This window comes from Lampris incognitus, chromosome 1 (assembly GCF_029633865.1).
Source record: "Lampris incognitus isolate fLamInc1 chromosome 1, fLamInc1.hap2, whole genome shotgun sequence".
NCBI lineage: Eukaryota > Metazoa > Chordata > Actinopteri > Lampriformes > Lampridae > Lampris > Lampris incognitus.
Window position 1 is genome coordinate 105,158,353 of NC_079211.1, and position 126,555 is coordinate 105,284,907.

The following is a 126,555-nucleotide window of genomic DNA, read 5'->3' on the forward strand; positions in this document are numbered from 1 at the left end:
TAAGGACACGTAAATGTTACAACAACAAAAAAAATTGCTCACCATGCAGTTGCTTTCTTGTGATTCTGTACAACTGAACCCAACTGACCCTCAAGTGATAAATAATTTTAAAAGCAGACTTCAGATTCAGCTCTGGCTAAGTTCTTTATGGGACAATATGATACAGCACTTCTGTCCTCCTCCACAGAGATGGGCAGTATTTTCCTAAGCAGCCATACCATGGCAGTCTGCCATCTGATACACCTACTGCCTGAGCCTTCTCCAAAACATGGCTCCCCTCTCAGTGGGCTTCTTTATCCCTGTGCTGTGGACTCCTCCTGGGGGAGGGGGGGATGCCTTAAGGTCATGCCTGGGGATTTTTCAGCTGACAGCTGGTTTCTAAAACGATAGTTTTGATGGACAGTTTTCTCTTTGAACCTACACAGCTGTCCCTGAGAACCTTGAGTGTCGAACCTCCTTTTGTGTTGTCAGCCATGTTTCTGGTATCATGTGGGGGGATGATTTGATGGGTAATTTGTGTTCAGATATGTGACGTGATGTGAAGACTTTGCTTGAAAGTCAGAGAGAATATTTTGGTGGTCTCAAAGCAGTGACCTGTAGAATATGGCTAATGGTAGAATTTTAGTAACCCATTTGATTGTTGAAATTGAATCGGATAACTAAACCCAGAGGGAGGGCATTAGCTATTTATGATGTAATAATTATTCGGTGTTTAACAGATCCCATTCCTAAAAAACATTTTGGCAGAGGTTTATGATGGAGAATGTCCATTATAAACTCACATAATGTTCCAAGTGGACATGGGACCATTTTAAACAGCTCACAGTTATCATCACGGCCTCAACAATGAAAAGCTTGGTGGCTGTGGGATGATTGTATCTGGCAGCCCTTTGTTTTTTGTTTGTTCATTTGTTTTTTCAAACACTTCACAGACAACTGGAATGCTTTGAATATCATGAACAGATTTGTCCCAAAAAGACATCCATTACTTGTTCATTCCGCATGTCCAATGTCTATAAAACATGTAACCTCTTGGTACCAAACCCTAACCTACCCAAATCGGTACTTTGGCCAGTACTTGACTTGAGGTTGCCTGGACGTTGGGCCTGCATGCATGTTGTTGACCTTTGACACAGGAGGTTTTGGGGGTAGTGGTGGCGGAGATTTCCGCCTCTCTTTGCTCCTGTCCGTAATGGTGAAGCCACGCTCGCTCTTGTCATGCAGGCCGACCCTGGGCAAAAAGTGGGTGGAGACGTGTTGGGATTTGACCCGTGGGCTGGAGCCCATTTTAGCCTTCCCCCTCTTGTTTAGGGCCACAAACCACTCACGACTGCTCCTGTGGTTCCTGTGGATCACTGAGGCATACGTGTTGTAGCTGTTCTCTTGGAAACGCTCCCTGAACTTACAGTCGTCTGTAAACCATTCCTGCAGAAATGAGAGGGAAAGGTGTTACATCACAAAGGGAGAATTTTTAAGGAAAAAGACCAGAGATGGGTAGTAATAGAAACAGATAGCCATAGATGTAGACAGACATATATATATATATATATATATATATATATATATATGCTATTATATTTTATTATACTATTATATATATTATTGTACTATTATATTATTAGACTAATTATAATATTATTGTACTATTCACTGTTGAAACAGGTAGCCATAGATATAAACGGAGAGAATGATACAATACAGATAGATGAAAACTAAAAATACACACACATATATATATATATATATATATATATATATATATATATATATATATATATATATATATATATAACCCAGCCGCTGAGGATGCACAAGCCAGTGCATCCTTAGTGCCGGTCCCAAGCCCGGACAAATGGGGAGGGTTGCGTCAGGAAGGGCATCCGGCGTAAAATCTTTGCCAAATCAAATATGCGGATCATAAATAAGACTTACATACCGGATCGGTCGAGGCCCGGGTTAACAACGACCGCCACCGGTACTGATAACCAGCAGGGTGTCGGTGGAAACTATGCTACTGTTGGGCGAAGGAGAAGGAGAGGGGGAAAGCATGTCCAGAGGCAGCTAGAGAGGAGGAAGGGTAGGCATGTGAAGGTGAGAGTTGGAACTTTGAATGTTGGCACTATGACTGGTAAAGGGAGAGAGCTGGCTGACATGATGGAAAGAAGAAAGGTAGGCATACTGTGTGTGCAAGAGACCAGATGGAAGGGGAGTAAGGCCAGGAGTATCGGAGGTGGCTTCAAACTCTTCTACCATGGTGTGAATGGGAGGAGTAAAGGGGTAGGGGTAATTCTGAAGGAAGAGTATGTCAAGAGCGTGCTGGAGGTGAAGAGAGTGTCAGACAGAGTGATGAGTATGAAGCTGGAAATTGAAGGTTTATTGCTGAATGTTATCAGCGCATATGCCCCGCAAGTTGGGTGTGAGATGGATGAAAAAGAAGAATTCTGGAATGAGTTGGACGACATGGTGGAGAGGGTACCCAAGGAGGAGAGAGTGGTGATTGGAGCCGACTTCAATGGACATGTTGGTGAAGGGAACGGAGGTGATGGGAAGGTATGGAGTCAAGAAGAGAAATGTGGAAGGACAGATGGTGGTGGATTTTGCGAAAAGGATGGAAATGGCTGTGGTGAATACATATTTCAAGAAGAGGGAGGAACACAGGGTGACGTACAAGAGTGGAGGAAAGTGCACACAGGTGGACTATATCTTATGTAGAAGGCGCCATCTAAAAGGGATTGGAGACTGCAAGGTGGTGACAGGGGAGAACGTAGCTAGGCAGCATCGGATGGTGGTCTGTAGGATGACTTTAGAGACCAAGAAGAGGAAGCGAGTGAAGACACAGCCGAAGATCAAATGGTGGAAGTTGAAGAAGGAAGACTGTTGTGTGGAGTTCAGGCAGGAGTTAAGACAGGCACTGGGTGGTAGTGAAGAGTTGCCAGATGGCTGGAAAACCACTGCAGAAATAGTGAGGGAGACAGCTAGGAAGGTACTTGGTGTGTCATCAGGACAGAGGAAGGAAGACAAGGAGACTTGGTGGTGGAATGAGGAAGTACAGCAAATTATACAGGGGAAAAGGTTGGCAAAGAAGAAGTGGGATAGTAAGAGAGATGAAGAAAGTAGACAGGAGTACAAGGAGATGCAGCGTAAAGCAAAGAGAGAGGTGGCAAAGGAAAAGGCGTATGGTGAGTTGTATGACAGATTAGACACTAAGGAAGGAGAAAAGGACTTGTACCGATTGGCTAGACAGAGGGACCAAGCTGCAAAGGATGTGCAGCAAGTTAGGGCGATCAAGGATAGAGATGGAAATGTGCTGACAAGCGAGGAGAGTGTGCTAAGAAGGTGGAAGGAATACTTTGAGGGGCTGATGAATGAAGAAAATGAGAGAGAGAGAAGGTTGGATGATGTAGGGATAGTGAATCAGGAAGTTCAGCGGATTAGCAAGGAGGAAGTGAGGGCAGCTATTAAGAGGATGAAGAGTGGAAAGGCAGTTGGTCCTGATGACATACCTGTGGAGGCATGGAGATGTTTAGGAGAGATGGCAGTGGAGTTTTTAACTAGATTGTTTAACACAATCCTGGAAAGTGAGAGGATGCCTGAGGAGTGGAGAAGAAGCATACTGGTACCGATTTTCAAGAACAAGGGCGATGTGCAGAACTGTAACAACTACAGAGGTATAAAGTTGATCAGCCACAGCATGAAGATTTGGGAAAGAGTAATAAAAGCTAGGTTAAGAGGAGAGGTGACGATCAGCGAGCAGCAGTATGGTTTCATGCCACAAAAGAGCACCACAGATGCGATGTTTGCTTTGAGAATGTTGATTGAGAAGTATAGAGAAGGCCAGAAAGAGTTGCATTGTGTCTTTGTAGATTTAGAGAAAGCTTATGACAGAGTGCCGAGAGAGGAGGTGTGGTATTGTATGAGGAAGTCAGGAGTTGCAGAGAAGTATGTAGGAGTGGTGCAGGATACGTATGAGGGAAGTGTGACAATGGTGAGGTGTGCGGTTGGAATGACAGATGGGTTCAAGGTGGAGGTGGGATTACATCAAGGATCGGCTCTTAGCCCTTTCTTGTTTGCAATGGTGATGGACAGGTTGACGGACAAGATCAGGCAGGAGTCTCCATGGACGATGATGTTCGCGGATGACATTGTGATCTGTAGCGAGAGTAGGGTGCAGGTTGAGGAGAGCCTGGAGAGGTGGAGGTATGCACTGGAGAGAAGAGGAATGAAAGTCAGTAGGAGCAAGACGGAATACCTATGCGTGAATGAGAGAGAGGACAGTGGAATGGTCAGGATGCAAGGAGTGGAGGTGACAAAGACATCTGAGTTTAAATACTTGGGGTCAACTGTCCAAAGTAACGGGGAGTGCAGTAGAGAGGTGAAAAAGAGAGTGCAGGCAGGTTGGAGTGGGTGGAGAAGAGTGTCAGGAGTGATTTGCGACAGAAGGGTATCAGCAAGAGTTAAAGGGAAAGTTTACAAGATGGTTGTGAGACCAGCTATGTTATATGGTTTGGAGACAGTGGCACTGACGAAAAGACAGGAGGCGGAGCTGGAGGTGGCAGAGTTGAAGATGCTAAGATTTTCACTGGGAGTAACGAAGAAGGACAGGATTAGGAACGATTATATTAGAGGGACCGCTCAGGTTGGACGGTTTGGAGACAAAGCAAGAGAGGCAAGATTGAGATGGCTTGGACATGTGTGGAGGAGAGATGCTGAGTATATTGGGAGAAGGATGCTGAATATGGAGCTGCCAGGGAAGAGGAGAAGAGGAAGGCCAAAGAGGAGGTTTATGGATGTAGTGAGGGAAGACATGCAGGTGGCTGGTGTGACAGAGGAAGACGCAGAAGACAGGAAGAAATGGAAAGGGATGATCCGCTGTGGCGACCCCTAACGGGAGCAGCCGAAAGTAGTAGTAATATATATATATATATATATATTTTTACTGTACTGTTATATATTACACTATTATGATATTCGCTATTTACAATTTTTATTTTATTTAAAACATATTTGTTATATAATAAATTTATTTTTAAAATAAATGTTTATTTTATTTTGTTATTATGCTACTATTATTACAACAACTTAGAATTTTTTATAGCGTTTTTTAAGGGACCCAAGGACACTTTACACAGAGTGGAGCAGACAAAACAAATGATACAAGGAAAAAAAAATAGCAAACATTGCCAGGTATGATAGACGTGACTAGAGACCATAGGCCTTGATGAACAGGTGAATTTTCAGGTGTTTTTTAAGTGTCCAAAGAAGTAGTGTTGCGGATCTCTGCCGGGAGAGAGGTAAAAATGATGGGGGCTGCTACACTGAAGGCTCTGTCCCCAAAAGTTTGCAGGCTAGTGTGGGGGATGGTAAGCAGGCCCGTGTGCAGACCACAGATTCCAGAAAGGACTATAGGGGTGGAGGAGGTCTGATAAGTACTGGGGGACAGGGGCATGGAGGGATTTGTAGTTGAGGAGGAAGATTTTATAGGAAATGCAGGACTTGACTGGGAGCCAGTGAAGTTGGCGAGAGTGGGGGTGATGTGCTGTCAGGGCTTGGTACGGGTGAGAACCCTGGCAGCTGAATTGTGCATATATTGACGCCTGTCCAGGGCTTTGCTGGGTACCCTGCACAGGACTTCATTGCAATAAACCAGAGGTGGGGTGATGAGGGTCTTTGCCACGGAGTCTGAGAGTGATGGCTGGAGTCTGGAGATGTTTTGGAAGTGAACGAAAGCAGATTTAGAGATGGGTTTGATGTGTGACTGGAATGAGAGAGTGGAGTCCAGAATGACACAGGTTGCAGACTTCTGGAGATGGGCAGATGGAGCAGCCGTCCACATCAAGGAGAAGATCTCTAACCTTCTGGAGCAGTGCCTTGGGAGCTACAACCATGAACTTTGTCTTATTGCTATTTAGCTTGAGTAGATTTGATGACATCCAAATTATTATTTGGTGCAGGTAGTTGACAAGAGATTTGGGGGGAGCTGAGTGGATGGTTAATGCTGAGATACAGCTCTGCATCATCAGGATAGCAGTGGAAGTTTAAACCATGGTGACACATGATCTGAAGATGGTAAAGAGGACAGGTCCAAGCAGAGAGCCTTGGGGCATGCCTTGGTTGACTGGGGCCAGGGTGGAACTAGAGTATCTGATGATGACAAACTGTTTCCTATTGGAGAGATATGACTGGAACCAGGAGCGAGCTGCACCGGTGAGGCCTAGGTATTCAGATAAGTGGTTGAGGAGGAGGATGTGGGAAACAATGTCAAAGACTGCAGCGAGGTCCAGTAGGATGAGAATACTGAGGTGGCTGGAATCGGCAGCAATGAAGAGGTCATTGGTGATTTTGATAAGGGCAGTCTCTGTGCCCTTGTGTGCTCTGTGTGTTCTAAAGACAGATTGAAGGGGTTCGTATTTGTAGAGCTCATAGTTGGACATGTGCTGATGGAGTTGGGGAGCAACTGCCCTTTCCAGGATTTTACTGAGAAAAGGAAGGTTGGGGATTGGCTGGTAGTTGGTGAGGTCATCTGGGTCCAGACCTGGCTTTTTGAGGATAGGGTTGACTGCAGCCATTTTGAAGCTGGAGGGTCCTGACCAAATTACAGAGAGGAGTTGATAATGTTCACCATGATGGGGCAGAGGGAGGGTAGATATGCCTTGACCAGGGCTGTCTACTATTATACTACTACTTATACTATTTACTATTATTAATCCAATTATTATGTTATTCTTATTATTATTATTATTACGAGTCTAGACATTCATGATTGTTACACTACCCCCTCCTTTGGGAAGCGCATCCCCGCACTTCAGCATGGTAGCTTAGGCTCGCTACCCCTTGGCTAACAGGTCAGACCCTTTAGTCGACTGGTTAGCGCAGTCTCGGGTTTGCATCCTGGCTGTGGTAGTTCCCGGCTTACCGCTGAATTCGCTACATTGATGTCAAAAGTGGGATGGTGAGACCGTGGGGGCATCGGAAGTGCATGGGCCCAGAGGCGTGAGGGAGCTGGTATGCTGAAGCACGGGGACTCACTTCCCGAAGGAGGAGGGTAGTGTAACAAGCATGAATGAGTAGACTCGCTAGCCGGTTGCCTGATGGTTTGGACCCTTTAGTTGACTGGTTAGCACAGTCGCCCGTGGTGGGGCTACCCGGTTTTGCTTCCCGGCTGCCCCCCCCGAATTCACTACATTGGTGTCAGAAGTGGGATGGTGAGACCGTGAGGCCATTGGAAGCATGTGCGCCCAGAGGTGTGAGGGAGCTGGTATGCTGAAGCGTGTGGACGCGCTTCCCAAAGGAGGGGGGCGAAGTGTAATGGCCATGAATGAGTAGACTCGCTAGCCAGTTGGCTAACGGGTCGGACCCTTTAGTTTACTGGTTAGCGCAGTCGCCCATGGTGCAGGCGATCTGGGTTCACTTCCTGGCTGCCCCCTGAATTCGCTACATGTAGATTAGTCATGGAAAATGAGAACTGTGCGAGTTTTCCTTTGATATCAAGCAGCAAAAAGTTGTAGCATGTTGAGTTAATTTGCCTTATTTCACATCACACGTCCTGGGATCAAGGACGTTGGAACTATTTTCTGGGAGGGGTTGCTGTAAATGGGGGGGGGGGTGCATGGATATCGACTATCTGCTTTTGTGACTTATAGAACATACTTCCGGCTGGGGTTTGTTAAGTTAAATCACTTTTGCCAAAATGGAAAGCAAATCCAGAAGGTGGGAGATGGAGGCGGAAATGTCGTGTGAGTTGGAGAGCGAAATTGGAAATGAAAATGAGGACATGAGAGGGTTTGAAAATAAGAAAAGGAAAAAGAATACGTCAAATTGCTCAAGCGATTCAAGTCATTCATTGAGAACAGAGGAGACATATCTCATTGGGATGAAAGCCGTGACAAGAGAAGATAGGATTTTCAAGGAACCACATGAGGTCGAAAAGTTTGTAAGGAGAGAACTTGGAGATGTACAATTGATCAGGCTAATTAGAGGTGGGATGGTTATCATTGATTGTATCTCAAAATGTCAGAAGGATGGGGGGGGTTATTGTTTCATTGTGCGAAGCACTTTGTGTTACATTTGTTTGTATGAAAAGTGCTGTACAAATAAAGTCTGATTGATTGATTGAGGCCATATGTGAGAGTTCCTCTCAGATGTTTTTGTTGTCAAGAATATGGATATGTTGCTGCAGTATACAGTGGAGTCAGAAGATGTGGGAGATATGGGGAGGACAACTGCAATGTTGAAGATTGTAAAGTTGAGAAAGTGCAAGCAAAGTGCCTGCACTGCAAGGGGAATCACGATATGGGATCAGCACAGTGTGCAAGAAAAATTAAGGAAAAGAGAGTGAATAAGATGAGAGAAGAAATGGGGTTTTCATATGTCGATGCTGCTAAGAGAATGGAGATAAATTAAGAGATGGTGGAAGAACAAAAAGAACTGCAGCAGAAAAGGAATGGAGCTGACCAGAATATCTGTGTGGACTAGAAAAGATTTTTGGCATTCCAGCTATGGTCATAATTTGCACTGCTGGAATAAAAGGGAAGTCGGAAAGAATCTAGATGGTGCTGGACACTGCCAGGAGATATTTCAATGTTTTAACATATCCGGAGAAGATCTAGATGTTACGCTTTGGGGAGGATTTGCATCAGCTTGATCTGGGTTGTAGAATAGACAATGTTGTGAATGGGATCCCTTTGGGTGTACAATCTAAATAATTAGTACAGTGAAGCTCTTGCATTTCACTAGGTAGTGGTAATGCAACATTTTGGATGCCAACTGCCAGTATTAAAAAAAAAACCAAAAAAAAAAAACGAGAAGGAGAGTGAATCTGATGGGCTTAAATTCACGACTTCCTTGGTCAACCTTCCAAGATTGACATCCTCAGATGTTGTTCGGTTCGTGGAGCAGCACACCTTCACAGCCGCCTTCAAAGCTGGAGCAAGGATATAAATTCTTTGAAAATGTTATCTACAACTATGAAGGTAAGTGGCCATCCTAGTTGATTTAAGATAACGTTATACTATCTTAACGTCAGCTAAACATCTTTAATTATCTTAGCTCGGTGTTATATGACCTTGACATTTGTTTGAATGTTAACAATAACACATTATGTAAGTGTACATTCTTTCTTTCTTTCTCGACAATTGAGGAAATTTGGTCTGCCACGGGAGCTGTTGAGCCAGTTCTACGCGGCGATCACTGAATCTGTCCTGTGCACATCCATCACAGTCTGGTTCGGAGCAGCAGCAGAACAGGATAGGAACAGACTGCAGCGAACAGTAAGGACAGCAGAAGAAAAATAAAACATTGGCACTCCCCTGTCCACCCTGCAGGACTTGTACACCTCTGGAGCCTGGACACAGGCAGGCAGAATCAGCAAAGATACCACACCCAGGACACAGTCTGTTTGGACTCCTACCCTCTGGCAAGCACTACAGGCACCAAAACCACCACACACAGGAACAGTTTTTTTTCCCACAGGCCATCTCTCTCGTAAACACTTAACAGTACGGTGCAGGAATAGACACTTATTAGGTAAATATGACGCTTTGTAAATAGCCCCTTCTGGTCAAGATTTCTCACCTACATGTGCACTACTTCTTCACACCAGGTGTGCAATACAAATGTACAATTGTAGATACACATGTAACTGCTGTATAACTGGTTGCAAATTATTGCCGTTATTGTTGTGGTTGTAACAAAGTAGGTATATAAGATAGTATGTACTTGTGAGGTTGATGGTAGGTTAAGATATAGTAATAATGACAATAATAATAATAATAATGGCTTACATTCATATAGCACTTTATCTAGATACCCAAAGCACTTCACAGAGAAAGGGGTAACCCACTTCAACTACCACCAATGTGTATGATGCACAACAGCCATTTTGCGTCAGGATGCTCACCACACATCAGCTTGAGGTGGAGAGGGAGGAATTTTTGAGCAAATTACATGGGGGATGATTAGGTGGCCAGATGGAGAGAGCCAGGTTGGGAATTTTGCCAGGACACCGGGGGACCCCCTACTCTTTGCATAATTGCCATGGAATCTTTAATGACCACAGTGAGTCAGGACCTCGGTTTTAACTCATCCAAACAAGTCTCATCCAAACAACATCTCCTACAGCACAGTGTCCCCGTCACTGCACTGGGGCATTGAATTTTTAGGGGTCCAAGCAGCGAGCTGGTGGAACCCTATTGTATTTTTTAGGATTATTATTATTTTTCTCCACTAAAAGTGTGTGAGGCTCAGCAACCGTAAGTCCTAGACCAACCAACTTTGGTACGTGGATTCCTATGGCCCCCCACTACTCAGGCACCACAAATCACCTATGTCAGCCAGATGGTGGCGCTATAACAAACGGTCATGCGTAATTCCCACACCATAAGTCAGATCAACACAAAACTGCACAGACCTATGCATCTGAATGTGCTCTACAACTTTGTTATTGGGACCACATATGTCAGCCATATAGTTTGCCCGCCATTTTGACTTGTATTAGTTTGGGCGTGGTTTCTCAGCTAAAAGTGTCTGAGGATCAGCAACCATAAGTCCTAGACCAACCAAATTTGGTAGGTGGATGCATACGGCCCCCCACTACTCTGGCACTACACATCACCCATGTCAGCCAGATGGTGGCGCTATAACAAAGGGTCATGCTTAAAAGGCCATAACTCCCACAGCATAAGTCAGATCAACACAGAACTTAATCGACCCATGCATCTCAATATGATCAACAACTTTACCTATGTCAGTCATATAGTTTGCTCGCTATTTTGACTTATTTGGTGTGGAAGCGCTGAAGCTCTACATACCACACGCCAGGACACCTGGGTTTAACGACATACTTTTTCTTTTTACGGCAGTCGGCTAGGACGCAAGAAATCAGACACCGTCTGGTCCAGTTTTGGAAACTCTGGCACATGTTTCTGAAGCAATGGAAGTGTTACGACATTTTAAAAAATTATGGTAATCGTCTAGGACACAGGCGACCCAAGTAATCTGACATTGTCATATCTAGTTGTTTCTGCAAAATTCTTCCCTAAAAGTGTCTGGGCAGCAAAAACTATACGTTGCACAGACACCAAACTTGGTAGGTAGGTTCCAGACCTGTTAACGATCTTACAGTAGAGATATTACCTTGACACACCTCTAGGGGGCGCTATAATAAGCACATTTACTTTTGGGTCATATCTCGGGCTCTCTATGGAATTTTTGCGAAAGCTCCCGAATCTAACGCACTCATTTGCGCCAATTTCGCCTACCAAATTTTCCCACCATGAAAGTAAAATGAACTTGTCTGAGGCTTTTCATCCGATTCGCATAAAATTTGGTATGCGTCATCTCATACCAAACGAATTTTGATATGTCATTCCATTTCGAAGTAACACGTAAATCAAAATTTAAGGTGTGGCCCATATTATTCTACTGCCTATATCTAGTGATGTGATAGTCCCAATTTAATGAACCTTGTCACGCACAATCGCCACAACATTCTTTGGAAGCATGCCAAATTTTGTGAAATTTCGTCCATAGGGGGCGCTACAACTGACACATATCAATATCTCAAAAACCGCTTAATCAAAAAATCTGAAATTTGGTATACTTATACTTGGACCCATTTGGCTACATTGCCTAAAGTGCTGATTGGCTGGATTATCAAAATGGCTGCCAAACAGCCAATCAAAATTCAGCAGCTAATATCTGCTAGTGTGAATGGCCAATCTTCATGAAACTTGATAGTGTGGTGACCCACATCTATATATCGAGAGACATTCACCTAAGAGGACGGTGTACCTTTAAGGGAAGAGGCGAGGGGTCAGATAATGCACTTCCGCTTCACAGTCAGTTCAGTGTCGTTGTCAGATGTATGACATGCTAAGTTGGAGCTAGTAAACTACCTCGACTACGTCTACTCTCACGTCTCCTGTCTCGTTGTTTTCTAACTCCACATTGGTGACCCCGACGTGATCGAACTACTAATACAAGTATGTCTGACAACGAAGACGCCGGGAATAATGCTGCCGCGGTACTCGCTCCCGACGCCGGTGCTAACAACATGGCTATTGCTAACGCTAGCATTTACGCCGCTACTGTGAAGCTACCCGACTTTTGGCAGCATAATCCACGGCCGTGGTTTCAACATGTGGAAGCCCAGTTCAAGCTGAGAGGGATAACGCAGGATGCAACGCAGTACTTCCACGTAGTGGCGGCGTTAGACGCATCGACAACGGCGCGAGCAATGACACTGTTGGAAGCTCCGCCAGCTGCTGGCAAGTACGATGCTATAAAGACATTCCTCCTGAAACTATTTGAACTGTCGGAGCTGGAGAAGGCAGACCGTTTACTGTCCCCGAATGGCCTCGGCGACGGCAAACCGTCTGAGTTAATGGAAAAAATGCTGTCTGCTGGGATCGGCTGATCCGGCCTTTCTTTTCAAACACATTTTTCTGAGGCAGCTCCCCGCATCTGTACGCACAGCACTGGCCAGTTCTCCTCTCGCCGCCTCCAAGGACTACCGTTCTCTGGCTGCTGAAGCAGACAGGGTTTTCCTGGCCAACCGGCAACAGTTTGTGCATGCCCTGCTACCCCACCGATATATAGATGTGGCTCACCACAATAGGCTTATTCTTTGTGGCCCATAGAAGCCACGTACCAAATATTAAACAGATCAGAGACATGGCGGCTGCAATACTGCTTGGACCCCATTAATCGCCGCTTGCGGCTATATTTTTTATTTTATTTTTTAGGACCAGCGGGAAGACTGCCCCCTACTGGCCCACCAACACCACTTCCAGCAGTGGTGTATACTTCAATTCAATTCAATTCAATTTTATTGTCATTAAAAACAATGTGCAAGCACATGTTAAAAATGAAATGAGGGCTGTGGCTTCACCAATCAGTGCAATACAGACACAGACAAACACAGCAAACACAGTATAAGATATACACATATGAAGACCAAAGCTAAAAAGAAGTTAAAAGAGCTGGAGTACAAAATATTTTAAAATATCTACAGACATTCAGTGGGTAGCCAGGCTCAGGTGGGCAACAGCTTGTGGAAAGAAGCTGTTTTCGAGCCTGGTAGTGCGGGCTCTGAGGCTCCTGTAGCGCCTCTCAGAGCGCAGGGGAGAGAACAGTCCATGGTTGGGGTGGGTGGGATCTCTGCTGATGCTCAGACCCCTTCGAAGGTAGCGTTTGTGATAAATGTCTTTTATGGCTGGGAGCTGGGTACCGGCGATGTGCTGGGCCGCCTTGACGATCCGCTGCAGAGCTTTCTGGTCTACTGAGGTGCAGTTGCCGTACCACACTGAGGTGCAGATGGTCAGGATGCTCTCTATTGTGCAGTGGTAGAAGTTGGTGAGAATTTTGGGGGGTAGACGGGCGCTCCTCAGCCTGTACTTGTTGTACATAAGATAATATAGTGTAATATAGGGGGAGTATATAGCATTGTATATGGGCATGATGGGTTGTGGAGTTGTGGTATGGTATAGAGTATAGTGTATGGGCAATATAGTATATAAGCAATGTGGTATAATATTTGGGCATAGATTGCTTACTCAACCGTAACAGAACTCTGTATAGTAGTGACATACCTGTTGTGCATGCATGCTTGCCTGCAATGTCCTGCTGTTGTTACATTTATTTATTTTTTGTTTTCTCTTATCTTTTTCTGTCTGAGTGATGTCTACAATTGCTAGAAGCTGCTGTGTCAAATTCCTCGTGTGCATACACACTTGGCCAATAAAGTTGATTCTGATTCTGATACAAGCCTTGTAGTGTTTGATGGTGTAGCGTTAGCGATGATGTTTGTACTTTTCTGGCAGTGTCTAATGTAAACAGGAAGGTTATCAGGTGTAGGTGTTTCAGGTCAATGAGAAAGTGAGAAGTTCCCCACTCATCACAGGTTATTTAATGAGATTAAGGACAAAACGTTAAGATATGTTTAACCCCTTCCACTCTTAGTCTAATTTAGGTTTAAATTATTTTTGATACAGTCATTACGTAGCTCCAATTAAAATACTTTGGGTGTACGTGTAAACTCTAAATATAATATCCTGCCAATATATTACCACCAAGATATTAACCTACCTCAATTTCTTTGTGGTGAAATATGCAGCTCTAGATAAACTGGACAGTTAAAACAACACTAATGGCAATTAAAAAAAACAAAAAACAAAATTTTAACTCAATTTAAGAGTTTTTGCTAGCTACTTACTTTGATGTCATTTATCCAAAATTATTATTTGACGCTGCATATGTCAGTTAATGTCATACATCATCTTCTGAACTCTGATTTATTCTATGGAAGGCCAGAATTTGTAGAGCTACCAAAGCCTCCTACAGAATATTTCTTTGTATTTTAGTTGTAAAGGTTGACATATTGTATTAAATTACTAGCAGAGGTACCCAGCGTTGCCTGGGGAAAATGTTCTCACCAAAACAACCAACACGATCTGATCTTTACCTTATAATCGATGATGACATATAGGATAATTTATGATATGATAGATGTGATAAACGAATGTTGAATAAATGAATCTTACTAATGAAAATTATCTAATGTCATAATTTTCAACCCATTCATCAAGCTTCCTTGTGTAACCAGGTTAAAATCAATGTTTTTATTTTATTTTGTTTGAGTATGAAATATCACCAAATCCTGTCTGTTTGCTGTTATTTGTGTTTACTACATTTTATTTTATGTCATTATTTACTTTTATGTATGTTTTACAACGACCGTCATATACATGTACTGTCGCTTTAAGAGAGAGGTCTTGTGGGTACACGGAAGAGGGAACGCGGGAGAGGCCATTTTTGTTTTGTGGGGGGAGTGTTAAGCAGCGATCGAGCCGAGCCACGCGTGTTTCTTACAGTAGGACAGTTTTGCTGGTTGAGGAGAACGTAACCTTGGGTATCCCTGTAAGAAGATACTGCAAGCTGTGGGATAAAATACTTGTTTATCCTTTCTTACATTGGAGTCCCGTGGACGGTTTCTCCTTCTAACGCACACGAGTGAAGTCCGGGCAGTGGTTGAACTTCGACCCCCACGTCCGTAAGAAACACCGCTCCCGCTGGAGGACTGGACGTTTGTCGAAGGGTTTGAAACCAAAATAAATGGCAAGGTGGGCCAAATAGAGTCCTGTGTGTCCCCCCTCCTTCCTTGATCGTGATGATGATGATGATGATGAGAGACTGAGGGCCCCCCACAACACCTGGGGCCCCACCCAACTAGAACACAACGCAGAGCTAATGATGAGAGTGACGGGCGTGCAGCAGGCTGACCAGCATAGAACAGCATAGGACTGCCTCCGTTACATTGGTGCCGTGACCCTCCTGGATCCTGAGAGTGACATCAGTTGCTCGCCGCGGGAGGCTGCTGTCGTCATCAAGCCCCAGACGTCCTCAGGTATTTCTATAGACTGTACGCTCATGTTACAGTGGACTGGAGTTGAGCTGTGTGGACACTGGACAGTCATAGCTGTGGTTACCATGGACTGGGCTTGTGAACAGGACATTTGTATATACTGAAGGAAGAAAAACACACGAAAAAAAAAAGGAAAAAAGGTTAATGTTGATGTGATTGAAGGACTCGTGTGAATAATCTATTGATGTAAACTACTGGACATGTGCATATGTGATTAATCTATTGGTGAATTTGTTGATTGTGTGTGATTGTTTCAATCTCTTAGTGATTTCTAGATTCAATTATTTAAATGAATTGAGCTTTTCACTTTTTTATTTTATCTGAGTGTTAGAGGTAGGAACATGGCAGAGGGTGGTTCGTACGTAGGTGGGGGTAACATTGCTGATCAGGATCTTTTGGATCGCCAGTGTGCTATGGAGAGGGGGTACCAGTTAGATGTGGGTGGGGGTTTACGGCTAGGTGTAGGTAGGAGTTTCGGGCAGCTCTTAGAGGGCGGGGAACCAGACACCAGAGCACCAGGACCTAGAGACCCGACCACATTTGGCACTCCTCAGTTCACCTCCACACGCTACGTAGAACGGGCCAGGCCAGGTATCAGCGAAGGGGCTGTGCTAGGTAACAGCGAGCAGCCAGTGGGTGAGTTAGCCATGCTCATTACTCGGTTAGCAGAGAAGATAGGAGAGTCAATCACTGCTAAGCTGCAGGAAACACAAATGCTTAGAAACACACACACAGACAGTGCTAGGTCTGCTGAACAGCGTTCGGAGACAGTGCCTAGTGTTAGAGTAGTAATGCAGACAGACGCTAGGGAGCCTCCTATTTTCAGGGGCGATAGCTCTGATAAGTTTACAGTTCATGAGTGGGAGAGCCTTATGACTTTGTATTTGAGGAAGCGAGCCATTCCAGTTAGTGAGCAGTCACATGAGATTCTAGCTAAGCTTATGGGGAAAGCAGGGGACGTGGTGAGGATAAAGCTGCGCAACACATCTGTCGACCACATAGCGAACCCCCACATTATTTTTGATGTACTGAAGCAACACTTTAGTGACCTCACATACTCGAGCATGCCCCTGGCGGACTTTTACAGTACGCTGCCCAAGCCAGGTGAGGATGCTATGGAGTATTGGATTAGGCTTAATAAAACAGTGGAGGTGGCTGACGAATGCTTGAAGTGGCAGGGCCGTAGTATTGAAGAGCCAAGCCACGAGGTAAGCATGATGTTTATCAAACACTGTCCAGATCAGTCTCTTGCCAATGTTTTTAAGTTCAAGTCCGCAGGGAAATGGTCTGCTAGCGAGATCCAGGAGAGGCTTGATGAGCACATGCTGGAGAGGAAGTCCCGTGTTGCTGCAGGTGGACAACGTGAAGCAGGCGCGGTAGAGCGTAGGTTCCATTCACAGATTCATGTCCCTGTAGTTGACATGGCTCCCGACTTGAACACGACCGTGCCGGTGGTGCCATCTCCTGTCCCGGCTCATGCGTCATCTCCTATACCATTTTGTGCAAGGTCTCCTACTCCGTCTCCTGCACCTGTCTCTGGCGGTGATGACTATATGAGGAGTTTGGTGAGCTTGCTAGACCGTTTGGTCACAATGCAGACTCAGGTTCCAGTTAGCGCTGCAGTCCGGACACCGACGCTGACTCAACCGCCAGCTAACGCCGCAGGGCGGGTGCCAGACGCACCACAGAGGTTGTGCAGGGTTTGTAAGTCTCCGGATCACTCCACATTTTCCCACTGCAGCCGGGAGAACCGATGTATAAACTGTTTGTCTCCTGGTCATTGGAAGAGGGACTGTCCTCACCCTCAGCCGCCCAACCAGCTCCGTTCTCAGCCTGGTGGAAGAGCTGGTCGTCAGTCTCATCCGTTAAACTACTAAACCCACACCTAGAGAGGGATGGTGTGGGTAATGTAGATGTATCCCTCACTGATGTCTCCGACCTGGCTCACTTGTATGAAGACAAGTGTGCCAAAGCACCTCAGGGTTCGCGTATGGTCATTCAGGCGACACAGAGGATTCAGGCTTTCAGTGACTTGTTCTATGCTCCTGTTCTTGTCAACCAGAGTGTGCAGCTTAATGGCATGTTGGATACTGGCTCTATGTCATGCAGTATCAGTGAAAATGCAGTAGAGAAGCTCCGCTCTGGGTGTGTTTTACCTGAAAAGCAGTAGCCTGAAGAGAACATTGTCTTGATTGGCTGCAGTGGTCTGGAGACTAGGCCTGATGGTTTTTATGACCTCAACATGCAGCTTTATGGTGTTTCCTTTGTAATACCCACTCTGGTCGTGCCCGGTCAGCATGATGATCTGATAGTCGGCACAAACGTCATTAAACATGTGGCCCATGTACTCAAGAGTGGTACTGAGTACTGGGACATCGCGTCCAGACAGGAACATCCGTCTAGTCCTGACGTTGAACAGTTCTTGTCCATGTTCACGAATGTAGAGCGCTGGAGGGGTGGTGCAGTTCCTGAGAAGATAGGTACTGTTTAGCTCACCCAGGCCGTGACACTCTTACCGAGGCACGAGCACTTAGTCTGGGGCAGACTTCCTGCTAAGGTGCCTATGTCAGCTGGAAGCACTGTTGTTGTGGAGCCGACAGACTCCAAGGCCATGCCACGCAGTGTCCTCGTAGGTCGACTTGTCACACCGCTTTGGGTTGATAGGTGGGTACCCATGACTGTTGTCAATCCATCTGACAAAGCCATCACACTGAAAAGGAACTGCAAGTTGGCTGATGTGTTTCCATGCTTGGCGATTGAGGACTTTAATGTTTTCCAGGGACTGCAATCAGTTGCAGGGAGGCATGAGTCCAACGCCACAGATAGTGCCTGTCCCCCTGTCCAGCCGGCTAGGAGTTTGTCAGAGCTCGGACTCAGTGACATTGACCTCAGCTCCTGTCAGGTTAGTGAAGCATGCAAGTCCCAGCTCACTCAGCTGCTCACCGAGTACCATGACATCTTCTCCAGGGACTCTCTGGACTGTGGCGAGGTCACAGGACACACACATCGCATCCATCTGGTGGATGAGCGCCCCTTTCGCTTGCCGTACAGGAGGGTTCCCCCAGCCCACTATCAGAAGTTGAGACAGGTTCTCACTGATATGGAGGAGAAAGGGATTATCCGGAAGTCCTCGAGCGCATACGCTTCACCGCTGGTTATGGTATGGAAGAAGGATGGCGGGCTTCGGATCTGCACAGATTTCAGATGGCTGAATGCTCGGACCTTGAAAGACGCTCATCCCTTGCCACACCAGTCGGACTGTCTTGCCGCGCTGGGTGGTAACTGCCTCTTTAGTACGATGGACCTCACCTCTGGCTTCTTCAACATCCCAATGCATGAAGATGACAAGAAGTACACTGCTTTCACGACTCCCCTTGGGTTGCATGGATACAATCGCATGCCACAGGGCCTTTGTAATAGCCCTGCAGCCTTCATGAGAATGATGATTGGGATCTTTGGGGATCTGAACTTCACGTAGCTTTTGTGCTATCTTGATGATCTTGTCTTCGCGCCGTCAGAGGTTGAGGCTCTGTCGAGGCGCCGCACTGTGTTTCAGAGGTTGAGGGAGAACAACTTGAAACTGGCTCCGAAAAAGTGTCATCTGCTGCAGAAGCGGGTGCGGTTTTTGGGCCACGTGGTTGATGGCGGAGGTGTGTCTGTCGATCCCTCCAAAGTAGAGGTCATCTCCAACATGACAGTGCAGGATCTCATGGAAGGTGATGGGTGCACGCCTTCTGTTCGTAGGATCAAATCTTTCCTTGGTATGGTATTTTACTACCAGCATTTCCTCCCGAACTGCTCCTCCGTGGCTAAGCCCCTGTTCGCCCTTACAGCTGGACAAAAGAGGAGGGGGAGGTCAGCTAAGGATAAGAAGACCCATGGCAGCTTCCGTTAGCTTACCTCCGCAGACTGGACGGTGGAATGTGGGGAAGCATTTGATCTGTTGAAGACGATGTTACTGGAGTGTGTGGTGCTTGCCCATCCAGACTTTGAGGTGCCTTTCATTTTGTCGGTCGATGCGTCTTTGGACGGACTCGGCGCGGCGCTGTCTCAAGTGCCCCGAGGAGAGTCCAAGGCCAGACCTGTTGGTTTTGCCAGCAAGTCCCTCAGTGCCTCACAGCGGAAGTATCCAGCTCATAGACTGGAGTTCATGGCGCTGAAGTGGAGTGTTTGTGAAAAGTTCAGCCACTGGCTGAAGGGTCAAAGCTTCACCGTTTGGACAGATAATAATCCGCTGACTTATCTCCTAACGAAGCCGAAGCTTGACGCATGTGAGATCCGCTGGGTGTCTAAGTTGGCGTCTTACACTTTCAATCTCAAACACCTGCCAGGGAAGAAAAACGTGGTGGCGGATGCCTTGAGTCGCGACCCTTTTTCCAAGCCCGTCAGTCAGAGGCTACTTAGGGAGCCCTACCCGGCCCTTGTTCAGGAAGCCGACGGGGTTGAGGGGGACTCTGTGCGGGATGTTTTCAGACTCAGTTGCCAGTCCCAAACAGTGAGTAGTGCGCGATCTGGGTTTGCTTGTGATGCAGCTGAGGTCAGGGCTTTTTGTCAAGCCAAATGTGACTGGCCTGATGCATCAGTATTCACAGCACTCAGTTTGGTCCAGCACGTTCAGCATCTGTCGGGTGGTCAGGATACACTGCCAATGTTATCCACCGAGGAGCTCAGGTTGAGTCAGGAGCAGGACCCCTGCATCTCCAAGGTGTTGCCCTTTGTCGCTGTTCGGAAGCAGCCATCGAGACGTGAGAGGCATGGTGCTGACCAGAAGGTCCTCAGGCTGTTGAAACAGTGGGAGAAGTTGGAAGTCAATGATGGTGTCTTGTACAGGGTGACAAAGGACCCAGTGTCCAAGCAGAGGAGGTCTCAGTATGTTTTACCTCTGAGTCTGAAAGACAAGGCACTGTCTGGCATCCACGATCACGCTGGTCATCAGGGCCAGGACCGTACTCTCTCTCTTGCAAGGCAGCGTTTTTATTGGCCTGACATGGAGAGGGATATCAGAGCATATGTCAGATGCTGTCGGAGATGTGTGTTTGGGAAGACCCCAGAGCCAGCTGCTTGCGCGCCCCTGGAGAGCATTAAAACTTCCGCACCGATGCAGCTTGTGTGTATGGATTTCTGGTCCGCTGAGGACAGTAAGCAGCGGTCAGTCGATGTCTTAGTGGTAACTGACCACTTCACTAAGCTTGCTCACCCGTTCCCCTGCACCAATCAGACAGCGAAGCAGGTCGCCAAGAAACTCTGGGATCATGTATTCTGTGTTTACGGGTTTCCGGAGAGAATACATTCTGACCAGGGCACAAACTTTGAGAGCAACCTGGTTGCAGAGCTTCTCAAGTTGGTGGGTGTAGCGAAGTCCCACACGACGGCCTACCATCCTATGGGTAATGGCGGGACAGAGCGTTTTAATCGCACGATGGGGAATATGCTCCGTTCCCTTCCGCTTCAGCAGAAGCAACAGTGGCCTCAGCAGATCCATTCTCTCACGCTCGCGTACAATGCCACTGTTCACGAGACCACGGGTTATGCGCCTTTCTTCCTGATGTATGGGCGTGTCCCAAGACTGCCGGTGGATGTTATGTTCAGGCAGGTTTTGCATGATCCTCACGTTGTTGACTATGACTCTTATGCTCAGTCTCTGCTTTCCTGTCTAAGGAGTGCAATGGAGATCGCTCAGAAGCACTCCACGGCTGAGCAGCAGCATCAGGCGCGACAGTACAACAGACACGCCAAGGGCACTGTCCTGTCTGTCGGGGATCGTGTTTTGGTTGCGAACCAGAGTGAGCGAGGGAAGAGAAAGTTGGCTGACAAATGGGAGAACGGAGTGTACACGGTTGTCGGTGTCAACCCCAATATCCACGTCTACAAGATTCAGGATGCAGAGGGGCACACCAGGGTGGTGCACAGGAACCGTTTGTTGGAGGTCAACTTCTTGCCCCTTCCTGAGTTAGATCAGGGTGAGGAGTCCAGTACAACCAGTCAGTTGCTTGACTGCGCAGAGTCCGATGAGGAGGACAGTGCAGATGGCCTGACGGTCTCAGGGGATGCAGTGGGGCTAGCAGTCTCATCACTTGGAGACTCGCCTAGATCTGAGTGGGCAGAAGCGGAAGAGTTCATTCCGTCTAGTCTGGTAGTCAGTCCTGTGGGGGCCACTGCTCAGACTCCACCCAACACACACACACCACACAACACACATGCACCACACATAGAGGCATCACACTCACTCGATGTTGGTGTTATATCTCCCACTGATTCGCACACAGAAGCACCACACTCACTCGATACAGATGTTGCAGCTCGCACTGTCTCACGCACACAAGTAGAGAGCGATGGTCGGGTTAGGACACGCACAGGGAGGGTGGTGAGGTCTGTGAACAGGTTAATAGAATCTATGGCTCAGATGCCATTTCTACGGAGTGTGAGGGTTTGAACTTTGATGGAGGTTGGAGTCATTCAAACTAGTTTAATGTGAGTTATTAGGTGTCTATCAGACAGGGTTGTTTTGGGCCAAGTGCATGGTGTGGCGTATCAGGCGTCACATTGATCTAGGGGAATACTGAGACTTGATCAACCTCATTATTTTCTGAACCTCGTAACCGAGGTAGCTCCTAAGTTGACTGGAGGACTAGGTCCTTCTTTTCACTTGTGCCAGTAGTCAGTGATGGGCTTTTCCTTTCCTCTTTCTCTTTTTATCCTGCTGTCAGGATGTTGGTGAATTTCAGGAGGGGTGAATGTAACCAGGTTAAAATTAATGTTTTTATTTTATTTTGTTTGAGTATGAAATATCACCAAATCCTGTCTGTGTGCTGTTATTTGTGTTTACTACATTTTATTTTATGTCATTATTTACTTTTATGTATGTTTTACAACGACCGTCATATACATGTACTGTCGCTTTAAGAGAGAGGTCTTGTGGGTACACGGAAGAGGGAACGCGGGAGAGGCCATTTTTGTTTTGTGGGGGGAGTGTCAAGCAGCGATCGAGCCGAGCCACGCGTTTCTTACAGTAGGACAGTTTTGCTGGTTGAGGAGAACGTAACCTTGAGTATCCCTGTAAGAAGATACTGCAAGCTGTGGGATAAAATACTTGTTAATCCTTTCTTACATCGGAGTCCCGTGGACGGTTTCTCCTTCTAACGCACACGAGTGAAGTCCGGGCAGTGGTTGAACTTCGACCCCCACGTCCGTAAGAAACACCGCTCCCGCTGGAGGACTGGACGTTTGTCGAAGGGTTTGAAACCAAAATAAATGGCAAGGTGGGCCAAATAGAGTCCTGTGTGTCCCCCCTCCTTCCTTGATCGTGTTGATGATGATGATGATGATGAGAGACTGAGGGCCCCCCACAACACCTGGGGCCCCACCCAACTAGAACACAACGCAGAGCTAATGATGAGAGTGACGGGCATGCAGCAGGCTGACCAGCATAGAACAGCATAGGACTGCCCCCGTTACATTGCCAATGTGCGTATTAATCGCTGCAAATCCGCCGCTGCAAATTGCCACAAAATAAACTCAATTTCACAAATCAACATTATTTACTTGGGTTTTGAAATATTTTTCGAACTGTGCAATCCTTGGAAAGTGCTGATTCTAAATATACCTTTCTTTTTGTTCTATAATGAGTATTTCTGGAGTTTTAAGTGAACATACACTCTTGCTTTATATATATATAGAAGCCAGCTAGCCAATATTGGTTGATATAGTTATGAGCCTGCTGATGTAGCCTAGTATTTCTGAATTTCCAGTGAAGCCCAAGCTTTGTAAACCATCATGGTAAACCAATGTTAAGGTTATTTGTTCTTGTTTGATTGGGCTATAGTAGCCTAGGATATGGACATTTCTTTTTTCAATATGAAACAACATTTGCATTGTTGTCCATAGCCAAGTCGAGTCAAATCAAACACAATATTTATAAATTTGGCTTTTCAAAGTCTATCTTATGAATTCATGTTCCTATGTCTAATTGAAATTGTGTCAACTGGAACACTTACTTAAACCTATAATAAGGTAACCATTGTCATATCCGTGCCTCTGGTCTCATTGGAGTCAGCTATGCAGGAGTATTGGCCAACTGAGAATAAATGATTTATGATTTACAAATAATTGCGGGGAAAACATTACAGCAAAGATACACATGGACCTGCACACGTGTTCACACGTGAGAAGCGCTTACTCCATAAGCCAACCTGGTCCTTCAACTGCCTTGCTTAAATTAAACTGCGGTACATTATAATATGTAACATGTTCCAAATAATGTGCAATTTAAAAGCTGGTATCTAAGTGAGAAGCTGTCAATGGTCAATTAAAGCTATCTGTGATAGCTTTAATTGAAAGTGTAATGTTTTGTTCTTCTGATGAATGACTATAATGTAATAATGTAATAATAATAACTATATAGCACTTTTATAAAACAATGTTATAAATTACTTTACAAATAAATAAAACCAGACAAGGCAAAAATAAGAATAAGACTAATTAGTAAGAGTAAAAATTAAGACAATATGAATAAATAAAAACAAACATCAAACATTTGTAAAAGCTTTCACAAAAAGAAAAGTATTAAGATGAGATTTAAAAGAAGCTAGAGACTTGGTTTGTCTTAGTTCAACAGGAAGAGAGTTCCATAGTGTGGGAGCTCTAACAGCAAAAGCCCGATCACCCTTTGTGACAAACCGAGACGTGGGAATAACCAGCAGGGTTCCATCTCTGGATCTTAATGGTTGGAGATGGTTCATCTTGATGAACTGGTCCTCTTCAGCAGAGCTGAAACCAGCAGGTGCTGCTGCATTGAATGGATCTGTCACCCAGTCATACTGAGCACTGTTGTTTGAGAAGTATTTTTGAAAGAATCCTCTCAGGGAAGAGATGTGCTGCTTAAGACATGAAATCACTGTGGTGGCTCCAGAATAACTGGTTTCAACAAATTTACTCAGATTCTCAAAGAAATCGGTGTTTCCTTGATCAAGTCTTGTGCCCCACATCTCAAGCTTTCAAGTGAATGCACTGATCTGATGAGGAAGGTACTTGTCTCTGCCTTGAAGCTGAAGATTTAATTCATTCAGCTTTCCAGATATATCGCTGAGATAGGCCAGTTTCATCAGAAATTGTTCATCACTAAACTTGCTTACAACTTCATGCATACACTCCTCCCCCAGAAACACACGAATTTCCTCTCTGAGCTCAAAGGCTTGTGACTTCACTTTACCTCGCGACAGCCACCTAGCCTCGCTGTGAAACAACACAGCTGAATGTTCAGCTCCCCTCTCCTCAACAAAGTGCAGAGAACAGCTGCACTCTCAGGGGTCTTGTTTTGATGAAATTGACCATGTAACAACATCGGTCAAAACCTCGTTTAGGTCAGGGCTAATCTGTCTTGATACTGGCATTTCTCTGTGTATGACACAGTGTGTCCATTGCACATTTGGCGAGACCCTGTTGATTAGTGCCTGCAATCCCTTCGTTTTCCCTGCCATGGTCTGTACACCATCTGTGCAAACGCCCGCACAGTTCTCACATTTCAGCCCATGTTCTGTCAGATAACAGTCTGTCAGATAACAATCAAGAAGCCTAAAGAGCTCATCAGCTGTCACTGTACTTGGGACATACTTGCAAAACAGCAAATCCTCACACAGTTACTCTGATGTGACAAAACGAACATAAGCAATAAACAAGGAGTCTTTATTGCTGTCAATAGCCTCGTCCACCTGTACGGTGAAATGTTTGTCTTTCAGTTTTTAATGAGTTGCAACTGCATCATTGGACAGAGGGATGGCCTTCAATTTTGCAGCGCTTGTCTCATCAAACATAGTTGACACCATAAATAAAGCTGCGGGAAGTATGAGCTCCTCCGCTATTGTGTGTGGTTTCTTGCGCTGGGCATTTTTGTATGCGACTTGGTATGATGCCATTAGTGCTTTATTGTTCACTGATCCAGCTTTTACAAAGCAATGTTGCTGCTCATGGTATGCACCAAGTTTTCTCTGAAAGAACTTGAGTGGCTTATTGATATGACTGGAGTGTAATGTCTCCAAGTGTCTTCTTAATTTGTTTGGTCTCATACTATCAGCTGCCAGAGTTTCAGACATAAAATACACACTGGTCTCTCCTCATCTCCCACCACATTCACTGTGAACCTAAGAGCAAGATAGGCGTCGTCATAGTTTCTTAACTTGGTTTTTGGTTGATTACCATCAGCTAAGTACTTTGTCTTGTTTGTCTCAGAAGCATTGCCGGTCTTTCTTTTTGTCCCTGTCAAATATCTCTCCATTCTGTGAACCTACAGACTCTGTTTCATGAAAGCATGTTTTGTTGATGTTCCGCCGTGAAAAAGATTCCGATGTCAAAACAGTAGTTCTGCTCTACATTCCTCCCCGGTCACGCGTGCCCCCTGTGTCATGCCTCTGTGTCCCCTGGGGGGGGGGGGGCACACACTTTGAGAAATGCTGCCATAGAGCATGGCAGGCCTTATTGAGGATATCAGGGACTGTGGCTCCAGGGAAACTGAGTGGTTACGTGAGAAAACGTATGTTCCTGATTATGGAATCCCCAACTATTAATGTGGCTGGGGAGAAAAGGGGATGAGGAGATGTCGGCTGTGGGTTTGTTGAAATCACCGACTGGGGATGTGGTGTCCGAGCAAGCAAGTGTCGTGACGGGGCAGCAACATCAGCTCTGAGAATGGATTTCTCTGCCAGCTTGGCGCACAGAAGACTTCGAGTGTCTAGAAGAGGTCACTACGCGGGATGAGGGCTGTTGTTTTGGATTCACAATGGGATGGTGAGCCACCTGAACACCGTTAGCCAGCAGCGGGGCAGCTGCAGTGTCGACAGGTGCGATTTTCACAAAAGGGCCCCAATCGAGACGCGTTGGTACCGCAGGAACATAAGTTGGGTGGACTGGAGTGTCATCAGATAGGGTCGCATAGCAGTTGGAGAGGCCTAGGCGGGGGGGCCCGTCCGAGCCTCTCTTGTGACCGCGGACCACCACTTCAGCCCAGGATGACTGGTGGTTAGGCGTCAAGCAGGAGGAAAGCCATGGAAAAGTGGAGGGGTCCCACAGAACTGTGTCCTGGATGGTTGCACTAAGAGAGGCAATCCGTTTGGACTGCCCAGAAGCCATGTCCATGAAGGTGGTCAAAAAGGAGTCTTTCTTATGGAGTTAATCAGAAAGCTGTCGAACATCCTCTTCAAGATCAGCAATCTTTCTATTTGCTTTCTTTAGTAGCACACAGTCCTCACAGGGCAAAGTTGGCATAATTGTTTGGTTAGCTTAGCCACAGGCTAGAAACAAGCCATATACAGCCCCAGCACTACAGAATCAGAATCTTCAGTGCGATCAAATCAGTGCAGGAGCTGATGATTGAATAAAATCCACCAAGGGGTTGTTAAGTTGTTAGTTATTAAAGTGTAAATGTAAGGTCAAAGTTTCTGCTATAGAGCTTTGTAAATGTGAGAGGGACAGCAAATACAAATCATCGCGCGTGTATAGGTAGGTAGGTAGGTACTTTATTGTTCCCCAGGGGAAATTTGGCTGTGCATGCATATGCTATTTTAATCTATAATAAAAATTAAGTCAAAGAAAACTTCACAGTGTAAGGTGAAACAATTGCTACCATAATAACAAATACCACCATATGAGATAACTTTCTCGATCATATAAAACAGCTACCGCTATCGTAGGCCTATAATTTCTTGCATAATATAAAAAAATTACCAACATTGTAGGCCTCTGAACCAGTGGGTTACTTGAAGCAGCCTGTCATCATTAAGATTCCATTGAGTATTATTGATACTAAGCTATTATTGTCCTAGGGGTTTTCCTTGCTCATGAGGTAGTGTTGTGTAAAATTGGATTTTTAAGGTTTTTCTTTTTTGGTTGTTTTTCTCTGCTCAGATTACAATCCAATAGGCTCCAACACATTTAAATGACATTGTGGAGCCCGACAATGGAATGATGATACAATTTAAGTACCCTGATGGTGTAAAAAAAAAGGAGGAGGGTTTCGGTTTCACAGCCATTAGCCCTTGGCTAACGGGTCGGACCCTTTAGTCGACTGGTTAACGTTGTCGCCCGCAGTGCAAGAGATACAGTTTCGTGTCCCGGCTGTGGCGACGGTTCCTGAGCTGCCCCGCTAATTCACTACAATATGTATTCCCTCCAAATTAATAAAGGAGTGATACAAATTTCTGGTTAATAATTTTCTTTTTTTTTACCCCCCCCCCCTTCTCCCCAATTGTACTTTATTTTCTGAGCTGTCTCGGTCGCTGCTCCACCCCCTCTGCCGATCCGGGGGAGGGCGGCAGACTACCACGTCTCCTCCAATACATGTGGAATCGCCAGGCGCTTCTTTTCACCTGACAATGAGGAGTTTCACCAGGGGGACGTAGCACATGGGATGATCACGCTATCCCCCCCCCCCCAGTTCCCCCTTCCCCTGAGTAGGCGCCCCAACCGACCAGAGGAGGCACTAGTGCAGCGACCAGAACACATACCCACATCCGGCTTCCCATCCGCAGAAAAAGCCAATTGTGTCTGTAGGGACGCCCAACCAAGCCGGAGGTAACACGGGGATTCGAACCAGCGATCCCCGTGTTGGTAGGCAACGGAATAGACTGTCACATCACCCGGACATCCCTAATTTGCTTTTTTAAGGACCTGTTTGATTTGTTGGTTCTGAGGACATGGCTTCGGGAAGCGTTCTCTGTACAGCTGCCCATGCCTTTGACTACTCTTCACAGCACACTTGAAGGTTGCCTTTGTTATCATGGAATAAGCTACATAGAGGGTCCTCTCCCTTACCTCGCCAAAGCCCAATGAGATTCAGAGGCTCCTGTCCAGTACTACATTACAAATCCCCCCTTTTATAGTGGGTAAGAATCAATCTTATCTCTGACCACTTACAAATATTGCCATGCATTAGCCTCTGGATCAGTTCACACCCTTGATAAAGACGAAGAAAAGGCACTATTTTAAAATTAATACAATCAAATTCCAGGATCTCAATAATCAGCGGCCATTTTAAAGACAAATTCACTTTATACAGATTACTGTTGACAGAGTAATGGATGTAGAATGTGTTTGGCTTCTTTTTATACTACACTGAAGCAGAAAACCTATGGCATTCACCAAGTAGTTCAAGATTGTGCCAATGAACTTCCACAAAGTAGAACATTGATGATGATTTGTTTTCTTTTAACTTTATACAAAGTAAATACTCAGGGGTTCACTCAAATTATTTTATTATTGAATAAAGTTCTGTATTGCTCATTTTACACTACAATTTAAAAATAAAATTTTATCATTTATTTTTATCATTTGCCCCCCCGCCCCCACCCCAAGTGACCATAGTCAATAATGCATTTCAGAGAAAAGACCCGAGGTGTCCCTGCATTGGTTTTAATGGTTACACTCAGATTTGTAATCTCTGGTTAGATCGGCAGTGTGAGCGTGTGGTGGTTTTTCAGAGATTGGCAGCATTGAATGCCAGATTCAGCACATTAGTACAAAACTGACTTGCAAGAGAAGAAATGACTGAAGAAAACAGCTCTACAATTGGGAACATAATAAACCACTTTATTTTGTCATTGTATTGTTACAACGAATTGTATTCTTACAACAAATTTGTCTTCTGCATTTAACCCATCCTATTGTAAAGGAGCAGCGGGCAGCTGCAGCGCCTGGGGACCAACTCCAGTTCTTCTTTCTAATCGATAGGCTTGTATATTGTCTTTTACATAATGAAAGTCAAAATACTTTTCCTGACTTATGAAGGCTAGCTAAATGAACGTGACACGGGCCCTTGCTTCTTTTGAAAATAAATAAAAATAGCATCAACAACAACAATAATAATAATAACAATAATAATAAATAATATTAATAATAACATTGTGCCTTCTTTGTGACCCTTTATTCTGTGATTATTTAGCACCAAATTCAGTTCCACCAAGTTGGTGCTCAGAAGAAGTTATAGCTAGCTAAGTTGCTGGTCTACTTATAGGCATAAGTTCATCTTGAGCAATACTTATTGGGCTAGCTGGATGAACTCAATAATTGTGTACATTTTTTAAAGGTCACATATTTTTAAATTTATTTCTGATTTTTCTCCTAATGTAGTGGCCAATCGTTCCCTAATCTCAGTTCAAACACCCACCCTCGTACTGCATGCGTTCGCCAACTGCATCTCCCCGGCTGGCATTCTCAAAGGAGACGCCTCGCCACTTTTGTGACAAGGCGACTCCAGGCCGAACCACTGCTTTTTCCGACACACACAGAGACGCATTCATGTGACGAACACAAGCCGACTCCACCCCCTCCCGAAGACAGCGTTGCCAATTATTGCTGCTTCATCGAATCCGGCCATAGTCGGATCTGACGAGACCGAGGCGCGAACCCCGGTCCCCAGTAGGCAACTGCATCAACACAAAGCCGATGCTTAGACCGCTACACCATCACGGACCCCAAAATGTCACATATTTTGTGCTGAGTGCTAAATGTAAACTTTTAACTACAGCAGCTATTTTCTGGAAGTGCTAATAACACTCCCATTTTAATGTGCACTGACTCCAGATTTGAATTGTTTATGGAAATGTCTTTAATATATATGTATTACATTTACATGACATTTAGAACTGCTAATATAATCAGCCAGTTCAAGGCTGGCCTGAACTCTTGCGGAAACATTTTGGATGTGGTGGAGAAACACTGGATGCTCTTCCTCCCCACTTTCACAAACCAGCAGAAGCAAGTCTGCAGAGACACCTTCAGAGCTCTGTTCAAAATATGCTGGAGTGAGGGAAGCAACATACAGGAGCAAGAGGAGGGCACTATCTTCTGCTGGGAGTGAGCATTAGCAACATCCAGGTTAAAACACTTAAAACATGAACATTGATGGCAGAAATATGTGTTGAAATACTCAAAAAATTATTATTTTCTTTTTCTGTAGAAAAACAACCAGAGATGATATTTGAAGACCTAATTATCTTCATAACTAGAGTAGATAGTATCCCCCCTCTGGGCTTCCCATGAGAGCTCAAAATAGAATTCCCTATGAAGGAACAGCGCACACTTCCTTTTGCTTCCAACTGTGCAATGGTCCTGTTTTTGCCATGAGGAATTGATGAGGGGGAGGAGTTGGCGGACCTGCTTCTGACTTCCCTAAAGAGCAATCTTGGATTTGGCAAAATGTGATGAACTTACAAGACAAAGAAAATGTCATTTCTGTCATTTATTTTTATATGTAAATGGTCAGTGATTTTTTTTCTACCAATATTAGGATCTGAATTTCTTTTACCATGCTTTGAAGTTTTGACAAGGCTTCCTTTTTTCCTCACTTGCCTTCCTGTACTGGCTCTTGAGAGTGCTCAGCTCTTGTCTAAGTTGGATGATCTTAACTTCCTGTCGGATTGGATTTGCAGTAGTCTTGGTGGCCCGTTCCTTGATTCCAAACCTCGCCGAGGAGATGCTCATTATTAAGGCACTCATTGTCTGGAGGCTCTGGTCTGCACCACCCCTGGCTGTTGCTTCAAGGGCTTCATCCACATCTTCATCGAACTGGTGCCACTCTGACTCTTTATTGGCAGCAGGCCACAAAACCCGACAATGTTCTGATTGTTTAATTTGGGGTGTAGCTCGCGGTGATTGGAGGTTCTGCGCACTATGGGGTGTCTCTGGGCCTAGCTCCTCCTCCGTCTCACCAGGTGCTGTATCAGGTACTTGCACTGTGCATTGCTCCACTTGCTCCTTCCTCAAACAGTCCATCTTGATCTGGTGGATCTTTAGACCTTTTGGGTTTTTGCAGTCCTTGCTGCATCTGCAGACTGCACTCGTAGTCATTTGCTCATTAACTTGGCTCACCACCGGTATACATAGATTCAGGCTACTTGATGCGTACTATCTAATACTTAAGCTAGTTATGCAGTTAATCAGGGGGAAAATAAAATCAGATTATGCTACTCTATCCAAGAAGATGAATGAGCAAGTCAGAGATAAGACACTAGGTGTCACTAGGGCTTAGTTTGATAATACCGCATTAAGAATACGGGAATGTACAACATTAAGATGGAAGGCATGAAAATTTTTGTTTTTATAGCCAAGAAATTAAGACAAAGATTTTACAGCATATTCACAGACTTAGTAATGGAGAAGCTATGTGTGTCCCGGAATATCTCTGAGGAAGGTAAGAACTTCCTCAAAAAAATCAGTCCCCTGCATTCCACCAAGTGGATTTACCTGCTGCAAAAGATCTTGAATTAGTTCTGCTGTGAGATCAAACTGGTTATCAGGAATTTCAACAGCATCTGGCCAGATGACGTTAGATTGAGGGGCCAACTGGTCTTCTGCAGCTGGGGGGACATGACCTGCAGCTGGTTCCTTGTCTGCTCCAATAAGTCATTGAATGCCAATCTGATTCTGGTTCTGGTGGGAAAGGAATCCCCGAATGAAAATCTGATGGGGAGACATGTACCTTGCAGTTCTCAGTTTATGGTGGTTCCATGGGTTGATGAATAGTTTCAGGACCCTGTAAATCCGAGATAAATACACAAGACGGGGTTCCCACAAGTGCATTTCATTGTTACAGTCAAGTGTGCTGTCACTGTCTAGGAGAGCAAACGAGGAATGGTAGGTGTTTGAGAAGTCCCTCCAGAAATCTCCCCACAGTATCTCTATTCTTTGGTTGTGAGTGCATCTTCCTCTCAGCGCACTACCTCTTTCTCATCTCATCTCATCTCATCATCAGCCGCTTCTCTTGGGTCAGGTCACGGTGGCAGCAAGCTAAGTAGGGTATTCCAGATGTCCCTCTCCCCAGCAATGCCCTCCAGCTCCTCAGCTCCTCCTGGGGGATCCAAGGTGTTCCCAGGCCAGATTGGACATGTAGTCCCTCCAGCGAGTTCTGAGTCTACCTCGGGGTCTCCACCCAGTTGGACGTGCCCGGAAAACCCCCAAAGAAAGGTGCCAGAAGGCATCCTGATAAGATGCCCGAACCACTTCAACTGGCTCCTTTTGATGCGACGGAGCAGCAGCTCTACTCCGAGCTCCCTCCAGATGTCAGAGCTCCTCACCTTATCTCTAAGGCAGAGCCCAGACACCCTACTGTGGAAACTCATTTCAGATGCTTGTATCTGTAATCTCAGCCTTTCGGTCACTACCCAAAGCTCATGACCATAGGTGAGGGTTGGAACAAAGATTGACTGATAAATTGAGAGCTTTGCCTTCTGGCTCAGCTCCCTCTTCACCACAACGGTCCAGTACAATGTCTGCATAACTACTGATGTTGCACCAATCTGCCTGTCAATCTCCCGCTCCATCCTACCCTCACTCGTGAACAAGACCCGAGATACTTGAATTCCTTCACTTGAGGCAACAACTCATCCCCAACCCGGAGGGAGCAATCCACCATTTACCAGTAAGAACCATAGCCTCAGACTTGGAGGTACTGACTTTCATCCCAGCCATTTCACACTCAGCTGCAAACCACCGCAGTGCACACCGGACGTTGTGTTCTGATGAAGCCAACAACACCACATCATCTGCGAAGAGCAGAGATGCAATTCTGAGGTACCCAAAACAGACACTCTCCTCACCTTGACTGCGCCTTGAGATCCTGTTCATGAAGATCACAAAAAGAATCAGAGACAAGGGACAACCTTGGCGGAGTCCCACACCCACCGAAAACGTGTTTGACTTTGTGCCGAGAATGTGGGAACAGCTCTCACTTTGGTTATACAAGGACTGGATGGCTTGTAGCAACTGCCCTGGTACCACATACTCATGCACTACCCCCCACAGAGTGCCCAGGGGTACACGTTCGTAAGTCTTCTCCCAAGTCCACAAAACACATGTAGATTGGCTGGTCAAACTCCCATGCCTCCCTCAGCACTTCCGTAAGGGTAAAGAGTTGGTCCGTTGTTCCATGGCCAGGACGGATTCTTCATTGTTTCTCCTGGATCCAAGGTTCGACAATCAGTCGGAGCCACCATTCCAGCACCCTAGAGTAGACTTGGCTGAGCAGTGTGAGCCCCGATAATTGGAGAACATCCTCTGGTGTACTCCAAGAACACTACGTCTTTCTGACCCCCTGAAAACAACCATGAATAAGCAGACTGCATTATTCTGTCCCCCATGATCACATCATACTCTTGAGGGCACTCATCATGAGTCAATGGCCTCCACAAAACTCCCAAAAACTGTGCTGCTCTGATTATTGTTAGCAGCCTTGAGAAAGATCACCAGCCTGCTGTATCCATCTGTCCCACCATGTATGACTATTTTCCATCTACAGAAAAAAAAAGAGGGATAAACAATTAGCTACCATTGTGATAGACTATATGAATCAGGGTAACACAAAATCATTAAGATAAGAAAATAAACAATTCTGCACAATAACACTGGAACTGTATTAATGCCAGCAGATTATAGTTTTTAAAAAATCACGTTATTGGTACTGGGCAGATGATTTGGATCAAGGCTAATATATTCAGACCAGATGTATTCAGTCTTTTTTCTCAGCAAATGCTTTCAATATAAAATAAATACATAAAATAAAATAAGCAGAGTTGAAATTAATGTTTGGATTATGCAAAATAAGATCAAGAAAATATGAATAAAAATTTAAAGTTGACAGTACATACCTAATCAACTTGTAATTGTCATCGAGATGCCACAGTGAATTTGACCCCGCAACTTGATGAGCTCATCTGTGCAGTCTGTGAAACGTCACCCTCCCTATATGCTGCTCTGTCTGGATTGGTCCTGACTAAACTGTCGTACTCTGTCTCGGCACTATGATGCCTTGACCAGCTAGTCGTGCTCTAACTGCTCCTCTCCAAGTTCATCATTTCCTCTGACCATCTCTCTGACTTGATCATCAGCATCCAGGTGTGTGTAGCGGGCCCTGAGTGAAATATTGAATTCTCTGTTGATAGAAAAGAGACATGGAGAAATTTAACATAAGGTATCTTTACATCATTTCACAGACAACCTTTACCAGACTGATTTGCAAGGAGACCATTATCTGTTATGAGCATGGTTCTCTGATCCATCTCTCCATTTAAACCTCAGAAAAGTGAAAAATACAATTCATTACACTACTAAATTTGATACTTTGGTTGCCCTGTGAGTAAATTCATTTGACAATAACCTCATATTTGAAGACAATCCCCTAATAAATTTTCTTAGTTTCCCTCGAATTGTTTGATCATGTGAAATTTTAGCAGCAGTACTCATAGGGCAAACACTGGACACTGTGTGACACTCCTTCCAATAGCCTTAATAGGGTGAACTCAAGTAAAACATGTTTAGCCATCTTTATGAAAAATGACACAGGGTTTACCTACTTTTCCTCATATGTCTAGCCATCCTGTAAGGAGGTTGCTGGCATTTCCACAATTTGCAACCAGTTTGGACATCTTTTACCACTACACCCCAGGGTATCAGCTACAATAAAATACTGGTGTACACAACCCCAGCGTCGCTACACTATCCAACACATTACATGCATTCAGAGTTATAAAGAGTTGGGAGGATTATCCTTACCTTAGCCGTTGCTTCACAGTTTGTTTTGATATGCCCAAGATATCTGCAATCTATGTGGTAGTGAAGTTGAATTCTTATAGAAACTACAGTTGTTCCTCGCTTATTACAAATTGTGAACGACCAATTCGATAACCCGGCCAACTATAGAAAGAAAAGAAGAGAATAGAAAAGAAAAGACTACTGTTACTGGAACTATTCAAAATGGACCTCAGCTAAATAATCCAAACATGAAATGATTGAAACAAATTAGCCAAACAGTTGGCTAAGTAAAGTACCTGTGAACTTAGCTATTAATTTAAACTAGGATACATGATGAGATTGAAGCTGGCGCTGTACTATTTGTGTTATATGTCGCTTTTGTTGCACAAAACACGTCATGCACAATTACCTATGATCGCTGCACCTTACATTGTTGTGTTATCATGTACTGTATATTGTGTATTTATGAATTCATTGTGTACATAGTCTATGAAGGTCTGTAGTGTTGTCTCTTTTTTTTGGGGGGGGGGGGGGCTGGCGTGTCCTTGTGTGCTTTGTCCTTGTGTCCCTTGTGTTAAGGTAGAGAGAACCAGAGCACAAGAATTTCAGCGTATTCAATTCACATGACAATAAAGTTGAACTTGAAACTTATCTAATTAATTTGCCTAACTAATGCTAACCTTGCTGCTGAGTCAATGTTTACATCTCTTGGAGAAACTCAGAAAAGTGTTCCAGCATATCATCTGCAGTTTCAGGCTCCAGCAATCGGCCCCGAGCCCAACAACAATACCTCTGGCCATCGTCTCCATCCTGTAACGTTAGCATAAGACACGCGTAAACAAAACAATAGAACATAATCATTTAAAACAACACTAAAGCTAGCTAGCTAACATTAGCTAGATAGCTGCCTGACATTTATTAGTGTAGACCTACAGTAAACTCGCTTACCTTGTAATAATCGGGTGTGTTGAAACATTATCAGAAGAAGCCAAGTCAGTACATTCTGAAAATGTCCTGCTGCAATTCAGTAGAAAGTTCCATAGCGCCATAGTCAATATGTCCTTGGTTTTATTCTCGGTTGAGCTGAAGCATGCAACAATCAAATTTCCCACCATTCTCTCCAGAACCGTGGTAAAGTCTAAGGACGCAGTTTTTACAATACAGCTGACATGGTTTCTATGTCAGCTGCATTGGTTGAGATGTGATGACATGTAAGCATGACAAATCATAACATAAGACTGTGGTCACAGACTATATAACTTGCTCATTAATATAATGTAGCTGCTTACATACCAGTTGATGAAATTTTTGTAGGGGTATGCAAATATGTGCAAATTTAAGGAACAGCATTGGCTGAAGTGCTTGAAGACACGTCGACACTGGCAAGTGCCTTTATACATGTACTTTTTTTATCGTGCTGGGAGGTAAAAAATGACCGTGTGTACAAGTCTTTTCCAATGCATATTTAGCCCCAATGGCCCTCCATATCTTTCGTCTGTCTCATGAAAGCAGCTCCAGTCTGCCTGCTAGCTTCAGCATGGAGGGTTTGATTGTTTAAAACCAGCATAGCAAGAGCGGTTGGTGGCTTTTTGGTCCCTCCTTGTTAACAGTAATGGCTGCCCCGTGTCTCATACGGGGATAAAATGTTCAAAAGGAAAGCTAAATAAGTGCTACTTGAAACTACAAGAGAAACTACGGCAGGAAGCCGGCCCCTAACAGCTGTCAAGTGACTGAAAGTAAATTTAGAAGCGTCTATAATATTTTGTCTCCCCATTTTGTTAACAAAAATAAAGAGATTTTTCTAAAGTTTTTATTTATTAAACTACACTTAAGTCTCGTCTTTTTTCGTCAACAACATTGCATGTTGGTATAGTCACAGTTAGTGTTTAATGATGATGGCTCATCAGTCAGATTTCCATACCGGATCAGTCGAGGCCTGGGTTACCAACGATCGCCACCGATACTGTTGGCCAGCAGGGTACTGGTGGAAACTATGCTGCTGTTGGGTGAAGGAGAAGGAGAGGGGGAAGAAATGTCCAGAGGCAGTGGGAGAGGAGGAAGGGTAGGTAGGAGTGTGGAGGTGAGAGTCAGAACTTTGAATGTTGGCACTGTGACTGGTAAAGGGAGAGAGTTGGCTGATATGATGGAGGGAGGGAATGTAGGTATATTGTGTGTGCAAGAGACCAAGTGGAAGGGAAGTAAGACCAGGCACACCAGAGGTGGGTTCAAACTCTTCTACCATGCTGTGGACGGGAGGAGAAATGGGGTACGGGTAATCCTGAAGGAACAGTACATCAAGAGTGCATTAGAGATGAAGAGAGTGTTGGACAGAGTGATGAGTATGAAGCTAGATATCGAAGGTGTGAATATGAATGTTGTCAGCGCATATGTTCCGCAAGTTGGGTGTGAGATGGAAGTGAAAGTGGAGTGAGTTGAGGTGAGTTTACTCAAGGAAGAGAGAGTGGTGATTGGAGTGGACCTCAATGGGCATGTTAGTGAAGCGAACGGAGGTGAAGAGTAGGTATGGTGTCAAGGAGAGTAATGTGGAAGGATAGATGGTGGTGGATTTTGCGAAAAGGATGGAAATGACTGTGGTGAATACATATTTCAAGAAGAGGGAGGAACACAGGGTGATGTATAAAAGTGGAGGAAAGTGCACACAAGTGGACTATATCTTATGCAGGAAGCGCGATCTGAAAGGGATTAGAGACGGCAAGGTGGTGACAGGGGAGAACATAGCTAGGCAGCATTGGATGGTGGTCTGTAGGATGACTTTGGAGACCAAGAAGAGTAAGAGAATGAAGGCAGAGCCAAGGATCAAATGGTGGAAGTTGAAGAAGGAAGACTGTTATGTGGAGTTCAGGGAGGAGTTAAGACAGGCACTGGGGTGGTAGTGAAGAGTTGCCGTATGGCTGGGCAACCACAACAGAAGTAGTGAAGGAGACAGCTAGGAAGGTACCTGGTGTGTCATCTGGACAGAGGAAGGAAGACAAGGAGACTTGGTGGTGGAATGAGGAAGTACAGCACAGTATACAGAAGAAGAGGTTGGCAAAGAAGGAATGGGTTAGTCAGAGAGATGGAGAAGGTAAACAGGAGTACAAGGAGATGTGGCACAAAGCAAAGAGAGGTGGCAAAGGAAAAGGTGTATGGTGAGTTGTATGAGAGGTTGGATGCTAAGGAAGGAGAAAAGGACTTGTATCGATATGCTAGACCGAGCTGGGAAGGATGTGCAGCAGGTTGGGATGATCAAGGATAGAGATAGAAATGTGCAGACAAGTGAGTGTGTTGAGAAGGCGGAAGGAGTACTTTGAGGGGCTGATGAATTAAGGAAATGAGAGCGAGAGAAGGTTGGATGATGTGGGGATAGTGAATCGGGAAGTAAGGTGGATTAGCAAGGATGAAGTGAGGGCAGCTATGCAGAGGATGAAGAGTGGAAAGGCGGTTGGTCCAGATGACATACCTGTCGAGACATGGAGGTGTTTAGGAGAGCTGGCAGTGGAGTTTTTAACTAGATTGTTTAACTCAATCTTGGAAACCTTAAGACACTTAATCAGATCAATACAATCTGTAACTGATACGGTGGAAGATTGCAAGTCCTTAGTGGTCTCATCACTCATTTCGAACAACTTGTTGAATATAACAAGTAGAAATACAGATTTTTTTTTTTTGTTACATTTGCTGAAGTAGAGAGTCGGCTGTGTGGCCGGAGCTTTCAGAGGATTCAGCAAAGGTCTCCAAAATTGGACCAAAAAGTGTCAAGACTTTACTTACTGCAATTGACCACAAGCTCCATCAGATATCGCAGGATCTCTCTAGTTCCAAAGTTTGTTTCCCTGGTTCGTTTCCAAGGTTTATTTCCCTAGTCACAGCCATTGCTGGATTTCCATAAGGCTAGCATGTCTATGTGACCCTATCATGAAACTATGCAGGTTTTTAATGACAGAAGTGACACCCTTGATGCTGTGCACAGAACAAAGTTTAGGTGATGGAAACTGCAATGCACGTGTATGGCGTGGGGGAATGTTTTCTTTAAAATCACATCTACCCCTTCTTTGTTACCAGACACAACTGATGCCCCATCAAAACCAAATCCAAGTTTTGCAGATAAATAGCAATGCTGTGATTTCCAGTATCTGATTCTGGATGTCGGGGGTCGTAAGTTTCCCATGTCTAGGTCATTCCTCCAGTCACTGTTTTATTTCTGGCTCGTAGTTAGAGATCAGATGAAATGATTAACAAGAAGATGCCTCTTTTCAGCGCTTCTTTTCACGATGCCCATGCAACAGGATATCCTGTTTTGCACAGAATAAAATGAGGTCTATTACAACTTTAACATGCTGTCCATTCCTTTCCACAAACGCCCTGTTGATAGCATCATTGTTCAGCCGGTTGATAATATTTACCCATCCTGGCTGATGGTTTTGTTTATATCCTTCGGTTCTGCCCAGTGCTGTGGCATGTGCCCTGCTTTGTTTCACCATGACTTTTTTTTTTCAATTTATTTTTGATTTTTCCCTTTTTCTCCCAATTTAGTGGCCAATCGCTCCCTCTTTTACTTCAAACACCCACCCTCGTACTGCGTGGAGTGGCATGGATTCGTCTTGCCACCGGCATGGATTCGTGGCATGGATCCAGGCCGAACCACTGCTTTTTCCGCCCCCCTCTCGAAGACAGTATTGCTGCTTCATCGAGTCCGGCCATAGTCGGATCTGACGAGACCGAGGCGCGAACCCCGGTCCCCAGTGGGCAACTGCATCGACACAAAGCCGATGCTTAGACCGTTATGCCACCGCGTACTATCGCCATGACTTTTTTAACCTACACTAAGTAGTAGGAGTTTGCATGTTCTCCCTGTGTCTGCGTGGGTTTCCTCCAAGTGCTCTGGTTTCCTCCCACAGCCCCAAGACATGTAGGTCAGGTGAATCGGCCGTAATAAATTGTCCCTAGGTGTGAATGTGTCGGCCCTGTGGTGGCCTGGTGGCCTGTCCTGGGTGTCTCCTGCCTGCCGCCCAATGACTGCTGGGATAGGCTCTAGAAACCCCGTGACCCTGTGTACGATAAGCGGTTGGATAATGGATGGAAGTAGGAGTCCTCTGTTCCTCTGCAATGGTGCAGCTGTACACTGAGTGAAAGAGGAGGGGCTGCTTGCAATCTGGCGTTTGTGAAATGCACTGCCAATCAAAAAAATCTGACTTATCAAGAAGGTAGAAACAAGAATTATTTTATTTTTATTGGTCACATAAGTTGAAACAGTATTCATTGACTGCTATTCACTGGATGAGCCAGCAAAAAGGGAAGCCTTCTGATTGGATGGGCCTGAGTGCCAAGTGGGTGGGCCCAGGCCCACCTAGGCCCACCCACAGCTACACATCCAGTTTGGACATGTGTGGAGTAGAGATGCTGGGTATACTGAGGGAAGGATGCTGAATATGGAGATGCCAGGGAAGAGGAAAAGAGGAAGGCCAAAGAGGAGGTTTATGGATGTGGTGAGGGAGGACATGCAGGTGGCTGGTGTGGCAGAGGACAGGAAGAGATGGAAACGGATGATTCGCTGTGGCGACCCCTAACGGGAGCAGCTGAAAGTAGTAGTAGTAGAAAAGGTTTTTTTTTTTAGGGAGTTGTTCCTTATGGGATGCGAAGTTCTAATGACAGGATGTTGTGTTGCTGTAAAGCCCACTGAGGTAAATTTGTAATTTGTGATATTGGGCTATACATATAAAATTGCCTTGACTTCTTGGCTCAAGATGATGTGAACCGCACTTGCTGGGCTATTTGTTTACATAGTCAAAGATGCATTAAGTGCTTTGAGCAGGAGACAGGCTTATCACTTCTGACAACTACATCTCTAGGCTATGAAAGCACATGTTCTTTGTGTTGTTGTAATGAAATATCAAAGTCAGAATGAACAACAAAAATATTTGATGCAGTAAAGGGAAGCTGTCGATGGGGGATGGCAGCTCAGCCTGTGATGTGACTACTGCGCATGCGCACATTGCTATGACAATGTCCATCCCTAATATCTTACTCCTTTATAAAAATATAGAAAGCAGACTGACTGCCAATCTCTCAGTCTTTGATTTGTATTTACTGATTTTGTTCCATTTTTCTCGGTGATGGTTAATTATTTGTACTTAAAAATGCACTATTTCGATTTTTTTTCCCCCCAATATTTCAGTGAATGGCAATGATCGCTGAGCTAACATAAACATTTACTTTGCTATTTAAATGTGTGCCCCCTCACTTTAGCTAGCTACTGTGAACTTATGCTAACATTATAGCCTCCAGTAGACCACATTACACCCATTGCTCATTATGGCATCTATTAGTGTTATATTAGGGTTAGAGTTATTGAGTTTTATTAAGTTATTGCTAGGCTATTAATTCCTTCCATAATGAACCTGTGTGTGTGTGTGTGTGTGTGTGTGTGTGTGTGTGTGTGTGTGTGTGTGTGTGTGTGTGTGTGTGTGTGTGTGTCTGTGTCTGTGTCTGTGTGTGTGTCTGTGTCTGTGTGTGTGTGTCAGGTCAGGGTGTACAAAAACTTGGCAGGGAGAAGAAAAATGGTGGACACCAGGACATTTTTTGTAGGCTCAAAACGCCACTGTGTAAGTAGGAAGACCCCAGTAATATTACAAATACAAGTTGATGAAGTCCTCATAGAAAATGAGTGAGGGACTAATACAGATGTTCAATAATTGTGCCATTAGGCAACAGCAATAAAACAATCTGTGGAGGGCAGCAGCAGCAGCACACAGGGGGATAGAGACAGGGGAGTCTCAGGTAAGGTTTCACAGTAGTAGTAAGATACTTGTATGAGAGACCCTGTCATTTTGTGTAAACAAGTTACAGAAAAAGTGAAAATGGACATGGATGCCTACTAAAATGTTAAATATGTATAGCGATGGCCTAAAAGTGATTCATTAATACATATTTCAAGTTACTATTATTGGTTGTGTCTATTACAGCAGATAATTTGATATACGCTGGTGATATTATTGATGTTCCCACCAGAAAATACTCTTGAGAAAATTCCATGTTTGTGCCCCCCCCCCGACCCCCTTAATTTGTAATGAGAGCTGCACCCTTGCCTCTAACAGTTTTGTATGCTTTTGTATGCAGTTTTCTCTGGGAGTTAAAAACCTTTGTTTTGGAACAGTACTTTTGTATGCCTATTGAGTTCTACTATATGTGGGCAGCACGGTGGCCCAGTGGTTAACACTGTTGCCTCACAGCAAGAAGGTCCTGGGTTCAAACCCCAGGCCATCCCAGGTCCTTTCTGTGTGGAGTTTGCATGTTCTCCCCATGTCTGCGTGGGTTTCCTCCGGGTGCCCCGGTTTCCTCCCACCATCAAAAAGACATGCATGTTAGGGTTACTACTCCTGTCTGTGTCCCTGAGCAAGGCAATGGAAAGCAGAACTGGAGTTGGTCCCCGGGTGCTGCAGCTGCCCACTGCTCCTATACAATAGGATGGATTACATGCAGAGAACAACTTCATCTTAACCTACAATGACAAAATAAAGTGGCTTTCTATATCATTAAAATGAAAAAAAAGAGAAGGATGAAGGAGAACTTGCACAGAAGGTACCAGTCAGCATCTTTCAAATATCCTCCCATATTCCTTATCAACGACACAGGCAAAGTTGACGCAGGTGTGTTTGGGAAAGCTGGGTTGAGATTCATTTTTTTAGACACTGACTTGAGGTGCCGGTCAGCGCGTAGCATTACATAGGCTGTGATGTACCTTGTTTTTCCTGGGGATTGGTACCGGTCTGAGAACCGTTACCCTGCATTCTTAACAAGAAGTATTCCCGACAATCTATTTTTTTCAATCTACACTTTTGCCGCCCACATATTAGGCTTAAACTTACAGACCACCATACTGTTATTGAAGGATAAAGACTGTAGCTCTGAATTGCAAACTAATCCATGGTGACTTTAAACAACTCTACTGATTGACTCAGTAGTGCTTACTGCTCTATTGCGGGGGAAGTAAACGGTGCTCGGCTGGCTAACATCTGGGGGTTGTGTTTACATATCAACATGTAACCTAAACCCCTGTTTCTCCTGTAGGCCTCCGATCAGTTTGTTGCCTTTCTGTCTGAGAAAAAGAAATGGGCCCTTTCCCTTTACAGGAAAGCTCTCATCCAGCAAGAATTCTGCAGGGGGACATCGTCTCCCGTGCAGTGAACTCTACTTCCACGCCGACTCCTGAATGATGCTTTACTCCACAATGAGCTCTGCAAGCACGGTGTCAGGTGGGACTCGGGATCAGAATGTTTTATTTGCCAAGTATCTTTTCACATACCAGGAATTTGACTTCACACATTGCTCACATTGACAAGAACAAAAAAAAAAGTGTGTATATATATATATATATATATATATATATTATTTTTTTTTTTTTTTTTTTTTACTGTTATGGACTGGCGGCCTGTCCAGGGTGTCTCCCCACCTGCTGCCCAGTGACTGCTGGGATAGGCTCCAGCATCCACCATAATGGGTAGATATATATATAATAATATAATATGTGACATATCTAGGATAAAAAATAACTGTTTACCACATATCTAAGATAAAAAAAATAGCTGCATGTGATTTGTAATAATCATACATTCTACACGGGTAAGCCCATACATTGTATATCTACATTTTGTTGATTATTAGCCTAATATATAAAGACAAGCCTAATGATTGTAAATAATTAAATTATTTCCCACACTCTCTGGTCATACTGTTTATGAAAACGAAGATGGACTGGTTGAAAGAGGACCGCTGAACTTGACAGGATGGTGCTCTCCCATCGTCTCAGATAAGGGGTTTACCATTAGTTGCGCACAGTAATCGCCTCTAGCCGGTTCAACAGCCTGGCTCCGTAACAGTTTGCAGAGCTGGTTGGAATGAAATAGACAGCAGTGAGGGGCTCCCTCCATGTTTTGAATCTGCACAAGTTTGTCACCAGTTCATCACCGAATTACCTTTTTTCTTTTTCTTTTTGTTTTTTTTCCCACTTTTTCTCCCCAATTGTACTTGGCCAATTACCCCACTCTCCCGAGCCGTCCCGGTCTCTGCTCCACCCCCTCTGCCGATCCGGGGAGGGCTGCAGACTACCACATGCCTCCCCCGATACATGTGGAGTCGCCAGCCGCTTCTTTTCACCTGACAGTGAGGAGTTTCACCAGGGGGACAGAGCGCATGGGAGGATCACTCTATTCCCCCCAGTTTCCACTCCCCCGCGAACAGGCGCCCCGACCGACCAGAGGAGGCGCTAGTGCAGCGACCAGGACACATATACCCATACCCGGCTTCTCACCCGCAGACACGGCCAGTTGTGTTTGTAGGGACGCCCGACCAAGCCAGAGGCAACACGGGGATTCAAACCAGCGATCCCCGTGTTGGTAGGCAACGGGATAGACTGCCACGCCACCCGGACTCCCAAGGATTTTGTTCTTCATCGTAGCTTCGATTTGGACGTGAGATCTGACAACATGGAAATGCTGTTCTGTTCCCTTTCTATCGCTCTCCTTCACTCTTTTCTTCTTTCGTGAACTCCTCTGTCTCATACACTCACGGCACCGCGGCGTCACCTCTTGAACCTTCTTACTATTGCCTGTTTGTGATGTTGGTGTTCTCTTAGCAACTGAGACTTACAACTCATTTTAAGTCACTTTGCAAAAGGGAGGGACCTCAATGCCCGAAGTCTAAAAAAAAAATCACTGTAAAAAACACGTTTGTTGGTGTGTTATGGAAGACATGTCGGGTTTACCGTGCAACGTGACAACCCATAAAATGTCCCAATCCTAAATCTCGATATAGATGTTCCCTGTTCGGCGGCTAAAAATACTTTGGGTGGGAAATATTAGCACGAGCTGAGGCAGGCCTGGCCGTTCGGCGCAGCACAACTTCTTTGTATAACTCGTCCGTTCTGCAAAAACATCAACTGTTCTGCTTTGCTGCAGAGTGCAGCATAGCAGAACATGATGCTCTAGCAGTGTTTGCTAAACATGCCAGTCACAAGGGGCGTACGGGAAGGACTACCCATGCTAAACGTTGTCCGAAATCCCCGACTCTGTCCGTTAGCTGTTGTTTTAAGTGATGATTACAAAATGGTATGGGGGTCCCGGCTGCCTGATGTGGGTGGCTTGCGATACTTAAACTCAGACATAATTTGAACCAACATACCAGGGGAATTAGTGCCACATTTGTATGCGAATGCATGGGAGCATGTATGATTGTGCTCGTACGCATGTATTCAGACACACACACACACACACACACACACACACACACACACACACACACACACACACACACACACACACACACACATCACGGAGAAGCGTTTGTCTGCTGTGTTTCATAGTTTCAACGGCCGCACCAGAGATTCTGGAGATATTGTTAAAATCATAATGCTTGTACAGCTGTCTGACATGGCTCCCGCCCTGCCGAATTGGTCACACTCTTTTTCAAAGGGACCTTTCCCATGATCCTCGGGGTGGGATGGGGTTGGGGGTGGGGGGTTGAGCCGTGTCATGGATCGTAGAGGTGGACAGTAACTGAAGAGGGGTACACTAGTTGCGGCACCTGAGCGACGCCTCCGCCGCCTGAAGAGATATTTATAGTCCCACCTCTACTTTTGGTACAAGTTCATCGTTGCAACGCAAAGTCAAAAGAAATTCAGATTCAACTGCAAATTCTTGCTGAACTTCCGCCATGCTGTTGCGCTGCCCTTCAACTGTTTGGAAAATTCAAGTTTTGTCCCAAAGGAAGGTATCAATACATATAAGGAATTGCCTGTTAATGGATGGGTTGAGAAATAGTTGAGTTTTGTGTCCCAGTATTTAGATTCGATTCAACTGTTGAAGGTTAAAGACGGTTGTCAGCAGTTCTAACCCTGAATAGAAACGCGTGAAGGTCAACGTCCCAGTGGTTCTCACTGTAGATCAGAAAAGGGAAAAGAAGCAAAGGAAATAATAGCATCAAGTTCAGGGAGAAAATTCCCCTCTCTCTTTCTTTCTCTCTCTTTTTCACTCTCTCTCTCTCTCTCTCTCGATTGCCCTTTCATTGTTTATTCACGAAATGTAAGTTGCCCCTTGACCTTTGAGAAGATTATGTTTGCGGTGGCACGGTGGGGGTGGGGTGTGGGGGTCACACAGAGTAACGTGCATCTGCCTCTGCACCCATTATCCAGGCAATAAATTGCCACTGTGAAAACATCTAACTATTAAATATGACAGACGTCGTAACGAGATAAGGTTCGGCATGTCACCTGACACCGCCGCGTGAGGCCCTGGTCTATGTGGGGCGCTCAGCCAGCTCTCCTCATCCCTGCTCAGCACCCTGCGGGGGCGCTGAACCCCAAATCATCAAGGCTGTTAAATAATCCTGCACAGCTGTAGCGGGCTGCGCGTGGACTGGAAGGTGTGGGGGGGGGGCATACCTAATTCACCACTGCAGTGAGAACTGCCCCATCCCCACTAACTATCGATGTGCCTCTGAGCAGGACAATGAATCCCTACCTGGTACAGGAGGAAAGGGTGGGGCTTTTTAGCAAACCCTGACCTCTGACCACGCCGTGGAAGAGAAGTGAAAAGAGAATGGATGTATCCAGATACTCCGCTACATACTACATACATACTACATACAGCATACTGACAAGTCTACATACTGTTTAGTGTGCTATAGTCCATCAAAATAGGTTTAGTGTTCAGTGTAATTCTATTATAATGTAGCGATCACGGATGACTAGACTCGCTAGCCCTTGGCTAACGGGTCGGACCCTTTAGGTGGCTGGTTAGCGCAGTCGCCCGTGGTGCGGGCGCCCTGGGTTCGCGTCCCAGCAGTGGCGGATTCCCGGCTGCCCCCTGAATTTACTACAATACTATCCTCAATAACTAGCAGAGGTGACAGCTCGTGGATGCGGCTGTTCAGACACGTCACAAATTAAAGGAAAAACCTGTATGCTCAACCCCTACATTGAGGGGGTCCGGGGGCTCTGTTGTGCTGTGGGGGGCATTTTCCTGACATGGTTTGGGTCCACGTGTCCCCTTAGAGGGAAGGGTCGCTGCAAATCAATATAAAGTTATTCTGAGTGATCACCTTTATCCTATGATGAGACATTTCTATCCTGATGGGAGTGGTCTCTTCCAGGAGGACATTGCCCCCATCCACATGACACGAGGGGTCACTGAATGGTTTGATAAGAATTACAATGATTTAAATCATATGCTATAACCTTCACAGTCACCAGATCTCAACCCAGTTGAACACCTATGGGAGATTTTGAACCGACGTGTTAGACAGCGATCTCCACCACCATCATCAAAACACCAAACACGGACGATGTGGACAAGTGGGTGAAGAATCTATCAGACAGACAACTCACCCAGGCGGAGAAAGACATCCTAACTAAGGGACTGAATTTTTCTGTCAAGCTGAGGCAAATCCCGATAGTGGAACTGATCACATTCATGGAATCAGCGATCTGTAAAAACAATATCACGGACCCGGAAGTGGAGCAACTGCGGACAAAAGTTTCCATCCGTCTCAGCACCAACATCAGTAGAGATGAGAGGAAAGCTCTCACAGCTCTCAGTAAGGACAATAGCATCATCATCCTTCTGGCAGACAAAGGCAGATGCACTGTTTTATTAAACCAGACAGACTATCATGAGAAAGTTATGACGTTCCTTAGCGACATAAATACTTATGAGCCCCTGAAACGAGATCCAGGTAGTGGTTACAAGAAAAAGGTGATAGATTGTCTGAAGCTGTTAAAACAGGACAATGCTATTGGCAGAATTTTGCACCACAGATTATACCCAGGGGAAGCTACACCTAGTCTGTATGGGTTACCTAAGATTCACAGACAGGACTTGTCATTATGGCCTATTGTTAGTATGATTAACTCAGTGACTTATAACATCTCTAAGTTTCTGGCATCTATTCTTAACCGTTGGTAGGCAGTAATGAACGTCACATTCAGAACACTACGGATTCTGTAGATAAGATGAGGGACATCATTATGGAGGGGGATGAAACAATGGTCTCTTATGATGTTATGTCTTTCTTCACATGCGTTCCTGTTGATGAAGCAGTGGCGGTAGTCTATATGAAATTACAGGATGACCCCACCCTTAGCAATAGGACCACCCTTAACACTGACCAAGTGTGTCTGCTCCTGAAGTTGTGTCTTCAGTCAGTGTACTTCACATACAGGGGGCAGTACTATAGGCAGAATCATGGGTATGCTATGGGTTCCCCAGTTTCAGCTATAGTGGTCAACTTGTAAATGGAGGCAGTGGAAATGAGGGCTCTGAGGTCCTGTCCAGGGTCACCACCTAGCCATTGGTTAAGATTTGTGGACGACATGGGTTAAAATTAAATCTCATTATGTAGCACATTTCACCGACCACATTAACTCTGTGGACAACCACATCAAGTTCACCAGGGAGGATGTGAAAAATGACAGGTCAGCCTTCTTACACTGTGAAATTGCAACTGGTGATGGGGGACATTTGATTGTTGATGTTAACCGTAAACCAACACATACTGGTCACTTGAGGTTTGACTCTCATCATCTACTGGAGCACAAACTAGGAGTCATCAGGATGCTGTACTACCGAGCTGACAACGTCCCCACCGACACAGCGGTCAGGAAAGGGGATAAATCCCACATTCAACAGGCCCTGGTTAAGTGTGGTTATCCTAACTGGGCGTTTGTCAAAGCCAGGAAGATGCCCAAACAGTGCACCAGCCGATCCAAGAGAGGAGATGGACCAACAGCTGTCTAAGCGTAAACCAGTGGTGATTCTGTATGTGGTGGGGGTGTCGGAACAGTTGAGACGCGTATTTTCCAAACATCACATCTTAGTTGCTTTCAAACCCCAAAACACGCTGCACCAGAAACTGGTCCACCCCAAGGTTCGGGTCCCCCGGCACAAACAGAGCAATATAGTGTACACTCTTAAGTGCCAGGAGGATTGCCATGACCTGTACATCGGAGAAACTAAACAGATGCTGGCCAAGAGGACGGCACAACACAGAAGAGCTAACACGTCAGGCCAGGACTCCACAGTCTACACCAGCAACAGGCCAGTGGCCACTCTTTCAAGGATGAGGATGCGCATATCCTTGATAGGGAGGAACACTGGTTTGAATGGGGAGTCAAAGAGGCCACCAATATGGAGAGGAACGACCATCCCTGAACCGAGGGGGGGGGGCTAAGTGTACACCTGTCGCCATCTTACAATTCTGTGATTGCAACTATTCTGCAATCCTCTGTGAATAGTAAACATGGCCATTGAAACTCTAGTTAATAATCACGCCTATTTGCATATGAAACCAATCATTGGTTTCAGTCATTATACATCTATATTGTTTATAAGATTGGGAATACCTGCAACCAGCTGAGACTGATGATGAAGTCACTTAGATGAGTGATGACACGTTTCTCCCACTAGACGTTGGGTCCAGATGAACTGATTCACCTCTCTGTGACCAAACAAGGGAATATCTTCTGGGAGAAAGGTGTTCATTCCTCCAGTAGAGTTCAGACTTATAGAATCTATGACAAGGAGCACTGAAGCTGTTCTGGAGGCTTTTTGGGGCCCAACACCTTACTAAGACACTTTATGTTGGTTTTTCTTGTAATTTGTCACCTGCCTGTATATCTCCATGACAAACACGCAAGGTCGCCATTTTCTTCCAATATAGTGTCCAGTAGATTCATATTAGATATTTCAGCAAGAACGGTCCAAGCACTTTGAGAACACTAGATTTTTTCATATTACAAACATTTTAATCTAGTTCACTAAAAATGCATATTATATATGTACTATGGCTGTAGTATAGGTATTTGGACATAATTAATTTCTCTAAAGGGCTAACTGAACCATCAGGCTGATGAAAATTCAACAGCCTGCATCCTCTGTAGCTCAGATGTTCATCTGTAGATTCATCTTTTCTTAGTCCAGAAACAAAGCCTGTTAATAGCTCTCCTATTAGCACGCCAACTTTAGTCTAATTCGTTTTACTACAGTGGAGATCAGGAAGATGCTACAAATTCTTGTGCAAGTGACTGAAACAATGGCTTGAACCTGCGCTGCTACAGAGGGAGTGGGTGCAGAAAATTTGACAGTTGGATGGGTTGGACTGGAAGGTAGGGACGGATGAAGGACTGATGATGTACTGGACCATGGCACAGCAGTTCATAGGCTCAGTCAGCCTGCAGCATGGCAAGACGCCCTGCTGAACACCAAGTGAAGCACAACGTTTTTCTGTATTATGACCCAATACTGATTCTCCATATGGCATTTAAATATGCTCCACAAACTGAGACCAAGAAGGAGTTCTGAAGCGGCAGCGGCGAGGAAGGCTTGGTCCAGTGGTGACATGTGCTGCTGAAAATACACCAGCATCTCTGCTTGCCGAGGCAGTTTGACAAAACAACAGTGGGAGTTGAGGGGCCACAAATCCATGGTGCGTCCTGGTCAGACGGACTCGGCCGATTGTTTACCCGACACATTGGTTTATCCTCTGTATATTATCAGTTGTCCCAGGCACAACCCTAATCTGCTCTTCCCATTAACGCATGCTAATATGGCGCTGCTTCCATCTATACGCCTGCCAAGCCTCCCGCTGACGACTTGTCAGCGTGCTGGCCCGCTTACAGCAGCAAAGGCCAGGCTTCCATGGAAAGATTTGAGCTTATTAGTGTGAGTTGGGGGAGACTTGAAAATTCTCAAAATGTGTGAATTTCACAGACAAGGACAGCACGCTGTGACTTTCCAATGCCGGGATGTTTGGGTTTAGTCAACCGTGCAGATGGAAAGTTCTCCAAACCGATGATGAAACATTCAACATCGAACTGATAGTAAAACACTGAATTGATTCATTGTTTGGAAGTTATTGCACACAGACCACATAAAAGCTATTTATAGAGAGTTGATGCATGTTTTATGCTGCGTAATTTGGCCAATACTGACCAGGCTCTCTGTTGTACGTAAGTAAGTAAAGTTTATTTAGAACAGCGCCTTTCACAGAGCGAGGTCACAAAGTGCTTCACAAAAATTGTTAAAAATGAGACCATAACAACAATAAAAAAGAAACAAATTATAAAACATAAGCAACAAACGACCGTAAAAACAAACAAAATTACAAACACTGGACAGCACCAGGTGAGACAAAGGCCAGTTTGATTAAAGTTGGTTGCCTGTTTGAATGTTGCAGGGCTTTATTCACATGTATCTCTGTGACTCTAAGGATTCTTGTTGTTGCTGTGTATTTAAAGTATGCTGTGTTGAAAAGTATGTCTGTCTGACTGTCTGCATGTCTGTCTGACTGTCTGTCTGTCTGTCTGTCTGTCTGTCTGCATGTCTGTCTGTCTCTCTGTCTGCATGTCTGTCTGTCTGTCTGTCTGTCTGTCTGTCTGTCTGCATGTCTGTCTGTCTCTCTGTCTGCATGTCTGCCTGTCTGTCTGTCTACATTTTTGTCTCTCTGTCTGCATGTCTGTCTGTCTGTCTGCATGTCCGTCCATCTGTCTCTCTGTCTGCATGTCTGCCTGTCTGTCTGTCTGCATGTCTGTCTCTGTCTGTATGTCTGTCTGTCGCTCTGTCTGCATGTCTGTCTCTGTCTGTATGTCTGTCTGTCGCTCTGTCTGCATGTCTGCCTGTCTCTCTGTCTGTCTGTCTACATGTCTGTCTGTCTGTCTGTCTACATGTCTGACTCTGTCTGTCCGCATGTCTGTCTGTCTGTCTGTCTGTCTGTCTGTCTGTCTGTCTGTCTGTCTGTCTGTCTGTCTGTCTGTCTGTCATGTAAGCATGTCTTTTTCCTCTGATAGGCAAAACCACATATGTGGTCCATGTCATCACAGCATGTCACTGTGGTCATGTGTGACTTTCACATCGTTACTTCAACATTTTCTTTTTGCCGTGGTCCTTTATAGGCTGAGCAGGTTTTAATACTCACACTGAAGTGAACCCCATTTGAAACTTATTGCATAATTTATAAAGTAATTCGGTGTCAGCATGTCAAGTGAGGGTTGTTTTTTTTGTTCCTCCACATTTAGAAAAGAATTCCTCGGAGAGCAGCGACACCTCTACAAACAGTGGAGGGGTCATGAACCTTTTCATATATGTTGTATTGATTTGTAACAGGAATGTGTGTCTTGCTCCACATTAGACCCAATGTGTCGGGTCTGACCCATCAGATCTACAGGGACACAGGGATCACAGGAGTCTTAGTCTCAGTCCTTGTTTTAGGACTAGCTAGTGTACAGATCTTAGGGCTTTACCAGACATGTTTGGGAGAAAGACCATGAAACAATTTCAATATCAGTACAAAAAAAATCATAAAATCTGTCCCAAAACTGAATGAATTTGTGCTCCAGGGGATCAGACTGTCGTTGGTTTTACCAAAACCACAGAAAATCCAGGTGTGAATGCAAAGAAGATGCATGGTAGATCTCACCAGCCAAGTCAGAACTGATGGACGAGAAATTCAGCCACATCAAAAAGTCTCGCGTCTCCAATCTGCATACAGCGACAACATTGTTGTTGCAACATTGTTGCAACATTGTAACAGAAGTAAACTGAAGCGCGTGGATCAAACCAAGAAGTACACACATCCAAAAGGTGGCAGGCGGCTCAGACAGTTACATACAGTACTTTCTAATAATAGACCGATTTATCTCAGCGGAAGGTCTTAAAAGCCGCTGACGACTCGGATCAGATTTTTAAAATGTTTATGATTATTAAAGATGTGTGACTTAAAAACAATAACCGAAGTTTTAATTAAAAAAATATTTAGTATAATCGAAAGTGCTCGATAAGCTCTGTCTGACGCGCTGTAGTGTGTCTGGGAGGACAGCGTGGGAGTGGTCCCATCACAACCACGTTTGACGGTGACGTCAGCGACAGTTAGCCATGCTGAATGGTGAATTTTTTTAGATTTTTTTCCCCCACTTTTTCTCCCCAATTGTATCCGGCCAATTACCCCACTCTTCCGAGTCGTCCCTGTCACTGCTCCACCCCCTCTGCCGATCCGCGGAGGGCTGCAGACTACCACACGCCTCCTCCCATATATGTGGAGTCGCCAGCCGCTTCTTTTCACCTGACAGTGAGGAGTTTCACCAGGGGGACGTAGCACGTGGAAAGATCACGCTATCCCCCCGTTCCCCCTCCTCCTGGAACAGGTGCCCCGACCGACCAGAAGAGGCGCTAGTGCAACGACCAGGACACATACCCACATCCTGCTTCCCACCCGCAGACACAGCCAATTGTGTCTGTAGGGACGTCCGACCAAGCCGGAGGTAACACGGGGATTTGAACCGGCGATCCCTGTGTTGGTAGGCAACGGAATAGACCACCACGCCACCCAACGCCCAGAATGGTGAATTATAAAGAAGAATACATGGGAGTTAAATCTATATAATGACGGATGGAGCAGGCGAGGTTGCCCCCTGTAGTGTTTTTCTCTCAGGCCACCACGTGGGTCTCTCGTGGTTGTTGTGTGCAATGGAAAAAAGTGCGTCCCATTCACTCCCTAACGTTGGTGGTCTGTTTCTCTATTTTCTGTTAAGCATTAAATTAGGTCAACCCAAAACGCTTCTTATAATGATGAATAGCTTGACTTCTTTCTGTATCTAACGTTAATAACCCTGGGCTTGTAGTGTTTCTACTTTCATCACCGGCTATCGTTGCATACCAAAGACGCAAGGACAGGACACTGTCTTGCCGGAGTGTGGTAAGGACGTGTATCTGATGCAGGCGTCTCTTTTATTCTAACTGGCACATCAGATGGCAGGCATTGCGTGACGTCAGCAGCCTCCATCACTGTCCTGCCTCAGCGGGTAGAATATGTCCGCTCCAGGACACCGTAGCTTACAGTAAGAGGCTGATTAAGACAGTACGTTCAATAAGCTTTGAGGGCCTTTGGGATACTTACGGTAGCATGAAGTCGCCCTCTGTTATTCATGGCCAGGAATCTGTTACTGTAGACCCCTTTGATGCCTATGACCCCCTGAGACACAGCGAAGAGCTCCAGGACGCCTGAGGAGATGAAGAGTTTTATGATGGTTACCCTCATTGTTTTAGACATCTTCTGTTGTTGCTAAGCCACCATTTCTGTAGTCTAAACTTCAACAATGTTCTGTTCTGCTTTGGTTTGGTTTGGTTTGGTTTGGTTTGGTTTATAATAAAGGCACTTCCACACTGTCTCTGGTTCGACCAAAGACTTGTGGGTGGATAATCGTCAACGAACTCGTCCACACGGGCTGAATTTGGCAGTGGGTGCACGGTGACACCGCTTGCATTGGTGGACAAAATGAGATTATTTTGGATGAAAGTGGATCCGAATCCCTCAGCGAATACTGCCGAGCAGGGGTGTAGCACAAAATTCCGGACCCTATACATAAGCAGTCTCTGTGGGCCCCTTTCCTCTTTTGTCTCTCATGCGTCACTTTTTTGAGTTCTAGCACGCTGTATATTATTTACAATCACGGGACATTAATCTGTTTAACCTAATTTACCCTAATTTAACTATCTTGCAGTGACTGAAAAAAAAATGTGTGGTATCACTTCAAACTTTGATGCATCTTAGGGTACTGATGCTGACACCCATGATGCTTATCCCACAGTAAATGCCCACTGACGGGACTTCTTGTTCGCAAAGTCATGGATTAGATCTTTAAAGTCCAGTTGTTTTGCTAATCGGCTTTCAGTTGAGAGTAGTGCCGGGCTGTTCAGCCTCTCCTGGGACGCCGCTGATCCGATCTTTGCTTGAGCTTGTATCAGCAGTCACTCGTGACAGGACTAGATGAGCTGCATTGAGAGATGCTCGTGAGGGGCGGGCTAAACCATTTTGCACCTTTTGTAAGGGGTGAGAGGGGCCTCGGGGGGGGGGGGGGCTGCACTATTTTCTTTAAGTCCCTCAACCGGTGTACTGAGCCAATTTTAACTGAAGTGATGACACTAATTAGTTAGAAATAAAAACTTGCAAACCAAAACAAACTTTTAATTCCAGGCTTGCCGAGCCCCCCCCTCACCCCCACTACGACGCCCCTGCTGCCGAGGTGCCGCTGAGCAAGTCACCCAATCCTCACAGACATGAGGTTCAGAGACAAATTGTTGTTGAATCCTCCTCCACAACACAACGTGTTCCTTAAGAGGGACGAACCGCTGCAAAGTTAACTAATACAGGAGCATCAGCGAGCGATATGAAATCTAACGCCGCGTAATAAAATAACCCAGCAGTGCCCCATGCAGTCATCTCTTCTGCAGGAGCTGTGCTGGGTCAAATCCATCTAATCTGACAACTCTTACGAGGGCGACTCTGTAATGGAGGCGAAAACGTGTCGTCACGATAAGGCTTAAGACCTGACGACAGGACACAAAATAACAGGAGCCCTCGACGAAACAACTCGCGTTGATACTAAAGATAAAGAAAAATGTCCTCCTTATTTATTACAACTTTTCTTGCAGCGTCAAACGTCCCATGGCTTGTTACATTGTCCACACTGCACCCCCGATGACACGGAGGTGTAGCGGTGGTATTGTCCCTGCCAATGACAGCCATTTTTGGCGCAGCGTTATTGTGATGACAGTCGTGCTGATTGCCGATCCAAAACATCCTAGTCCCATAACCGCTGCACCTGTCACTTCCACAAATACCCTACCTGCCAGCATCCCAAAGAGACACAAACAAGGCATGTCAACCAGATGGCCCGTGGGATTCAGATATTCACCGGGTCATGCAGCCTAAGTTTAGGCACCGGGGTGTGTGTGTGCGTGCATGTGTGTGTGTGTGTGCGTGTGTGTGTGTACGTGTGTGTGTGCGTGCGTGTGTGTGTGTGTGTGTATAATCATTCCCAAATTTGCTTATTCGCCTAAAATGAATTAATAATGACAGCTGAGATTAATGTGCGTGGGAATGACTTAGTAACTATGTCCCTTTGCGCATGCACGCGGACGGCAGGTGAATAAAACGCAGTAATTGGACGATGTTTCGTGCGCAGGTGAACGCACTCACTCAGCTGGTTGGGCTCATGGCTGCCGTTGACTCTGCCGTCGGGGTGAATCTGCAGATGGAAGCCGATGCCGACCCTACAGTACAGTCTGCAAGTCCTGCGTCCCGAACCGGCTCCCTCCTCCGCACGCCGGCCGTCCAGGGAGACGTGGTGCTCTGCCCGAATCAAGTGAGCGAAGGTCAAAATAACGTAGAAAGGCGCATTCATTTTTCCGTCAAACGAAAAGAATAGGAGGGGGGTTGGGGGGGTTGAACGGGGTTCGGTGGACTTTGCTTAGACCACTTCTGGCATGTTGGCGTCGCTCTGAGGTCCGGCGGCGAGGCTCCGTGCGTCCCATACATGCCGGCGCTGGCTTGTGGGCATTATTATCCGGCGGGCGCAGGAGCCGGAGTTGTTCCGCCGGCACTGCGTGGGTTATTTATAACGCCAATGAGCTCACTTACTAGATGCATGCCTGAGCTTCAAAAGGACCGTGCTTTCATCCACGATCTTCTCGCCGAGATGCCGATGCCGCTCACCGCCGATCCTGACCGGGGGCGGGGGGGGGATAAAAATAAAAAATACACCGCGACCGACGGCGCAACCCTCCACTCCCAAGGACCTCATCCGTGCCGGGACGCGGCGCAGGCGGCGTTTTACGCACGGAGAGGCATGGTTTGATCCGCACTAATTATTCATGATATGACTGCAAAATGACAAAAAAAAGGGAGTCCTCTTTAGATGTGCCTTGAAACCCCTTCCCAAAACCGGAGACCTTCACGAAAAATGCGCAAGTGTGGGTTTACAATAGGTGATAGGGCTCCTCCGGTGTGCGTAAGGGAATCTAGCGCGGCCGTGTTATCCCTCCTGGTGTCGTTATAATCACCATCCTTACAGCATGGTGACTGAAGAGTAAGCCCAGCCGAACCAGTAAACCCTTATTCTGGGCGCAGGAGAATATGAATGTGTTTGATTCCGGATCACTGTGGTGTATTTGATGCACAGCAGCCCAGTGTGCTACTGTGTGTGTTGTTTAACCTAACCGGCTTGCATCGTTGAATAAGACCGTGGTCATGCTGTCATCATACGATAACTTTGTGCCGTTATTTCATTTATGACAGCGTCGCAAGTGAATATGGACGTTGGCAGACACTGGTTGTTGATTTTTCTGACCCCTTCCCCCATATGCCAACCAACCAGGGCAGCGTTTCATCTCTGGCGTCCACCAAGTAATCTGTGTAATATTTGCTAGTAATATTTGATTTGCTAATGTCCCTTACGGCTTTCCGTAGCGCCACAACAAAGTCACGTGATGTACGTAACAACGTCAGTCGGAATCCGGTCGGTGAATAAACACCCAGCACGAGAGAAGTCGTCCTTGCTTTATTAATGTTATAAGTTAACATAGCCAGAGGGCACAGAACATTACATGGTGTCAGAGTAGCGGAGTTTAAATACCCAATATGGATTCGTACGGCGTTCCAGCTCCACGGATGGACTGGGAATCGGCGAACTTACCTGAAGCATGGAGACGATTTCGACAAACAACGGAGCTAATGTTCACGGGCCCCCTGCGCGGGAAGAATGAAGAGGAGAAATGCAGCTACCTCCTGCTCTGGATAGGGGAAAAAGGGCGCGATGTGCACAACACTTGGACACTCAGCGGAGAACAAGCCAAGAAGCTAGAAACGTACTACGATAAGTACACTGAGTACATCACCCCCAAAGCAAACCCGATTTATGCCAGATATAAATTTCATGAAAAGATGCAGGGAGAGAGTGAATCCTTCGAACGATTTGTAACTGAGCTAAAGCTCCTAGTCAAAGACTGTGGCTACCCAAATGCCGACGAGATGGTCAGGGACCGCATCGTGTTTGCCACCAACTCACCCAGAGTGAGAGAAAAGCTACTTAGCCAGGGAGCTGAGCTAACGCTAGAAAAGGCCATAGATGTAGCCCGCTCACACGAGCTAGCAAAGCAACAGCTAAAGTCTATGGGCCAGGGCAGCACACATGAAACGGTGCACGCAATAGGCAGAAAGACTTACAAACCGAACGCACCCAAAGCAGCTAACGCTAACTTCAGACAAAGGGAGGGTAACGTTAGCACCGCCGCTAGGGCGTGTAGCTATTGTGGAGGGCTACACGGCGCTAAAGCCACTTGCCCAGCTAAGGGTAAACAATGCATTAAATGCAAGAAGCTCAATCATTTTGCTAAAGTATGCAAGTCTAGCTCCCAGGGACAGACAAAGTACTACCGCGGCACAGTACATGCCGTCGGAGAGAACCCAGAAGAGTACACCACTGACAGAGAGCAGGAAGAACTGTACTTCGACAACATTACAGTGGAGAGCACCGCTGTGGGAGAACAGACAGAGCTGTACATAGACTGCATCTCAATAGAGAACAACGGAAAAAGCAACGAGCAGGCTTACGTAGAGGTTGGAATTGGCACACCTCCACAGAAGGTAAAGTTTAAACTAGACACTGGGGCACAGGCCAATACTATTCCCACCAACCTGTTCCAGGCGCTGTTCAAAAATGTGACACTGAAACCAGCAATACACAGACTCACTGAATATGGAGGAGGCGCGCTGAGCGTGAAAGGCACATGCAAACTCAAATGTAAGTACAGAGACAATGCAATGATGCTGGACTTTTACGTCATTGACACAAACGCCCCACCAGTCATGGCAATGAAAACATGCCGTGACCTAAACTTGGTAAAAATAGTGATGGCTGTGAGCGAGGAAAACAATGTCACATCACAGAGCATAATGGATGAGTATGCAGATGTTTTCCAGGGAATAGGAGAGTTCCCAGGCGAGTGCACCTTCCGCGTCACACCAGATGCAACGCCGGTCGTCTGCCCGCCACGCAGAATCCCCATCGCCCTACGCAGCAAACTGAGGGACGAGCTTGACAGCATGGAGAAAGGCGGCATAATCTGTAAGGTAACAGAACCCACAGAATGGGTGAACGCACTCGTCATTGTTGAGAAGCCAAAGACAGGCAAACTTAGAGTGTGTTTAGACCCCAGAGCTCTTAACAAAGTGATACAACGACCTCACTACCCCCTCCCCACGCTGGAGGACGCCACCACAAAGCTTGCTGGAGCTGAGTACTTTAGCGTGTTAGACGCGCGGTCAGGCTATTGGGCCATCAAACTGAGCACTGAATCCTCAATGTTGACGACATTTAACACAGTGTTTGGCAGGTATCGTTTCCTCAGACTGCCATTCGGAATCGTGTCCGCTCAAGACGAGTTCCAGAGACGCGTGGATGAAACATATGAAGGATTGGACGGTGTGACGGCCATAGTGGACGATATACTAGTGTTCGGCAAGACTAAAGAGGAACATGACCAGCGTCTCAGAGCGATGCTGAAGCGCACAAGGGAGCGAGGGGTGAGGCTCAACCCCGACAAGTGTCACATATGCGTGTCCGAGGTAAGCTACTTCGGCCACACGCTCTCACACGAAGGCATCAAACCAGACCCACACAAGGTGAAGGCGGTCAAGGACATGCAACCCCCACAGAACAAAGCAGAGCTGGAGACAGTCCTCGGCATGATCAACTACCTCGCCAGATTTGCTCCACACCTCTCACAGATAAACTCACCCCTCAGACAGCTTCTGAAACAGGACAGTGAGTTTGTGTGGGATGCAGTCCACGACAAGGCGTTCCAAGAGATGAAGAATCTCATTACACAGCACCCAGGTCCAGTACTCTCATATTTCGACCCGCAGAAAGAGCTGCGACTCCAAGTGGATGCATCCAAAAGTGGCCTTGGGGCTGTCATGCTCCAAGATGGCAAACCAATTGCCTATGCGTCCAAGTCACTCAACAGCACTGAAGAAAACTACGCACAGATAGAGAAGGAGCTCTACGCTGTGGTCTTCGGCTGCAAGAGGTTCCACGAGTACATGTATGGACGAAAAGTGATTGTGGAGTCAGACCACAAGCCTCTGGAGGCAATACTAAAAAAGCCACTGGCAGCAGCACCACCCCGGCTGCAACGGATGATCCTGGCGCTCCAAAAATACGACATCCAAATCATCCACCGCCCCGGTAAGGACATACCGGTGGCCGACACACTGTCACGCAAGTCAATAGAACACCACGACAGTGACCTACAGGAAGGGATGGAGGCCCAAGTGCACACAGTCCTCAGCAACATCCCTGTGAGCGACACAAGACTCACAGAAATCAAGCAGGAAACAGCGCAAGATCCACAGCTCACCGCACTCAGACGAGCCACACTCACTGGCTGGCCAGACACAAAGAAAAAGTGCCCGCCCAGCATCCAGGAATACTGGAACCACAGAGCAGAAATCTCAGAAATGGACGGTATCCTGTTCAAAGGTGAGAGAATCATTGTCCCCCAAAAGCTTCGCAAGGACATGATACAGCGCATCCATGCCAGCCACCTTGGCGTGGAAAAAAGCAAATGCCGAGCAAGAGACTTACTGTTCTGGCCTGGCATGGGGAAACAGATCGAGGATGCGGTAGCAGACTGCAGCATATGCCAAGAACGGCGCAGCGCAAATGCAAAGGAACCAATGATGTCACACGCCATACCCGAGCGGCCGTGGCAAGTGATAGGCACAGACCTATTCACATGGAACTCACAGGACTTCATAGTCACTGTGGACTACTACTCCAGATTCTTCGAGCTAGAAAGACTTTACAGCTGCACCTCATCTGCCGTCATCATGAAGCTGAAAGCAGCAATGGCTCGACACGGAATCCCCGAGACTATCATCAGCGACAACGGTCCGTGCTACAGCTCTGGTGAGTTCCGCAACTTCTCACAGACATGGGGTTTCTCACACACCACCACAAGCCCCCACTACCCACAGAGCAACGGCCTCTCCGAGAAGACTGTCCAGACGGCCAAACGCATCCTGGACAAAGCCAAAGCTGAGAACAAAGACCCCTACATGAGCTTACTGGAGTATCGCAACACACCGGTGGACAACCTGAAATCACCGGCACAGCTACTGATGAGTCGGAGGCTGCGGTCCATTCTCCCATCAACAGCAAAACACCTGCAGCCACAGATCGCCAGTCAGGAGGATGTTCACAAAAGGAGAGAGGTATGTCAACAGCGCCAGCAGGCATACTACAACCGAACAGCCAAACCTCTGCCCCACCTGCCCGCAGGCACACCAATCCGCTTCCGGCAGGAGGATGGATCCTGGAGACCTGCAACTGTGGAAAGACCAGCGAACACAGACAGGAGCTACCACATCCAAACCAAAGAAGGTCAGATCTACCAACGCAACCGTCAACACCTGCGACAAAGCAGAGTGAACACTCACACTACGCACACACACACTTCACAGCAGACTGTTACCAGCGCTAACAACAACACACAAGCCCATCAGCAAGAGCATGCTGAACCTCCAGACACGAACAATCAGCGACAACCAGACACACAGCCTGGTTACACCACGAGGTCAGGTCGCACGGTCAAACCAAGACAAATCCTTGACTTATGAATGTAAAAAAAAAAAAAAAAAAAAAAAAGATGAAATGTTATTACGGTGTCACATTTAGACAGGGAAGGAAATGTTTTACACTACTTTGTTGCAGTCCAGTTATATAAGAGTTCCATTTTCATATTCTTTCTTATTAAGATTGTATTCGTTTATAAACGTGCTCAACGTGGTCTGTATCTCTGCAGAGAAAGCAGCACTTTTCAGAAAAAGGGAGATGTAATATTTGCTAGTAATATTTGATTTGCTAATGTCCCTTACGGCTTTCCGTAGCGCCACAACAAAGTCACGTGATGTACGTAACAACGTCAGTCGGAATCCGGTCGGTGAATAAACACCCAGCACGAGAGAAGTCGTCCTTGCTTTATTAATGTTATAAGTTAACATAGCCAGAGGGCACAGAACATTACAATCTGGTAAGGAATAAACTTTGCCCTTACACTCGGGTCAGATGTAGGATCATATGGAGAAACACCCAAAGAACCGAGGGAACACAAACAAAAACTATGCCTTCCTTACGACTTTTATTGCAGCAACCGCACGCGCCCATGAACACATACTGTAGGCCAAACAAACAGCAAGGATAAATAAACATTGTCTGCATTTAATCTACAACGTCTATGCCATTCCATCGGTTTATTGATGGGCTATAGGCTCCTTCCATCTTCTTGAACAGATTCAATTACAATCGAAAACCATAACAGTCCCGACAATTTGATAGCCCCCTATGCTTCTTAGTCTCCATCAATATACCCCAGCATGAAAACGATAAATTTATCAATTTTCTGCCTTCACACACACACACAGTCCTCGTTATAATCCCGCTCCTCATTGTTTTCATTCACTATGTTTGCATGTGATTATCTTGCAGACAACTGTGGATTAAGGGGTGCGGGTTTGTGTGTGGGGGGCCTGCCCTAATTGTCTGTCTTTCTCAAACAGCCAAAGCAAGGACCGCCTTACCTTTCATGTAAACAATAGGGCAGTGTTTAGTCCCCCCGTGGTAATGGCCGTTCATTCCTATGAGGCCATTCCAGTAACAGTGAGGTAATCCACTGGAGTTGTATAAACATGGATGATCCTGATTGATTCCCCCACCGGATTTATCCCAGCTTTTAGCAGCTTTTTAGTCTAAGCAAAGGGCAGACGGAGAATTCTGCTCCGGTCTAGACCAGGACACATTGATAAATCTGAGGATCAAGGACATGTTTTCGGGAACATGCTGTCGATATAAATGACGTGCAGTGATAGTGGGGTGTATACTCAGGGCTGTTTTCTGGACATTTTGGGGCCCTATGCAATAGCTTCTAGTGGGGCCCCCCAAACCCAAGCCACTGTCATAGGCTAACGCTGAACATCTTTATCCAATAGCCAACAATGTGCTTTTATATATTAATTCAATCCACGCGGAGTGATATATATATGCTATTATTTCAGATGGCATCATCCATTTTTTAGATTTCAGGAGACAATTAGCTAGCACGGAACAAGGTAGACTAGGCAAATAATAAAAAGTAGGTGTCAGATGTTCAACATGAATTACAACAAGTGCTCCTCCATATGTGTAGCCAGGTAGATGAGGGGTCGATGCCGGGTAGATGTAGCTCGTCCCTGGGTAGATGAAGCTCGTTAGCCTTGTCAGGCAGTTCATCTTGGAGAAGGCAAACTGATTTAAAACCTCCACTGCCTTGCGGGTATATACGGGAAAGGCTTTGGGAAGAAACCCTGAGGAAAACTCTGTATCCGTCTCCATTGCCAGTGGTCTCGCTTAGTCTTGCCACTGGTAGTAGGTGGTCCCAGACGAGAGAGTGAGGTTGACGATGCGCAACTCTTCCTCACTTTAATCATTGCGCAAGTCATCAGTCATCCATCGGAGGATGACTAGATTGTCCTCGTCGCTGCGACGGACGAATAACGTGTAGCCAATCGCGTTGTGGGGATTTCTAACAGAAAATACTGTTGTTGTTAAAATGATGCTAATTTGCAGCTCTGGCTAGTTAGTTGACATTATTAACATACCGTAACGACCGTGAATGAGTAGACTCTCTAGCCGGTTGACTTACGAGTCGGATCCGACTGGTTAGTGCGGCGACTCGGGTTCGCCTCCCGGCCGCGGCGGTTCCCGGCTGCCCCCGAATTCGCTACACTGGTGTCAGAAGTAGGATGGTGAGACCATCGAAAGCGCGTCCGGACCCTTTAGTCGACTTGTTACCGTAGTCGCCCGTGGTGCGGGAGACCCGGGTTCGCGTCCCGGCTGCGGCGGTTCCCGGCTGCCCCCTGAATTCGCTACACTGGTGTCTGAAGTGGGATGGTGAGACCGTGAGGCCATCGGAAGCGCGTGCGCCCAGAGGCATGAGGGAGCTGGTATGCTGACGCGCGGGGACGGGCTTGCCGAAGGGGGTTGGTGGTAGTGTAACAACCATGAATGAGTAGGCTCCCTAGCCGGTTGACCGGTTGTCGACTGGTTAGCGAGGTCGCCCGGATTCGCATCCCGGCTGCGGCGGTTCCCGGCTGCCCCCGGAATTCGCTACAATACAGCAACATAACATTACCCAAAAGGCAAAGGTAATTTGCAAACTTTAGGCTAGCTAGACTATAACATTATTCCTAAGCAAGATGACTGCTTAAATTTCCCCTAGATGTCCACACTGAAAGGCTACTCGGATAATAAGAGCTGTACAGTCTAACCCATCCGTAGGAATACAAAAAAAAAAAACGAATTGTCATAACACATTCGTCACGCGTCATAATATTTTGGCCCAGCGGAGCATGAACTAAAATTGATGTTAGGTAGCGCGGTAGCAGCACTGTAATGTATGGTAGCTAGCCTTCCTAACCAACAAACCTTTCACATTTCAACTAACGGCATGTCAACAGCTCTTGTGAGGAAAAAAGGCTAAATCAATGTAAATAGATAATTTCTTACCTGCATTTTTAGGCCCGTTTTTTTTTTTGCAGATTTTTTTTGTTTTTTTGTGCCGTTTTTCTCCTCCAGAGTGGTAAGAGTGCGTCAGCTTCCAATTTGTTCCATTGTTGACTCTTAATGTCGTCTTCCTTTTCTGTGATGTTTTAATGCAGTTGGCATCCATGATGTTACATCACTTCTGTCGTATTCATTGATACGGTATAATGAATGAGGCAGTTTACTTAAATTATTTGTCTTTAATGAACTTCATCGGGGCATCTCCATGACATCTCTGACCTCCAGTACTTCCGTACGTCCTATGTCATATCCTATCGTATCAACTATACGTCATATGCTGTCGTATCAACTGTAACGTGATAGGTTACAGGAATACTACATCTCCCTTCTTAAAATAAAATGCCTTCATAACATACAACACATTTGGCATCAATCGCATTTCTACTGCCCCAGTAAGTAAACCATGTTATGACATAAGTGCATTATTCTAAATGTGCACATTTTTTAAAACACTAAATATTTCAAGGCAACAGTAAAAACATAACTGCTTCTTCTTTTTTTTAGCTTATGATAAACAGAACACTCGAACGAGGTATACCCTTTAGGTAAGTAGGTAGGATAAAGAAGTAAGTACCATATTCAAATCTTGCATTCAGTATGGTCAGTGCAATTCAAAATACAACATAAGCACGATAAGCAGGTAATAGTAAACTTTAACTCTTGCATTTGGCATGTTCAGTGCAATTCAGAAAATGTAACGTTCAACATATGAATATTATTATTTGTTTGTTTTTGTTTTTTGACAAATGTCCATAGGGCAGCAATCCGCCTACACCCTTTACATTTACAGGTCAAGGACCTTTCTTGGTTTAACTGCACGTCCAAACCTGGTAGTGTACGTATATGAAGATGTAGTGTCTGGTGATGACGTCCCTTGTTCTGTACCATCATTTGGTTCTGGCTGTACTTAACAGCTTGTGTGTGTAGTGTTGTCCTTTGGCTGTAGCAGGTGACGACGATTGCGACGATAGGCTTGACCCTCATCAGTATGGACGTTGTAGGATCTGTCTGTGTCTGCAGGCTCTGTGACTGTGGCAGGTGTCCAATGTCCGTTTGGCTGTTGGATGTGGACTGTGTCACCACACTTTAATGTTGACAGTGGTCTTGCACTTCGGTCATAGTATTGCTTCTGTCTGTGCTGACACTGTACTCTCCTGGCATGCACAGCCTTTTGACAGACAACTTGTGGCTGGAGTTGTTTACCTGTGGTGGAAAGTACTGACCTCAGTCATCGACTCATTAGCAGCTGGGCTGGTGACTTCAGGCCGTCGACTGGAGTGTTACGGTACTCCAGCAAGCTGAGGTGTGGATCCTTTTTTCCTGCTTTGGCTTTGTCTAGTATCATCTTGGCTGTCTGGGCATTTCTCTCTGCGAGGCTGTTACTCTGTGCATAGTGGGGGCTAGAAGTGATGTGGTTAAACTCCCATGCTTCTGCAAAGCGCTTGAAATCCCTGGAGCTATAACAAGGACCATTATCACTGATAACTCTCTCAGGTATTCCTTGTCTAGCAAATATGGCCTTCATTTTGTGGATGACTACAGACGAAGTAGTGTGATGTAGTCTTTCAATCTCAAAGTATCTACTGTAGTAATCTACAACTACTATGTAGTCTTGTCCTTCAGAAGTGAACAAGTCCGTACCTACAACCTGCCATGGCCTCTCAGGAATGGGATGTGAGATCATTGATTCTTTCATGTTTGAGCTGCGGCGCTCTATGCATATGGGACATCTCTCCACTACATATTCTATCTGTGCATTCATGCCAGGCCAAAATAGAATGTCTCTAGCCCTTTGTTTACTCTTTTCTACTCCCATGTGTCCTGTGTGTATGCGTCTTAGCATTTCTTCTCGTAGTGTGTGCGGAACGACAATTTTCTCACCTTTGAACAACACACCATTGATTTCTGTGATCTCGTCCCTATGATTCCAATATTTAGCAACACTGGGTAGACACTTCTTTCTTGATTCAGGCCAGCCAGTCCGAATTACCTGTTTCAACACGGTGAGCTGCGCATCTCGGGATGTAGCTACCTGGATTTCCATAAGCTTGCTGTCACTCACAGGTAGGTTACTCATGAGCATGTGTACTTGGGCATCCATGCCTTCACTCAGATTGGTGTCATTGGTGACGATTAACTTCCTGGACAGTGGGTCTGCGACTGGAATGTCTTTTCCGGGGCGGTGCATGATAGTGATGTCATATCTTTACAGTTGCAGTATCATGCGTTGAAGTCTGACTGGTGCTGCTGCGAGGGGTTTCCTCAGTAGCGATTCGAGAGGCTTGTGGTCAGACTTGATGACTACGTGGCGACCATACACGTATTGGTGAAAGAACTTACACCCAAAGACGACCACGTAGAACTCCTCCTCAATTTTAGCATAGTTTTCTTCAGACTGATTTAGTGACTTTGAGGCATATGCAACTGGCCTACCTTCCTGTAGGAGCACTGCTCCAAGGCCACTCTTGGATGCATCAACCTGTAGTGTCAGTACCTTTTCTGGATCAAAGTACGTAAAGACTGGACCTGGTTCCTGTACAATGAGATCTTTCATGTTCTGGAACACCTTGTCGTGTGTTGCATCCCATACAAACTCACTGCTTTCCTTCAGTAGTTTACGTAGTGGTGCATTCACCTCTGACAATCTGGGTGCGAATCTGGCCAGGTAGTTGGTCATCCCAAGTATTGTCTCAAGCTCTGCCTTGTTCTGAGGTCGCTCCATATCTCTGATGGCTTCCACCTTGCCTGGGTCTGGTTTGATGCCTTCACGACTCAGCCTGTGCCCAAAGTATTTGACCTATGGAACACAGATGACACATTTATCTGGGTTTAACTTTACCCCTTTTTCCTTCATCCTCTGCAGCATGGCCCATAGGTTTGTGTCATGCTCCTCTTTTGTGCTGCCATACACCAGAATGTCGTCAACGATGGCTGCAATGCCACCGAGGACCTCGTAGGTCTCACCGATCCTCCTCTGGAACTCATCCTGTGCTGAAATGACACCAAAAGGAAGGCGGAGAAATGGTACCGGCCAACCACAGTGTTAAAGGTTGTCAACATTGAAGACTCTTCTGTTAGTTTGATCACCCTGACCGTGCATCAAGCACAAATATTGTGCTCCAGCCAGCTTTGGTGTGATGTCATCTAATGTAGGCATTGGGTGATGTGGTCTTTGTATTGCTTGATTCAGGTCTTTGGGGTCAAGGCATATTCTCAGCCTGCCAGTGCTGGGTTTTTCAACAACCACCAGTGCATTTACCCATTCTGTAGGTTCTGTTACCTTCTGGATGACTCCAGCTCTCCATCTCATCCAGCTCTTCTTTCAAATGGTTGCGGAGCTTGAGTGGAATCCGTCGTGGAGGGTACGCCGCTGGTACTGCATCCGGTTTCAGGTGGATTGTGCATTCTCCTGGGAACTGCCCAATGCCCTTAAACACATCAGAGTACTCAGCCATAATGTTAGTGGGTTCATTTTGTGCAGCATCGACAGATAGCACCAGTTTGACTAAACCTGTGTCTAGGCAGGCTTGCAGGCCTAGGACAGGTGGGCCCTGTGTACTGACTATGCAAAACTCTTGCATGACAGTAGTGCCTTTGTACTTGCATTCTAGGTCACAAATCCCTGTCACATGCAGTGCTTGGCCACCATATGCACTGAGTTTTATTTCTGCTGGTCTTAGATCTACATCTCTAAGGTTCCTGTCATAAATGTCTCTTGGTATTGTGTTTACATCAGCACCTGTGTCCAGTTTAAACTTCGGTTTGTGCCTTTTTGGTCCCAACTCCAGTTCAACAAATGCTTGCCTTTTTTCATTATTACTGGGATTCTTAGTAACTGTATCTATGAAGGATTCATCCTCGGTCCCATTGTCATCTACTATGCCATGTACTTTTCCTGTGTATCTTTGTCGTTGTGGTCCTGTCTTGCAAGCTTTAGCAAAGTGATTAAATTTCTTACACTTACTACACTGTTTCCCTTTTGCTGGACAGACCTCATCGTCATTGTGTTCCCATACACAATATCCACGCTTCTCATTTCTGTATTGTTTGTGGTCATCATTTCTTTTGACATATCGCCCGTCTGTAGCTAACTGTTTCATTCCTGTTGGGCTTCTTATTTACAGCATGTACGGCCGCATCGCTACTGGCGCGGCTGCCAACCATCGTTCTGATCTGTTCCTGTGCTAGCTCACGCGATCTAGCGATTTTGATGGCTTTCTCTAAGGTCAAATCTGGTCCGTGGGTAAGCAGTTTCTCACACACTCTTGGTGAGCTGGTTGCAAAAACAATCCTATCCCGGACCATGTCATCGTTGGTAGCATAGTTACAGTCTTTAACGAGTAACTTTAACTCCGTTACGAAATTCCCAAAGGACTCCCACGTTCTGCATGTTTTCATGAAACTTGTACCTAGCAAAAATCGGGTTAGTTTTAGGAATCACTTACTCCTCGTATCTATCATAATAATACGTTTTCAGTAACTTACCTTCATCGGCTGTCAGTGTCTGTGTTGAAGACGTCGCGTCCTTTTTCTCCCACCCATAGTAGAAGATAACTGCACTTTGCTTCTTCGTTTTGCAAACGTAGTGGGCCTGAGAACATTAGCTCAACATGCTGTCGAAACTTTCTCCATGCGTCTGGCAGGTTCGTCGAATCCCAGTCCATTCTAGGGCTCGGAACTCCGTGGGAATCCATCTTCTCTCTCTTTGACGTGAGTCCGATCAACTACTCTGACACCATGTCGTATTCATTGGTACGGTATAATGAATGAGGCAGTTTACTCAAATTGTTTGTCTTTAATTAACTCCATCGGGGCATCCCAATGACATCTCTGACCTCCAGTACTTCCGTACGTCCTATGTCATATCCTGTCGTATCAACTATATGTCATATCCTGTCGTACCAACTGTAACGTGATAGGTTACAGGAATACTACAGACTTCTACCTTTAGGTTTTATTCTCCCTCAGTGTCCATTCATTCTAAAGCTGTCTTTCTAGTCCAGTCATCCTCAAAAAACAAAAAAAAACCTACATAACCATTTCCTCACCTCAACACTTCCTCCACATTCTAATATACTTTTAACCTTGTCTACCCGCCTTAGTTTCCGTAATTGCGTTATTATTTCAAGTCTTTCATGTGTAAATTTCCTGCATGTTATAAGGACATGCTCAGCTGTCTCGGCCTCATGGCATTGATCGCAAAGACTCGTTGGATGTTGCCCTGTGATGAAAGGTGTACTGTTAAGGTTGCTGTGCCCAGATCTCAGCCTGCTTATTATTACTTGCTCTTTCCGTTTTGTTCCCCTACTACTTAATATGCCTACTCTGTTTTGGATTGAGTGTTAAATGTCTTCCTTTCATTGCATTATCCCAATGCTGTTGCCACTGTTGGTTTACCTTTCTCCACACGATGCCTTTCCCCTCTGATTTTGATTATATTGATTTAAACAATTCATTTTTTGACCGCTTCTTTTGCCAATTTGTCTGCTGTAGAAGTGGAACCAAGTATGCACACCCAAAAAAAATATGCAAGACAAAAATTGCAAAACTGGAAAGAAGGATAGGGTCTGCACACTAAATTGCCCCCAAAAACTAATTTACTGGCAACATTTCAATCTGTTAGATGGACCTCAGGTATTAATGAGTGGCAGACCTCCCCGCATGTATGTTCAACCCTGTGCAAATGATCCAGAACGCAGCGGCACATCTTGTGTTCAACCAACCCAAAAGAGCACACGTCACCCCGCTGTCCATATCCCTCATCTGGCCCCCAGTGGCTGCCCGCATCAAATTCAAAACCCTGACACTCCTTTACAAAACAACAACTAAAACAGCTCCCGCCTATTTGAGCTGTCATCAACTGCCAATTGTGTCTCCTTCTGTGTCCACGGTACCTGGGTTACCAACTGGGACGAGGTGAGGTGTGTCCGCAAGTGGATAAGATGGAAGCTATCCAAAACTGCCCTCGACCTCGCCCCATTAAGGAAGTTCGGTCCTTCCTGATTGGCTGGTTGGGACAGATGGTTTGTGCCCCAGTTTGCAACCATTGTGACTCCACTCACAGCACTGACCAGCAAGGACCAGAGGAACCCGGTAATCTGGTCAGATGACTGCGAAACAGCCTTCAACACTTTGAAAGCATACCTGTGTTCTCTCCCTGTACTTGCGAGTCCAGACTTCAACAGAAGATGTCTGGTACAGGTGGATGCATCTGCAGTTAGCCTTGGAGCAGTCCTGGCCCAAGTACACCCTGGATTATAACATCCAATCCTATATCTGAGCCGCAAGCCGCAACCATGTGAGACCAGGTATTCATTCCACTGTGGAAAAGAGGGCCTGGCTATTAAGTGGGCGCTGGAGAGCCTGAACGGTAATTTGATCTAGAAACTGACCACCGAGATCTCACCTGAATCAACTCCATGAAGAACCACAACAGCCGCCTTACCCGATGGTACCTCTCACTCCAGCCCTTCTGGTTCACTATTCGACACCGATCAGGCAAGGCCAATGTGGTACCAGATTACCTTTCCAGTTTGCTCCACAATGCCAACCTCCGGGAGGAGGGGGATGGTGTGAGGGGCAGCGCGCACACACACATTCCCCGCTCCCTTCCATTCTCACTAAGTAGTTAATAAACATCGCTATTATCCCTCTCTCCTTCTCCGTTTCAGTAGCGCAAGCAAGGGTGCATACTTGGTAGTTCTGTTTTCGTTTAGGCATACATTCACACAAACGTTTTATTCGCTTACCATTTGTTGTAGTGTGCTGCATAATCACAACGCTGTCTCCCATCAAGGAGTTTGGTAGGCAAAACAGGGGCGTAACGTTTTCCTCTGTTAAATTGCATGTTCTCGTGCGCTTTCATGGTCACGTGAACTGCATGAATGTGTTTCTTGATTGCAATGTTAATTTTTGCTGCAGATCACTTGTTTTGGTTTTAAAAGAATGTTTATGAAGATATGGATAATCCTTGTTTAAAATGTGTTGTGTTTTTATGTAATTATTATTATTATTGTTCTTTATTTTTTCTCCCCAATGTTATCCGGCCAATCACCCAACTCTTCCGAGTCGTCCCAGTCGCTGCTCCGCCCCCTACGCCGATCCGGGGGAGGGCTGCAGACTCCCACATGCCTCCTCCGATACACGTGGAGTCTCCAGCTGCTTCTTTTCCCCTGGCAGTAAGGAGTTTCACCAGGGGGACGTAGCGTGTGGGAGGATCACACTATTCCCCCCCAGTTCCCCCTCCCCCCCGAACAGGCGCCCCGACTGACCAGAGGAGGCGCTAGTGCAGCAACCAGGACACATACCCACATCCGGCCTCCCACCCGCAGACACGGGCAATTATGTCTGGAGGGACGCCTGACCAAGCCAGAGGTAACATGGGGGTTCGAACAGGCGATCCCTGTGTATTTATGTAATTATTAAGCCTAGTAGAAGGGGCTACCGGTTTAAAAGGCCTGCCTTTGGCCCTAGTGGAGTCAGTGTTAGTTTGGTTACAGAGGAGGTAACAGCTACTTTGCTTTGGTACAGTGATTGTAGTACTGTTGTAACTTCTTTGTATATAAAGTTTTTAGGTTTTGTTTTTTGTTTTTTTTTTAATTTGGAAAGATATTTGAGGTATTGAGGAACTCCTTTTTGTAATATTTTGCAATCCTGTGTACCGCGACCCTGAGAGCAGGATAAGCGGTTTGGATAATGGATGGATGAATATAGAGTATTTTGTTTTTCTGTTTTTCATCTTTTTGCACTTTTTTTGTAAACATTCTCACTGTCTGCAGCTTGGGAGGCCGGCATAATAGATAACACCATCATCATATTTTCTGACTATGCCTGTGTTTTTCCAATTTTTGAGGAGTTTGAAATAGAACCCCGTGACATCCCTCATTCAGGTCTATGCTCCCTCGTGCTCACTACGCTCTGCTGATGAAAGGCACCTGGCACTTCCGCCACAACAGGGCCCTAAGTCTCTAGCCAGTCTCTTCTGTTCTGTAGTTCTGTGATGGTGGAACGAGCTACCAAACTGTTGAATCATTAGAGTCCCTCTCAACCTTTAAGAAAAGACTAAAGACCCAGCTCTTTTGCGAACACCTCTGCACTTGATGGACTGAGGGATTGCCTCTGTGGACTGCCTGTTGGCGCCTATGTCCTATCAGACTCAAATTGCTTCATAGGCACTTGTGTTGTTCTCTCCTGCCTAGATCCTTGCATGCGTTGTATCAGCTCTCAGCTGTACGTCGCTTTGGATAAAAGTGTTTGCTAAATGAAATTGTATAACAGGAATTGAGGAAGAGGAAGCGCCAGCTGATCAAAACACTGACTCCTTCATTCCAATTTGTCTACTCTCTCATTTCCTGGGGTACGTGAATGTGCTGGGACCCACTAGAATGTGACATTTTTTTCCCTTTTCTAACTATTCTTGAGTTGGTAAACAAGATTTTATAAAGCAAATCCTGATGACTTCCGGCTGTACCTGTCTTAGTACTTGCGCGGGCCAACACAGAATCGCTACGTATTAGTATTTTGCTGCAACTAACCTGTTCAGTCTATTCTAGTGCCATCAATATGACAAACAATGATGAATTTGGATCTTGCCAAATTTCATGCTTGTGTTAAACCACAAGGGCACGGCTGTGCCCCAGGAGATAGAATGGGTTGTCCGCTGATCACATGGTTGGCGGTTCGATCCCCACCTCCTCCTGTCCACATGTCAAAGGGTAGCAGTTTGACATAGCAGCGATAGCAGCGAGCTACCACATATGGTAGCTTGCTGATATTGGTGTGTGGGTATGGGTGAATGAGCAGCACAGACCTTGTAGAGTGCTTTGAACAAAAGTGCTTTATAGAATATAGTCATTTAGCCATTTAAGGGGGCCCCCTGTCCTGTGGTGGGAATCAACACCCCACGGGGCCCCCTGGTGGTTAAAGAGCTTATTGCAGCTGCTTATAATGCAAGTAGGCAAAAACAGCCCTGTGTATACTAGTGGATGCTGTTGTCCAAGTCATTTGTCATATGTTTTGCCCAGTGGTTATTCTTCATGGGCCGGGCAGGTAGTGCTCTTAATGTTGTACAGGCTAATATTATTGAGCACCAAAATAAATTGCAGATGTCTGCGAACCAGTAGCGAAAGTGACTCTTAAACCTTTGCCCTCTGACCACCCTACCCTTATCGGCGGAAAAAAGCAAACTACCAGCCTAGAATACTGTGCCCTCTCTTATAGTACTGCAGAAGTTATCCATGACACTTCCACCTCTGAAACAAAAATTAAGACGCTAACACAGCCTTAGCAAAGAGACGAGCAAACGGCACGGAGAGAGCGAGAGTTATCACCAAAACAACAACAGTTAATTTCTAAAGTAAAGTGCAAATCCTCCTTTTTTTCCAACATATATTTATTGATTTTATACATTTAATATATTATTTAAACAACTGATTCTTCCCCCAACTTGAACATGTGGCAGTAATCTACTATTACTACCACTTTGGGCTGCTCCCGTTAGGGGTCGCCACAGCGGATCATCCGTTTCCATTTCTTCCTGTCCTCTGCATCTTCCTCTGTCACACCAGCCACCTTCATGTCCTTCCTCACCACATCCATAAACCTCCTCTTTGGCCTTCCTCTTCTCCTCTTCCCTGGCAGCTCCATATTCAGCATCCTTCTCCCAATATACCCAGCATCTCTCCTCCGCACATGTCCAAGCCATCTCAATCTTGCCTCTCTTGCTTTGTCTCCAAACCGTCCAACCTGAGCTGTCCCTCTAACATACTCATTCCTAAACCTGTCCTTCGTCACTCCCAATGAAAATCTTAACATCTTCAACTCTTCAACCTCCAGCTCCTCCTCCTGTCTTTTCATCAGTGCCACTGTCTCCAAACCATACAACATAGCTGGTCCGGCTACCATCTTGTAAACCTTCCCTTTAACTCTTGCTGGTACCCTTCTGTTGCAAATCACTCCTGACACTCTTCTCCACCCTGCCTGCACTCTCTTCTTCACCTCTCTTCTGCACTCCCCGTTACTTTGAACAGTTGACCCCAAGTTTCAGACTCTGGGGGCGTGGCACCAAAAGGAAGACGGCGACATCACCAAGGAAGCCGGCCAAATAATCAAGAAAGGAAAACGGGAAAAATACCCAAAAACGGTCTAACTCCGCAAATCAGTTCTATACATGGTTCAACACATTTTAACATGTCAACAGCAATACATCTCCCACATTTATAAAGTATTTTGAAGCAAATCTGTCAATTTGGTTACCCTGCTCTTTAAACTCATCCACCTTCACCACGTCCACTCCTTGCATCCTCACCATTTCACTGTCCGCCCTCTCATTCACGCATATGTATTCCATCTTGGTCCTACTGACTTTCATTCCTCTTTGCTCCAGTGCATACCTCCACCTCTCCAGGCTCTCCTCAACGTGCTCCCTACTCTCGCTACAGATCACAATGTCATCTGCAAACATCATCATCCATGGAACTCCTGCCTGATCTCATCCATTATTCTGTCCATCACCATTGCAAACAAGAAAGGGCTCAGAGCCGATCCTTGATGTAATCCCACCTCCACCTTGAACCCATCTGTCATTCCAACCACACACCTCACCGTTGTCACACTGCCCTCGTACATATCCTGCACCACTCCTACATACTTCTCTGCCACTCCCGACTTCCTCATACAATACCACACCTCCTCTCTCAGCAACCTGTCATATGCTTTCTCTAAATCCACAAAGACACAATGTAACTCCTTCTGGCCTTCTCTATACTTCTCCATCAACATTCTCAAAGCAAACGTCGCATCTGTGGTGCTCTTTCATGGTATGAAACCATACTGCTGCTCGCTAATCATCACCTCTCCTCTTAACCTAGCTTCTATTACTCTTTCCCAAATCTTCATGCTGTGGCTCATCAACTTTATACCTCTGTAGTTGCTGCAGTTCTGCACATCGCCCTTATTTTTGAAAATCGGTACCAGTATGCTTCTCCACTCCTCAGGCATCCTCTCACTTTTTCAGATTGTGTTAAACAATCTAGTTAAAAACACCACTGCCATCTCCATAACGAAGTCGCTCTTCCCTACGCAGAAGAGCAACCTCGTCAGCCCAGGACTCCACGGTCTACATCCATCTACAGGCCAGTGATCACTCTTTCAAGGATGAGGATAGGGAGGGATGCTGGTGTGAACGAGGAATCAAAGAGGCCATCTATGTGAAGAGGGAATGACCATCCCTGAACCTGGGGGCCTAAGTACATCTGTCACCATCTTACAATGCTGTGATTACAACCATTCCCCAATCCTCCGTGAATAGTATATATGGCTATTGTAACTCTAGTTAATGGTCATGGCAATTTGCATATGAAACCGTTTGCTGGTTTCGGTTGTGATGCAACTGTGCCCGTTTCGGTCAATATGCAAATGAGCTGTTTTTAAGGCTGTGGACACCTGCAGTCTGCTGAGACTGACAAAGTCACTTAGATGAGTGATGAAACATTTTTCCCACTAAATGTTGTCCAGATGAACTGATTCCACTTTCCGAAATTTCCTTACCTGGACTATTGAGCATGCATCAAGACATTTTGGTTTTTACTTTCCAGTACACTGACAACAAATGGCAACAAAGTATGCTGAATAGAATAAGCATAGGACCACGTTTGCAACCAGGAGGAGCAAGTACCCAATGATCTGTGTCTTGATGAAGGCAAGAGAAGCCCGATTTACGCTTGTTTACCAAAGACAAGTCTTAACATCATGTGTAAATGTAATACAACTTAATCCCGTCTAGCCACAATTAGGACACAAGATGTGCATTAGTAGCAGGTATGAGAAAAGCCTTAATGTCAGTTTCTCTGATGTTCTCTCTAAAGCAGAGACCAAGAGATAAGGAAGAGATGGTTAGTGGTGAAGAAAAGTGTACTACAGCCCAGACAAATAAGATCACATCAAGAAAATATTCCTATTTTGAGAGAGCAGATGAATGCAAAATCTGTGCAAAACTATGCAGACATGCAGATGAACAAACCAGTTTCAATATAAGCATAGGATGCACCTGAATAACAAAATGGACCAAGGGAGGGTCCTTCAAAATGAACGTGACCCAGACGTTTTTTTGCGAATACATGACAAAAAAATGTTTTGAAGAGGGGAAAAAAGCCTCATGGCGGCAGCACGGTGGCGCAGTGGTTAGCGCGGTCGCCTCACAGCAAGAACATCCTGGGTTCGAGCCCCAGGGTTGTCTAACCTTGGGGGGGTCTTCCCAGTTCGTCCTCTGTATGGAGTTTGCATGTTCTCCCCGTGTCTGCGTGGGTTTCCTTCGGGTGCTCCGGTTTCCTCCCACAGTCCAAAGACATGCAGGTCAGGTGAATTGGCCGTACTAAATTGTCCCTAGGTGTGAATGTCTGCACTGTGATGGACTGGCGGCCTGTCCAGTGTGTCTCCCCGCCTGCCGTCCAATGACTGCTGGGATAGGCTCCAGCTTCCCGTGACCCCAATGGGGATATGTTGATTAGCTAATGGATGGATGGATGGAGAAGCCTCATGGTTCATCTTTCGTTCAGCGAAGAAACTCAGGACCAAGTTTGAGAGAAGGAGAGATCAGCATTGGATCACAATCCGTTACAATTTCACTGTTTGAGTAAATCATCTATGCCTCGAAGTTTTCCAATAAGTTGTGAAGGGTTGTCAAACTATTTGTTTTTTTGATTGTAGGCTGTTTTTTCACTCTAGACCCTGATTAGCTCATAGTCGTATGGATTTTATTGTTTGTATATAGTTGGGTTGCTGTCTGTATATTGTTTAAAAATGGGCGATAATGCAGGCTGTAAGTATACTTTCTGTAGGTAATGCCTTTGTGAATTTGTAGTTTTTTTCCCACTTTCAAAAGCAACGTCAGTATCCGCCCACCTCAAATTCATGATGCTGTATAGGAAAGGAAGTGTGATTTCCTTAACAACCATATGCCCAAAGGTACTTTGCAGTTATCCTTGCAATGTTTCCTTGACCTTTGTGGTGTTTTCAAGTGAGGTCAAGGAAAAGTGAAAAGGAAAAATATTATTTGTGAATATATTTGAATATAGCATGGACTTAATTGTGCATATGGGCAGTGTTGCCAATAGGGGTTCTGGACACCCCAGTCAAGTGTGATGCATCTTAACGGGTGAACTATTACGGTGCCTGTCTGGAGGACCCCCATGTTGCGCTTGAAGATGTTTCCTCTTTTCAACCCAGAGCAGTGTCCTGCATGTGGGTGACAGCCAAGGGCCGTTATCTGTGCTTTCTATTACCGTGAGGAGGTTTACGCCTGTCTGCTCAGTAGGAGTCTATGTTCTCCGCAGCCGCTGAATTATTAGACTTTTAGTTGCGTTTTGTGCGGCGACTCGGCCATGACATCTGTTCCAGTTGCAAAGGTCAGCCAAATTCTCTGGTCATTACTCAACCGTGTTCATAACAGCAGCGAGCCGTGGGGTCTGGCAGTGGGCCTTCAGCGGCGCAATGATATTGTAATCAGGCAAATTTTGGGGGGTATTTTTTAATATGTGAACAGCTCCAACACACAGCTCTGACACACAGCTCTAACACACATATACACACAAAGTGCACCCATCACAGCACCACAGGTGAAAACCTCCAACACACACAGCACACACACACACACACACACACACACACACACACACACACACACCGACAGTAACTCAGTGCCTCAAGATCCACCAAAATCAAATCCACAGGATATCAAATAGCCTTTGTCTCTCTCCATACTTGGAAAACAATGAAAAGTCACATGACATGGCCTCCGCTTCTGGCCTACAACATCACCATGGACAGCGCTAGCATGCAGCATCACAAAACCTCTTCTTTACAAACTGACCAGACCACGTCAAAGCAATTCATGAGCAAAGAATAGAAATAACGATAAAGTCAACCTTCACATGCAGAATATGCCATGAGCAAAGTCGCAACACAATCATATGCAAAATATGCCAAACCTTATGCTATAATATTGAGTATAGTAGGCCTAATGTTACATGAGCAAAGTGTGGTATTAACCAGCTATGAAGTGCCATCACAATATGTAAAATGAATACACCAGCTTTGATTTGGAGTAAAATAAAATTAGGTAGCTGTCTTTATTAGGCTACTTGAATATAAAGTCCATCTGTCGATCCTTCTTTGTGAAGTGGGCAATGGCAGTGTAGTGATATAACGTCATGTATATACACTGAAACTACACTAGGTGTTATGTACTACCCGGACTGTTATTATGGTTACACCACTACCATGTATGGTTATTACGTCTGCCTACTGAGCCACGATTAAACCTGAGTTCTATAACCCGGTGTGGTCATTGATCCTCGACCAATACTACCCCAAGTATTACTTCATGGTGGCAGCGGTAAAGTACTCTCTATGAAGAATGAAGATAGACTAATAAAATTGTATTACTTCAGGCAGCATCATGCAGTCTGTCCTTGGATTTAAATTTCATCAGAAGGCCTTTTTCTATGGACATCCATGCCAAAGCTCCCAGTCAATCCTGTCCCATTGTGCTGCTGGTGTGCATCTTGATGCACTTCAGGGGGCCGAGAAAGACCGCTCAGCTGAAGAGGTGGATACGGGCATGGTCAACACCAGACAGGTGAGGTGATGAAGAGTAGGCGAGACAAGAGCGGGAGTTGGCCTTCCATTTCCAATCACTTGTTGCTTTTCCTGAAAGCACGTCTTGAGAAGGGTAACGCTAACAAGCTAACTACAACGTCACTCTCGTCTCCTCCTGTAGCCATGCTACATGAACTTCGTCTGACTCGTCTGATACACAGAGTAATGTTAGTGATGTGTGGTTCGATCAGTTTACGTGAACCAGTAGATTTGGATCGCCAATGTGAAAGAGTCGGTCAATCACAAGTAATGACTCCTCAGCAACCGCACATCATTCTTTTATATGAGTGAGCCCCGCGTCTGGATCGATCTGGACTTCTAGAAGTCCTAGGGTGATATTTTTTTGTCCCACCCACTAAAACAACAAAATATGAATGGCTGATTCACCTGTCACTTTCTAAATAAACACACAAGCGCAGGACTTCTAGCAGTCCTAACCAATGAGGGAGCCAGCCAATTGTGTCTGTAGGGACACCCGACCAAGCAGTAACATGGGGATTCGGACCAGTGATCCCCATGTTGGTAGGCAACGGACTAGACCGCTGCGCCACCTGAACGCCCTCTACTGCTGAAATATTTGACCGGGTAGGGCAAACACTGGTACAGCAGCCAACACTCAAACAGGAAAAAGGATTGAAACATGATGATGACGTGGTAATGCTTCTGTTGGGACATCTGCCAATTCTACAGTCAGTACTACAATACTACAGTACCACAGTGTTCCCATATAGTTTGATGTAGTTTGTGATACACTAGATTGCTTGTGTTGGCTGTGCCATTTTTACAAGGGTGGGATCTGTTTACTGCTGTGCTGATGGCCCAAAGCGGCGGCTTGTTTGTAGCTGTAACCCAGAGGGCGGGACAGAACAGAGAAGTCATGGGTTTCAGCGATAAAGCGCTCGCTCTCAGTCAGCGCGCGCTAAATTAAAGCAGACCATGTTTTCCACAACCAGCCCCTATATGCCCAGCCATTCACCGTGAGAACCACGCCCCCTCGTGGGAAGGTCAAAGCCCCCCCCCTCCTCCTTTTGAAGCTAACAGGGGCTCAGGACTGTGATGGTGTGGTAAGAGGACAGTTTGCCAGAGAGAGAGAAGTCGCCGGGGTCGAAAGAGAACGGTCGGGTTTTCAGATCCACAGCCCCTGTCCGTCGCAGATCAACTGACCGTTTCATCAGAGCTGTCGATCTAAGACAAATAACGTGCTCAAAGCAGTCAGCAAGCCTGGGACACTGAGGGTTTTTTTCCTCCTCTCTCTCTCTTGATGCTCGCATTCCCTTGGCTGAGTCACAAAGCAGCACCTGTTCACTGGTTACAGACGCAGCACCTGTTCACTGGTTACAGACACACCACCTGTCAGGGTGGAGGATGGAGGAGGAGGGTGTGTGATTGTGTGTGTTTCTGTCTAAACCACAGACTGGGGTTGCATCAATTGTGATCACAAGCCTTCTTCCCTGAGGGATGCTACCACCCCACCGCCACACCATGAATACAATATACTGTTTCAGAGGCTGGCACCAGTTCCTCTTGGCAAGATGGTCCCGGGTTCAATTCCTGCCCTTCTGTGTTCACACTGATTTTCTCCTACAGTCCAATGAAGCACATTTTAGGCGATATGACTCTGAACTGCCCATAAGTTTCAGCGTCGTGTTTTTGTGTATGTGGGCCCTGCGGTGGACTGGCAACCTATCTAGGGTGTCTCCCTGTGTCCTGCCCACTGCATGCTGGGATAGACTCCAGTTCCCCATGACTCTGAATTGGATGAAGTAGATGGAGACAATGAATAGATACGCTATTTCAGTTTTTAGAATAGGCACTATTTTATGTTACTTGTTCTAAGAACTCCCGCCCCCCTTTTCTCCCCAATTGTACTTTTACTAATTACCCCACTCTCCCGAGCCGTCCCGGTCACTGCTCCACCCTCTCTGCTGATCCAGGGAGGGCTGCAGACTACTACCACATGCCTCCTCCGATACATGTGGCATCGCCAGCCGCTTCTTTTCACCTGACAGTGAGGAGTTTCACCAGGGGGACGTAGCGTGTGGGAGGATCACGCTATTCCTCCCAGTTCCCCCTCCCCCTCCGAACAGGCGCCCCGACCAACCAGAGGAGGCGCTAGTGCAGCGACATGGACATATACCCACATCCAGCTTCCCACCCGCAGACACGGCTAATTGTGTCTGTATAGGGATAACCGACCGAGCCTGAGGTACCACGGGGATTCGACCCGGCGATCCCCGTGTTGGTAGGCAACGGAATAGACCGCCACGCCACCCGGATGCCCCTAAGATTTTTTTTTTTTGTCAGCAAATTGTGACCTGTCTAGTTGTGTAAGGGGATTTAACTGTCTCCAACGAGCAGTTTACAGGTTGAATACATAAAGCCGTTTAATGTCTTAATACATCACCAGAGTTGGAACGTGTTTCTCGACTTCTGATGCATTCCAATAAAGAGGTCTAGTCCAACAAAAAGAAAGCCCACTTGCTGTCTAATTACCCTACCATTTCCTGTGCCTGCCGCCAACTGAACTGAGAGCTCAACACTTGCTTTTTCCAAACACTTCTGCAGCACAAATAAATCTGACTGTATGTCATGTGTCCACAAATCTGACCCTTTTGTACTCCGTTTCTTATTCCCTAACCCAAAATCAAGTCTTATGAGTCCAGTCACACGTCTGAAGAAGATCTTTTGCTGTGTTTCCCCATTTTGGTCAAGCGGAGAGAAAACGTCAGCTCGTAAAGGTACATCAATTTTCCCTTTTACAAAATCCCCGTTTGAGGATATTTACACACCGGGCTTAGATCTCTTGCACTTAAGTGGTCCCTGGGTGGCTGTGGTGTCTGACGTCGGCAGATAAAACCAGTCTGTTTTTTCTCAAAGGAGATGGGGAGGGGTTGGGGGGACCGAACACCAGCGACCTTCCCCAATCCATTATCCACCTCTGCATCTGGCCCACCCCAGGGGGGCCATACATCTTCATCTGGACCCTTCATCAGGCTGTGCTGTGCATGCACACACGTTGAACCTTGCTTGCAAATGGGGCATACCCTTCCACACAAACCTACACGCCACACACAAATGCACTCGTACGACATATTAACAGAGGCTTGACTGTAACAAGCTACCCACGTGTCTTTGTGGGCAGCCTTTTTAAGATGCAAAGCAGTCACTGACCTGGAGAAGAAGTCATCCTCTCACTCATATATTTACCATTAGCGAGTGTAGTCCTTCTTGGTGTTGCGGAGCAAGAAACCGCAGATGGGTTGCCGGGCTGTAAAGTTTAAACATGTTCGGCGAGGCCTGAGAGGTTGGACATTGGTGCCGTTGGGGAGGATGCTTCACGTGCTTCTCACATGCAGCGCTGTTCCAGCATCAACGTTTCCTTTCTGCGATGTTTGGTTGTCACTAGGTCTAGATGATGCTATGTATCATTTCATCCGTGCCTCTCTGTCGATCTTTTTATGATGTTTTGTAAAGCACTTTGTCACTGTGTTTCGCCAAGCGTCATACAAATAAAGTTTTTTTATTATTATTATTATTATTATCCGTCCATTATCCAAACCGCTTATGCTACTCAGGGTCGCGGGGATGCTGGAGCCTATCCCAGCAGTCATTGGGCAGCAGGCGGGGAGACACCCCGGACAGGCCGCCAGACCATCACAGGGCCCACACATTCGCACCCAGGGACAATTTAGTACGGCCGATTCACCTGACCTACATGTCTTTGGACTGTGGGAGGAAACCGGAGCACCCGGAGGAAACCCGTGCAGACACGGGGAGAACATGCAAACTCCGCAGAGAGGATGACCTGGGACCCGGGATCCCCCCCAAGGTTGGACTACTCCAGGGCTCGAACCCAGGACCTTCTTGCTGTGAGGCGACCGCTCTAACCACTGCGTCACCATACCGCGTTATCATTATCATTGTTACACTTCTTCCTGCCTCTAGACCAGTGCCCATGCTCCGGAGCTGCCTCTTGTTCTCATATATAGCATTTAATGACAGCACACAATGGACGACACTCTTTATCCTTGGCTTTCTTTATACGTGTGTGTGTGTATGTGTTCTTGTCCCGCTATATTTGAGAGGGTAACTCACTTTATTGGTCGCTATAGAAAGAAATATGGCCTGGATGACAAGGTTGCTGTTTCCATTCATACACACATACTGCATCTTACATCTATACTCCCCCTACATTAAATATGTGAAGACAATAAACATAAAACTAGATAAATAAGATAAAGTAAAAAAAATATGTATATGTCAAAATGGGAAAGGAGAAAGTTATAGAAAGTTGTATTGAACCCATGGTATAACCTGTTCTTGTTCAGTAGCTTGACTGACAATGGCACCAAAGAAAACTTGTACTTAAATGATTTGCATTGTGGGTGTCCAGGCATCATGGCGGTCTATTCTGTTGCCTAGGGCATCCCTACAGACACAATTGGCCGTGACTGCGGGTGGGAAGCCGGATGTGGGCATGTGTCCTGGTTGCTGCACTAGTGCCCCCTCTGGTCGGTCTTGGCGCCTGTTTGGGGGGAGCTGGGGGAGTAGCGTGATCCTCCCACATGCTATGTCCCCCTGGCGAAACTCCTCAATGTCAGGTGAAAAGAAGCGGCTGTCGACTCCACATGTATCAGAGGAAGCATGTGGTAGACTGCGGCCCTCCCCGGATCAGCAGATGGGCAGATGGGGTGGAGCAGTGACCGGGATGGCTCAGAATATAGGGTAATTGGCTGGATACAATTGGGGGGGGGGAGATTTACTTTGAGGAAGCCTTGACCTTTTACTCGACAGCAATAGCTCATATTCTTTGTGAAGAACAGGATTGGGGTCCACCATAATTTTCTTCGCCTGCCTGACTCCCACTTCCTCAAGTATCTCCTCTTAAAGATGTTTGAGGCAGGATATATATGATGTTCCTTGCTGTTCCAATGAAGTTCTGAATTTGATTTTACAGATAAGTAACCAAAACATATTAAGATGCTACAGCAAAGTATTGATTCAATAGTTGCTCTGTAGAACGATGTCATAATGCTATTGTTCACTCCATAGAGCTTTAATCAGCATAGGAAGCACAAGTGTTGGTTAAGTCGTGAGCATGTAGATTTGAGATTTGATATAGCTGGCTCAATTCAAACTAAGGTAAAAATGTACACCAAAGTATTTGTGCAATGCTACCTGCTCAATAATTCCCGTCTGGATTGATATTGGGTGACGCTCACCGATGGATCTAGGATCTAACATAATTTCTTGGTCATTTTTGGTCCCCTTCGCGCCATTCAACCACCCTTTGAATCTCTAATATCTGTAAACTAGCGTCACACCCCTTATTCGGTAAGCCAAGTATAGCAGTATCACCAGAGAATTCAATTATGTAGTTTTTGTCATACCTTCTACAATCATCTGTTTATAAAGTAAAAAGTAGTGGGGTGCTTACACAACCTTGTGGGACTCCCACACTGACTGTCTGCAGATCAGAGAGTTAACTTTGACCTGCTGTTGTCTACCTGGAAGGAACAAACAGTACCATTTTATTGTGTGGGGGTTCACATTCAGTTGCTCTAATTTCCTCAGGAAAACACTTAGGAGTATTGTATTAAATGCTGAGATGAAGTTAATGAACATCAATCTTATATAAGCTGTACAATATTCAAGATTATTTAAAATCAAGTGTGAAGTACAGCGTAATACATCTGTTGTGCCTATGATGTCTTTATGTGCAAATTGGTATGGATCTAAGATTTCCTACACTTCATTGCGCGATTTTTCAACTATTGTGTGTTCCAATGATTTCATGATTAGTGAAGTCACTGCTACAGCTCTAAAATATGTATTTTCTTATGATGAGAGAGTATAGCCTTTGTCCATATCAGTGGGCTCGACTGTGAATTGACTGAGAGTTTGAATAAGAGACACCAGTGTAAGCTCAACTGGGTGGGCTGAAAACTGTAGCCACAGGCCTCATGCCAATCTCTGTTCTGCCCTTAGCTGCATAAAACTTTTTAATACTTCTCTACATTCATTTGTACAAAATTTGGCATTAAGATTAAACTGCAAATAGAAACTATTGGGTTTCTTTGCTTTTTCCAGGTCATTCCACACATCTACAGTTTTATTGGCTGAGTGCATATTAGTAATTTCTTTCATGGTTGGGAGGACAGTTTTTTGCATTTATGGCTGAAATTCTGCTGAACGTCTGTGTTTCTCCCTCACTTCCTTTAATTTCCTGTGTAATTTTCTCTGCAACTCTCTCAGCCCCACTTCATCTTTATCTTTATCGCTGCAGCCATACTACCACCCTGGCTCTGCCAAATGACGGAAGCTAAGCAGGTATGGGCTTTGCTAGTACTTAGATGGGAGACCTCCCGGGAAAAACCGAGTTGCTGTCGGAAGTGGTGTTGGTGGGCCAGTAGGGGGCAATCTCCCTCTGGTCCTAATAAAAACAACAAATATCAAAAACCCCAATGCCCCAGTGCAGTGACGGGGACACTGTGCTCTAGGAAATGCTGTCCTTCGGATGAGACGTTAAGCCGAGGCCCTGGCTTAGTGTGGTCATTAAAGATCCCATGGCACTTATCACAAAGAGTAGGGGGTTCCCCGGTGTCCTGGCAAAATTCACAACCTGGTTCTCTCCATCTGGCCACATAATCATTCCCCCATGCAATTGGCTCAATGATTCCTCCCGCTCCACCTCAAGCTGATGTCTAGTGAGTGTTCTGGCACAAAATGGCTTCCGTGCATCACCCAGGTGGTGCTACACATTGGTTGTGGTTGAAGTGAGTTACCCCCTTCAATGTGAAGCACCTTGGGCATCTAGAAAAGTGCTATATAAATGTAATGATTATTATTATTATTGTTATTATCATGGGAGGCATTCTTCCTCCTAATACAGTTCTTTATTTCTGCTGTTATGTACTTTTTATTATGCAGATATATTTTATTGGTCTTTTTAGTAACTACTGACCCCATACAAAAGGGACTATATCTAGTAATTTGGCCTCTGTAAAGCAGTCTAAACCAGGGGGACCAATGTGAGTTTTTAAACATGAGTGAGGACAGCTCTGTAAAAAAGGAGTGCATTTTGGCCGGTCCCTCACTTCGTCAAGGGTCTATTTTAAGGTTAGGACTGGGGTTCAGAGTTAAGGTTAGAGTTAGGATTAGGTTAAGGTTAGGGTAAATGAGGATCTTCGCAGGTGTAAAAAAAAACAAGTGTGTGTGTGTGTGTGTGTGTGTGTGTGAGAGAGAGAGAGAGAGAGAGAGAGAGAGAGAGAGAGAGAGAGAGAGAGAGAGAGAGAGAGAGAGAGAGAGAGAGAGAGAGAGAGAGAGAGAGAGAGAGAGAGAGAGAGAGAGAGAGAGAGAGAGAGAGAGAGAAGGTGGGTGGTGAGCTTAGTGGATCCTGGCACTTGTGAATAAGTAAGACGTTCTCATTTGGAAAACGGACCCTGCCAAAGTTTTTGTGGCCTGAGAATCGAGGAGGTGCCAGGCGCTCCGGTCATTACTGCGGACAGAGGAAGTTGGGTTGCCTTTCATGACATGGTGTGGGAGGGGTGAGGGCGAAGGTGGGAGGGGGTGGGGGGCAGCATGCCTCTGCAGCCTCCGAGAAATCAGAAAGCTGCGGCGACGTATTTCAAAGAGGGGAGGACATCCGTGGAATGCGTAACACAGTAATATGAGTACATTTTGAGTCACCCACCGCGTCCCTGGTGCTGGCGGTGCGCCGGATCATGTGCACCATGTAAGTCACTGGAGAAGTTTGTTTCAAGATGAGGTGTTCCAACACTGGGCGAGAAAGGGACGAATGGCAAAACCAGTGATAAACAGTTTCATGCTGGAGTCTATTAGTTGACAGCATCTTTTTCCTTGTTGGACTCGGACTCAAGAGCTGTTTTGTTTGCTAAGTTTTCATATTCTGGTTGTGTGACTTGATGTGACACTTACACTCGTCATTACATCTGAGCCGACTATCCGGAGAACATGACAAAAGAATGAGAGTAAAAAGGTCAATTATAGAATAGAATATAGAGAGTGATTTTGATATGTATGAGGTTGATTTTCTTTCTACGTATTTTAGTAAGATCACTCTAGTATTTGAGTATTTGTCGTTTGAAATGATGCATGTATGAACTGTGTGGTGGGACAGAGGAGAGTGGACTTCTCCATTCTTTTCAGGGTTTGTGTTGGGTTTTTCTTCTTCCAATTTTGATATACCACATTTCTGTAAAACAACTCTTTGAATGAAGGTGAATCGGGGGGGGGGGGGTTTCTACCCAATTGTATCCGGCCAATTACCCCACTCCTCCGAGCCGTCCCGGTCACTGCTCCACCCCCTCTGCCGATCCGGCAGACAACCACATGCCTCCCCCCATACATGCGGAGTCGCCAGCCGCTTCTTTTCACCTGACAGTGAGGAGTTTCACCAGGGGGACATAGCACGTGGGAGGATCACGTTATTCTTCCCAGTCCCCCCTTCCCCCAAACAGGTGCCCTGACCGACCAGAGGAGGCGCTAGTGCAGCAACCAGGACGCATACCCACATCCGGCTTCCCACCCGCAGACACGGCCAGTTGTGTCTGCAGGGATGCCCCACCAAGCCGGAGGTAACACGGGGATTCGAACCGGCGATCCCCATGTTTGTTTGTAGGCAACGGAATGGACCGCCACGTCCCTCGGACGCCCCACACACACACACACACACACACACACACACACACACACACACACACACACACACACACACACACACACACACACACACACACACACACACACACACACACACAGGAACCAATTCTGCACTTCTTCTGAGTAAATTCATCAAGATAAAGAACAAATCTGAAGATGGGGCTTGTCAGCCCCTACAGATTCAGAGTCAGACCACTTTATTTACCCCAGCAGGGCAATTCAGTTTTACAGTCTGCCCAGATCATAACAAGCTCACAGACAAGTGGCAATCGGCAGTATGTCAGAGACAATAGACAGACATAAACAACACGAACTTGGTATGTCAGTTATTTGCACATGTTGATCACAACTCTACATTTGAATTATTCTTTGTGACTTGTTCTATTGATTATTTATTACCAGGTCTGTTGAAACACGAATATTTAGTTGAATTATTTCCTTTGTTGTGACTTACCACTGATAATATTTATATCTACTGGTGTCTACCGCGTGCACTTAAGTAGTCACTTAAGCCTCAACAGAGACCCCAACTATCTTCTTTTTTTTTTGCATATAAATATCAAATCTTTGCTTACAGAGTTTTATCGACTGTCCTTTTAATGTTGTTATTGTGCTCTTGTGTGTCCTATATGAGCAAACCCCCAATTCACACTCGCCCCGTGCAAAAAGGAGGCCAGGCAGAGCCACGCAGTGCTGTCAGCTGGTGGACCTGATGTTTGCTTAATCCGGGCGGCATGTTTAAGACTGATGTTACGTTTATTTTCATGTTAAAGTGAGATAAACTGGAGAAAAGAGAGAAGTGGCCTCATAAATAAGGGAGCTGTGGTCGATGGAGGCAAGTTTGGATAACGGAGACCAAATACTTCAGGACTCAAGAAGAAGAATAGCGCAAAAACAAGACAGTGCCTGGCAGAAGAAGAAAAAGTGGGGAGGAAAGCAGCGATACAGGCAGAGTGAACGTGTGTTCGGTGGAGAGGTTTGTGTGTGTTTATGTCAGAGACCGCAAGAAAGAGCGAGCGAGTACTTGGAGCTGTATATATAGACTTTGTTGAACTTGCAAGATTCAAGATTCAATATCAACTTTACAGTTGATTTGGACTCTGTTTGGGCGTGCTCAGAGATAACAACAGTAAACATATAACCACACAATACACACAAGGAGTGTGCACAAAAACACACTGTTACACCTATAATGCAGTCAGTGCAACCATGTGTCCCATGGGTGACAAAGTGCATGTGCTTAAGGAGGCTATACTTGTACACTCAGTAAGTGTACAAGTTGCTGCAGGGTAAGTGCTGTTGTGGAGGCGAGAAGTTCTGGTCTCGACTCCACGGTATCAAGACCCCCACAGAGACATGGTTTTTATCTCTCCACCAACCTGAAAGAGAACGTGGAGGCTGGGGAAGGCGTGTGTATAACACAGCAGAGACAAACGCTCATTCATGGTGTGTGTGTGTGTGTGTGTGTGTGTGTGTGTGTGTGTGTGTGTGTGTGTGTGTGTGTGTGTGTGTGTGTGTGTGTGTGTGTGTGTGTGTGTGTGTGTGAATTCGCTAAACCACGTGTATGGCAGCTAATTTTGCATCAAAACATTTGTGTAGAGAGAGCAGTCATCATGATATGAGCATATATATATAAGTGTTGTAGTACTGGAGTCCAGGACTCGGACTCGAGTCCTGATTTTCAGGACTCATGACTCGACTTGGACTTGAGCACTGATGACTTGGACTTGGACTCGAGCATTGACTGCATTCGGACTCGGAAGTTGAAGATGTGGACTCGAACTTGTTAATTGATAAAGACTGTTTTTTTGGGGGGGTGTTTGTTTTTGTAATAGGCCCTAATAATTTGGCATATAGTATATTGATAGCTATATTAATACCGTAACATTATTCCGTTTCATGGTGCCAGAGTGGAGCACTGGAGCCCATCTTGGAACTCAACTCAGACTCCACCTTGATGACTCAGACTCACGTAATGGAGACTTGACCCGGACTCGACTCAGACTCTTCTTTGGGAACTTGGCCTTGGACTCGAACACTGTGGACTCGAGACTCGACTCAGACTTGAGCTTTAGTGACTTGACTACAACACTGAGATATATATATATATATATATATATATATATATATATATATATATATATATATATATCCAGTGATTCAAGTAATTTTTAATTGACAGTACAAGCCTGTTTAGTGCCGTATGCAATCATCAGCTGTCATTTGATATATAGATATATATATATGTGTGTGTGTGTGTGTCAGTCAAGTCTGTCAGTCAGTAAGACAGACAGGCAGACAAGAAAGAGGTAAAAAAAAAAAAGGGTCCAGTCCCTCCAATTTCATGACAACAGCAATACCATGTTGGTCCATATGTGGCAGCAGAGCAATTTCCTTCTATAACTTTAATTCCAACTGTCTGCCCTGAAGTTACATCTCAAAAAGCGCTTGGTGAACATTTCCTCTCTACGGCACGAAGTGGCAAGAGTGTTCAAGGCCGGGAAACAGGCCTATCCCCACATAGCTAATCTCTTACGTGTTTCTTTTCCCTGAAATGCCAAGAATCCGGGACTCGGACACGCTTGGAAGACAGGTAGGAGAGGGACAGATGACGGAGGGAGGGGGTGCAGAGAGAAAGGTTATGGATGGGCAACATACAGCATGACTTCAGCCCAACAGCACGTGTAAATGTGTCCCTGTCAGCGAACCTGGAGATTGAGTGCACTGGGAGATGGAAATAGCGCGAGTGCATAGGGGACCGTGTTGTTCATATATATTTAGCCACACAAAAAATAATGTGACACCGATATCCTAATCAGCGAGTGGGAGGGGGTGGGGGGGTGGATGTGGCATTGCGTAATCCATGCACTATGATGGTATAAAATAGATTCAAGTTTGAGCCACGAGGCTTGCAAAAGTAGGGCAAGGGGTCATGGTTTTCTCTGTGTGATGAATACCTACGTATAGCAAGAACCTACGTTTCATTGGGAAGCCAAGTTACCTCCGCCTCAATGTAACGGCACCGCACACAAGCTTCAGAAAATGCAGTTTGTTCCTTTTCAACTCATGAAAAACCACTTGTAGGTGGATTTTTATTACGTTGGGTGAAAATGGTTTTAGCCCGTCTTGGTTTCCAGTCTCATGCACTGGGCTCCGAAGCTGTCAGGAATATGCGGTTTTTCCTTGACATAAAAAAAAAAGTCAAATAAAGAGCTACAGGGGCATGCCTGCTCACTGCACTATAGCGCCTCTTCTGGTCGGTGTGGGGGGCCTGTTCAGCGGGGAGGAGGAACTGGGGGGAATAGCATGATCCTCCCACATGCTACGTCCCCCTGGTGAAACTTTTCACTGTCAGGTGAGAAGAAGCGGCTGGTGACTCCACATGTATCGGAGGAGGCATGTGGTAGTCTGCAGCCCTCCCCGGATCGGCAGAGGGGGTGGGTGGAGCAGCGACTGGGACAGCTCGGAAGAGTGGGGTAATTGGCCAGGTACAATTGGGGAGAAAATCCAAAAAAAAAAAAAAACTTTTTGATCAGAAAACCCGAAAAATGACAAATTGAATTGAACCGGATTAGTTTTATCAACAACGAACGTGCCCTAATCATATACTGTGACGTAGTGTAAACACAAAACACAGTAGTCATTGTAATTGCAAGTTACTTGAATGAAGACAACAAATAACATAAGGTTGACAGCACACTAGGCAAACTTTTGGCCAATATGATAGGGCAATGTTCTTGCCAACAGGACATTTAGTGAGACGTGGGAAAATATACAATAGAATTTATCTGGGTAACAAGAGGTTGCCAGGCAGTCGGTACAAACGTGCTGAGAAAACCACTTGTCCAATGTTGCCGTGTATCGCCATACTAGCCTATAGCTATCACTTTGTTGGCCAAAACATAGCAGACTCAATGGTCATCTGTCTCTCATGGTTGTCTTTTCAGAATCAGAATCCAGTTCATCTTCAGGATCCTGAAGTAAGTATCGGGATTGGTGTCAGCGACAGCCCCCCCCAAAAAATACCCCACGATGAAAATCGCTGCTGCAGAATGATTCTGTTTCTGTTGGCACCAGAGGCAATTTGGGCAAAGGCACCATTAGTCGCTGTTTGTTCTCGGCAGCAGAGGTCTTCACGGTTCCAAAAATTCATGTCTGAACCCAAAAAGACCCGGAAATGCACTACCCAACACCGAACCGGACTCGTCTATTTTTGAAAGCTGGGGCCCGAGCCCATGTGGAACCAAGAAATGTCAGAGCTGAACCCCAGCCAGGAGACACGGACCGGATTGGCAACAATTTCACAGCTAATTGCTATTAACAAGTTAATGTTAATTTACAAGTTGTCAAAACAAAACGTTGTGTCTTACCTAATGTAACGGCAGTAGCCTTCTCCCCTGTGCCTGGCTGTGACACATATAATCAAGCCTCCTTGCCAAGAAAGTTGGTATTTGCTATCATCTGTTCTCTCCAGGGTGAGTCTGACCTCTGCTCTCTTAGCGCTGTGTGATCACAGCCGGGTCTTCTTGGATTCACTCAGTTGTTACACATAATGTTAAACAGACCCAGAACATGCGGTAATGGAATGGGACCCAACTGACTCCAAACCCGTATGGGTCCTGGGTGGGGTCTTGGGTCCTAGGATTCGGGTAGACCCATGAAGACCTCCAAACTCAGCAGCTCAGGTTCTGGATGGTCCCCGCCTGCCATATCCTCTTGCACAGCTAATGCAGCAGCAGCCTCGGCCTCTCCGCTACATTTCTTTGGTCGTATAATCTGACTCGAATAAATATGACTGTATGTCCAAGTCAGCCAAAACACTGTGAAACGTATCCTCTTCCATAAGATCCTCTGCACTCACATTTTGTGATGCCATTTTTGCTTTTGGAAACCTAGCTAGTTTGCAACACAAGGCGAAGAGAACAAGGAAGTTTTGTTGTTGAGTGGCATCTAGAGCACGCCCCCTGGTTTAAGCGCAGGTGGAGACTAGAAATCCAAGCTGATCTTGCCCGTGGATCTTCTTTGTCACCAACTAATTAATCAATTGATTTTAATTAATTAAGTTTCCTTTCTTAATTCCCTTGGAGGAAATTCAGTTATTACAAATTAACCCATCCTAGCTGTGATCTGTGTAGCTAGGAGCAGATGGGCTGCCGCCTTCATGCTGCGCCCGGGGACCAACTCCAGTTCTTTTCCCATTGCCTTGGTCAGGGGCACAGACAGGAGTATTAACCCCAACCTGCATGTTTCTTTTGATTGTGGGGGAAACCGGAGCACTCGGAGAAAACCCACCGCAGACATGGGGAGAACATGCAAACTCCACACAGAGGATGACCTGGGATGACCCCCAAGGTTGGACAACCCCGGGGTTCGAACCCAGGACCTTCTTGCTGTGAGGCAACAGTGCTAACCACTGGGCCTCCGTACCGCCAACTTACCTGGCAGGGGAGATACCATGATCAAGAAGGTAGCTCATCCAGGACGAGGCTCATTGCACTCCGGTTGTGCTGATCCCTGCGAAGTCCGCAAATGTGGGAATCTCAAATGTATCATTTCTACGTCACTGACACGTCAAATGATGGCGCTGGTGCCGAAGAAGAACAGATTTTGCAACTACGTCCCAGAGACATGGAGAACAACAACTGCAGGCGTTTTTCAAACTATATCCCCGATTTGGATAGATAGAGATAAGTTGAAAATCAGGGAAGTGGTCCTTTAAGTAAGCCCACATAGCAGCAAGCTAGCTACCCTAACTGTTTAATGATTACAAAATGTTGATATGACATACCTCCGGACTGAATTCTCTCCTCTTTTTCCTCCTTTCTCTCCTCTATGCACCAGACTCCTTGGCCTTTATCATGCTTATTTAATGTGATAGATTAAAGTAGGGTACCTGACCTGGTACTTTTCATTGCTCTGATCTACCTTTTTTCTGTCACTGTTTAGAAACACATGGGTTGCAAGAAGCTGTCGCAGGCGAGCTCGGATATGGAGAGGGTTGCCCGACTTTATGACATGAAATTTTGATGTGCCTGTTCAACTTTATCTCTACGCCCACCACTACCGCACACATGATCTTTCTAACAAAACATCTAAGAATTAAAAAAAATCCTCTACTTGCCCCTCAGCATTTGGATGGCCCCTAGACAGCCATCTTTACAGCCTATGCCCGGCCCAGCCCTGGCATTCAGCCCAAAGAGAGATCAGGATTTGTTTTCTAGATTCTGACTTGTGAGTAAAACATTTCAGTACAGCTGAAGAAACCAAGCAAGATTAGTTTGAGAAAGATGATTGTTTGGCACATCTTGATTTAGTAGTAGCTACTTTTGTGCCAAATTAGCAAACTGGCAAGAAACTTGTCAAAATCACTTTCAAAATCTATGTTTCACCAACTGCCACGGATGAAAATCAAGCAATACTAGAACTAGAACGTAGCTGCGATATGAACATTTGGGTTGACGATCAAAAGCAAGCTGTTTACAGTTCACAGTGTATGCCTCCCTTTTCTCCTAGGTCATGCAGTTGTATCTGGGAAAAGTTTCCACAATGACATCCTTCAAGAGACTCAATAGCATCAATCCTAGTAGGATGTTGGAAATTTTACCTGGATTATTGAGCATGCATGAAGACACGTTGGAAATCCAAATTTCCGAGTTGGAGGGGATGCAGCATGTGACTGGTGCTGACATTCTTTCATTCAGTGTGATGACAATTTAAGATTAAGGGCCAAGTCCATCATGATATAAACTAGGTTTATCCCCAATGATAAATGTCAGCAGTGAATACACACACCCACATGCACGCACGCACACACACACATGTTGGAGTACCCTAGATGTGAGAGATAGTCCCATGCCAAAGAAAAGGTCACCGGTCTGATTTCAGTAACAGTCAATATGTATGTCAACAGCCATGGTTTCCTGTCTTAGATTCTATGAGCAAGGCGCTAAAGCCCCAACCTTCTAACTCCCTGTGACTCACTCTGGAAGAGCGTGTTAGCTAATCAGCTGACATTAATTTATGCACACATAGATATCTAGTGTTCCAAATTACACAAAACATCAATATCACACGTATATTAAATTTCACTTGTTATGCCTGTTGACTGTCTCACCTTTATTACACTATCCACTTGGGTTTTGTGTCATGGATGAGTATCAGTGAGCGACACATCATGTCATATTCCTGGTATATGAAATCTTACTTGGCAAGCAAAACAGATTGTGATTGTGATTCTAATTTTGAAAAGAGGAAGTGTGCTGTGACCATGGCGACAGGCCAGGTGGAAATGCCAGCTTAGCAGAGCTATTAAGTGTACCACACCACTCAGCGCTGACTGATGTAGTGACACACCTGTCCTTGCAAAATGGACGATGACGCCAGATGCAAAGCATGCTGGGAATCAATATCACACGAGGTAGCACGGGTGTCTCGTGTGTGTGTGTGTGTGTGTGTGTGTGTGTGTGTGTGTGTGTGTGCGCTGTAGATATGTGTATTGGTGGTTTGAGTTGGAGGGTTGGCATGGTATAGAATCTCTCTCTCTCTCTCTCTCTCTCTCTCTCTCTCTCTCATGCGGTTAAACACGCTCCAGTGTGACTCTAAAGGACCTGTTTGGATTGCTTACATAACAGATGTCTTTGTAATGTACCATTTGAATGTGTGTCTGTAATGCAGGCCTATTTAATAGGCTAGGTGTGTAAATATACAGTGCAATTGGCATAGTGGCCCAGTGGTTAGCGCTGTTGCCTCACAGCAAAAAGGTTCTGGATTCGAGGCAATGGGAAAAGAACTGGAGTTGGTCCCCGGGCGCAGCATGCAAGGGGATTAATCAAGGAAACTTCAATTTAAATTCAATATTGTATTTGTTAATACTGAACAAATTGACTCTACTCTCCTTGTTTCTTAACACCTCCCCGAGCTATTCTGTCTCAGACTAAATGACCGATCTACGGTCACAGCAACATTGTCAGAGCACGGTTTTAGGTAGGCCCATTTGCACACTTTGTGGCCCTTCTGACTTGGGTTGGGCCTGACCGACATTCACCAGTCTGATAGGCTTTCTTGAATTCTTGGACCCTTCTCTGTTGCACCCGAGTGAACCACGTTGTTGGAAAGTATTTGTCATAAAGTGTAAGATCTCACCTTTGTGTCTACTTTCAAATGTATCTCTCAATAATGATGCTCCTGTTCTTCTTCTACACTTCTTTACTGTGCACCCGGAAAACGCTCACCAGAGCTTACTTGTTCGTTATCACCATGCACAATATATTGGAAGAGATTGCCAAAGGGAATTAATCAATCAAAAGCCTGTCTACGAGAATAATGTGTTTGGTGTTCTTTGGGTTGCAGAAAACGAGATGTAGAAGAACAGGAGCATTCGTTTTGACAGATGCATTTGAAAGTAGACTTGGTTGAGCCACACAAAGGTGTGATCTTTTACTTTATAACAAACATTTTCAAAGAATAATGATTTCAGAAAGCTTATCACATTGGCAAATTCCAGTTGGAAACTGTAAAAAACGAGTTTTCCAGGGAATTGTCAATGCATTCCCATGCAGTGGATTGTGCTAGTCCCAAACAGGGCTGTGTTTTCAGTTTCTTTTTTTTTCATGTTGATGATCCTACCCTGCATAATAGCTTCTGTTTATGATGTCCAAAAATGCAAACAGAAACGTTAAACGTGTACTTTCTGTGGACATTTGACATTTAGGATTGACGTCATGCAAACTAGCACATTTTACCTCAGTCATCTTGTGGTGGGCAGGTGAACCAAAGGTGTTTGTGCATTTTGCAGATGGATATGGACAAGGATATACACGAGACGAGTGAAATCCATTCAGGTGAGTGACTCGGTTTAGGTAGGTGGGAAGGTAGTGTAACCGGTTATTTCCTTGCCCGGTGCGGGATTCGATACGGGGTGTGCCGCACCACAAGGCAACATCACTAACCGCTCGGCTAAAGGGTCAGACCCGTTAGCTGGGGACTAACGTGTCTTATTAGTAGTTTACAGTCGTCACCCTCCCCGGAAGCGCGCCCTCGCGCTTTGTCATTCCGCGCTCCGAAGAGACTTCTGAGGATCTGCACACTTCCGGATCCCACCGCTGCCACCAATGTAACCGGTTATTTTCTTGCCCGGTGCGGGATTCGATACGGGGTGTACTGCACCACAAGGCGACATCACTAACCGCTCGGCTAAAGGGTCAGACCCATTAGCTAGGGACTAACGTGTCTTATTAGTAGTTTACAGTAGGTAGGTAGGTACTTTATTGTCCCCATTGTTTACATCATGGACCATGGAAAGCATTTCGAATTGGTCGGGCCCATTACCCCCCCACCCCCCCAACTCCCTGATTTTGAACAGACTTGACTTCTGGAGCCACTTTTAACGATCGTTGCGATATTACAGCTAACACGTTATTAAGAGACTAAAGAATAAGTCGTATCGTATAGAATTTAAACAGAAACGTCAGAGTCACCGCTGTTCTTTAACTATTGCCGAAGAACTGTCTCTGTCCTCGTGCTGGGTGAAGAAGTCTTTGGAAATCCCCCAAACATCCACTTTTACCAAGAAATCCCTGACAGCAGTCCCCTCCCCAGCTTTTCGGTGGCGTTGCCCCGAAGGAAATCCGTTATTTTTTGGCGTCTCATTGCTCAGTAAAAGCTGACTAGACAACCGAAGAATAAAGTGGCGGGAAAATTCGACTCACGTCACATGACACAATCAGCCAATAGATTTTTAGATAGCAGAATTTGCTGCTCTCTGATAGGCTGTGTGGGGCACACAGGGAAGCGGTGTACGATATATGTGGCTACCGATGGATTCAAATGTCTTCTTTTTTTACATGGTTGACGTTCAAAAGTAGGTAGGGTCCTACCGGTTCACCCGAGTCGTCCTCCACCTCCCTCCTCCACACACGCAATGCATTTGACTTGTGACTCGTTAAATGACCACACGGCGTCGCTGTTGATCCACTTAACAGACTCTCTCGTTCCCTCAATGAAAACGTGGCGTGCGCTCGTTCATTCAGTCACTCGTGATATTTTGTCTGCGTGCAAGAATGCTTTCAATTTCCCAGCGTCCTTTGACCCTTTAAAATTTCCAAACATTAACTAGGCCTATATTATGCTCATATGTTTTATTATAAAGGGAAAATATTTCAAAGGTGTGCTTGTAGTATTTAGTAGTGTTTATTTATATGGTCTCGTTTCACCGGTTCCTGGGATCTTCTTTGAGACGCGTGGCACATTAATCGGAGGTGGCACGGGGCCGATAGCTTTAAAGATAATAGATTCATTAAATGCTTGTACACTCACATAGATTTATAATATCCCGTCGGTTGACAGGATATCCTGCCCGACCTCCTCACACCTGGCTTTTCTATTTGAGGTTTAAAACACTCTTCATCCCAGGATATAAAAAAAAAACATTGTGTTTATTTGACAACCTTAATCCGCTGCTCAAATCGTTTGAGATGTCTGCGTCTGTGCAGCCAGGTCCTATACAAATACCTGGCCTCGGAGTCCTGTACAAATGCCTGGCCTCGGAGCGGAGGTTACACGTGTCGGAGGGTTATTCTCCGGAACCGACCTTCAGTGACGAAGACTCGGCGCGTCCTGAGCGAAGCCTTGCAATGCGCAGCTCTCCGTCGCCATCCTATGATTTTTGCGGAATGCGCTTATATTCTTGTTGATATGAAAATAAAAAAATAAATAAAAAAACCTGCGCATTTATTATTGCGATTTTATTGTCATGGCATTTTATCGTCATTTTGTTGTCATATAGGTCGAACTGGAGCGAATATATAGCTGCACAGCGCAAGCATTTGTTCCGTGTATAAAAACGTATTGCCATGAATATAATTCAATATACAATAATGATAATAATAATGATGATAATAATGATGATGATGCTGATAATAATAATGATAATGTGTTTTAATGCTAATAGGCTACTAAATAAACCTGCAATGTGTTGTGAGCCTTTACGTAAGCCTGGTGGATGATTGCGGGGCCTGGTGATTTCATTGATTAGTTTTTCAGCATTTGTGTCTTTGCCGATACGGGGCTGCAGGCCGACGCTCGCGCCGCCGACGCAACGTGCTAATTTGCATAAAGCCGCACAGGTAGGTTATCAGCGCAACGGGCGCGAGGGTATTCGCGGCCACAGAAATAACACAGCAGCGATTTGAAAATAAAGCTATTTTTATTGTCAATGCATTCAACATGATTAAATAAACTATCGAGTAGTAAATTTTCGCAAAAGGAAGAAAACACGGAAACTATTCCCCACTGACACAAAATATTACACTTTGTATTTCAAATAAAACAAGTTATTTACATTGTAATGTATAGACTGCATCTTAAATTAATATTATTTGATATTACATGCACTGTGACATATAGTCTGACACGATATCCCCAGTTGGTGAGCACAGCCGTGGGAGACACGAGAGAGAAAAACGTCGCTGCCTTGTAAACAGTGAAGTGGAACTACACTGGGAATTCTTCTCTATAGTCGCATTAATATGATATAAAATACAACTTGCTGTACATTTACACATTTAAATCTTCCCTTATTTTCAAACGTTAAGTGCTTTATAAATAGATTCATTTTCCAAAGTCAAAACGCAGTTGCATACACCCAAAACACGACATTTTGACCAGGGGAGGGAAAAATAACGGACCCAAAGGAAAACACGAGAATGGCGTCCATGATGGTGAGAGGTGTGTGTGTGTGTTTTTTTTTTTTCCTTAATTTTGTTTTGTCTTTTTTTTCCATTTGTTCATATTCTTAAGTGACATTTCTCCATTTGGACTGTTTATATCCATGACCAGACCAGAAAGCTTGAAAAAGTCCCCCCCCACACCCCCCACAGGTTTATTTCAGGTGTGTTCAGTTGTGGGAGGTCATGTGACGTGACAGGTGGTGCCGTTCCCGGAAGGACTCGTTGCAGATGGGACACTTGAGCTTCTCTTCACGCCGCCGCTTCACCAGGGGCTCCATGGCGTACTCCTTTTTATGGTGGGACCGCATGTGGTAAACCAGGTCCGACGTCATGCGGAAGGAGGCATTGCACTTGGCGCACCAGTTCTGCGCCGGCAGGCAGAGCGAGGTGAAGCTAGGGGGCAGGAGAGTGAGGGCCGAGGGCATCTGCAGCTGGATGGGTGCGGAGTTCTTGGGCCAGAAGGCGGTGGCGTAGACGAAGGGGCTCTGCTTGGCCATGCCACCCGGCACAGGGCAGTTGGCTCCCAGCTCTGCTCCCTGGAGCTTGGCGGCCAGGTGGTCCGCCTGGTAGAGTCTGCTGGAGGAGATGGTATCGCCCACTGCTGGATGGCAGTCGATCATCTTGGGCGGCATCACCAGTTGGGAGATCTGGGAGAAGGACGAACGTGATGGCTGACTGAAGGCGCTTTTCCTCTCCCCACCATCCCCTCTGCTGCCCTGCTGCCCCACCGAGGTGAAAGCGCTGCCCATGGGTGGGGTCTGGGGTGGCTGAGTCTCCGACAGCACCTGCCTAATGTTGAGGTGCTTCTCGGTGGGGTTGCTCCCGGGGCGACTGCCCTCCTTGTTCTCAGAGTTGGAGCTCGAGAGGCTCTTGTTGGTGCCACTGTGCTGCTTGAGACTGTGCGGTGACTTCCTGACCTCAGTGAAGGCGCTACGCTTGGGCTCTCCTGGCTCCGTGGAGCCCGGTGGGGAGAGGGACCTGTGGTTCTCCTCCAGACCGTACACTCCTCTGTAGTTCTGCGCCGAACTGGCTAGCTCCTCTTTAGACTTGGTGTGAGTGAGGGTCAGACCTTCCCGGCTCTCCCTGTCCTCCACCTCGGAGAACTTCCTCTTGCCCGAGCTCTCACTGCGGATTTCTGCCTCCTTGTCGCTGGGCGGGCTCGTCCTGTTGTTCTCCAGATCTCTGGCCAGGTTGTGAAAGTCTGTGGAGGGTTTGCTGCTGTCCTGGGTGCTGGAGAAGCCCTCGGAGCGGCCCAGCTTGGGGCTGGCCCTGGTCGGGGTTGTGTTGGGGCGCTCGGTGCCGCTCTCCTTGGCCGCGTCCTCGTCGGCCCCCGTGACACTCTGCAGTCTCTTGGTGCAGCGAAACCTGAGGTGGGCCAGAAAGGGGAACTCGAACTGGAAGCGCTGGCTGCAGTCAGGGCAGGAGAGGGGGGACGAGCCTGGGGAAGGAGATGGATAAAAAGTTCAGTCACCAAGAAAACCGCGTCGTGCTTTTGTTGCCGAATGGTGAAGTTAGAACTGTTGGATTTAAATGCCTCATTACATATCCACAAAAAGGTTGTAATGAATGTAAAGGTAAATTAAAATACTGTCTGCATGCAACCCTCTACACACCACACAAGCGTGCACACACACATACGCGTGCACGCTCATTCATGAGTGAGTGCATCTTCCGATTCATTTTTTTTTATCTTTCCACTTGCTCTTGTGCAAGTCGCGTTGCATTGGTATTGCCCTCGGCATGCTGCATAAAGACACGCGTCTACCTGCCTGACTGATGTGAACACGGCTGCACGGGTGTATTCACGTCCCTGGAAGACGCCAACGCCATCTTTGACTCGTGCAGGTCAAATTGCTCGTGCGTGGAAACGTGCCACTAAAGCAGGGTCTGATCCCACTTTCAGCTCAAAAGTGAACTCAGATATCACCGTCATTCCAAATATGAGCATGCAGTTCAGCGAATGCGGCGTTGTTTCCTGACTTGGGAATGGCTACAACCTGGCCTGTGTGACGCCCTGGTGCTGTTTTTGGGTCACTTGGCCAACAACAGTCACACGGAGGCAACAGTTCAGCTGCCCAACAGATGTGACGTTCTGCTGCGGCCGCGTTGCCTTTTGCTCACTCACCCTTGCTCTTGGCCTGCGCCCTGCCCGAGCTGAGGAGCAGCAGCTCGACGAGGTCCTTGCCGTACCACACCAGCAGCTCCTCGTCCTTCTCAATCCTGCGCAGGGAGCGGTAGAAGAGCTGGCCGTTCTTCACGTAGGCCTCCAGGTTCTGCTCCTCCTTGTCCCGGGCGCACTGCACCAGCCGCAGCCACATCAGACCCTCCGACGTGCTGTTGGCCGCCGAGGTGTCCACCTGCGCACCACACGCACGCACGCACACACGCGCGCGCGCACACACGCACACGCACACACGCACCACCGTTAGATCGCAGACAAGGGGGAGCATGGTGCTGATGCTCCATTGTTTTCAGCCTCACTGTGAGCTGGGCTGATGAAGCAGAATTCATCCTGAGCTTTTCTGTTCTGGTTTTATTTTGCGGGGCGCGTTTCTTCCTTCAGGAAAACGCAGATCTGCGTCATGAGACGGCAGAGGATGCCTCGCGGTTTGAACTAGATCCTGGCAGGACGAAGCAGGACCGGCGAGGCTGCTACCCACCCTGAAGATGTAGGGCGCCGTCCGCTTGTCCGTGGACTTGAGCGCTATGAAGGCGATGCTGTCGTACAGGGACGTGTGGCTCAGCACGCACGGGCCGAAGATGGCGTTCTCAGGCACGTCGCACGTGGTGTAGACGCTGGTGAATATGTCCGTCAAACACTGCTGGACCGCTTTGGCGTCGCTGTCCCACACCAGCTTCTGGGAACCGGATTCCTCCATGACGGCCTGGGAAGGAAGGGAGAAGAAGAAAGTAGCGAGGCGCGTGAGCGGCGTTGATGTGGACTAAATCTCTTCCTAGACAGATTGGCTAAACCAGCTGTCAGGGGCGTCGTTTGGGCCCCCTTTTTTTTTGGCACAGGCTTTCTAATTAATTCAAGCCCCATAATAAGTTCATGATGGCATTACCGCCAGCATATTGACGCTATGGTTGCCTCATTTAATCAGTTAGGGAACCAAATAAATAAAAAGAATAAATACATGAAAAACATTGCGAAAACATTTGCTAAGCAAAAAGGTCATAGCAATTAAATTGTAATAAAATATATTATTTAGATAATAATAATAATATTATTATTATTATTATACTGTTATCATTAAAATTATTTTGCTGTCTTGTGTTGGTAGTTTTTCATTAGCTGGGGCAGTATTTCTCTTTAAATAGCGACAGTTTTGAATCCTGACAGGTTCTGGAGAACATCTGGATTTTGGATATTTGTTTTTAATCTTTTCATATTGTTAATGATGTGGTGGAAGAACCTAACTGGCTCTCCACAAGCACACATGGGTTTTAAGTTGTCTTCAGCCCTCGGAATAATGATCGATAACGATCAATAAAAATAAAAACAAAGCCGAGCCTCAGTGTGGACGGAGCGTCCTGTCCAGGGTTGGGGGGGGCGTGACGTCATCTGACCTTTCACTGCCGTACTTGTACAAACGGGAGTAGCGTATGCTGCCTCATTAGCATAATCCACCACTTTCCCCTTCCAGACTGTCATTAAGGCACCACGCCGACTTCATTACCTCATTTTATTTCATTTATTCTTGTTTGTTTGTTTGTTTGTTTGTTTATTTGTTGTTTCTAACGCCGCGTGTCCCGGGCGCGGGCGGTTTCTATTCTCCTACACGAGCCTTTAACACGCAACAAACAATTACACTCACGAAAAACAAACAAACAAAACAAGAGGTTTGTGCAGAAGTCTGCCTCGTTCACACAGCATACTAGCTAGCGTGCTAAACCCGGGATGCAGAATATTATCAGGATAATATTATTGATGGCTTTACAGAGGGGCTGTGATGGCATTATCGCGCATGTAGAAGAAAGAGTGAAGTGATTCATATCTGCGGTCTACTGCAGCGCGAGCTGCTGGATTATTTACCCCTCATTTTCTTTATTCCAGCCACGAGATAACGATAAATACATGCGGGTGATGTGAGCCCACCCACACAACTGTGGCCTATCGGTTTATTTAAAAAATATATAATTTCGCAATTTATCACAATTAATTTTTTTATCAAATTGTATGAATTATTACAGGTTGTTTATTGGTTGATCTAATGTCGCACAAAAAAAATTGCCGTCAACCAAAATCCAACCCATTTTAATCTGTTATATATATTAAATATATATATATTTAATATATATATATGAGAGTAACGGTAACAGGCTTATTCTGGAAACTGGCTCAGTTAAAAGTTGTTTTCTCTCGGGTCAAACCAGGACTCTGTGTGTGTGTGTGTGTGCGTGTGTGTGTGTGTGTGTGTGTGTGTGTGTGTGTGTGTGTGTGTGTGTGTGTGCAGCCTGAATATAAATACCGTATAATAACTCGTCACAATAAAGCCATGAACACGTTTAACAGGACGGCGGGTAAAGAGAGGCTGCTTCTCTCTGCAGCGGCCGCATCGCCTAATCTACCTATTGTCTTTAGAGGAAAAGAAAGAAAAAGAAAAGAAAACGAAAAACGACCCGTATCTCATATGGAAATCCACACAAAAGGTCCGATGAATATGCATCCCTCCCTCCTGGGATAGAGAGAGACACGCAGACCGGTGGGAGGCAGACCCTTTACATCATATATATACATCGCGCTGTCTCACTGGCTCGTCTTCCGAGAGCGTGCCGGTCTCGGGGTACCCCGGTGTGGACGCGCGGTGGGTTTTGTCTACATGCGGACCCGTGTACGTGTAGTAGTAGTACACGCTGCCAACATCTGCGCTCTGCGCGCGCACTGCGCCCCGTTCAGCGGCTGCAGGACGGCGTCTGTCAGCCTGCGCTGCCCGGGAGAACCACACCGACCCCCCCCCCCCCTCTCTCTCTCTCTCTCTTACCCCCCCCCCCAGCATCCACCCAGCACCCAACACCACCCAGCACCCTGCAAACTGTCTCATCAAGGCTTTGACTTAACGCACGCGGGCCTACCTTTTGCGTGGGTAAGCAACAATAAATCCACAAATGTCCACCGATGCTTGGTATCAAAAAACAAAACAAAGCCACAAAAAAGAAAGAAGAAAGAAAGAGAAACCCAACAGCGGCGTGGAATGAGACGCGCTCCTGTTCCTCCTCGGTGTCAATACATTTCCCCGTGCCGGTGAAAGTGCCTGCTGCCGCGGCTATGGCCCCGCTGCCGGTCCGCCGAACAACCCGGAGAGAGAGAGAGAGAGGGAGCGAGAGAGGGAGAGCGAGGGGGAGAGAGAGAGAGAGACCCTGGGACAGAGAATGGAGAGAGAGAGAAACAGTGGCGTGCAGATGGGGCGCGATGCACTGGCTGACTGGCACACCGACACACACTTTTTGTTTGCGGCGCATAATCTGGCCAATGAGGCGTGTCACTCTCCGTCTCCTCCCTTTAACTCTTGACTGGCCGGCTGACATCCCGGGCGCTTTATGGACGCGCCGGCAGCAAGAGGGCCGTCTCCGCAGAGGCTCCCCTGCCCTTATTACTGCTATCATCATAGTGTTAGACTGGAGCGCCGCTCGTCATGGAGCCCGCGGGGGCAAATAACAGCATTTTAGGAGTGATGGCGGGCCACACGAGAGGTTCCCGTTTGTATTTAAAGACAAACGTTGAGATCAAAAATGAGATTTAAATTTCACATGTATTATAATCAAATAGGCCTTACTATTATTGTTGTTGTTGTTGTTGTTATCATTATTATTATTATTATTATTATTAAAGCAGGTGTTATAGTCAAAATAAGGGAAGTGAAAACTGACTTTGAGGGATTCTGAGATGGACGAAGTGAAAAGGCAGCATGGCTCACAAAGGCAGTCCACCTGATACGGGATTTATAGTGGACGATAGAGCTTCCATGTCTTAACCACCAGTGCAAACGCTGGGCGCGTGCGTCTTCGTGCACGCGTGCGTGTTTTCGCCCCTTCTCAACACCCGGGTGCCACCATCCTTCCATTTATAGACTGCGCCACATGCCGACAGTATATAGTATACACCCAGCGGGGTGTGGAGAGCCTTCGGGACAGTGTAAGTACAGTGTGTGTGTTAAGGTATATCACTGTACCACCAGTTACACCTTACAGTGTGTGTTGTTAAGGTATATCACTGTACCACCGGTTACACCTTACAGTGTGTGTTGTTAAGGTATATCACTGTACCATCAGTTACACCTTACAGAGTTGTGTTGTTAAGGTATATCACTGTACCATCAGTTACACCTTACAGTGTGTGTGTTGTTAAGGTATATCACTGTACACTCAGTTATATTTTACAGTGTGTGTGTTGATAAGATATATATCATCAGTTACACCTTACAGTGTGTGTTGTTAAGGTATATCACTGTACCATCAGTTATATCTTACAGAGTGTGTTGTTAAGGTATACCACTGTACCATCAGTTATATCCTTCAGTGTGTGTGTGTTGTTAAGGTATATCACTGTACCATCAGTTATTTCTTACAGAGTGTGTGTTGTTAAGGTATATCACTGCACCCTCAGTTACCTTACAGAGTTGTGTTGTTAAGGTATATCACTGTACCATCAGTTACACCTTACAGTGTGTGTGTTGTTAAGGTATATCGCTGTACCATCAGTTATATTTTACAGTGTGTGTGTTGTTAAGATATATATCATCAGTTACACCTTACAGTGTGTGTGTTGTTAAGGTATATCACTGTACCATCAGTTACACCTTACAGAGTTGTGTTGTTAAGGTATCTCACTGTACCATCAGTTACACCTTACAGTGTGTGTGTTGTTAAGGTATCTCACTGTACCATCAGTTACACCTTACAGAGTTGTGTTGTTAAGGTATCTCACTGTACCATCAGTTACATCTTACAGTGTGTGTTGTTAAGGTATATCACTGTACCATCAGTTACATCTTACAGAGTTGTGTTGTTAAGGTATCTCACTGTACCATCAGTTACACCTTACAGTGTGTGTGTTGTTAAGGTATCTCACTGTACCATCACTTACACCTTACAGAGTGTGTGTTGTTAAGGTATATCACTGTACCATCAGTTATATCCTTCAGTGTGTGTGTGTGTTGTTAAGGTATATCACTGCACCCTCAGTTTCACCTTACAGAGTGTGTGTTGTTAGGTATACCACTGTACCCTCAGTTTCACCTTACAGAGTGTGTGTTGTTAAGGTATACCACTGTACCATCAGTTACATCTGACAGTGTGTGTGTGTGTGTGTGTGTGTGTGTGTGTGTTGTTAAGGTATATCACTGTACCATCAGTTACACCTTACAGTGTGTGTGCTGTTAAGGTATGCGTAATCAATTACACCTTAGTGTGTGTGTTGTTAAGGTATGCGTAATCAATTACACCTTACAGTGAGTGTGTTGTTAAGGTATACCACTGTACCATCAGTTACATCTGACAGTGTGTGTGTGTGTGTGTGTTGTTAAGGTATGTCACTGTACCATCAGTTACATCTGACAGTGTGTGTGTGTGTTGCTAAGGTATATCACTGTACCATCAGTTACATCTGACAGTGTGTGTGTGTGTGTGTGTGTGTGTGTGTGTGTGTGTTGTTAAGGTATATCACTGTACCATCAGTTACACCTTACAGTGTGTGTGTTGTTAAGGTATGCGTAATCAATTACACCTTACAGTGAGTGTGTTGTTAAGGTATACCACTGTACCATCAGTTACATCTGACAGTGTGTGTGTGTGTGTGTGTTGTTAAGGTATGTCACTGTACCATCAGTTACATCTGACAGTGTGTGTGTGTGTTGCTAAGGTATATCACTGTACCATCAGTTACACTTTACAGTGTGCCTGTTGCCGTGTGTGTTACGGTCCACCCCTTGTACTGTGTGTGGGCTCATTTAGGGGGCGCCAGTGTATAATCTGCATTCAGATGTGGATTTTACGCAGAGGGGAACTTAAAGTCTACTCGTGTGTGTGTGTGTGTGTGTGTGTGTGTGTGTGAGAGAGAGAGAGAGAGAGAGAGAGTGCGGGGATGGGGGCGGGATGGGGTGGTAAAACCAGTAAACCACTGCCAGATGAGGGAGCTTTTTTTCTTTCCCGGCATTGTTGCTGCTCTGTTCAGCAGTCCGGGGGGGGGGCTGTGTCACGTGCAGGTATTCGCGTCAGGGGTGGCTTGGCTTCATCGCTTCGCGCGGGTCGACTTGTTTCACAGGTAATTCACGCGCAGCGTCCAACAAAAGGCTCGTTTCGCGTGCCACATTAGTCTCGTGGGACATCAAAAGTTTAATGTGTTTTAGATTTTGCGGCGTGATGTCATAACCCGGAAGCTCGAGATGGAGCAGGTGGCGGCCGCATCCGGTGTGCTGAATTACAGCATACGTCACGGAACAGGCACGGGCTCCCAGAGGGGGTGAAGATGTGCAGGCCGCATCACCCTGCATGGGGAGGAGGACTTGTGCTGGGGCGGTTCTTGAGCTCAGAGCTCTCAAAACCAAGTCCCGTCGTGGCTGTTCAGGACCTGCTGCTGATGAACCCCGACACCTCAGCATCATGTCTGATGTGGCGTGCAGCAGGTGTCCGTCTTGCTGCAGGGTTTGTAGGGGAGTGTGTCCGTACTGCAGACGGCGTGATGAACATCACAAACATTTGCACCGTCTTCCCGGTGTCCGTGTGTTTTGGTTGTGGATTTTAACTAAAAAAAATACGGGAGTGTGGGCGTCAGGGTGGCGTGGCGGTCTATTCCGTTGCCTGCCAACACAACGATCGCCGGTTCGAATCCCCGTGTTACCTCCGGCTCGGTCGAGCGTCCCTACAGACACAATTGGCCGTGTCTGTGGGTGGGAAGCCGGATGTGGGTATTGTAATGATCTGTGCCCTCTGGCTATGTTAACTTATAACATTAGTAAAGCAAGGACGACTTCTCTCGTGCTGGGTGTTTATTCACCGACCGGATTCCGACTGACGTTGTTACGTACATCACGTGACTTTGTTGTGGCGCTACGGAAAGCCGTAAGGGACATTAGCAAATCAAATATTACTAGCAAATATTACATCTCCCTTTTTCTGAAAAGTGCTGCTTTCTCTGCAGAGATACAGACCACGTTGAGCACGTTTATAAGCGAATACAATCTTAATAAGAAAGAATATGAAAGTGGAACTCTTATATAACTGGACTGCAACAAAGTAGTGTAAAACATTTCCTTCACTGTCTAAATGTGACACCGTAATAACATTTCATCTTTTTTTTCATTTCATTACTGGTAAATGCAAACAGCAGGTAGGTACACAAGGTAAGTGAACGCTGTAAATATTTCTTTTCAAAACATAGCAGGTATAGTACAGGTTGGTGTAAAATTCTCTCTTTTTTTAACATTCATAAGTCAAGGATTTGTCTTGGTTTGATCGTGCGACCTGACCTCGTGGTGTAACCAGGCTGTGTGTCTGGTTGTCGCTGATTGTTCGTGTCTGGAGGTTCAGCATGCTTTTCCTGATGGGCTTGTGTGTTGTTGTTAGCGCTGGTAACAGTCTGCTGTGAAGTGTGTGTGTGTGTAGTGTGAGTGTTCACTCTGCTTTGTCGCAGGTGTTGACGGCTGCGTTGGTAGATCTGACCTTCTTTGGTTTGGATGTGGTAGCTCCTGTCTGTGTTCGCTGGTCTTTCCGCAGTTGCAGGTCTCCAGGATCCATCCTCCTGCCGGAAGCGGATTGGTGTGCCTGCGGGCAGGTGGGGCAGAGGTTTGGCTGTTCGGTTGTAGTATGCCTGCTGGCGCTGTTGACATACCTCTCTCCTTTTGTGAACATCCTCCTGACTGGCGATCTGTGGCTGCAGGTGTTTTGCTGTTGATGGGAGAATGGACCGCAGCCTCCGACTCATCAGTAGCTGTGCCGGTGATTTCAGGTTGTCCACCGGTGTGTTGCGATACTCCAGTAAGCTCATGTAGGGGTCTTTGTTCTCAGCTTTGGCTTTGTCCAGGATGCGTTTGGCCGTCTGGACAGTCTTCTCGGAGAGGCCGTTGCTCTGTGGGTAGTGGGGGCTTGTGGTGGTGTGTGAGAAACCCCATGTCTGTGAGAAGTTGCGGAACTCACCAGAGCTGTAGCACGGACCGTTGTCGCTGATGATAGTCTCGGGGATTCTGTGTCGAGCCATTGCTGCTTTCAGCTTCATGATGACGGCAGATGAGGTGCAGCTGTAAAGTCTCTCTAGCTCGAAGAATCTGGAGTAGTAGTCCACAGTGACTATGAAGTCCTGTGAGTTCCATGTGAATAGGTCTGTGCCTATCACTTGCCACGGCCGCTCGGGTATGGCATGTGACATCATTGGTTCCTTTGCATTTGCGCTGCGCCGTTCTTGGCATATGCTGCAGTCTGCTACCGCATCCTCGATCTGTTTCCCCATGCCAGGCCAGAACAGTAAGTCTCTTGCTCGGCATTTGCTTTTTTCCACGCCAAGGTGGCTGGCATGGATGCACTGTATCATGTCCTTGCGAAGCTTTTGGGGGACAATGATTCTCTCACCTTTGAACAGGATACCGTCCATTTCTGAGATTTCTGCTCTGTGGTTCCAGTATTCCTGGATGCTGGGCGGGCACTTTTTCTTTGTGTCTGGCCAGCCAGTGAGTGTGGCTCGTCTGAGTGCGGTGAGCTGTGGATCTTGCGCTGTTTCCTGCTTGATTTCTGTGAGTCTTGTGTCGCTCACAGGGATGTTGCTGAGGACTGTGTGCACTTGGGCCTCCATCCCTTCCTGTAGGTCACTGTCGTGGTGTTCTGTTGACTTGCGTGACAGTGTGTCGGCCACCGGTATGTCCTTACCGGGGCGGTGGATGATTTGGATGTCGTATTTTTGGAGCGCCAGGATCATCCGTTGCAGCCGGGGTGGTGCTGCTGCCAGTGGCTTTTTTAGTATTGCCTCCAGAGGCTTGTGGTCTGACTCCACAATCACTTTTCGTCCGTACATGTACTCGTGGAACCTCTTGCAGCCGAAGACCACAGCGTAGAGCTCCTTCTCTATCTGTGCGTAGTTTTCTTCAGTGCTGTTGAGTGACTTGGACGCATAGGCAATTGGTTTGCCATCTTGGAGCATGACAGCCCCAAGGCCACTTTTGGATGCATCCACTTGGAGTCGCAGCTCTTTCTGCAGGTCGAAATATGAGAGTACTGGACCTGGGTGCTGTGTAATGAGATTCTTCATCTCTTGGAACGCCTTGTCGTGGACTGCATCCCACACAAACTCACTGTCCTGTTTCAGAAGCTGTCTGAGGGGTGAGTTTATCTGTGAGAGGTGTGGAGCGAATCTGGCGAGGTAGTTGATCATGCCGAGGACTGTCTCCAGCTCTGCTTTGTTCTGTGGGGGTTGCATGTCCTTGACCGCCTTCACCTTGTGTGGGTCTGGTTTGATGCCTTCATGTGAGAGCGTGTGGCCGAAGTAGCTTACCTCGGACACGCATATGTGACACTTGTCGGGGTTGAGCCTCACCCCTCGCTCCCTTGTGCACTTCAGCATCGCTCTGAGATGCTGGTCATGTTCCTCTTTAGTCTTGCCGAACACTAGTATGTCGTCCACTATGGCCGTCACACCGTCCAATCCTTCATATGTTTCATCCACGCGTCTCTGGAACTCGTCTTGAGCGGACACGATTCCGAATGGCAGTCTGAGGAAACGATACCTGCCAAACACTGTGTTAAATGTCGTCAACATTGAGGATTCAGTGCTCAGTTTGATGGCCCAATAGCCTGACCGCGCGTCTAACACGCTAAAGTACTCAGCTCCAGCGAGCTTTGTGGTGGCGTCCTCCAGCGTGGGGAGGGGGTAGTGAGGTCGTTGTATCACTTTGTTAAGAGCTCTGGGGTCTAAACACACTCTAAGTTTGCCTGTCTTTGGCTTCTCAACAATGACGAGTGCGTTCACCCATTCTGTGGGTTCTGTTACCTTACAGATTATGCCGCCTTTCTCCATGCTGTCAAGCTCGTCCCTCAGTTTGCTGCGTAGGGCGATGGGGATTCTGCGTGGCGGGCAGACGACCGGCGTTGCATCTGGTGTGACGCAGAAGGTGCAATCGCCTGGGAACTCTCCTATTCCCTGGAAAACATCTGCATACTCATCCATTATGCTCTGTGATGAGACATTGTTTTCCTCGCTCACAGCCATCACTATTTTTACCAAGTTTAGGTCACGGCATGTTTTCATTGCCATGACTGGTGGGGCGTTTGTGTCAATGACGTAAAAGTCCAGCATCATTGCATTGTCTCTGTACTTACATTTGAGTTTGCATGTGCCTTTCACGCTCAGCGCGCCTCCTCCATATTCAGTGAGTCTGTGTATTGCTGGGTTCAGTGTCACATTTTTGAACAGCGCCTGGAACAGGTTGGTGGGAATAGTATTGGCCTGTGCCCCAGTGTCTAGTTTAAACTTTACCTTCTGTGGAGGTGTGCCAATTCCAACCTCTACGTAAGCCTGCTCGTTGCTTTTTCCGTTGTTCTCTATTGAGATGCAGTCTATGTACAGCTCTGTCTGTTCTCCCACAGCGGTGCTCTCCACTGTAATGTTGTCCAAGTACAGTTCTTCCTGCTCTCTGTCAGTGGTGTACTCTTCTGGGTTCTCTCCGACGGCATGTACTGTGACGCGGTAGTACTTTGTCTGTCCCTGGGAGCTAAACTTGCATACTTTAGCAAAATGATTGAGCTTCTTGCATTTAATGCATTGTTTACCCTTAGCTGGGCAAGTGGCTTTAGCGCCGTGTAGCCCTCCACAATAGCTACACGCCCTGGCGGCGGTGCTAACGTTACCCTCCCTTTGTCTGAAGTTAGCGTTAGCTGCTTTGGGTGCGTTCGGTTTGTAAGTCTTTCTGCCTATTGCGTGCACCGTTTCATGTGTGCTGCCCTGGCCCATAGACTTTAGCTGTTGCTTTGCTAGCTCGTGTGAGCGGGCTACATCTATGGCTTTTTCTGGCGTTAGCTCAGCTCCCTGGCTAAGTAGCTTTTCTCTCACTCTGGGTGAGTTGGTGGCAAACACGATGCGGTCCCTGACCATCTCGTCGGCATTTGAGTAGCCACAGTCTTTGACTAGGAGCTTTAGCGCAGTTACAAATCGTTCGAAGGATTCACTCTCTCCCTGCATCTTTTCATGAAATTTATATCTGGCATAAATCGGGTTTGCTTTGGGGGTGATGTACTCAGTGTACTTATCGTAGTACGTTTCTAGCTTCTTGGCTTGTTCTCCGCTGAGTGTCCAAGTGTTGTGCACATCGCGCCCTTTTTCCCCTATCCAGAGCAGGAGGTAGCTGCATTTCTCCTCTTCGTTCTTCCCGCGCAGGGGGCCCTTGAACATTAGCTCCGTTGTTTGTCGAAATCGTCTCCATGATTCAGGTACGTTCGCCGATTCCCAGTCCATCCGTGGAGCTGGAACGCCGTACGAATCCATATTGGGTATTTAAACTCCGCTACTCTGACACCATGTAATGATCTGTGCCCTCTGGCTATGTTAACTTATAACATTAGTAAAGCAAGGACGACTTCTCTCGTGCTGGGTGTTTATTCACCGACCGGATTCCGACTGACGTTGTTACGTACATCACGTGACTTTGTTGTGGCGCTACGGAAAGCCGTAAGGGACATTAGCAAATCAAATATTACTAGCAAATATTACAGGTATGTGTCCTGGTCGCTGCACTAGCGCCTCCTCTGGTCGGTCGGGGCGCCTTTTCGGGGGGGAGGGGAAACTGGGGGGGGGGGGGTAGCGTGATCCTCCCACGAGTTACGTCCCCCTGGTGGATCGGCAGAGGGGGTGGAGCAGCAACCGGAACGGCTCGGAAGAGTGGGGTAATTGACTGGGTAAAATTGGGGAGAAAAACGGGGAAGCCCCCCCCCCCAAAAAAAGACAAACTAAGTGCTATATTACTATAGGTAGGTTTACAATCTTTTTGGCGCACACACACACGCACACAGGATATTAGCTTATGGGAGTGGCTTCATTGACGCTGTAATTGACCTGAGCCTGATGACAGCAGGTGACGGCAGCCTAATGAAGGCGTTTAAACAGACCTGTGCCGGTCCGTGACCCTCGCGCCTGAAAAGGGAGGGGTAACACATGATGAGCACGCGCTCTGTGGTGGCTGGTCCTCTTTATGTTTGTCAGCGGGGAAGTGAACGGAGGTGCTGTTGAGAAGGAGATGAGCTGGCAGAGACGCTAGCTGTCACTTTTCCTCACCGAGCCAGAGGAGCATTAGAGAACGGTAACCTGCTCATTGGGAACCTCTTAATTAACGTGCTAATAGCCTACTGACGTTTTTTTTGTTTTTGTTTTTCTTGTGATGTACTGTTGTAAAATGTTCATAATCATCTACAGGCCCTGGTGGATGTTTTCTATCTTCTGGACTGCTGTCACATCATCAGGAATCAGGAACAATGTATTGGCATTTCTTTCACGTACTTGTGTACACAACAGACGCAAAATCCCGTTTCCCCCAGCCCACAGCAGAGCGACACAAACCACAAAAACACACATTGCAAACTTCCCAAAAACGACACCGCCAAAAACATGCAAAAACAGAGAGAACAAAGCAAAAAAAAAAAAGAAGAAAAAGAAACAAACAGTTAACAACACAGGCCACTCGGTGCAACACAGTCCAAAAATTCCACCGTCCAGAGAGCGAACGCCAGCCAGGAGGACTGGTAGAACTACCGGTCTGCATGGGCTAGTAGTTAGCTTAGCCTGCTCCACTTCCGTGTCCTGTCAGACCGCCCTCGGTGTTTCCTCCTCGGGTGCAGCTGCGGCAGGGCTGTGGTCCCTGGGCCCACCGGACGCGGCAGACCAGGCTCCCCCAGCTGATCCGACACCAGCTCTCCCAGCCAGACACCTTCGACACACCTCCCTGCACTCCACACGACGACACTAAAACACAGTCAACGCCAGGCGAGGCCGCCGCCAGACCGCCCTCAGTGTTATCGGAACTACAGTCTGCATGGGCTAGCAGTTAGCTTAGCCTGCCCCACTTCCGCATCCTGTCAGACTGCCCTTGGTGTTACCTCTTTGGGCACAGCTCCAGTCAGGGCCGTGGTCCCTGGGCACACAGGACGCAGCCAAACCAGCACCAGCTCTCCCAGCCATCAAACGAAGACACAAACTTAGATGTGGACAAGGACACCGCATGGACGGTACTGGGTGAGGCCTAGCTCATTCCTCTCTTTACGGGTCTGAGGGAATATGCATGGTCTGTTCTCATTACCGCCTCTGAAAAGAGACAGCATGCATTGTGGGACATGAGGCCAAACACCAGAGAAGATGACCAGTGTTAGATGGGAGAGGCGTCGCTGGCTCGCAGCTCCCGAGAAAATAACAAAAACTCACCTCAGAGAGAGGGTTACCCCATTACAAACACAACCGCTGCTCAAATGAAGGAAATTAATCCCAAATGATGAAATTTTTTTGGTCCCTTTTGAGGATATTCTACATGTCTGAGTATTAGAAGAACTGGAGGCATCAAATATTCACTGTTTACACAAAATACCCCAGGTAATCCTCAGAAATATATTCACTGAGGTTCAATAGGTCATCTTAAGGCATGTTGGGTTGAGCTTTTGAAGCTCGCAGAGTGTGTCTGGATCTTCAGGTCGTTGTGTGACCTTTACTGTCATTGTTATCTTGAGTCATTTCCCCTCCCCTCTCATTTGGTGGGTACCAGATCAGACCAGCTCCGGATCAGACCAGCTCCGGATCAGACCAGCTGCGGATCAGGCCAGCTCTGGATCAGGCCAGCTCCGGATCAGACCAGTTCCGGATCAGACCAGCTCCAGATCAGACCAGCTCCAGTCAGCGGGCCGCCACGCACCTCAGTGGCAAATTGAGTGTGATAAACATTATCTCCCCATGCAGAAAGTTCAACCTTAAAAAAAAAGAAAAGAGACGAAATGCAACCTTTGCAGGCGAATAAAAGAAACTGCAGTGTGCATGAAAAAAAAGTATATTCCCAGAGAGAGAGAGAGAGAGAGAGAGAGAGAGAGAGAGAGAGAGAGAGAGAGAGAGAGAGAGAGAGAGAGAATCAACAAAACAAATAAAACAACAACAATGAGGCTACAGAGATTAGGAATTAAATGAAACCAGTCTTCAACATGGAGAATGAGAACAACAACAAAAAACAATGAATTCAAGTGTGTGTGTGTGTGTGTGTGTGTGTGTGTGTGATAGAGAGAGAGAGATAGATAGTAGATAGATAGATAGACATATAGATCGATAGATAGATAGACAGACAGACAGACAGACAGACAGACAGACAGACAGACAGACAGACAGATAGATAGACAGACAGACAGACAGACAGACAGACAGACAGACAGACAGACAGAGATAGATAAATAGATAGATAGATAGATAGATAGATAGATAGATAGATAGATAGATAGATAGATAGATAGACAGACAGACAGACAGACAGACAGACAGACAGACAGACAGACAGAGATAGATAGATAGATAGATAGATAGATAGATAGATAGATAGATAGATAGATAGATAGATAGATAGATAAACAGACAGACAGACAGACAGACAGATAGATAGATAGATAGATAGATAGATAGATAGATAGATAGATAGATAGATAGATAGATAGATAGATAGATAGATAGATAGATAGATAGATAGATAGATAGATAGATACTGTAAAAGGATAACTAAAATGAAATGTAACTGAACTCCTCCATGTGTGCTGTGTCATGTATGATGCAGCTTCCATCTGTTCATTGTTTTCTTAAAGTTTGACGTCTGATAAAGAAAAGTGAATGTGTGTAATAACGCAGGACTGAAACCCTTCCTCCTGATCAGTAAAGTTTGGGAAAACCCGTTCCTCTCACACCTTATATATCAACTTAACAATGCCTGTCATCACTTGGCCGGGTATTTATGGACTTTTTTATGTTTATTAAAGTAGGAGATAAAATTTTTCAGCAGGTGTTATATGAAGCATCGTTTTAAGTGTTTAACCATAGCATCTCAGTAAGCCAGAGTATCTTTTTTTATCCCCCCCCCCTTCTCCCCAGTTGTACCCGGCCAATTACCCCACTCTTCTGGGCCGTTCCCGGTCGCTGCTCCACCCCCTCTGCCGATCCGGGGAGGGCTGCAGACTACCACATGCCTCCTCCCATACATGTGGAGTCGCCAGCCGCTTCTTTTCACCTGACTGTGAGGAGTTTCATTAGGGGGACATAGCGCATGGGAGGGTCACGCTATTCCCCCCAGTCGCCCCCTCCCCCCTGAACAGGCGCCCCGACCGACCAGAGGAGGCGCTAGTGCAGCGATCCGGACACATACCCACATCCAGCTTCCCACCAGCAGACACGGCCAATTGTGTCTGCAGGGACGCCCGACCAAGCCGGGGTTAACACGAGGATTCGAACCGGCGAGCCCCGTGTTGGTAGGCAACTGAATAGACCACCACGCTACCCGGGCGTCCTTCAGCCAGAGCATCTTTTAACTGAGAGCTGGCTGTGGATGGTGGATGGCGGATGGGATGTGTGACATGTTGTGCACTGTGCCGTATGGGAGCTCCTGCTGCACCTGCAGCGTACGGACCAGCATGTACATACATGGCACAATGTGATCTGCCGACGACTTCTGCACCGAAGCCACGACAAACCCTTGTGCATTTATTGTACCCGGCCAGCATGCCGTGCAGCACAGCGATGGTGTGGTCGCTGCAGGCAGATGCAGTTAGCCAGCAACAAATAACCGAAGTCTTACCTGAAATGCAGGATTTGTCTGTTCACTTGGAGACTGTCGCTTTGCCTTTGTGTTATCACACAACCTCCGATACACATGCTTCCATTAGGCCCGCAAGCCTCTGCACTGCTGAAGTGTCCTCGGGCAAGGAACCGAACCCACAGCTGTGTTCTCTGACCTCCCTTTGGAAGAGGGGGACGAGAGGACTAATTTCTCCTACGAGCGGCCATCCAGTTTCACGAAATAGGTCAAAGGTTACAGAACTTTATTCTCCCAGACTCGCATTAGCGTCATCAAGTATGACGTCGTAATTTTATTGGTTTAGCGTGCTGGACTCCACGCGTGTGGCCTACGTCACATGGCTCGCGTGTGGCCTACGTCACATGGCTCGCGTGTGGCCTACGTCACATGGCTGTCACCATCACTGATGCCGTCGACTAACACCTCCAACGACTGTCGTTGCTAAACATCGTAACACAAAGAGCCATGGACATCTATAGCTCTGATAACGACTCCAAAGAGATTAAATATCTGAGTCTCATCAGCAGCCAGTCAGACTGTTAGAAGACTAGACTAATACTTTATGTCTATCTCTGCGCAGATGAAGGGGATTATTAAACCGTTATAAAGAATCGTACTGACTACCGAACTTCTGCTGGAGGGAAAAAATGCAGCCTTCGTTTATTCGGTAGTTTGGGGAGATGAAGAAAAATGAACAGCGTCTCAGTGACGTAATCAATACGCGCATGCAAGCGCAACACCGCCCACTTGTGGACAAAGTCGTAAACAAAATAATAGTACACAGTAACACATAGTCATACAAATACACTGGGGTCATATCTCAACACTCCCACTTATGAATCATGAGCTTACTGTATACCTTTTCATATTCATAGAAAAAAAAACTCGGTATAACCCATACCACTCACATTTCACACACCAAACATTGCCTAAGCAAATATCTTCAGTTTTACCTTGGATGCGGGCTTCGTCATTACATCCATCTGGTGTAAAATCAAGTCATATTGAGCCGCCTTCTGTAGAAGCACTCGAACACTTGTTAGGTTGGCTGTCGGCGAAAATGTCTCCCCATAATCCACCCCAGCTCTCTGGCTATATCCCTTTGCTACAAATCTAGCCTTGTACTTGTCGTGTCCATCTATATCTGTCTTTATCGCATACACCCACCTTCCTCCCACTGTTTTCTTGCCCTCTGGCAATTTCGTAAGGGTGAATGTTTTGTTGTCTCTTAGAGACTCCATTTCCTCGTCCATTGCCCTGGACCACTTTTCTGATTCTGGCGATTCCATGGCCTCTTTAAAGGTCAGAGGGACACCGCACACTGCCCTGTATGCATAATCTATAGTAGTGAGTGAGCTGTCATCACTGTCGCCCTGACTATAGTCAATCAGGTATCTCGGAGGGTTGCGTTCCCTTTGGGGGTACCTCCCACTGGCTGAGGCTTGTGACGTCACCCTTGGGTGCTCCTCGTCATCATCCTCGGGTGTTGACTGTGTACCATCAGTCTGTACATTTTTCTGTACTCTAGGCTGAGTTGCAGCTGTCTCAACAGACTTTCTCTCTCTTACCCAGTCTTCTGGGTGCAGACCTGGTGTCTGAGTCTCATTTTCACTAGTTGCCTTGTGTACAAATTTAACTAGTCTGTGTTTCTGTACTTTCTCTTGGTCAGGGTAGTAGACTAGGTAGGCCAGGCTGTTCTTGTCATGTCCTACAAAACGCCCCCTCTCACATCTAGAATCTAACTTTCCCTTGTCCTGCTGGTAAGCATAGCATTCTGTCCTGAACTTTTGCATTCTAGCCATGTTGCACTTTTTTCCTGTCATTGCCGTGTATGGCGTAGTGCCTGTGTGCTTGTTGAAGCATCTGTTTCTGGTGTGGGCTGCCTCCTGTACAGCATAATGCCAGAGGCTCTTTGGTAGACCACTATCTATTAGCATACACCTTGCCATCTCGAATAGTGTGCGTCCTTCTCTCTCTGCAATGCCATTTTGATGGGGAGAGTATGGGCAGGACGTCTCATGTCTTATTTTGTTCCGTCTCAACAGAGTTTGAAACTCCTTGCCTGTAAACTCAGTTCCATTATCTGACCTTATGCATTTCACTGTCCCATAGGGAGCTACATCTGCCAGAAATTTCTCGGTCGCTTGCACTGTGTCACTCTTTGTTTTTAAGAAATAAACACACACAGCCCCTGTGCACACATCTGTAAATGATTGCATGTACCTGAAACCATTAATGGACTCGTTTGCCACAGGACCGGCTAAATCAGTGTTTACCAACTCCAGTGGTATCTTGGCTTTGTCTGTAGATTTCCTGTTCCTGTTTTGGGTAAACTTCCCTTCTATGCATACTGCACACTCTTTGTCAGGTTTACACACTTTACCCTTTATATGCATACCATCAATGATATCCTGTAGCTTTATGATATCGTCATAGTTGCAGTGGCCCATTATCTCATGCCAAGTTTCTATATCATGGCTCACATGGCACTTTTCAACAACACATTCAGTTTGCAAATAGTACATTTTCCCCTGTACAAAAATGTCAAAACTTGGTACCACCCGGTGACATCAGGGCACCTCTGCCCTCTTCGAAGAACACACTGGCTCCGTGTGCTGTCGCAGACTTCACAGAGAAGAGCTCTTGGGGGTACGATGGAATATATAGTGCGTTCCGCAGTGTCACTCTTACACCGTCGCCCCTCACTGTCGAGCAGACATACCGTAGCATCTCCCCTGCCCTGCACCACACCAAAGGTGCGCTTACCGTCCGCCAGCTCCATGCAGTGTTTCTCTGGCTCGAACGAGCTGTCAAAGCTCTTGAACTTCTTCTTATCATTGACTATGTGGGAAGAAGCCCCACAGTCCACAATCAATCCTGGTTTGAACTGTTGCCGTCGTCCTGGTCCTGCTGAGCTGGTCTCTCCAGCCTGCACTCTGAAGATGTAGTTCTCTTCTTCCGCAGCATTCCCCGGTCCCTGACCTCGACCTGCTCCGTGACCACCACCGCCGCCGCCACCTTGCTCGCGTGCACACCTGGCTCCATCAGCGCGGTCCTTCTTCTTGCACACTTTGTCCGTGTGACCCTTGATCCGGCAGAAGCTGCACCACACGCTGCGTGAACAGTCCGATTTCCGATGGCCTTTGTCACCGCATCGCCAGCACACTGTTTGTTCATCATCTCCCTCACAGCGTTTCACTGGCTTTTTCTTAGGCGCTGCGTGGGCCTTCATCACCCTCTCGGACGTCTCGTCCGATGCTGTAGCATTAGCTACATCTTCAGCCGCCTCAAAGTTTCTCAATTTGGCCTTAAATTGTCCCAATGTCAACTCACTGTCGCCATGTGTCACCATTAGAGTGAATGGCTTATATCTCTCAGGTAACCCCCTCATCACCATGGCCATCATTAGTCCCTCACTCGGTGCTTCTCCCGCCCCTTTGAGAGCCGTAATGATTTGTTCAGCTCGGATAATGTATTCGGTTATCGTCTCATTATCAGCTTTCTTTAGCCCAGTCAATGTTACATACAGAGTGACAATCCGGGGTCTGCCCTTACCAATGTAATGTTCCCGCAACACCCGTACTCTCTCTACCTTTGCTCTTTGTTTCTCTGAAGATTAGTCCCAAGCTTGTGCTGTCCAATAAAGGCGCCAATGCACAGTAGGCGTCCGCGTTCCGCTCCTCGTCTAGGGCCTGCTCTTCCGCTGTCAAAGGTCCCACGGGCTCGGTAAGAATGGTGGTTTTCAGCCCCACACCATGCATGCAACAGAGCATTCGCTCTTCCCACAGTTCATACTCATCGGCCTGTTCGTTGAATGTGGGCCACCTGCTCTTCTTCCGCTCCATCTCCCTAGGTAGCGTTAGCTTAGCTTAGCGTTCCGTTAGCTTCCCGATAGCCTCTCTCGATGCTAACTAGCTTCACACTTGCTAACTTGCTACTCCGTGCTAACCTGCGCGCATCCCGCCATCCGAGGTTATCACACTTCGTGTACTTCTTTTATCAAACTACTAAATAATCCAACGTTATCTGGGCCCATAACCTGTTAGAAGACTAGACTAATACTTTATGTCTATCTCTGCGCAGATGAAGTGGATTATTAAACCGTTATAAAGAATCGTACTGACTACCGAACTTCTGCTGGAGGGAAAAAATGCAGCCTTCGTTTATTCGGTTGTTTGGGGAGATGAAGAAAAATGAACAGCGTCTCAGTGACGTGATCAATCAGCGCATGCAAGCGCAACACCGCACACTTGTGGACAAAGTCGTAAACAAAATAATAGTACACAGTAACACATAGTCATACAAATACACTGGGGTCATATCTCAACACAGACTAGCTTGGTCTAGTCAGAAAGGCGCGAACTGAGGAAGCCTCTTGGATGAGAGGCGAAACGTCTTCACGGACATATACCAAGTCCAGTTGCACTCGATTCAATTCCTTTGGATGCCAAATCATCATGTGGATTGACAAGACCACGCCGGATCAGTCGAGGTCTGATGTGACAACGGCTGCCATTGGGTACCAATGGAAACTATAAACTCCTCTGTGGCGACCCCCTGAGAACCAGGGAACAAGCCGGAAGAAGAACGTCAGGGTTTTTCCTCTCCTGATGGAGCTGGTTTCAACACTGCATGAGGTTAGCATGCTGGCGTCTCTCACGACCTGCACACACACACACACACACACACACACACACACACACACACACACACACACACACACACACACACACGCACACACACACGTTCATTGTATCGTCATGTCTCTTGGGGGTCATGTCTGGCTCGTGCACGGCATAATTTGTTGTTTTTTTTGTTTTTTTTTTTTTAAGAGCACTTTGACTTTTTACAAACTACCACAATGGTTTTTGATGGGATCGTGTTTTGGCCATGGATCGATATTTCTTGGCCAAAGTTCTCAACGTACGCCGAAAGGGAGTTCCCCCTAAAAACCCAGCATTTAATGTGATGCATAATTCTGCTTGTCTGCTAACTTAGAGGCCGCCTCGCCTCCAGCATGGCGCAAGAGCAGCGGCAGCAGCTTCCGTGGACGGGTTTCACAAGACGCTGTGGAGAGATCTGGATCCTGACGGTGTGTGTGTGTGTGTGTGTGTGTGTGTGTGTGTGTGTGTGTGTGTGTGTGTGTGTGTGTGTGTGTGTGTGTGTGTGTGTGTGTGTGTGTCATCAATTATTCGGCATGTTTTCTGCTTCAGAAAAGCAAGTGAGCAGAGTTTCAGGTTGATGGTCTGTGGCTAAACACGTCCCAGGCAAACGAAGTTATTCAGGATTTGTCCTTTCTGTCTGTGTTGGCGTTTGTTGTTAATATCGGGGGTTCCAACAAAACTGTGAAATAAATCTACAAGTCTTTGGCGTGCTGTGTCAGAGTGTGTGTTTGTGTGTGTGTGTGTGGGGGGGGGGTGAAAGATTCCTATTTTCCCCCGTGGTGTGGTCATCACCCCACCTGCTTTACACTGTCTGGTGCTTCCCAAAATGTGGAAAAAGACATTCCCACTCCGGTCAGATTAGTTCAAGTTCATTTTGAAGTCATCTACAGAAAAGTTGAGCACACTACGAATGTGTCTTGGTGGGATGCTCAACATAAATAATAAACAAGACAATCACAGCATTTTAATGTAAAAAATGTACAATTTTAGTTATATAAAATTTTAATGTAACAAAAAAATAAGGTATCTATATAGCTAAGATTATCTGGATATCCAAGAATTTAATTTGCAAGTGAGTAAGGAATTATTGTATTTCCTTCCTGCCTCCCATTCAGCACAGCACGAGAGTAATGGCCGAAGCTTGGTGGAAGGACTTCAGGCCTGGTTGAAGTGGACCTGGTTCCTCTGTACAGTTTGCACTAAAATGAGGTTTAAATGCAGAGTGACTCCTCTTGTTCTGTGGTGTCTGTGCTCTGATCTGTTTCTTATGTACGGTCCGACTGGAAGAATCCTGTCTGCAGCCCAGCTCTTCTCTAACAGACAATACGAGTGCGTGTCAAGGTACTATCGTGACAAATAGTGCCTGGGGGCTGTGGCTCATCTGACCTTTGACCTCATTACTGCTGACCGGTTTCAGACTGATCCAGATGAAGTCACTCTAGGAATGTTGTTCTTGGTCAGAGTCAGATAAACGCTTCAGATGTAAAGCGGAAATGCCCTGTGAGGTCAGAGGGTGCCCGCCAGTGGACGATGGAGAGGAAAACCTGATTTTTTGTGCCGAAATCAGGTCGTTTGAATGGAATGGATGGGATCAGTGGATTTGCTTCTGTTGGCGAGTCAATTCTTGTGATGCATTTGCATCACACGTTTAATTTTGGTGAACTTTTGACACTCGAATTTGTGCCATCAACCGATAGACTACCAAAGTGTTGTCATCATCTCAGGGCTTCCAGATTACTTCCGGTTCTATTATTTTTTTCGTCTACGGCAAAAATGAATTGGATTTCTGGTTCCAGTTTACCAGTTGTTTCGTCCTGTAATAATGTGAGGCCAAGACACTGGAAATGCCGTAGGGTGAATTCCTTATAGTACGTGTTATCAACTTAATACACATTTGGTAAGAAACAAAGTGCCCATGTGCGTCACAAAGCCGCCATTTCCCCCACTGCTTAACAACCACAACCGCTATCTCCCTGTTGGAACGCACAAAGCAGGTCAGGGAAATGCTAAGCTAGTTAACGCTAAGCTAGTTAACGCTAAGCTAGTTAATGCTAAACTAATTAATGCGAACAGTTTTTCATTGCAGCTTGAAAATTGGTTCACACCCACCTTAAAAAATACAGAAATCCGTGCAAAATCCAAATTTCTTGGGGCAAAACAGTGTTGGCAATAATACCAGACACTATTTTTCCCATTAGTCTGGCAAGGCAGCGGAACCGTAATCCCTTTCTTGGGTGGAAAATCTACATCATGCTTCAGTGGCCAATACTAAAACTGTTTTGAGTGTGTTGACTGACGGGGTACACGATCCAAAATTGAGGAAGTAATTATTTCAGCGGTGTACAAATGTGCTCTGCCAGAATATAGTACATTGCTGCACAAAATATATGCAGTACAGTTTGCAGTCAGTTGTCAAGCAGGAAGAGATGGTATAACTATATTTCACTGATTGATGTTCGTTATGTTTTGTGTATTTGGTTGTCAAGCTTTCGGTACCGCAAGGACACATGAAAAAACTATTTTTCTGCCAATTTCTGGTGTGACCGGGGCTTAAATCTGGGCCCAGTTTTGCTAATAAGCACCTGATAATGAAGTCATCTTAGGTCAGCTGTAAGTCATTCAGAAAAATGACCACTCTTGGTGCTTTGTGTATTTATTAAGGAGGACAGCCCAGCTGCAATGAGGAAGAGATACTGATGGGAAACAAGAAACGATAATCAATAGTGTCTGTCTTAGCTGCACCTGCACTGCAGAGCAATGAGACGGGCTGTGAGGTGGTGGGATTCACTGTCTGCAGACCTTTTATTTTCCTTCCAATGGAGGGCAGGAGAGGAGAGGGAAGCACTAAGTGTGGGATGTTTCTGTGGAGAGAGAGAGAGCGAGAGAGAGAGAGAGATTCTTCCTGTGATAGAAAGAAAAGAGGTAGAAGTGTTTATGCAGGAGGACAGAGGAGTGTGAACGAGCAGTGAGAAAGGGCCTCTCTGTCTCTTTCCTTCCTCCTTTCATTAGATAACCTCTCATATCACAAACAGCTTCCACAAATGCAGCAGTTGTTGGGGGAATCCAACTTTTTACTGTGCGTTTGCAGAGCTACTCTTGGACCTATTCCCGAGAACGGCTGTTGCAAGATCAAGTTTGTGTATGAAGGAGGAAAACTAGTCAAGGGCCAAAAGTCATCATTAATATACGACATCATGGGATGGGGAGGCACTGGAGTGAGAGGAAGGATCCAAGTAGACAATATACAGACAGACACAGCACAGAACGAAAGACAAACAAGACAACATGGAACAAATCAAAAAGTGATTCATTCTCCGGGTTTTCCCATTTAAGATTTTTCCACATTTCTTCGGCTGTCTCTGTATTATTTGGTTTTGCAAACGTGAAACTGTCCTCGCAGGCACACAAAGGGTGCTGGGATATGGCTCAAAACTGGCGAGCGCACAGAACAGTATCCGCGAGCAGAAAAGCCTCGTGCACAGGCTCTGCTCGCTCGACAAGTTCAATCAATCAATCAATCAATCAATCAATCAATCAAGTTGCATTTTATATAGCGCATTTCTGGCTGCAACAACCACTCAAAGAGTTCTGACACGTCTCTGCTCGCTCAAGTTGAGTTTTAACACTTTGGGTTTTTGGGGGGGTCACTGCTCCACCGCCTCTGCCGATAAGGGGAGGGCTGCAGACTACCACACGCCTCCTCCGATACATGTGGAATCGCCAGCCACTTCTTTTCACCTGACAGTGAGGAGTTTCACCAGCTGGACGTAGCGCGTGGGAGGATCACGCTATTCCCCCCAAGTTTCCCCCGACCAACCAGAGGAGGCGCTAGTGCAGCGACCAGGAAAATATCCACATCCGGCTTCCCACCCGCAGACACGGCCAAATGTGTCTGTAGGGACGCCCGACCAAACCGGAGGTAACACGGGGATTCGAACTGGCGATCCCCGTGTTGGTAGGCAACGGAATAGACCGCTACACTACCCGGACGCCCCCGAGTTTTGACATTTTGGGGGCGGGGTTACTCCAGTGATCTGATTGGTCAGTCCAACAACATGACCTTTGACTGTTTGGTTTGGTCACAGTGGAAGAGGGAAAGCAGCCATTTCGGCTGGCCGTCATGTCGCACCAGGTAGGTCTTACACTAACGTTACCATCTTTCAGAGATCCCATTTAAATATCGGATGACGGTATTGGTTTTGTGTGCCGTATGCACGGTAATACGGTTATAACTAGCTAAATGGTTGACATCAGAAAAGCTAACGTCAGCTTGCTAAAGTTTGCCACGGGCCTCATGTTAGTGAAGTTTGCTAAAGCTAACGTTAGCCCGGGCTAACCCTGATCTTAAAACCCTTGCGTGTATTTTTAAACCTGGGCTCTGTGTTTGCATATTTTGTTGTGTAAATGACTAATGGGTGCGAAAGGTTTTGGTGTTGGCGCAGTGGGAGTGCGTTAGCGTCACCGCAACGCACACAGGCTAGCGAACACGTAGACATTAAAACCTAAACCAGGCTTCAGTCGACAAACCAACATCCTAACAAACCAAAAGCTGGTTCCGCTGTTTGATATCGGGGACACGTCATGTGGCGTGTCGACGCGGAGCAGAAGCGAGATAAACGCGGGCAGCGGCAACTTG

At 46.2% G+C, this 126,555-nt stretch overlaps 2 protein-coding genes across 2 annotated transcripts; both read right to left on the reverse strand.

The window, feature by feature from the left end:
• Positions 1 to 1,050: 1,050 nt before the first annotated feature.
• fgf5 (fibroblast growth factor 5) lies at positions 1,051 to 56,156 on the reverse strand. The gene is made up of 3 exons (XM_056278697.1): positions 55,952 to 56,156; positions 53,870 to 53,973; positions 1,051 to 1,425 (listed from the first exon to the last, which is right to left on the reverse strand). The coding sequence occupies exons 1-3, from the start codon at positions 56,154 to 56,156 to the stop codon at positions 1,051 to 1,053; spliced, it is 684 nt and encodes a 227-aa protein (XP_056134672.1).
• Positions 56,157 to 98,963: 42,807 nt separating this feature from the next.
• Positions 98,964 to 104,867, reverse strand: prdm8b (PR domain containing 8b). The gene is made up of 4 exons (XM_056292474.1): positions 104,552 to 104,867; positions 102,136 to 102,360; positions 101,601 to 101,832; positions 98,964 to 100,913 (listed from the first exon to the last, which is right to left on the reverse strand). Exons 2-4 carry the CDS (start codon positions 102,352 to 102,354, stop codon positions 99,643 to 99,645), a joined length of 1,722 nt encoding a protein of 573 aa, XP_056148449.1. The 5' UTR covers positions 102,355 to 102,360; positions 104,552 to 104,867; the 3' UTR covers positions 98,964 to 99,642.
• Positions 104,868 to 126,555: the final 21,688 nt, after the last annotated feature.

Excerpts from the sequence above, each read along its gene's own strand:
- fgf5 (XM_056278697.1), bottom strand. The coding sequence starts at position 56,156 with ATGAATGCGCCTTTCTACGTTATTTTGACCTTCGCTCACTTGATTCGG. Across the intron at positions 53,974-55,951 it reads CCATGAGCCCAACCAGCTGA|GCGTCCTGGAGCTCTTCGCT; the intron begins GTGAGTGCGTTC and ends TCATCTCCTCAG. Across the intron at positions 1,426-53,869 it reads GAGGGCGACTTCATGCTACC|GAATGGTTTACAGACGACTG; the intron begins GTAAGTATCCCA and ends TCATTTCTGCAG.
- prdm8b (XM_056292474.1), bottom strand. The coding sequence starts at position 102,354 with ATGGAGGAATCCGGTTCCCAGAAGCTGGTGTGGGACAGCGACGCCAAA. Across the intron at positions 101,833-102,135 it reads CGGCGCCCTACATCTTCAGG|GTGGACACCTCGGCGGCCAA; the intron begins GTGGGTAGCAGC and ends TGTGGTGCGCAG. Across the intron at positions 100,914-101,600 it reads GGCGCAGGCCAAGAGCAAGG|GCTCGTCCCCCCTCTCCTGC; the intron begins GTGAGTGAGCAA and ends CTCCTTCCCCAG.